The sequence below is a fragment of the Serinus canaria genome, chromosome Z (assembly GCF_022539315.1).
Source record: "Serinus canaria isolate serCan28SL12 chromosome Z, serCan2020, whole genome shotgun sequence".
Classification (NCBI taxonomy): domain Eukaryota; kingdom Metazoa; phylum Chordata; class Aves; order Passeriformes; family Fringillidae; genus Serinus; species Serinus canaria.
This window is the reverse complement of record NC_066343.1, coordinates 29,223,876-29,368,054: the sequence shown is the minus strand read 5'-3', so window position 1 is coordinate 29,368,054 and position 144,179 is coordinate 29,223,876. Positions and strand designations below refer to the sequence as shown.

Sequence of the window (144,179 nt, the reverse complement as noted above, 5' to 3'; positions counted from 1 at the left end):
GCAGGACTTGAAACAGTGCTACAAATTACCCGGGAGTAGACTCAAGTCCAAATATTTTCATTTTAGGAGCAAAATGATGACAGTTGCATTTTACATGCGTTTTGAGGTAGAAGTTCTTTCCTCTATCAGGGTTTTATTTGCAATGTTAAGTGAGATCTTGATTTGATAATGTGTGCAACCAAAACCTTGAGTTTTTGGTTGCACACATGTTAATGCAGTCATAATTTGCCTCAGGGGCAAAATGACTAAGATGTGCACCTGAGAAAAATAGAAACTGATACAAAATAGATACGAAAATTAAAGAAACAGATATATAGGCTGGTGAACCATCTAAAATATATCTGACTTGCCAAACCCAGCACTACTGCTTTTAGAACAGTGTAGGGGAAATTTCTGTAGATTGTTTCCTGTTGTGAACTTGGTGGGCTGTTGAATCATGTCAATTTATTATTTTTCACTTTCAGCTGCTATGCTGACTTCATTTATAAGAACTGTGTTGGGTGAACACCTCTGGAAAGGAAAGAAGAATATTCCTTGCTTCAAAAGCAACTGAATGTGCTCAAGGAAATATGGGCCCAGACATTGAAGGGTGCCCTGATCCCTGTCTAGACCCAGAGGAATGAGGAGAGAACCTTGAAGCAGAGGTCCTGAAGGGAGCAGGATACATCCATAAAGTTCTAAAGGGTAGTCTTATGGTGAGTTAATTGGAAGTAAAATGTCTCAGCAAGTTTAACTCAAAGCTTGAAATACCATCAGAGGGGCAGCTGAGACTAGTAAGACTGCATCCTTTCAGATCTTCCTCCTGTGTTTACAAAAGAAAAATTGTTTCACAGAAGAAAGCCTAGTCATAACCAGTCATTGCTGGACCAGTGTTGCTGGACCAGTGGTGTTAGAGTAGTGCTCTGTCATTGCTGGATCCCAGAGCCACCTAAGCCCCTGATGAAGACTCCACATGGTCAGGTGCCAGATAGGCGACTCACCAAAGCCAGTGACCTGGTGAGGCACCTCTAGGAAATATCTGCAGAGGAGGAACTTTCAGGAGGTAGAAGACTCTAAAAGCTGCCAAACAACTGGAAAAGTGCACCTCTTCACAGTTCACAGCCACAGATTTCTCCTGAAGTTAGACAAAGAAGAGGGTTAGGTGATACCTTTCGGTTCCGCCTCTCTTCCTTCTCTGTCCAAATACTAACCAGAAGTGTGAAAAAACACTGTTCAACTAATTTTCTTACTTTACTTGGTTTTAACTGAATCTTGAAATAGATATTTGTCTTCCTTAAATATCTCCTTTTGAATGTTCTGTGCTTTGTTCAAGATATGGAGAATCTTGTTGCTGTCCTAACCTGTGCTCTTATTCTCAGTCCTGATACTGTGCCCTATATTGCTTCTCCAGGAAAAGGGTGAAAAACTGGAAAACATTGGTTTGCATCTCTATTTTCCTGCTCTCCTTGCTGCTGTGAAATTAACATTTCAGTATTAAATACTGACCAACATTTTTATTTAAGCTGTGTTTTTTTTCCTGATGCAAACACCCACAGTTTGCATGCCTCCTGTAAAGATACAACTTCATCACTTCTCCACTGCCACTGCAAAGGTCTAGTAAGACTGTGTGAGGGAATTCTTGTAATGTTCCTTGTAATATTCCATAAAATATTCTTCCCTAAATGACTTGAATAAAGCTGCAGAGTTTAATGGCAACAGAAGCAAGGACTCATGGGTACTGTAAACATTCAGTGTTGGCTTGTGTTCCCTGATGAGCAGACTCTTCTGAGAATAAATTATGAGGTAGTTTTTCCATTTGTCTTTGTTCTCCGAGAAAACCAGACGAAACATTTCTCATTTGTTTGCTTTCTGGGTATGTCTGCTACTGAATCAGTTTACGTATTTGTTTCAATTTTAAGAGTTAAGAAGCTTCTAGTGATCTTTGCAAAATTAAAACTTTTGCCTGAGAAAAGATAATTTTAAAACACATAAAAGAGGTATGCATATCTCATATATATCTTGGTGTATATTTGCACAGCAAAGTGTGAAAAAGGAAGTTGCAGAGGTGGATAGATTTAAAGGGATTTTCTCTTTAAAACATTGAATGGGAGAACTCATGGCCTGTTTTAGTCATCCATGAAAGTTCTTTATGCTCTTTCTAAGCACAGGACATTACATTGTCCACACTGCTCTTGGTAGACAACTCTAAAAAAAATTATTGCTTCTCAGCTGAACCATTTTATCATCCATCAGGCTGTTATTCCTGGTGATGTGTTTGCCATACAAGGGTTGGTGCGCCCAGCCTGCCTGGCACGAAGTCAGTCCTGGGAGAAATTGTGGGTTTACACCACCTTAATTGAGGAGCTATGCAAACACAGACATTGTTTTGATGTTTGGGCAGAAGAGGAGAGATATGGGTGGGAAGGGAGGACATGAGAAGTAAGAGCTGGAATCTGTGGTGGGAGCATACACAGTGAGGGCAGGAAGGGTATTCTTTCTGTTTTACACATACTACATTTAAACAAGCATGCCAATCACATCCACATCTCTGCCAATTTCAAAAAACTCTCAAAGCTCCCACCTGCTGCCTGTTCCTTGGGACTGTAAAATAAAATGCTGTCCCAACCTCCTGTCTCCAAAAGCCATATTGTCTGAGCTATGGGCTGCTATCCATGTTTTTGGATTTCCCCAGTACACACAATTTTACCCCAGAGTAGTAGAATTGGAGCATTTCTGGTTCTGGTCCCTCCTTTGCACTACTTCTCACTGTTTTATCTTGTTTCTTCTGCCTTTGCTGGGAGGGTACTAGCATGCTTGCCTTCCTCCTAGCAGACCTGAGTTGTAAAATGTCCTTGCTGTAGGGTACTAACTTGGGGCTGGTGGCCATACCACTTTATGTCAGTGTTGACATTGCCCATGTAGATGGGTGTAAAATTACATCAGAGTGCTGAGCTGGTATAAAGACATGAGTTTTAACAGCATAAAAATATATTAGTTATTTAAAATAGAGGTCTTCAAGGAGGAGTACATCACCTAACTTGTCTCTCTCCAAGGAAACATGCTAAGACTAGTGCACATAATTTCCCAGAAGTACCAGTTCTGTCTGGGTTTGAGACACTGGGCCATTTCTGTGACCAGAAAGCCTGAGTGGCAGCACGTGAAGCAGGGAGGTTTGTTGGTGTTAGGTGTTTCCCCCTAGGAAAGAAAAAAATTGATACAGGGCAATACATACTCTGCTCACGTTTTGTTGTAAATGGGTAAAGGCTGCTGCCTTGTTTTCTCCTTTTGGTCAGTACACCTGGCTTTTGTTCTCTAAAAAAGCTTTTCATCTACGACTTCACAAACTCTCAGTTTGGACTAAACTTAGGATTTGCAGATAGTTCCCTGGATAAGGATACCAATGGCATTTGCTTCCTTGACAAGATTGCCTTCCTTTGGCAAAAATCACTATTTCTCCGTGTCTTGGAATAGTCATGAATATTAGGCTTGTTGGAGGAGACAGAAGCAGAGATGGGCACTGTGAATAACAGTAACAATGATTTTCCTCTTACACTGAACATACTGGAAGCTGTTTCTGAAAATGTTTGAGGAACCTGTGTCACAGAGTTGGGTCTGCAAGCAGACTCCATTAGAAACCTCACAAGGGAACTAATCACACACAGTCTGCTCTTTTGATTCCATTCACTGTGCTCCTTCTCTTATACAATAAGCTTCAGAGTTCATTCTGTGCCCATCAGGCAACAATCATCCAGTGTATGAATGATTTACTTTTCAGTATTTCTGACAATATCAGTGAGGAAGTTACTGAAAAGCTGCTCCTCAGAGCAACAGAGAGCAGGAGAGTGAAAGGCAATGGCCATAGACTGCAACAGGAGATGCTCAGTCTGATGAGAAGGAAAAGGCTTTTCCCCATGAAAACAACCCAACAATGCAGGAGGGGCCAAGAGAGGCAGCGCCATCACCATCCTTGGAGTTTTGTCAGCCCGATAGTATAAAAAGCCCTGAGATACCTGGTCTGAACCCACAGATGAGTCTGCTCGGGGCAGAGGCTAGGCTGGAGCCTTCTCAAGTCCCTGGTGGACTGCATGAGTCTGTGGTCCTCAGGTATGTAGGCAGGGTGTCTTCAGACACTCTGCTACGCTTCCATCAGGAACAAGAGTGCTTGTGTGTTCCCTCTTCTCCTGAAAGCCATACTGTGGTTTCAGCAGAAGGCCTCAGAGTTAGGGAGGATGTGGAGAAACAAACACATCTTGTGGGGTTGAGGAGCTGTCTATCCAATATGAACTAGCAGCTGCAAGTTGAAATGAACATGAAATGCTATGCTTGAGTTATTGGGCAATAGCAATAGAATTATTTCTCCAATATCATGAAAGAATGACACCTATTGCATTTTAACTCTGTGTTATCCTTGTTGTTCTTGCTCTCATGGTTGGTTCTTACAAGAAGCTTGGTCATCAAGTGAATTAAGGAAAGCCCTCCAATCTTCTTGAATACCAGGTCAATTCTTTTTTGCAAAACAGGCTTTTGCAAGCATGTGAAACTGAAATTAATTTTTTTAAGATTTGGTAACTGAACTAGTGACAGGAAACCTCAAGCACTGTATTACTAAGCAATTATACCAAGTATTACTTTCAGTAATTCCTGGAACTCATTCACAGTATTACTACATTTCTTGGTAATTTTATGAAGGTATTTCCATCTGCCTCTCTTAAATTCTTTGTACTGGGTACATTTGAAAAACAAAGTACTAGAAGCATATTTGAACACAAATAAAGGAAACAGAATAGAAGAAGTCTGAACATTAAAAAGTAGATCATTTAAACGCAAAATCTGTTTGGTTTTCTCAGAAAGACTTTGGTGTGATCCAACCTAAACAAAACAGTTTTCAACATAATGACAGAATGGGATACTGACAGACTAGTAATGCTCTTTCAGAGCAGGAATATAGAGGTCTGAAATGGAAAGATAGCTGTGAGACTGCACTGTGAAGAGCACCATGAGAAGTGCCTGCAATTTTCAACACAAGACGTGGAGCTCAGTGCCTCAGATGAGCCTTATATTACTTACAGGTTGCAGATATTATTTCTAGGTGTCAGCATGAAAAACTGGAAGATGGTTGCCTGCCTGTGGCCACAGCTAGATGCATGTACATATCCAGGATTATGAGAGCTCCTGGCTCTTTCCCAGGGAGCTCTCATAATCCCTGGTTGGTGACCAGGGACAGCATCTCCTAAAGCTTACTGTAAGATGAAATGTCAAGGAATGTGAAGGAAAATAGTGTGTTAATCTAAGAGACTAAAACATCAACCATGTAAATTTAGTTCTTGGAGAGGTTTTTATGAACCAGTGAGGGTATGGCTTAAAGGCAGAGCTTCCTCTTCTGTTAGAAAGACTGCACGCATGTTGCAGTTGTTGGAGAAATTTCTTCTCCTTCTGAAGTGAATTCCTCTGTCTTCTCTAATTACCTGTCTCTTCTTGGTGTGAGGATTGGCCTTTTTTCTTATATATATATGGTGGTTGGAAATGCAAACCACCAGAAGTTTCTATTCTAAATTCCTAAGTCCAAAGATTAGGTAGGTGAATTGCATGTGTGTGCATGCACACACACCCACACACAAACACACCCACACACAAACACACCCACACACCCACACCCACACCCACACACACATCGGTCTCATCTGCTCAACAAGGAAAAAACAGTTTCAGGCTTTGGAGAAGTCTTGATTTTTATGAGTCAAACTAGATTTTCTGAAAGAGACAGTCTGCCATGGGAAGCACAGTGGCAGCCTAGGGGAATTGTAGGGCTCCTGGTAAGGCAAGAGGTGTAACTTGGAGTATTTTAAATTAACTCCCTCTAGCTTCAAGGAATTGCCCTTTACTGATGGAGAGCTGCTTTCTTCTCCTTATTATAATTTGTACTGAGCTGGTGATTTCAAGGTGTATTGCATTGTAAATTCCTTTACTTAAAATTTAATACTGAAGGATGTGTGTTCAATACTAAAGCCAGTAGAGGAGATTTCAGTGAATCTCTACAGTTTTTGCAAGGAGTATGGGAAAAATGCTTCCATCTAGAGCAAAAATGGACCTGAATACATGTATGAATTATATGAGGAATAGCAAAAAGCTGTTTTTTACCTTTTGCCTTTTCAGTATTGAGACATATGGAAGTAAAGATGTCTCCAGTAGCATAAAGTAGTGCTAGGACACTGCTGGGAATAGTACTTAGATGCAAAGGCTCAGAGTGGTACTGCCAGATTACAGCCTTGCCAGCTGCTATGGTTTATTAAACTATCTGCTTAGTTTAGTATTGGTTTCTTGGTTTAATCTAGTCTTCCTGTGAAAAAAAACTAATGTTCTATTTGGAAGATTTTGGATTTGAGTTTTTAAAAAGTTTTAAGCTTTTTCTTAATGTCATTCCATTGAAATGGAATGTGTTTAGCCCTGTCAGTGCAAGGGGCCTTAAAAACAAGACTTGCAAAAGAATAATGGAATTTTTATTTTTTCTCATTCCCTTTTCCAAACACACACACCCCCAAAAAAAAAAAAAAAAGATTGCTTTGAGATGATCTTAGAAGCAATAATAGAAAGGTATTTCCATGGGGAAACAATGTAATTTTCTCCCTCTCTCATATCTATGTTTCAAGTACTTCTTTCATTTAAAACACTTTGATTTTTGATATTTATGTAGTTTCTCCCTGTGGTTGGGAATATTTTCTTCTTTTTTCCCACAAAAATTCTCCCTACTTCACTCCATGATGGTGTCTGCACTTGGCTTCAGGTGTTAATCTTGGCAAGGAAATTCCCAATTATTTGGTATTTTTAAAACAAATACAGGTTTTGCATTTCTCAGATGAGGAGTGCAAAAGCTGGCTGTATTCTAAGACAACTTGTAATGCCTTTAACTGTAAGAGTTGAGAGCGAGGTGCTCAAATACAAAAGTATTCCAAACCTGGCAGCATGGATAAAATCATTTTTATTGTGATGTGCTCCAGGTTGGCTTTGGAGAGATGTATACATGTACATTATCATGTACATAAAACATATAATCTGTGATCATTTATATGTGGGCTCTAACATAATATATTCTGCCAAGCATCCAAGAGGAGACTTGCCCATTTGTCAGTTATAATCTGGGGCTGTGTAAGTTGCAAAATTTCAAAGCTTTCTTGCTGCAACAAAAGCAGAAACAAAATAGGAGCGTTACTGCACCCAGGAACCCTCACTTTCAGTTTTATTTCGATAGCAAGTGAGCATTCAAAAGACTTCTGAAAAAGAGAGCTTCTTGAAGAAACTTTCTCTTGGCTTTGTCGCTTCTGTGCAGAGGAACAAAGTGAAGTGTACTCAGGAATGGAAACCAATTGAAAAATACACCTGGGAGGAAGGGGCAAAGAGAAGGGAAGAGGAGTAAGGGGTATAAGCTGCTACTGCAACATTCTGTGATGAACAGTATGAGTGTGGGGAAAAAACAGCTTTGGGGGGAAGATGGTGGTGGATCATCTGGAAGAAGTCTAGGGCTGTTACTGCATGGACCTGAAACATGACAAGGTTGATGAGGTGAGGGTTGACCCATGGCCATACTTCTGTAGAGAAGGCAGTTTTCACCCTTCTGCACTTCAGCTCTCAGGCTCTTTTAATCACTAGGTGGGAAGAGACCTTCAAGATCATCAAGTCCAGCCCACGCCCAAACGCCTCAGTGAAGCCATGGTACTGAGTGCCACATCCAATCTTCTTTTAAACACATCCAGGGATGGTGACGCCACCACCTTCCTGGGCAGACCATTCCGGTACTTTATCAATCTTTCCACAAAAAACTTTCTCTAATATCCAACCTGTATTTCCCTTGGTGCAGCTTGAGACTGTGTCCCCTTGTTCTGTCAGTTGCTGCCTGGAGAAGGAGACCAACCCCCACCTGACTACAACTGCCCTTTAAGAAGTTGCAGAGAGTTATAAGGTCACTTCTGAGTCTCCTTTTCTCCAGGCTAAACAAACCCAGCTCCCTCAGTTGTTCCTCGCAGGGTTTGTGTTCCAAGCCCTTCACCAGCCCTGTTGCCTCCTCTGGACACACTCAAGTGTCTTGATGTCCTTCCCAAACTGGGGGGCCAGAACTGGACACAGCACTCAAGGTGTGGCCTCACCAGTGCTGAGTACAGGTGAAGGATGACCTCCCTGGACCTGCTGGCCACGCTATTCCTGACACAGGTCAGGATGGCATTGGCCTTCTTGGCCACCAAGGCACACTGCTGGCTCATGTTCTGAGCTCATGTTCTGCTGTGGACCAGCACCCCCAGGTCCCTTTCTGCCTGGGCACTGTCCAGCCACACCATCCCCAGCCTATTACATTGCAGGGGGTTATTGTGGTAAAAATGCAGGAATTGGCACTTGGACTTTTTAAACAACATCTTATTGGACTCTGCCCATCCACTCAACCATTCCAGATCTCTCTGCAGAGTCCTCCAACCTTCCAACAGATCGACACACACTCCCAGCTTAGTGTCATCTGCAGATTTACCAATGGAAGACTCAATACCCTCATTCATGTTGTCAATAAAAGTATTGAACAGAACTGGCCCCAGCACAGACCCCTGAGGGACACCACTGGTGATCAGCCCCCAGCTGGATGCAGCACTGCTCACCACCCCTCTCTGGGCCTGGCCATCCAGCCAGTTCTGAACCCAGAAAAGAGTGCTCCTGTCCAAGCCCTGGGCCACCGGTTTTTCCAGGAGTGTGCTCTTGGAGACAGTGTCAAAGGCCTTATTGAAGTCCAAATAGACAACATCCACAGCCTTTCCTGCATCCACCCGGCCAGGTCACCTGCTTATAAAAGGAGATCTGGTCAGTCAAACATGACCTACCCCTCCTAAACCCATGCTGGCTGGGTCTGATACCCTGGCCATCCTGTAAGTGTTGCATGATGACACTCAGTAAAAACTGTTCCATTACCTTGCTGGGTACTAGGGTCAGGCTAACTGGCCTATAACTACCAGGATCCTCCTTCCAACCCTTTTTGGAAGAAGGATCCTGGCCAGCTTCCAGCCATCTGGAACCTCACCAGTGAGCCAGGACTGTTGGTAAATGATGGGGAGGAGCTTTGCCAGCTCATCTGCCAGCACCCTCATCCCTTAGTTCATGGGGTATAGTCTTTTAAGGATGAGCTGTTCCAGTTTGGAAGCCAGGCTCCTCTTCCTCTGCCTCTGAAAGTAAGGGTTCTCTCTCTCTCTCTCTGTTCAAGCCTGTCACCAGATCACAGCTTTTCAGCATCCACAGGCTCCAGCATGAGCGCCTTTTTCTCACGGGCTGTGGGTGAATGGTGCATCCCCCACACACTTCATGAATTACAAGGAAACAGTTTCTTGTATTATAGTCCTCACCATGGCTTACAGAAGAATCTCAGGTCTGACATCTGGAGCACCTTCTCCTCCCCCTCCTTCCTTTTCACCAACCTCACTGCAGGATTCTGGAGTCCCTGGTGGTGTGGGGGTCCCGCTCGGGTTCTTGTCCTGGGCAGTCAGATGGATCCAACTCCCCGGGAAAGAGGTTCCCCCGAACTGCTCTGCAGGCGATCCCAGTCCCGGCTAACACAGCACGCCAGTGGTGAAGGAGGGCTCCACAAACACAGCCACTTTTCCAAAAATGAGGTTTATTCGAGGGAAGATGGAGGAGAGAAGGCGGGAAGGGACAGAGAGGAGTGGGAAGACAACCTGTCCGGAAGGTTGACTGGCTGCAGAAGCCCCGAAGGGGACGGGAACAAGGCTTAAGGAGGTTCAGTGAAGAGGAGGGGTTAGGGCACCAAGGTCCAATCGGGTGAGGGACCGAGGGAGGAGTAAATGTGGGGTGACTGGGAGAGAGCGAATAGGGAGAAGGGAGGAGCTGGCACGCAGGCCAATGGGGGAAACAGGATCACAGAACTTTCTGGAGCTCAGGGAGGGAGCCCCGGATGAGGGACAGCTACAGGGGACTACCTTCCCATGGCATCTCCTCCCTGCAGCTCTCAGGGTCTCCTCCCTCACTCAGTCACATGTTGTTCTCCTCAGGTGTCTTCATTTTTTTCTTTTTCTCTGACTTGGGAGAGAATTGGTGTTTGTAGCTTTGTTTGTTTGCAAGATCTACCAATTGAAAAGCTCCTAAAGAGTTGTGCAGTGTTGAAAGATTGATTTTGTCTGGGGTCTGCATCAGGGAATTGCTTGCATGCCTCTTGCTGCTGATCATGTGGTCCCCCCGGGCACCATGTGGTGGGAGGATGCTTTAATGTTTGAATTTTAAGTTGAAAAGTCTTTATGAAGAACAGTTCAGTAAGCACCAAGTCTCCCAAAGAAGGGGTCTGCATAAAACTCAGAAGAGATCTAGCCAGCTACCCCAGCGCCAGCTCCACTTAGCGGCTCTCTTTGTGCAGGGGGCCAAAAAGGAGAAGCTGCTGCCACTGCTTCTGCCCTTCTGTTTGCAGTGTGGCAAGCTAGAAGTGGCCAGGTGTTGGGGAAGATGAAACAGGAAAGCCTTATAAATATGATTGTCTGGCAAAAGATTTTGAGAATATAGAAACTATAAGTGAGATCGAAATGAAAGCAAGCTTTGAAATACCTTAGTTACTGAACAACTGGAAAACAGTGGTGTGGCCGGACTGAAGGGAATCCCCTTTGATCAAACAATACCCTCTGCTTGCAGACAGGTCCAAGGGTCACAGCAGACCCTACTAGCTTAGCAGAAGGGCTCCAAAGAGTAGTTTTTAGCATTTAAAAACTAACACAGAATGGTAATGAAATGACTCTTACAGCCTGTAGGTAAATGCTATAGTATTTGTATATTGTACTAGATTGGTTAGTGAGAATTAGAATATTCAACCCAGAAGAAGATTTATTATGTTGTAATGGAAAGCTCGCTCTCTTACCTTTTTTACTCCCTTACGCTCTTACCCTTTTTAGCCCTAATTCTCTTACCCTCTCATCCTCTCGAGCCCTCTCTTCTCTCGGGCCTGCTCTGAGCTGTGGCTGGCAGCTCCCAGCAGGGCCCCTGCACCCTTGCCCTTTCCAATAAGCCACAAGTTCCACAACTTGACTTCAGAGATCTCTCATCTCCATCTGTCCCAACCGTCCTATCCCCCGACGCTCCTACAGCCAGGCATGTGAAATCCATCGCTGGCCATGCCAGGATGGCAGCAGCCACATTGCCACTTCTGGCCTGCCACACTGCAAACTAAAGGGCACAAGGAGGGCAACAACTTCTCCTTTTTGGCACCTTGCAGGAAGAGAGGTGCTAAATGGAGCCAGTGCCATGGTGGCCAGCCAGCAAGGCCCACGTGGCTGCTCGTGGTGCCAGGATGGCCTCCCTGCAGCATGATCTCGGCAGCCGCAGCAGAAAGGGCCTCAGCCCTGCTGGGAAGGGGCCTGGCTGCCCCGCTGGGAATGGGCCCTGGCCCCACTGGGAATGGGCCCTGGCCCTGTTGGGAAGGGGCCTGGCTGCCTCGCTGGAAAGGGGCCCTGGCCCCACTGGGAATGGGCTCTGGCCCTGCTGGGAATGGGCCCCATCCCTGCTGGGAAGGGGCCTGGCCCCGCTGGGAATGGGCCCTGACCCCGCTGGAAAGGGGCCCTGGCCCTGCTGAAAAGTGGCTAGACAGTCCCCTCCCCACTCCTCAGAGGCAAGGAAAAAAGAGAGTTTTCCATGAGTTTTCCTTTTCTTAAATATATTATCATAGAGGCATTACCAGCTTGACTTAACAGTGTGCCTGTTCTCAGAGCCAGCCAGTGGATTGGTTTTGCCAGGTACAGAGGAAGCTTTTAGCACCTCCTCCCAGGAGCAGTCCTGGGAGGACCTCCCAGTACTTCTGTTGCTGGCTTCTTCCCTCCCTTCCAAAATCACTTCTGTGGCTGACTTCTTCCCTCCTCTCTAAAAATCAAACCACACCAAAACCAACAAAGAAAGAAACCAAAACCTGCAGTGGTTCAAGTACATGCTCCCCAAAACATGGTCTTCACATGCAGGGACAAAACAGCTTGTCTTGGCAGTCCTTGGCGTAGCACCTTCTTTCACTTGCCCCAGTCCCACCTACCTCTGATTTTGGGAAAGAGAGGCCATTCACACCATGTAACAACAGCATAACATGCCATGAAAATTTTAGTGGCTGTGGAGACCTCTGTCTAGCCAAGGAAGAATCCAGACAGAGGGGCACAGATGAAGTAAAATAGTTTTAGCTGAAGGCTTTTGGGGCCAAAGTTTGCTCTTGGGGATTCAGGTTCTTCTTTCATTCTTGCCACATCTGGTTTCATTAGAATGCAAACATTAAAAGTGTCCTGTTTGAATGTTCTAAGTTGAAAAGTCTTTATGAAGAACAGCTCAGTACCGAGTCTCCCAAAGAAGGGGTCTGTAAAACCCAGAAGAGATCTAGGTTCTGTTAGTGCCAGGAAAGAAATTATTTTTACACTTACTGGAGTCCTTGATTTTTAAAAAAGAAATAACCATAAACCCATAGCTATTCTTCTCTAGGTTTCTAAATGGTTATTGCTAATTTTTTGTAATATTAGTTTAGGTGGCTGAGTTAAAGCCAGTTAAGTTCCCTCTACCTGTGTTTATTTGAGACAAACCTGCCCAGGAAAGCATTTGCAGAAGTGAGAGCCTTTTCTCTCTCATAAGCCACTGAACCTATCTGTATTAGGGGCCCAGCTTTTTATTATAAAAAATTACCTTTCCAATAGTCTTCTCCCTACAATTTTTAAGTGAGGGGGAGGAAAACAAAACATGCGGAAGCTCTACAGTCTTACATATTGCATGATTTATGCCTCACTGCAGCAGAAGTGGTATGAGTATTCTGAAATACATATGAAGTATAAACTACTCAGAAATCTCTTTTCCATAAGGAATGCAAGTCCACTGACTGGCATCCACTCTCAGTTGGCTCCATGACTCGGGTGGAGCTTGCATTTGTTTATTTGCTAAAACAAACAAATCATATTTTGGTGGACCACAATCTCTCAAGGCTTGTGGGGTCTGAATCAGTAATTGAAAATTGAAATCTGAATCTGTAATTGAAAATACTCCTTTGCTCAAGAAAAAAAGGCAGTTAAACCTCACAGTTTCTGGAGTAAGCCATACTAAACAACATTACAGCATCTTTTCACTGCTTTCACAGGTATACACATGGTTCTCTTAAGACACTAGTTTTCATAGAACTGCATCATTTCTTACTGGATTGATTCAGAGCTCTGTAACTAAAAAATAAAATTCTGAAAATTACTATTTGTCATGTCCTTTTCATTTTGGCAGTTACCCACTACAATATGAACACTCAAGAAAGTTTTAAATAAATAAAGTTGCTGTGCCTTGTTAAAGCTTTGAAAAAAATCTTGAAGTAAAGATAATTGCACTAGAATTGATATGGAAATGAAAATAAAATTTTGGGCCAGTAAAATGATTTGTCATTGTGGAATTCATGCCACACTATCTTAAAATATATTTCTGAGGACAGAGAGGGAAGAATAATGTTGAAATAGAAAAAACACACTCCCAAACATAGAAGAGTAGAGAAGATATGATAACATCAATTTGTTTGAAATAAAATACCCAAAGATTCTTTTTAATAGGTATTATTTCAGGCTATTTGTGTCATCAATACTGTTGTTTCTTAATGCATGCTTAGACCAAATTTTAATAAAAGCAGGACTTATTTTTATAACAAGGGTGTTTGTCAGACTGTCTTAGTGTGACACTGCCAAAGCTATAGAGATCAAAAATAGCATGTTATAGTATGTGTTCATCTTAAAAAGTAGCTGCTTCTCATCCACAAGCTAAAAAAGCAGACAAAAGTGCATTTTCAGGCTGCTTGTCCTCAGCTGCTACTTGCAGGGATTCTTATATTATTTTGGGTGAAATGCTTACTCCAATGAGGTAACCAATAATTTTGTCATTTTTTAAAATGAGGTCTGCAATCAGTCGTCTACATTTAGGTATTAAAAATTTTGGAAGTTGAAATCCTTGAACTCAGGTGTCATAGTTTCTTGGTTGTTCACAGAAAACTCAATTTAGAGGGCATGAGTGATTATAATTTTGAAAATAAATTTAGCCTTTTTGAATTTTTGATATATTTTTATTAAAAATGTCTCAAACACATGTGTTTATATGGACCAGTGGTTTGTTTTTTTTTTTTTTTTTCACATTTTCACAGAAGAAAAAACTTGTTACTCCTGACAACAAACTTCCTTCCTCCATAATCTTTTTCCAGGACAGTCAGTGGTCCAATCTGCAGGTGCTGTGCTGTCAGAAGGTGACCTGAGCTCAAATGTCCCTCTCTACTATTGACTCTGCCCTGGCTTATTTCATAGCCCTGGCAACCAGTCTAACACCCTTGGATAAGTCATTACCTGGTGTAAATTTTCATGGTGCCATGTGAGCCATTAGCCTGGTGGTGAGGCTCTGGCTCGATGTGCCTTGGTTTACTCTCATGATTAAATGAGCAGAACTAGCTGTGCTTGCCAAGTGCGTTGCACTGGGTAAATAATGAACAGATGTCAAAGGCTCTGGGCTTCTCCAGTGGGGGAAAACCCAATCACCTACAAACAAAAAGAAGGTGCAGGAATGGATAGGAGTGGTGTTATCTTCAGAAATCTTCATGGAGTTGGCAGGTATATTATTAAGAAAATGAGCTGTGGTAAACACCATTTACACTTAACTCCTCTTTAAAATATTTTATTACAGATCCAAATTTGAGCCATTCTTTTAAGGTCACGGTACATTTGACTCATGTAATTTTTAACTTGCGGTATTTTATTTGTTCTAGATTTCAAAAGCATTACAAGCTCAAATGGTGTTGTAGGAGAGAAAAAGTCAATATCTGAGTTCCAGTTGGGCTCCAGGAAGACACAAGGTTCCTGCTTATTTATTAAAAAGTAAACACTTGCAGCTATATTTTGTTAATCACCAGCAGCTGCTAAATACTCTTATGCTACATGGTCTGAATTTTTTTTTCCCTAGTAAGCTGTCAAGTCTCTAAAAGACAGTATTAGTCATACAAACCTAACTTTACATAATGAAAGTTACTTCTGCAAAGGGGCTCCTTGAAGCTTAGATTTTCTTGTTATATAATTTGTTTATTATTATTTATGTGGTTGTGTAGTTTTTGGGGTTTTTTTGCTAAGATCCAAAAGATATTTCTTTCCAAGCCTTAAAAGATCTGCCGTGCAAATGATACCAAAAAATCGGCAAAGTAAGTTCATTCTGATGGTTTTCATGGCTGCTTGCATTCTTTATCAGTCTTATGTCAGGAAACTGGAAAGTGGAGGGGCCAGTGCTATGACATATTTAACATGAGAAGGGTGCAAGTGGCAACAAAGCCACCGGGGAGCACAAGCTGTTCTCAGCTTGCAGAGAAGTGGGTGCTGCTGCAGTGGGAGGGGTAGCAAGAATGGGGCTCCTGGAAGTGTCCTGTGAGAAGGAGGATGGTCTCTAAGGAAACCTGTGGGGTCACCACTGGGCCTGAACACCTGGTGGCAGGGACTGCAGTTTTAAGCCCAGTAGCAAAAACACATCTGCAGGCTTGCAAGTGCTCAATTTCAGTAATTGCTGATAAGACTATAATCTCTTAAAGGAACTGTGGTTGTAAGGTCGTGAGAGTTTCAAAATTCTTCCTATTTCTCAGAAGGCCAGACATATTCAGCGAGGATACCCCTTCCTCAAAGTCATCCAGCAGCCACAGCAGGAAGCAAAGAAATCATCACTGGGGTGAGCTTGTGGAGTAGGGCTGTCTGATGCTCTAAAAATCGGAAGCCTGCAGTGCTGTTACTCCACCACAGAGAGGAATCACATTCCAAAATAAAAGTCTGGGAAAGTAAAGTGCTCCAAATGGGTGGTAGTAACTTGCAGCATCTGTTCTTTGATTTCCGTGTTCTACCTTTTACCTGCCCCCTCCTCTGGCTATGGTCCTGCTGGTGCTGCAGGGTGCCCTCTGATTGCTGTAAGCTCTGCAGGAGCATCTTCCTCCTGCACTAAGAATTAATATGTTGGACTGCAGCTTGTATGAGTAACTCAGGTGCCTTCTTCCTGTTTGCTCCCTCTCAGCCTTGTTGTATCTAAATTTCATTAAATCATCTGTGCCAGCCTTTCTGAGGGTGAGTAGTATTGTAATGCTTGACAGGGACTGCTGGGAGGATGAACTTTGTTACAGCTACTAGAAAATCTATGCAGTTTAGGGCTGTTAAATGATTGTTTGACTACATGACTACTAATACCTTGTCAAGGATCTTGGGAAAAAAAATCTACTCTTTAGGCGAAAATGTGTTTCCATGCAATCTGATATATGTTAGATGTGTACTCTTCTCATAAATTCAAAGAAATAATCTTTGTTATCATTATTATCCTCACCTCCCAAAATTTAAAAAACCTTGGACATAAACTTTGAAAAACAGAGAGAGGAAATTATTCTACTAATTTAATTAAGATCTTTTAGAAAAACTTGAACCAAATGAGATCTCAGTCGAAGAGGAAAAAACTCCAAAAGCTGGAGAGGTGATTTGATGTAGCAACTAAAAAAACATGTATCTGCCCTGATGAACTGTACAAGGCCCATGCATGGTTCACTGGATACAAGTATTTCTATAAGATAAATAGGACTCTAGCCCTTGCTCTTGAAGGATTAATTTCCACCTGTGAACCAGATGGGGAGGGCTCATGGGTAAGGAGGACCCCTTTCCCCTCTTGTGTGATACCAGACATGCTGGAGGAGCCCACCAGTGTTTCTCTCTCTCTACCATCACCTTTCATGTTGCTCCAGAAAAAACCTCCACAGCAGTGGGCATTGAATCTGTGGGGAGGGAAAAGCTGGTGAGCACCAACCACAAAAATAATGGCAGAGATACTAGATGGACATGAGGGTGGTGTAATCTACTTTTTATCTGCTCAGCAGAAACTTGGTTAAGCATTTTCACCTCCACCTGCCCCTCCTTTCCTATCCTTCCTCCAGCCTATTTAGAAAATGAATGACTTAGGCCATGGCTTGTCTTGACAGTATGCATGTGTACAGTGTCTCCTTATGATCCCTTTTGGGATTGTTGCTCCAGCTCCAGTAGCACCCAAAATACATGTTGAAGAGCCAAGTAATTGAACTCCAAATCTGTTAGTGAACGGTGCAAGTCCCCTCTGTACAGCAATCACAATTTCTGTTCTGAGTCAGAGCTTCCACACCAAACACTTAGGGATCTTTGAGAAGTTAAGTCTCAAGTGCAAAGGGTACATGGAGAGCAGTTTATGCTTTGAACATGTCAATAAGAAACTATTTTGCTCCTGTGCATGTATGGCACGCTTCCCTGGTACTGGAAAAATTCTCAAAGTCTCTTGTCAGGGATTTTTTGATAACAGTTTGCATTCCCATAATGTTTGTTCAATTCCTCTCACCTTCCCAGCAGTACTGGACTAGACAGAGGTAATTAAAATAACTACCACTGTGTTTTGTTTTTCTCTAACTATATTGTATCTTACATTTCTGAAAAAATTTTAATGGACACCCTGGGGATATATTTCCTGTGCACTCCCTCAGTGAACTTCCCTTGAGATGGATGTTAAAAATATTTTCTCTGCATTGCTGGTGGAAAGTTGTAGACCGTGGTGTGGTGCCATTCCCACTGAGCTGAGATGGAAATGTACTCTTCAATGCCGGCAGTTAACTTATCTCCAACTTATTAATAAATTACAGTACTAAGCCTGTGCTGAAGTTCTGAGCCATTGGAATTACAGCAGGCCACCCAGAAGTCAGACAGCAACAACAGAAATGCAAATGCTGCAAGGCTTTCCTGTTTTTTGTGCTTTGTGCTGCCGTGTGGCACATGTAACACAGTGCCTCCCAGAAACTCTTCCAACCTTCCCACCAGGACAGAAACAGGATTTTGACTGGAGAAATGAAGGTCTTGTAAGCAGAGTGAAGGGTAGCTGCAGACACAATCATCACTGGAGATACACAGATGTCAGACTTTCTCCTTGCCAGGAGATGCTCCTGAAAGATAAAGTTTTTACCGGTCTTAATAGGGGATAAATGTAATTTTCTCCATCCTTTAGTTTAGAGTAGCAAATGGAGAAGAACTAATGTCCTGCTGGCAATATATCTAACTGCTAAAGTATAAAATCTCTCAAAAAAATATTTTCAATTTGCCATGGAGTAACTATAAAGTCTCTCTGTAAGAGGCAGCAGATCATCCTAGTGCAAATTAACTGCAGATTGTTTTCGAACTACTGTTTGCAAAACTGTGGATTAACCAGGCATCAGGTACATGACCCGACCTGCCATTACCCCAAAATGATGTGATGTTTAGCTTTCTAGTGAAGCATGCAAAAAAAGGGTTTGTTAACATCAGAATACAGTACAAAGAGGGGTGGTCTGACTGGGACAGCAAGAGGAACGCATTTTTGCATTTTTATGGGCTAATGTCACATCTGGAAAGCTGCTGCCCTCTGGTGAGTCAGCACACAAGAGATCATGCGAGCCTGATCCTCCAATCACTTGGACGGACGAAATATGTGCTGTTCCTGCCAGCAGACTCATTATAACTAAGCCTCTCCCTTTATCAGGGAATTTTGGAAACCCCTGAAAAGAGTCCACTAATAAACTTCCACCTGTTTTTCTTGGGTGTAACCTTGGTTACTGCCCCTTACTGTAACCTCAGTTACTGCCACTTTCAGATTTTCTAATCCAAATAAAAGTGTGTTGCTTGATGACCCTTTACCAGCTGTGCTCTCACTGGACTGGGACAGGAATATTTTTTTTTTGACTGATGATCCATGTGGTCATGTTCAGCCTGAAGCACCACAGCCCTCTTTCAGTATGAAGTGTAATGGTGGGAATGATGCATCTGGCATGCTCCTCTTTTGGACAGTCTGGATCTAGTTCACAACTCCTTTGCTGATAGGAAAACCAGAAATTCAGAAAAAATGGGTAAAAAGTAAATTTTTGTATCTCCCCTGTGGTTTGAAGTCTGGAAAGGCTTCTTGCTTATCTTTTAGTGCTATCTGCCATGGCTCTTGAGATGCCAACTAAATTTTTGCTGTTGTTTCTGAGCATCTGTTCTCTTATTCACTAACATTTCACTAGTAGGGAAAAAATTAGATACTGCCATATCATAATGATTGCAAATATCAAACAGAGTCACATCAAACAGGTAAAGCATCTCTTTGTTGTGGTTTGCTTCAAGAACCCAGTTGTTTTCTGCTGCAAACCAATTAGAGAATTACTCATTCATTGTTACTTATCAGTGTCTCACATACTCTGTAATACCTCCCCCGTGATCCTTTCTCTTCCTTTCCATCTTCTGAAATGCAAGAAGAATTCCTGCAGAGAGAGATTAAGATGAAGACAAAGAGACTACTGTGCATCTGGGGAGAAAAACAGGTAAATACCACCATCTCCAAACAGCATGGACTATCAAACTTGCTTAGTAATTTCTGTATTAACCCCACAGTTGTGCTTCAGTATGTCTGTGGAAAAATCAGTTTTATTTATCAGAAAACTTTCACTGGCAGACGACCAATCCTCATCTTAGTCATCCTCATTTAAAAAACTATACGTCATTTCTGTAGGCTTGATTCTATTCAGTTTTAACTTCCAGTGGTTAAATGGCATGTCTCTTTACCTGTTTGATTGAAGGAAGCAGATAGTATTGGAAATGTGCCCTAAATGTAGGTACTGACAGTCTGTGACCAAATCACTCTTTAGGCTTTTGTTGTGGTAGTTGGTGAGATTTCTTGTTTATCTCTTACTGAAAGGAAAATCTTTGTGATTAGGGATTGTCATTGTTGCTTTTTATTTTGCCAGAATGTGCTCTGAAGTATAGATGTGAGGACTGGACAGAGACTTCCAAAGTCAGTCTGCAACTGTTGTAAGAGTTGGAGAAGCAACATAGAGCTTCAACCCTTGCCAACAGATCTGACAAACCTCTTGTGAGATCTAAGCTCTACAGCATAAATATTCATATTCTGAAGTAAAAATATATTTCACATATATTTTTATTAGCAGCAAGAATTTACACCACTATTTTTGTGTGATTATAGCATCTAGTTCTTAGCAAGTCCTCACAAAACTATTTTAAATTGGGAGGGACTTACACGTGGGAATTGACAGTTACTGAGAAGTACATTATCCTACTCTTAACAAAAAATTAGAATCACCCTCAAATGAGTGTTCAAGGCAAATAGGAAGAGTTACTTCCTGAAAGTGACTGTCAGTCAATGCACAGGAGCCCAAAACAGCTGTTGTAGCCTTATTTCCTGGTTTTCAGACAGCTAAAGGTGAAAAACTTCCCAAATAATTTTACTGGTCTCTGTTCTGTGATTTGAATAGGATTATGGCTTTACAGATAATGGTGGTGTTTCTCTGGTGGATTGCTGTCAGGGACTGGTGTTCAGTCATGAGAAATTGAGGCTCTTTCAGGGCCTGGTAAAGCTTGCAGGCTGTGAGCGTGGAGCACCTGGACTTTAGATGGTGAGGCAGCTGCTTTATCCTGAGGTGGCAAAGGGATTTCTCAGAAAAATCCTTCTCCCACTATTCCTCTCCCCTTTTCCTGGAAAAAAACCCCAAAAACAAAACCCACAAAACAAACAAACAAAAAAACCAACCCTGCCCAGCTGAAGGCTGTCCACAGAATTTCAGGGAACAGGCTATTTTTATTACACTTGCATCCTAATAGCATGCTGGGAGGACCACTTCAGCTGAAGAGGAAGGGAAAGAGGTTAGAACCCATTATCCCAAAAACATTGCTGTCCTGTGGCTGCTATCTTGGTGGCTGCTTTAAACAAGCATCTCCTTGCTGGCTGCTTTAAACAAACACCTCCTTTTCCATTCTGCATGCAACCTCCTGGCTCACTCAGCTCTCTCAGACTTTCACACAGCCTTGAACTTTCACAAGGTCTGAGTGATTCTGCCTGGTCATTTTCCAGATAAGTCTGAACAGGCTCTTGGCAGAGGTGCATCCCTGCAGCACTCCAGGACGGTTACTGCTCCAGGGCAAAGACATGCACAGGTGTGTCCCAGGCAGCTAAGTGGGTATCGAAGGGGATTAAGGATGTGGAAATCTCTGGAAATTTGCCTCTTACTTTGCTTTCTTCACAGTACCACATACAGGCAGCTTGAGATGTTTCTGTCCCTAAAGGGGCTTAAGGTGAGTTGTAATGAAAGCTAGGTGGTGTTCATACCCACTGAATTTTATAAAGCTGTTCTGCACTTAAAAAAAAAAACCCACCAGAATTTAGAAGGTGGAGAAAGAGCTGTTTGGAAGCATACAGTAAAGATTTTATTTTTTTGGGGACTTTTCTCTACAAGGCTGTTAAACCTCAACATGAGAGAAGCAGTTATGAGCAAATCATGTGTGAAAAATGCATGTTTGCTTTTCAGATTTAGCATGGTATTAAAAGCTTCTTTTACAAGGACAGTGGCATAGGCAAAAAAAATCTCCACACAAACACAAAACAGGCTGTTTTCAAAAAGTGCTATGAATTTAGTGAAAGCAAACTCTACCCTTACTGCTGTTGGCAGCTTCCTGGTGAACTTTGTGCTCACAGGGAATAGCTGGGAAGGTCACTTCTTGAGTGGACAGGATGTATGGAACACAGACACAGCCCACTCCTTCCTACCACTGCAGCATGAAGCACCTGAAACTCACCTGCAAAGGCAGGAGCACTTCCAGCCTGTGTTGCCTGCAGCATCAGGAAGTTGGGGATGCACACAGTGCCAACTGCATGAGCATTGGAATCCTTCTCCTGCATACAACATATTAATTTCATCACAGACACAAAAATAGAGGTAGCATTGCAGACTAGACTTAGAAGGTATTATCAGATTTTGGGATACTCATGTGGTCCCACTGCACAGAGTAGCAGATATCTTTGTTTACTCTTCAGAAAGTTTGTGCTAATGGCTTGAAGAATGCCTATTATTTCATCCCAGTGCATAAATACTTTATTTGATACCACATCAAAGATATTCCAGAGTAGATTTATTTTCATATTGTTTGAGAAATTGTGGTTATAGACCACCAACATTCGTTGGACATCTATCAGACAGCCTTCTATGAACAGTTGACAGAAATGCTGGGAAAAACATGTAAAGTTTGCTATTACTGCCAAAACCCTACTCCATCCTGTTAAGTGTGGGTAGCACAAAAAGTAGATAGTAATAAATACAATATGTGGGTGTATTAAGTAGGCAAGTGTTTAGAAAAACAAAGACTAAACAAAAACCTATTTGAGAATTTTATAGCTTTATCAGGTCTAAAAAATTTGAGCATGGCAGAGCTGCTATTTCCAGGAGTTGGTGGAAACAAAAACTAGAAACCTACTTAAAAAAAAAAAAGAACCCCAGAAAAGACTCCACCATGGAAAAAGGTTCATATCCTGAGTGTAGTTTCATAAGTAGTGGCCATCCAGTCTAACCATTCTACCTCCAAATAAATCACATGCTTACTTCTGTGGCCTGGAAATGGTGTATGGGGAAGTCCTGATGCTCCTAAACATGAATGTTCTCCTCTGTTTCTGGGACTATATTATCCCCCTTTTTAAATACTGAGTCTCTGTTGAGGATGGGAAGAAATTCCTCCAAGTACAGGAAGCTCAGGGCAACACTGCTGCAACATTAGTCTGAACTGCTAGAACCAGTTTAACTTAAACCTAATTTCTACCACAAAACCAATGGGTTTCAGTGGTCAAGGCAGGAGACTGGAGACAAAAATCTCCTATCAACTGGTACTGTTTAATGTATAGCTTTGGGATATTTCAGGTAATTTCTGCAGGCAGCTGTGTCAGTGTCCTGTTAAAAGGGAGAGAAGGGCTGAATATTCAGGTAAAGCCTTAACTTTACCACAAACCTTTGCCAAAAATGGTTTGTGTGGCCTGAGGAAAGCTGGATCAGTCCCGGAGCACCTTGACTGAAGGCTTCCTGCAGGGACAACTCCTTTGGTCAGTTCTTTTTGAAGACCAGTGCTCAACTGCAGAGGAAGACCCCTGGCTCTGTGCCTTCAAGGAAGCGTAGTTGCTGCTGGGACCCTGAAGGCTGCTTTTGAGAAAGGAGTGAGCTTGCAGTCACACCTTCTCTACTGTGTTTGCAAAACTACAGTTGGTTTCCTGCACAGTAGCTGGTTTTATTGTACTCCTTCCTTGAGTATTCACCCCTCTGCTTCAACATGCAGGGGCTTTTTGCTGTTGCTGACCTTTTGGATTTCACTCTAAGGACCAGATGCTGAATGTTAGGTAACTCAGCATCTGACTTGAGGTTAGGTTTTAATTATCCAGCCTTGAGTCACATGTCTGAAGTTAGTGAGCCAAAATCTCCCATGTTCAGAAGCCTTTTATTGCAGCCATGGAAAAAGATCAAACTCCTTTCCCTCCACAGAATTTTCACTTAGTTTTTCACCAATATTGAATGAAAGATTAAAAGAGACCTACATCTAACTTATCAGCAAGTGCCTGAAAAAATCTGACAGCCGTTGCCTGCACCTTGCCTTTTCCCATGAGGTAGGATATCTAGAGGAAGATTGCAGAACACAATATCAAGCAAATCTGCAGCATAGTTTAGACTCCCAAAAATTAGAGGCATGGTTACAGTTCAGCTTCTTGTGAGAACAAAGGAATTCTTTACAGTAAGGCAGAAATTTGCTTCAGTTATTTTGGGGGTTCTCTTGAAATACTGATTTATTTTTAATGCCATTTTCCTGTTGTCTTCAACTTGTTTTCTTAGTATTTTTCAAACTTTCATAAAAATGAAATTCTGTCTTCTGTTTTATATTCATATAGCACTTGACATTCATTCACTTCACATTCAGAAAGTATTTGACTGAGCATATAAAATATAGCTATTTATTTACCTCGGAACATATTTGCTAGGATAGGTAAGGTGGCCTCAACTCTGTCACTTCCATCCTTTCACACCCTGATACCAGGGGTTGCAAATTGCTAAATTTAATGAAAATGTGGGAAGGTTTTGGCTAAATATTGAAATGTCAGTTTAATTGTCATTGGACAAACTTTTTACTGAGTATAGGGAAAATGAACATAGAAATGGTTGCTCAGAAATGTATGTACAGGTCATACATCTTCTCCTACCCTCCTCTTCAGAGAATTTTTATTTTTCATTGGCCCTGCAAGTTTAGGGAAGTGACAGTATCCCTTTTATGTGAAGGATAAGGGTAAAAATCTTAAAAATATGTTCTTAACCATGTTTCTGGAGATTAACTGAATTTGACCCAAATTCTCCCAGGGTCAGTGCTTGGAGAAATTCAGCACTGTGTTAGGTTGCTGGCTCTTGGCATAGGAGACGAGTCATTGCCTCATTCTGGCAGTGAATAAACTAAATAATGAAACTTGCACTTAAATAAAAAAGGAAGGATTTTCTTGTTGTTTTTGATGACATACTCTTTTGAAACATGAAGTTGCCTGCTACCACTGGCAGCCTGTTTGTAGAAGCAGGTGACTATGGGTGGGGAGTGAAAAAGAAAACCTAACAGGTTGTTCACGTGGCATTTTCAAATCACTTCCTCAAGCCCATTAATTTTAACTCTTGACCTTTATAACATAGCCCACAGAAACACCACAATTTATGACCCTGGCTCTTAATATTACATAAGGGAAAAAAAAAAGAATGCCATACAACCCTTCCAAATAGAGAAGGTGATAATCCCTGACCCACTGACTGTGAAAGTAACAATATCCTGAACTGGCCTTTGAACACCTTCACTCAGTGTCCTGTCAATAGTCAGCATGTGAACAGGTTCTACAGAGCCCAGTACATTGCTCTCTGCATAAATCCATGATCGTTTCAGGTCACCCTGCCCCAGGCTCTCCTTCCAGCCCAGGCCTGCAGAATCCTTGTCTCGTTCATCACAGACCTGATTGTAGCTGCCGTCTCAGTCAGCTGCTCTTTATTCAACGAAGAGAACTTTAGAACTTTACTGGCACAGAGATCCAGAGTGAAAATGGCTGTGCAAAGAAGATCATCTGATGGCTAGAGATGGGTGGGAAATGTTCAGATTAGGTATTTGCCTTGGTTATTTTTTACGGGGCAGAAGAAGAAATGTTAAGTCTTTTGTCATATCTGCTTTCAGGACTATAGGTCTCTGTTTTTCTGTGTACTTTGGCAGGAGATAACACAGATGATCAGCCACTGTTTACAGCCTCCTCTTGAGGCCCAGAGAAGTTTTCTTTGTCTCCAGGTCAGAGATGGATGGGCAGAGACTGTGCCTGGATCTGCAAACTCTCAGTGAACAATGGTTCTGAAAACTGGTACTCTGACAATAGATGAACAAATTTTCCTCTTCTGCTTCACTTTAAATGAAACTGATTATTATTTAAAAGGATTATTCTTTAAAAATATCTTGTTGGAATTTTTGGGGAGATATAGCTGGACCTTCAGGTTTTCAGGTTCTGAAGAGCATGGTCTCCCATATAGCAGTCACTCTTAGGACCTTCCTTCATCTAAATATTTAAAATTTATTGCAGTCAGTCAGTATACTCCTTATAAAGATAAGCACTGGGATTAAAATGACTTTTTGGGTTTTTAGCTGATAAAACATTTCTTGGTTCCATAAACTGAGTTACAGTTCCTTTCTCTGTGTCAGCTGACAGCAGGCTGAGGTGACAATGAGCACAGGAAGGAGATTGAACTGTGAGCTTTCGTTTTATTGCCCTAAATAATCTCTTGTTGATTGTTTGAACCTTTTCCCCTGTCCCTAAACTACAGACTGGGTAGGGATCATTTCTGCAAGCAGGCATGATTTTTAGCAGTAGCCCTTACACTCAACTGCCTGAATGGCTGGGGCTCATCCGCAGAGCCATGGCAGGTAATTCTGCCTGTAAGTCTGCCAGGGTGTGTAGGAGCAGCCCTTTTGCTTGAGTTCCTCAGAGTCAGGCAAACATTCTGATTATGAATAGCCAAACAGTAAGTTACAGCCACCCCTACTGCAAGGAGATGTTTGCATTTCAGAAGGGCTTTAAAAAAGTAATTTGGTTTACGCCTATGATGGGTTATCTCACACATCATTTATTGTTTTTTTGTCCAAGGTGAGAAGCTTAATAGTATTGAAGCATCTCTTGAAAGCAAAAAAAAAGCATCTCAAGCATCTTGTAGAGAGAAAAATACTGTTTTCTCTGTATGAACGTCAAGCCAAAAGGGCTTTAGAAATATTTGTGATATGAACATTAATCTTTATTTGAAATGCCTACTGTGACACATGGCACTTGCTGTGGGTTTGGGAGGAGTTGTCTCTAGAAGGCACTCACAGGATTGTGTGTCACATGGGCTTCTGAGGCCATATGGAGGTATTAGAAATGCTCATACCTGGAAAAGGTAAAACTGCCAAATGGTATTAATATTTTCTTGAGTTATTTCCGCTAACTCAGTCCTGAGTTATTTCCACTAACTCAGGTTCATGTGGTAAAGGTGATAAGGAAGATGTGTATTCTAAATCTCAGTCATGGATTCCATGTTTGAAGATGTCATTTCAAGAGTGTCAGAGTAGATGAGCAGGTGTAGCATTAGGAAGGAGGAACAGTATCTCCATGAGGCTTTTTTAGATATCCTGCAGAGGGCAAAAGCCCAAGTCACAGATTAAAGGGAGAAGTGAGGACATGGGGGAACATAGAGTATCTTAGAGAGTCATGGGATGGGAGCGGCTGAAACCTTGTGCTCTGTGTCAGCAGCAGACAGACTTTATTCACTCCCAGGCCCGCAACAACTAAACAAATATCTGGGATGCAGGCAAGGAGGAAATGTCGCAGCATTGGTAAAGGTGTCTCTTGACAATGCAGATGAAGAGATGAATGGCAGTCTTGGAAATATGGCAATAATACCAGACAGGGTGGGGCAGTCAATGTGCCAGGACTGCTGTGCAGCCATACCTGAATCATAGAACGGTTTGGGTTGGAAGGGACTTGAAGCTCATTTGGTTCCAAGCCCCTGACATGAGCAGGGTCGTTTCCCTCTAGACCAGGTACCTCAGAGCTCCCGCCAGCCAGGTCTTGAACCCTTCCAGACATGGAGCACCCACAGCTTACCTGGGCAATCCAGTCCAGTGCTTCGTCACCCTCACAGTGAAGAATATCTTCCTGGATAAGTCCAGAGGAAGGTCACTGTGAGGGTCAGGTATGGAACACAGGGCATTCAAGGGCAGGTGAGGGTCACTGGACTAGTTCAGCCTGGGAAAGAGAGGGCATGGAGAGAACCTTTTCCAGTCTACAAATGCCTGATGTGAGGGAACAAAGAAAATGGACCCAAACACTCCCCAGTGGTGAACACCAACAGGATGACATGCACTGAACATGACCTGTAACATGGGAAATCCCATTATATTATGTGGAAAAACCGTGTGAGAGATCAGGCATTGAAACAGATCCAAAGGAGTGTGTGAAGTCACTGACCCTGGAGAAACTAAAATTTGATTTGACAAATCTCTGAGCAGCCTGATCTAACTGGACCTGCTTCAAGCAATGACATAAATTAATTCCAAAGGTCCCTTCCAACCCTGACTATTCTATGATTTTATGAAAATAATTTGGAATTTAAAATAGCTACATTTTAAAATAAATCCTTCACTGCCCATTCAGTACAGTATTTTGTTCAGTACACAAAACTGGACGGGTTTTTTAATGTGCTTTTAAAAGTCCAAATGTTACTACCATCCCATTTATGCAAGTTTTCTTAATGACGCATATATATAAAAGAAATTGGTGAGACATTATAATTATTGTACTTTGCACACTAATTATGTGTTATTAAATGCAGTGAAATTTTTCCATTTAGTTATCATGCACTAGTTACATTTTAATTATCATATTTAGGACCATTAGAATGTGACAATGTGACCATGTATTAGAATGGTCACAATGCAAGGTGCTGCACAATTCAGGTCCAAAAAGACAGTCTATTTCACAGGGAGATTCTGAGCTCAGTAGAATGAATGTACTTACTTTCTTTAAGGTTTTAAAGTGTTGTTTTTTTGTTTGATGGTTGTTTGTTTGACTGAAGTTTGGGACAAACAAGCAAGAGGGAGAAGTGATGTGAACTGTTGGAAAGATTTCTTGAGTAAGGGAGATCAGAAAGCAATTATGAGAAGTTTCAGATTATATGGGCTTATTATGTCATAAAAAACAATAGTAGAATGCAAAGTAGAGAAAGAAGCACTGCTACAGTAATTCAAAAATAACAACACCCAGGCATTATCTAGCCTTTGACTTTTTCACTGTCTTCAACAGTTTTTTCTCAATGTGTGTTCTTCCATATTTTCTCTAAAATGAGGGAAGTCATGGGGGCTTTACAGTAAATGCCCCTACCTAAGCCTGACCCCTGCTGCCTGTAGCTCATGTAAAAGCATCTTTCCCCACTGCCTTTAAATTTCCATTCACCTAGGAGACACATAGTAACTCAAAAGGTTTATTTGTGCTCACGTTTTGTGTGCAGCCTGAGATTGCCTTGTCCTTTAGCCTTACCCCACTCACACAGGTGAAGTGATTCAGCTTTCCAAAAAACTGGTTCTCCTTCTTTCTGTAACTAGACTCCCCATGTCACAGAGCAAAAAGGGAGTCAATGTATGATTTATATTTTTTTCTTACAGCTCAGTGGCAAGTCTCTGATAAAAAACAGATGCCGAGAACTTGACAGAACACTTAACAAACCAAGATGATCTTCCCTTGAAATCTTTCCTTCATTCCCCAGCAAGAGGATGCTTGATTGTAAATTGTAGTGTCTTTCATGAGGCACTTTTGCACATCACTTCTTCATAAGGGCAGTTCTGATTAGTTAAGTGATAGATCTTAAAGGCTTAGGAGAGGAAATGTATGAGCAGAAAACAACATATAGCTCTTGTACTCCTAACTGGGTCATTTTGAAGCTAAGTAAGAATATTTCAAGTTTTCTTTCTTCCTCTGTCCTCCCTCCCACCCCCATACTCCCCCCCTACATTTTCTAAAAAGTCAAGGCTTGTATTCTGAAAGATGGTGGTTTGTTTCATTTACAAATCTTGTGACTTTACTATTCAATACTTCAACTCCTGCTGAAGTACTGGCTATCTAAAATGGTTTAAATATCTGAAAGACCTGGTGCTTGCTGTATGTGGACTAGAGAATATTTTCCACTGGTGACTAAACAACATTAATCCTCTTAACCTGATCATGTGTAGGAGTCACAATTACAAAACAGGAAAATAACACCTAAAAGGCAACAGTGTATGTGGTGTTGTGGTTACGTGTGTTGCCACAGAAAATAATTCCCTTAATTTTTACAAAGTTGCACATTCCAAACAGCTTCTAAGGCAACCTTAAGCAACTGTGTTTGCCATGTGGGAGACGTACATAAATAAAAAGTATTCCCACCTTCCTCATCCTTAGTGCCGATGTTTATAAATGACAGAGTAGTAGCTATAAATGAAACAAAGAGCTGCTATCACATTAACTTCGGTATTTGTGAGCAGTTACCACGCGGATGGAGCTCTCATATTTGTTGATGGAGTTACACCTTGCAGATATTTCTTTTGCATTAGCTGCCACATCATATCTTAGATGTCATAAATGCACTTAGAACACAGATGAACTAATGGTTAGAGAGCACCTAAGGCATGTGTGACTGGTGTGCAATGGTGTCTGTGCAACTTTCTTCCTTGAAAACTTGTTCTGCTGTTTATCTCTAGCTTTTTTTTTCCCTTGAATTTCAGACAAATATAAAAAAAAAAAAGAGTGGTTTTAGTTTTTTAAATGTATCTCATTATTATTATAGACAAAGATATTTATTACTATTCGTCTTAGAAGGTGTTCTTAGCAATGAGGCTGCTTGAGACAAAATATATAAGAATTCTGCAAAATGCTGAAAGAGAAAGTACAACTTGGACAAATATTATGTAAAGGATAAATATTTATTTTGTGTTTGCTTATACTCTTGTGTATGTACACGTGATTTCTGGTAAATTCCATTCTAATTGCGCTGGGTACAGTTTTATGACTAGCTTTTCAGTGATAAGCTAGCTGAACTAAAGGCCTGCTTTCAGCACAAAGTGCAAGACCTATAATGGAGCTCAGATCTGGGGTTTTTCCATTATGGAATAGGAAGGGTCAGTGAAAGATCTGACCTGTAGTACACAAAATTCAGTTGTGGATTTTGTGTACCACAGGTCAGGTCTTTCATTTGCCCACAGCAACCCCTTCCAGCTGTCTGTGTTTGTGGGAGTATAAATATAAAGGTTTGTTTGCTTAGCCACTATGAAGGAGATATTTTATGTATTTGAATGGAGTCTGGATTTACAATTCTATCCCTTGGCCTTGGAAGTCAATGTTTGAGAATTGCATTTGGTCCAGATAAGCTATTAGTTAAGTATGCTACTAGATATTTTTCCTTGAATCAGGTACAATACCAATACTGAGAGACATCCGTTAAAACACATGGTTTTTGATTCTCTGCTCACCACCCACTGCTTGATAGCATTGTGTCCCTGTCTGGCCAGACAGTATGAGTCAGCTCACCACCTTTCAGGCTGGAATTGCTGGGAGGGAAAACATTCTGCTGAAGAGAATAGGATGCACTGAGTGGGGCACATTTTGTCTTTTTCCTTAAATTATAAAGCCTATTCCTAAATGAATGACCCTTATATGGTAAACGTGTGTCCTGCTCTTTAGGCCCTGGGGTGTTCAAAAGCATCATTTTTAGGCATGTTTGATATTAATGGAAGACAATATTATTTTATCTTTAATCTCTAATAAATTATGAATCTGAACACAGTGTGTATTTACTTCCTGCTCATTCCTGAAAGGGGCATGGAAAAAAGGGATTAACTAGACAGACAGCTATTCTAGCTGTCTATAGTACTTCCTTTCCTTATACGGTAGCTCAGCACCTGATGGAAAATTCCTATTGCATGCAATCAGAAAGAGACTTTCAGTTGTTTTATGTACCCGTCCCACCAAATTCAATAAACAGTTACAGTCCTCCAAGTTGGTAGTGGTCTTTAACAAAACCCACATCCACTAAGTTCCATGAATTTGAAAATTGTTGGAAGTGTCTAGAATTTAGGTGTCTAGGATTCTGGTCCATGATATGAGGCAGTTTTGAAGAGGTATTATTCTGAGAGGATTCCCATCCTACAAAGAGGAATTAATTAAACGTGGATGACAGGCAGGAACACATGATTTCTGAACCAGAACATTAATCACTTCATGAAGGGGTGAGGTCTTCTCCTGCTCACTGTGATATTTGATGGGCCTGCTCTTAGAATCTTTCTCCCAGTGAAAACAGACTTTGTCAACTCTATGTAAGTGGTAGCACCCACTGGGTTCTTCTGGAAAGAGAATTCATTCTGATCCAAGAGTTATACAAACTGGCTACTGGGAACAGGAAGCAGCAGTAGCAATTTTTACCAGTAGAGATCTCTCAAGGGAGTAGCTTCAGAGAATGCTAAGCTGGGCTTTGTGCATGAAGCTGGAAGTCTGGTTTCTTCCAGAGCTGTGCAGGTGTCTTGCATGCCCATCCTCTGGGCATGAATCAACAGAGAACACATATTAAAGATGTGCCTTCATGGTGCAAAAGAGCACCAGAGTGACTCAGAGGGGTGTCAGACTCCTGTCATTAGTGCTCTCTGAGGGTAAAGCTGTACATGTTAGGACTCCTCTGAACTAAAAACACCAAATGATACAAATTATTCACATAACTTATTCTGATGAAAGGGTGTTTAATACAAGGTGCTGCAAATTAGATTTTTCTTTGTTTTCTTCAGTCACAATGCTATTTGTTGTCTGTTTAGACATGTAATTTTTTTTCAGTCTGTCAGGTAAGGGAAGCCTAGATAACTTCAATACTGGCAAAAGTTAAGTTACAAGGCAGGAAAACTCTAATTAGGCCTCTCGAGGAAAGACTTTTTTATCCTGTGTCAGAATTTTACAATTTAATTTCCATTCCTCCAAATACTCCAGGGCTTTTTGTGGAGAAGCAGGAGCCCAATTTAGACATGAAGGAGTGGCTTATCTTTGCAGAATCACAGAATCACAGAAAGAGTAAAATTGGAAGTGTCCACAGTAGGTCATCTAGTCCAACCTCTGCTCAAGTGGGGTCATTCCAGAGCATTTGGCACTGAATTGCATCCAGATGGTTCTTGAAAACCTCCAACAAGGTAAACTCCACACCCTCTCTGTACAATCTGTTCCAGTAAAGAAATTGTTCCTCATGTTCACGTTGAACTTCTGTGCATCAATTTCTGCCCATTGCCTCTTCTTCTTGCTTGCTGCCTGGCTCCATTCTCTTGACACTGTCCCTTCAGATACTTATAGACATTGAAAAGGTCCTCCCACAGTCATCTCTTCTCAATCTGAACAGAACCAACTTGCCCAGCCTTTCCTCATAAGAAAGATGCTCCAGACCTTTAATCATCTTTGTGGCCCTCCAATGGACCTGCTCCAGTGTGTCCTTGTCTGTCTTGAACTAGGGAGCCCAAAGCAGGACACAGAACTCCAAATGCAGCCTTGTCAGTGCTGAGCAGAGCAGCAGGATCACCTCCCTTGACCTGCTGGTGATGCTCTTCTCAATGCATCCCAGGGCACAGTGCTGTCTCCTGGACAGCTTGTTGTCCACCAGGACCCCCAGGTCCTTCTCTGCAGAGCTGCTTTCCAGGAGGTTTCCAGCCTGTGCTGGTGCCTGGGGTTGTTCCTCCCCAGAGGAGGAACAATACTCACTGTGTGTGCCTTTGCTGTATTTCAGACAGCTTTTCTCTGCCCTACTCTCCAGCCTGTCAAGCTCTTTCTGAAGAGCTACAGAGCCCTCTGGGCTATCAGTCTCCTCCCAGCTTTGGATCATCAGTGAACTCACTGAGGTGGCATCTGCCCTCCACCAAAATCATTGATGGATAGGGCAAACAACACTGGGCCCAGTATGGAACCTTGAGGAACAATACCAGTGACAGACTTCCAACTTGTGACCCTCATTCACCCAGTTCTCAGTGTCCACTCATCCAGTGCACACCTCCTGAGTTTGTCCATGAGGATGCTGTGAGAGACAGTGTCAAAAGCCTTGCTGAAGTCAAGGTAGACAATATCCTCTGCTGTCCCCTCATCCAGCCAGGTAGTTGTCTCATTGTAGAAGAAAATTGGATTGGTAAAGCATGATTTACCTTTATTGAATCCATGCTGGTCACTCCTGATCATCTTCTCATTGTCAGTGTGGATAGAGATGACCTGTAGAATCAGGCACCAGCTCTCTCAGGATTTGAGGCGCATTCCATTTGGGCCCATGGACCCATGGATGTCAAGTTTGCCGACATGTTCTCTTACCCAATCCTCCTTGGCCAAGGAAAAGTCTTTCTCTCAACATTCCTTTACCCTGTGTCCTGGGTCAGAGATTCCTGATGCCTGGCCATAGTGAAGACCGGTGCAGAGAAGGTGTTCAGTAACTCTGCCTTCTCTGCATCCTCTGTTACCAGGGTCCCTGTTCCATACAGTAACAAGCTCACACTGTCCCTAGTTTTCCTTTTGTTACTGATGTATTTGAAGAAGCCCTTGTTCTCCTTGACATCCTTGGCCAGATATAATGCCTTAGCCTTCCTCATCTTATTTCTGCTTACTCTGACAGCCTCTCTGTGTTCATTCCAAGGGGCCTGACCCTGCTTCTTTTCCCTGTGTATTTCCTGTTTACAGTTGAAGAATGACAGCAGTTCTTTATTCATCCACAGTGGTTTCTTGCCTCCTTTGTCTGATTTCCTGCTAATTGGGATGCATTGTTCTTGTCCCTTGCCTGAAGGAAAAAGCGGTATATGATTTTCAGCAGGCAGTTCCTGTGGCCTGGCTTTCTCCAGTTGCCTGAAAACTCCCAATATACTATTAACTAGGTAACAAGTGGTGGAAGGGTTTAAAAGTGGAAGGTGAGACAAGAAGACAAGGATTTACAAGTTTTCATGATTTCACCCCATCCAGAAACCAAGCACCAGACACAGCTACCCACTACCTGCCCTACCAGCTGGATCAGGGAGAGGGCTGTAAGGATAAAAGCTGGAAAACTCATGAGTTAAGGTCAATTATTTTGCATAGGGAGTGCAAAAGCTGCACGCAAGCAAAGAAAAAAAAGAAGTCATTCCCAGCTTCCCATGGGTGGGCAGGTGTTTGACATCTCCAGGACAGCAGACCCCCTCACACTTCACGGTGACTTGGAAAGACAAATGCCATGACTCCAAATGTCTCTTCCTTCCTCCTTCTTGCACCTAGCTTTAAATACTAAGGAGGATGTCAAATGGTCTAGAAAGTCCCTTTGGCCAGTCTGGGTCACCTCTCCTGGCTCTGTGTCCTCCCAGCTTCCCATGCATGCCCAACTTCCTCACCAGCTTGGCATTACAAAAAGCAGAAAAGGCTTTGGCTCTGTGTAGGCCCTGCTCAGGAATAACAACAATGTCTGTATATTATAAACCCTGTGTTCAGCCCAGATACAAAACACAGCCCCATACCTGACACTATGAAGAAAGTTAACTCTACCCCAGCCAAAAGCAGCACACCAGTGCATTTACCTTTACTCCTACTAGAACAAGCAAAAAATACTGCTATATAGGCATTTTGTCTACCTAAAATTTTGTTTGCCTTGGACCCGTCCATAGTTCATTTAAAGCATAATTAAAAGAATTTTATGTGTTATCTCTGACTGTCCAATTACAAATCCTACCCCTATGGTATCAATGACCTCTAGTGGTTTTAGTGGTTGGGTCCCCTCTCCCAGGATGTTACCAGACATACATTTAGAAATTTGATTAAAAGTGGAAGTCACCAGCTGGCCACAAAAAAGATGGCAAGAGGCATGTCTATGCCAGCGAAGTAACTACATACATATATGTATGTGGAAAGCTGAAAGCAAACCTATTTCCAAGCAAAATCTAAGGCAGCATGAATGCTACCTTGGCTTGCAAACACTTGGTGCACATCAATCTGATTTATCCCCTTCAGCCTCTATAGTCAATAGCAGTAACCACTTTTGAAGCAGCACACATACTGCAGAACTAACTGGAGGTTGTTTCATCTTTGAAAGGCAAAATTTTTATCATGCAATGAAACAGCCTTGTGATAAAATCTGTTATATTTAGCCTTGGGACCATACCATTGTTCAGGTCATTAGTACAAGGTCTAAAAAGATTATTATAGTAAGCACACTGGGGTTTATTTGAGTCATGAACTGCTGGCAACATTGACATAGTTTCAGCATCAACCCTTCTCCAGCACTGCCCTTCCTGCACACACACTGTTAATGGCATTTCTGGGGGTCCATTTGATTCACAGTGGTGAATGACAGCACAAAATGACCTGAAATTGAGAAGCCTATGTGGGCAACTTGTTCAGATATACTTTGTGGAAATCAGACTGCTTGAGCAGGCTGCATTCACCTTAACAGACGCCTTCTCCCTGCACAGTGTTACAGTCTCCAATTAAGTTTCTCCAAAGATGCAGAGTTGATTTGAAAGGGATGAAATGCCTATATATCTTTTCCTTAATTTACATAATGCAAACAGAGAGCTGAAGTAATTGTTAACTAGCTAATTGATTCTAGCTTGCTAAATTTTTCTAAAACTTATGTTGATGGATTTAATGAGACAGTAAAGTCAGAAAAAAAATGCATACCAGTATTTCGCACATGCACACAGTCTGAAGGGTAACTTCTCAGGAAAAGAAAAAGAAGCTGTATTCTTCCAACCTCACAAAAAATGTTAAAGGAGAAGAATATCAGGAAAGTAAAGTGGTTTGTCTCTAAATCACACATTTAGCACATTATGGCTCATAATTTTATTTACAGCATATGTAATGGCACCACAAATCTGTATATTTCAAAAATTAAGGAAAAAAAAAGAGATGACTAGGAGATGACATTGCAACCTGTCATATTTTCCTTTTTTACAAGTCTTTCAGTTGCTCCAGTTTTATTCAGGCATCACATGTTCTTGTGTATATCTCATGACCTAATGCGAAATTTCAGTCTCTCACCCACACATGGACAGCACACCTCCTTTCAGAATTTCCTGAAATATTTCTGGGCATGTTCTACCAGAAACAGTGGTGGGGATCCTGTCTTGTTGTGTCTTAACCAGGCAGATGGCTTCCTCACTGTCTGCAGTAAAGCTGTAAGACAGGCTAATTTGTACAACACTAGAACAATAAATTTCAAAATATAAAGACTTGAAGTCTAAACTTATTTAAGAAAAATAGTTTACAGGTACTAGACTACAACAGGCATAGGCCTATTTCCCACATAATTTTGGTAAGGACTACAAGACCCCTATTTCCCCTGCTATTAATTTTCAGAACACATCCAATATCTGCCTACCATTATTATTTTTTTCTGGTCATGGCTGTAAAGGGATCATGAGTGAGGTCTTGAGAGTATGCACAAATTTGGTATGCAGTTTGAGAGGTCCTCACACCTAATTTCGATAAGGATGAGGGAAAAGCTGTAATCCTCTAATCTGAGCAAATGCCATTGGCCGATTCATTTTGGAGGCAGAGGGTTATGGTTGTGCCTTGTTGAAATAGCAAAGATGAGCTTGTCCTCATGTAGGTCATGGTGGCTGTTAACAGAGAATTCTCAAGGGTCTCACCAGTGTCTTGGAGGATAGAAGGACTTTAGAACAGAAATTGATTCATCAATGTCTAAAGGCAGAATTTCAATAGGAAATAACTTGACACAAAGCAGCTGATTTCAAGCAGCAGTAATCATCAGCTAAAGAAAGGCAATGCCTGAAGGCTGAAGTTAAGCTTCTAAAGTTAACCACCTCAGAGCGGTTTTGATTTGTGACTTATGAACAGCTGAGGTTAGTATAAGAGTGTGACATTTGGTTACAAGGTAGGAGGAAGACAATAGCTTAGTAAATTATTTTTAATAGACAATCATAAAGTTGGCCATTAGGCCAGAAACCAGATACCAGCCTGGCTGATCAAAGGAGAGCCCTGGTATAAATAGGTAAGTTCTACTCAGCCTACTGGCAATTTACTGTCGTGAACAGTCTGGTAGATTACAGTAATAAATGGCAGTATATATTTAATTTTCTGCTGTATGTAATGTATCAAATAGCAGAGAATATACCACCAACGTCAGGAAGAGCAGCGCAGCGCAGCTCAGCTCACTTGCAGCAAAGAAATGTCTGTCCCACAGTCTCCCTTCTTCAGAGCCACGGGTTTCATTGGTGTCTCACACTCGCGGCTGGGAGCAGGAAGAGCCAAGGCTGTGACTCTCCGGAAGCCTCTCAGGACAGAACTAGTCCATGTGTTACTTCAGTGTGTCAGGCTGTTTTCCTTCCTAATAAACACAGAGGCTCTGAGACTCAGTGCCCAATGGTTACCTTCTCCAAAGCTGAGCTATTTGACAGCTGACTCAACAAGGAGCAGTAAGAGTGCCGCTCTTACCAGCCTGAGGGCTGCTTAACCTCAACACCTGAAGCTGGCTGCAGCTGGTGAGAGCACAGGCAGCAATGTGCAGCTTGGGACTGCACTTGTTCCTCAGTTACATGCTCTCCTTAATCTCAGACAGGAGATTACTATGTATTTGTCATGAATGAAGCCCAAATTTCTCTTGCTGGTCCTCTGAAGATGGGTGGGTGCACTTCTGCTGTCTAAAATACCTTGCACTTTAACACTCAGTAGTGAAGTCAGAGTGTTTGACAGAGATAATATCACTTAAGTGGCTACGGTTTTTTCACCTTTCTCCAAGTATCAGATGGAATAAAAGATTTAACCAGATTTTCTTCATGTGGACAGGGAGTAGAACAAGCCTTTCCCACAGTCAAGGAAGGATCTGTGGAAGTACATTAAGATGATAAGGATTAGGTAAAATAACAAAAGGGGTAGACGCCTGGAAACTGAACTAGATCTGGTCAAAATGTGTGTCTCTGTGTGCACATGAGGAGAGAGGGCAGTGCTATTCTGCTTGCAAGACAGTAGCCTAGTGATGTATGAAAGAGAAGGCAATGCTTCACTGCATGTTCCATATTGACAACTCAGGGACTGTTGCAGAGGCAAAAGCTTGTTCATCCTCCTTTTTAGACCATGTGATGACTACTTCAGGAAGACAGCATGTACTGGACTTAAATGTGTAAAAGTTGTTCTCATAACACCTGATATTCTAGTTAAAATATCTCATGTGTGGAAGCAGAATAGGAGCACCTGTGTATCAGAAATTTCAATAGCCAAGCCTGTTATGAAAATTCTTGAGAAGGTGACATCTTTTTTAAGCTTTCAGATGAATATAGAAAAATATAATTATCCCATAGCCCAAGAAAGCTGTGAGGTGACTCAGAGTAGACAATTAGAATCTCATGAAAACCTGAGCACTATAGCAAAGATATGAGAGAATTTAATCAAGATTAATTAGCCATTTTGGCAGTAACTTTACATACTTAATTTTAAATAAGTTTATTCTCTTTTATTTCCTGAATGCAGCATTATAAATGCTGCAAAGTCACTAGTTAAAGTTGTAAAAGAATAAATATTTTTCCCCACCATAGCAATAACTCCAAGTCTAGCAAAAAAAAAGTGCTGCAAGTAGCATTGATATTCTTAATCAGTGTCATGGCAGCACTGGTGTGTGCATCCCACTGCCTTAGAATCTAATTGAGATTTAAGTTTTCTGTTGGACTGACAGCCCAAAAGAAAGAATGTAGCATGAAATAACATATATATCTTTCTCTTTGTAATGCAGTATTTAGCAGCTTTGTTTTGAAGGATCTCAGCTCATCTCTTCTGTCCTTCCATCCTCTTCCTATTGCCCCAGTTCTGGTTCATGAAAATGTCTTCTGGTTTAAGACCAGGTTTGAAAATTTGAAACAAAATTTTGTTTTCATTCTATTTTAAGATGTAACCCACAATTTTTTTGTATGCCTCCTTTAAAAAATCATTAATGTCTCAAGTCTTCTGAATTCTTACATATTCTTGCTAAGTCCCATTATTGAAACCACGTAAATGTTTCATTACACTTTGTTAACATAGAAGACAAAATAGGATTAAATAATTCCACATTAAGAGCAGCATGTATAAAAATGAGATAGGCAGTAATTCTTTAACATTTTACTCAGAGCCTGAAGTTCTTTTTCATACATAAACTTGCTGTTTAGAAAGGGATCTACTATGGACCCCAATACTTACTGTTTGGCAATTACTTTACAGACTAAACTTGGCTCATGGAAGCAAAATATTTTTAAGGTTAATTCCTGTGAAACTGAATGAGGAGATGGGTGAGTCAAGAGAGATTCTTTCACCTATACACAGAACCATGTTCAACTCCAGGACTGCAGCTATGAATCAAGCTGTCTAAAAGTTTGTTTTGCAAAAGGTGTGCACCTCTGAAGACAGTAAACAGCTGAGTACAAGAAGGCAGGGTAAATTTATGTCCTGAAAATTTAGGAAATTTTTCCATGGTGCCATTCTATCCTACTCTTATCAGAGGGAGCTCATGACTGATTTCAAGACATAGTGAAGGTGGCTGTTAAACACTCACCCTGTTCTGCAAAACTGGATTTTGTCTGCTCTCAGAGGAGAGAGAGAAGCTGTATGTACATTTGATCTGCAGGATGCCTGAGTGAAAACAACTGTGCTGTCTAGAGATCATAGAATAGATTTTGAAGGGTCCCACAGGGATGATCCAAGTCCTACCACAGGCTTTATACTTAAGTGTAGAGGGCAATAATTCAGATTTAATCTTGACTCAAATGAGCCTTGGATAGGACAATAAAACTGTTCAATAAAGGCCAAGGAGGGAGGTAGGGCAGAGTGAGTCAATAGTTCATGAGTTTTTGGATATTGGCTCTGCACTGAGTTTACCAATTATTTGTCTCTGATTTGTGAGAAAATGGTTACATTCAGATAGGTTCATGAACAAGATGGTGTTTTGAAACGTAGACTCAGTCTTGCTTTGTCACAGACATTCAGTGTTCACATTCATTTTAAAGTTAGCCTCCTTCCTGGAGTGTATCCCCTCTGCCTTGAACTGGGAAAGATCGTTTAAAGCAGTGTTTCAGAAATTACAACAATATGATTTGGTTTTGCACTTTGCTTCAGATACTCTTGTAGGCTTCAGTACCTCTTACTTCCTCCATCAAAGAGATGTGAGATCAGGGTGGAGATCATATTATATCCTTGTTTTGATGGCTAGTCTGAAGAGAAACAAACCAGATGGCATTGGCCTTCAGTGACATGACAACAGAAATGTACCCATATCTCAATAGAACTCAGCTGCATCTTACAGCAAGCTACCTTTATAACCAAAAACAGTCCTCTTTTCCAAATGAAAACTGTATTATAAATTTTTTTAAATGTTGATCCATTGAAATTATTCCGCTTTAGCTTAAAATTACTGGCAGTATTTGATCAGTTAACAAAACTGATTGTAAGTCAATGGCAGTGTTTATTTGTTAGTATTCTACGTTTGGAATTTAGGATATGTTTTAAAGAAGTTTTATAAGATCAATTGGCTGCCTGGTTGACAAACAATGGCTTTATAAGCATTCTTTTCATACTTTACAATTGCCAAATAAAACATTGTGATAAGAAGGGGAGAAGTTTCAGGAATCATGAAGCATTTGCAATGAGGAAAATTATTTTTTCTGGTTTTTTGCCTGGGATAGCAAGACACCAATCCCCTTCACAGCATATCATAAGCTAAAAATAAAACAAAGCATTTAAAAGCTCATCTTGATAACATTATAGAAGGCAGAAAACCACATGACTTTTTAGTGTTCAACTTGAGATGCCTTTAGCTAATGTAAGGGGCAGACAATAAATTCGATGTCACTCATATGCCTTTTAATTGATCTGTTTTACTTTGCATGTAGGCATGTGTGCTTATAGGACTCATTTGCTTCCAGCACCAGTACTTGGGAACAACATGTGCCAATACATTAAGATTTTGACACTGCTATTCTTTCAAATTTCAGGGCTCTAAAATCGAAGACATCCCAACAGAAAAGGATCGCATCCCATTATGGAGAATGCAATTATCATTTCTAGGCTAAGTAAGATGCCTTCTTACAGACTTATTAAAGAAAAGAAAAGAAAAAAGGATTTCACGAGCCAAGCTCATAATTTCTTTCACAGGAATTTGCTAAAAGAAGTGATAAAGCCAATAGTGCATACACAGATCACATTGCTACAAACATATTGACTTCAATAGGCCATACATTAATTAAAATCCTGCAAATCTCAAGTTTGAACAATCTCCAGAAGAAAAAAAAGGTCTCACTTGTACATGGGTGCTTAACCTATTCAGTAATTAAGCTCCATTAGAGGACCTTGTTAATCAGTTACTTGGCCAAACAATAACTATTTCAGAATGAATCATCCATCCTGCATAATCCCCCCATGAGGATTAGGCTCCCTTTTCACCTGAAAATTTTGTTCTCAGGCCAGGCAACCCCTGAGAGCATTAGCCCAGCCAATGTGAGTGAAACATGAAGCAATTGAAATCACACAGGTCCATGTGACCAGCTGGGATGCACCCAAGAATGGAAGGAGCTGGCCACTGTCATTACTGGTGTGTTCTCTACCACTTCCATCTCTACCAACTTCATCTCTGTCTTCTTAGATTACTTACATTTCTTATGATGATGACAGAAAGACAAGTGTTATGTGAATTTTCAAGACAGGCAAGACAGGATGCAGGGATCCACATGCTGGTCAGCCACAGCTCAGTTCCTTGAAAGGTAAATAGAAAAATCCCTCCTGAAAGCCACTTCCAGCCATGGAAAGGACAAGAAGGTGATTGGGAGTAGTCCAATCAGACAGATGTACCAGGGGCAAATAGTGCTCAACCAACCTGATTGCTTTCTACAGTGATGTAAGGGAAGGAAGTTCTATATGTAAATAAGGCCCTTGGCATGGTCTTCCATTGACTCCTTGTAGCCAAACCAGTGAGACACAGGGTATGTACACCATAAAATGCATAAAAAACTGGTTTGATTGCCGGGTTCAAAAGGTGGTCATGGCAGCATGAGGCCCAGTTAGAAACAGTATTTTTCAAAGACTAGCAGTGGGACCAGTGAAGTTCATTGCCTTCAATAATGACCTGGATGAAGGGTTGGTAGGCAGCACTCTTGGTGTGTTTGCAGATGACATCAAATGTGGGTTTGTGCCAAAATGTGCTAAAAGATAGGGCTGCTGTTCAAGCAGAACAGGTTTTTTGAACAAACATCAGTGTAAATGTGGTCCTCTGGAATGGACAAAGCCCTGCATTAACCAGCTGGCAACAGCTCTGCAGAAGATTCCCAAGGATCCTGGCAGGATGCAATTTGTCCAGGAGGCAGAAGTGCACCCATGCAGGAAAACATTGCAGCAGCAAGAGGAAGGGATCCTCCATAGGTTCTTAGCAGCTGTAAGACCACTCCTGGTGGGCTATTCCTCGGCTCACAGCAGAGAACAAATGCTGACATACAGAAGGGAGTCCAGTGGAAGGTCCCCTGTGATGGCTGGAACACAGGGCATATGTAGGAAGTGGAGTTCAGTGAGCTCATTGAGCCTTGTGAAGAGCAGGGAGAGATGAAACCAGGCTGAGGTTACTGCCTGGTGGGAAGGTACAAATCCTGCTCAGGGATGCACAGCAACACATTTAGAAGCAACAGCCATACACTGGAATCTGGGAAAACCCCATTAGATATGAGGAAAAACTTCTGCAACATGGTGATGTAAACAACTTTGGAACAAAGTTCAGGGTAGTCCTTGGAAATATTCAGACCTTAAATTTACAAAGTCCTGGCACAACCTGATCCAACAGGAGCTGTTTCAAAATGGGAGTTGCAGCAGACTGCCTATAAAATCTTCCAATCTAAATTATCCTGTGGTTACTTTTTAACCGTGAATTACTTCAGCTAAAAAACCTCAACCTCTTTGCAAAACAAATTTAGAGGAAAACAAATTCTTTTGTGTACGTTCTATCAGATAAGAACACATTTGTTGAAAGAATACAAATGTTTTGGCAGAACTGTTTAAAATTCATCAAGCCAAATGAATTTGATTAAACTTACAGGTACAGAAATTAGCTTTGCTGTTGGAATAATGCCTTTTGCTAGAAGGGTGGTTTTCTCTTCAGCTAACAGCAGGCTTGCCCTAGGGCCTGTGCCTCACAGACGTCCAGAGAATCAAAGTACCCTTTTAGAATGCAGCCAGGTAGGCAGATGAAGGCACATTTTATCTGCTTATAATGATGTTGGACTTTTGTTTTTAACATAAATTATACATGTTAAGGAAAGCAGATTCACCTGCATAGACAAATGAAAAATGCCAAACCGACTTTGTAAGAGGAAAACAATAATTTGTGCCAAGTTCCATCAACGTATCTCTGATGATTTCTCCAGCTACAGAAGAAGGAACAGTGAACAATTTCCTTATCAGTGTTTTGACATTATCTGAAATTAACCTTCATAAGAAGACTGCACCACTGTCTTTTAGATGTCTTTTAGACATCGAATGTTGCAAAGTAATATAACTGAGTTTGAGGAAGCTTCATTCTGCTTTGCTTAGACTCAAGAGGCAGCAGAGAGGACTGGATAAGGGAATAGGCTTTGGGAAATGCCCACAGCTAAGAAGGACGGGCATTATCCTTTCTTTCCCCTTTTAGCTTTCCTACAAGGGGAAAAAAAAATTTAAAGTGGTTATGATGCTGAGAGTAGCACAAAGGAAAAGTAAGTAAAAAGTTGTCATTGCAACAGTCCACAGAGAGGAGAAGTCTTCTGTGGCTCTGTCAACCCAGGTGTCACTGGCAATGCAGCAGGGATCAGCTGTGCTTTATCATTTCTCATGGCAAAAGGAAAGGATGGTTGACTGTCTCCTGAAGATAAACCTGAAATTACCTCTGCCTGTGTAACAGCTATGACCAGTGGTGTATATTGAAAGTTACACAAGTTTATAATTTTGCCCTTGTTTTTGAGTCATAATGGCTGCAGGTCATATTTTCTGCTATGAATACATGTGATACAGCAAAACTTGAGACTTCTCGGGTGCTTATATCAAAGGGACTCTAGTTTAAGGACTTTATAGTCACTGAGATGCTCAGCAGTGGCTCAGCAGCACTGCTGTGTGCTGAACCAGAACCTGAGATGTGAGAAGCATACTGGTAAACATGCAAGTCTAAGTCTGTCTTTCTAAAAAGCCTTAGGATGTGGATCAGGGCGTATGCTTTTTCTCATTTCCTTTCACATGACACTGCTCCATTATTCTTGTATTTAAAAGTCATTTATTGGCATAATGCTGTGTATTACTGCATAGTGTGAAAGTCACATCACTCTCAGTATTATTTCAGTAGAAATACACAGCAAATATTCTTGTTTGAAGAGAATGTCAGTGAGTCAGACAAAGCATTGGGAACACCAAAGTACAGATTTACTTTCATATCTTAGCATCCCATCTTCTTTATTATGTAAAAGTAAATGTTTCATCTGCTAGGTTCACATGTGAATACCTGAATTTTCATCCCAATGCATATTCTTAGTTTTTCATCCCAATGCATATTCTTAGATTTTATATATCAGTTTCAAGGTGTATTTCTATGGCCTGTGCGGGACTCTCTGGACTGATTTTACTGTGGTACATCTCCTTGTCCTATTAATTTTTTTCTTGCCACAGAAAGCTAACCTAGTGTGAAATAGCTGAAAAAACCCCCCTCCAACCCTACGTTGAAGGAAACTGGTAACCCTATAAGAAACACCTGTTTTTAAAACCATGCTGACAGGACATTGCTGTCACAGATGAAAAAGGCCCTGTTCTGCTAAAGATTGCACTGCGTTGTGCCCATTTGAGATTTTGGAAGGATCTTGAATGAGAGCTGTGGTACTGTTGACCCACAGCCAGTTCCCTCTGTGTGGGGTGTCTCACCCTCGCCTCACAACCTGTCAGGCTTTGCCATCCCAACCATGCTTGGCAGATGCTGGAAGAGGTGAGGGCTCTCTGTGCCTTAGCAGGGTTTTCCCTGGCCCTGGATGCTGCAGGCCTGACAAGACAAACAAGCAACCTCCATCCCAACGGACCGCGCCCATTTAAAGGAAGTTGCTGCATCTGCTGCCTTGTACAACCACTGGCACTGGCGGCTGCGCCACAGCGACCTACGCAAAACCAAGGGTGCCAATCTCAGCCAAGGTCTCATGTCTTTCAGCTCCCAAGGGACTCCCGTGCACTTGAAAACAGGCACAGTTTCCTGCAGCTTTCCTCCCCCAGGTCCTTTTTTCTCACCCTGCTTGGGCAGAGGGGGATCAGGAGTTACAGCATGCTACCTGAGGCATGGCAGCACCTGCAAGTGAAGAGAAGAGCAAGATGAAACTTGTGCAACGAGGTGTGATGACTCCTTTATACAAGTTTGCTCCCTGACGTGCACTTTGCAAACCCAGAGGGGTCAGGTGGAGGATGTGTGTGCAGCCCAACAGGTCTGAGGGCCACCGAGAGCAGACCAGGTTACGCCTGCTTTGAAGGAGTGGTGGACACACCAGCAGGCCACTGAAGCTCAAACAGCCCTCTGGCACAAAACTGCCGGCAGGAGTGATTCCTCCTCAAGCTCCCATTAACACCATCTTTCCAAATAAACCATTTTATCTGCAATTCGTATGTGGAGGATCACACATTGGTCTGTTTCTCCTCCTGCTGGCCATCATTTAAATTACTGCTAACACTGAGAGACCGCAGCACAGGATTAAAATAAACTGAAAGGAGTAGAGATCTGGCTTTTTGAAGTACCACTGAGAAATACTGAAAAACACCTGTAACAACTCATCTGATTAAGGCAGAGGGAAAATAATCTAGAACTAAAAATTTCAATTTTTGAGCACTTTCTGAACAGCTTTCTTAAAAGGACAGAATAGTGATGATGATAACAATGATAAAGCATTTAAGTTTCTGTATACAAAATTCTCTAGTGCTGTCAGAGAAATGAAAAACATTGGTCCTTGTTGTTGCAGAAAGGAAAGGATTTGTTGGTCACAGAAGTCAGGAGACCTGTGTTTTTATTTCCAGCTGGGTTGCACGTTTCCTGTGTGACCTTGCAACTCCCCCGTACCTCCGTTTCCCATTTTTTATGTTGCATAATAACTATCTTGGTGAAGCAAGGCTGATACTCTGCTCACAGAAACTGTTTGCAACTCTTTATTCACATGGTGCCAGAAAAGTCTGGAGTTTCCTTTATTGACTTAATGAGATCAGGAGTAATGGCAGAGGGATCCTTGCCTGTGCTGCACAAGGAGTTTGTCGCTCTCTTTTTCAGTGACATTTGGGAGCCTGCTTTTGGAGAAGTGTGGTCTTCCTGGTTCTTTGGGGTGCTACAGAAATCCAAAGTTGGGAGGAGGTGTCAAAATTGCCTTGCAGCAGTGGGAGGTGAATAAAAGAAATAGTCCCCAGGCCACTGAAACTTACCGTATCCTTCACAAGCCAGGTTTCATTTTTAGGCTCTTACCAACACACCCTTCTGCCTTTTTCTGGAGACAGAGGAACATACTACCTTTATGCCTTATTTAGTTTCAGTCCTCTGAAGTGCATTTTAAGGGACGATGTCTTGCTGTCCATGAGCTCTTGTTGAAATTAATGTGAATTCTACTACATCAGCACAAAACTTTACCTTATCACACAAGTCTTCATTTTGCTCAGGTGAAAACATTTCACTTCCAGGGGAAGGAAATGGAAAGGCATTATCTTGGCTTCTCCATCTCAACCTACATTCCCACGGCTTCTAACCAAACACCACACATGGCTGTACTTATGCAATGCAGAAGACCTGGTGGGATTCCAGGGATTTCCCAGAAAATTTTTTCCCAGCCTGAGCCCAAACAGAATCTCCTGAAGCAAGTCTGGCAACCTGTGGTATACATGCCAAAACCAATTCAAGGCCAGGTTTCAAATGACACTCAAAATAGGAAACCCACAGCCAGCACACAGCTGGAGGCATTTAAACATGGGAAAGGCATTGTCTCTCATGGCCTCTGGGATTTCCTTCTAGGGAATAGCAGGGCGTGTGGAGGCTGGTGAGTACATTATCAATCCCACTGGGATGTGGCTGGGATTTTTCTCCTGCTCAGCAACATGGAGGTCCCTGTGGAGATCCCAAGGCTGAGGGATGGGCACAGCTCTTTGATTTAGTAAATGTCAGGATCTCTCAGCACCTTGGAAATTAGGGGGGTTGACAGAACCCATGCCATCCCAGAAAAACAGAAGGTCATGGCATTGTAAATAAAACCTAAGCCATCATTCAAGTCCACGGACCCTCTATTAGGGTCACAGTTTGTGTTCATGAGTTTTTAGAAATGTCAGGCTGAAAAACAGAGTGAAGATGTCCAGCTCATTTCCCAGTGGCTTTTTGCTGGTTTAAACAACCTTGCAAGGGAAGGATTTTTTTTGCATTAATTTATGAGTACAGGAAGCAGTTTAAGAAAGATGCAACCTGTGAGTTCCTGTGTTTCTTCCTCTTAAGCAAGGATCATGCTTAAAAACAATGAGACTGAAGTTCTGATTCACCTTTTGTAAACTGTGTTCCTGTCAAAGAGTACAGATCACTTTTTGTGCCAGAGAATTTATTCATGAAACCTGGCATTCCCACCCTTTTCCATTAACCTTAGTGTTTCACCATGTCTGCTCTCAGCAGCTCAGACACTGGCATTTGTGAAACCTCCATCTTCCTGGTAAAACATGTAGCAAAGATGAAAGCTGGAGTTTCTGGTGAGACCTCCTGTGTTCCAGGAGACACAACTTCCAACGTGCACACACTGCCTTTGGGGTGTATTGAGGGGAAAATTGCTCAGGGGGAGTGTGTGATGTTTTCAGAAAAGTGCTGGTGGGCAGGACACTTTCCTTGGTTTGACATGCCCAACCTGTCACAAAGTACTAGCTAGGACCACCCTGTAAGTAAAGTGCTATTAAATAGCTATAGTATTAACACATATCACTGCCCATCTCCTGTGTGGGTATTTAAAAGTCAGATGGTGATTTTGCAGGCAGGCAGTGCTGAACAATGCTTGAGTGTTGTTGAAAATTTTGTGCCACAAGCAATGTACAGGATTGAACAAGAAAGTGCGTGCTTTGGGCTCCAGTCTCCCTGGTGTGAGAAATTTGCCAGCCAGGAGAGGTAAAGAGTTGGACTGCCAGTGAGCCTAGGCCAGATTTTTCACTAGATGCATTTTGGTCAGTCCTGTGAGTTAAGTAGAAGCCCTTGGCAGTAGAGTACAGCAGTAGAATAGGGTGTGCAGGAGCACAATGGCAATACTGTTTCCCATAGACTAAAATAGTGAATCATGGCTTCCTCTTGCTACTGTCGTTCATGTGACCTTTACAATAATTTATAATTAGATTAGTTGCCCTTTGGATAGGTGCCTGTGCTTTTTTTTAAAGGGTTGCTAAGGTAACTGATGATTTCCTTATTTCATCCTGTGTTAGAGGAGATTTTACTTCCTAGTGAGTCTGAACTCAAGACTCATTGAAAACAGATACTTGTTTATCAGGAGTTTCAGTGCTTCTGTGGTTATCAAGCAGAGGACTCTTAATGTGTATTATGGAGTGTTGATTGTACTGCTTCACTTAATGATGAAAGAAGAGCTACTGTAACTCAAATGAATTGTTGAATCCCAATGATAAGGGAGTGGAATTTTTGGGATTTGAATCTTTAGAAGTCATTTGGCACTTTCTTATAAACTTTTACTCAGCCTGTTTTGCTCCTTTCTTTCCTCTGGTTTTAAGCACAGTTACTGCTCTGCATGCAAAAAAAAACCCCAAAACCCCAAACAAAACTACCAAAAGAAGTCTGTGTAGGTGGATAGCAGTGTGCCTCTGCTTGACCTGACCAATTCTCTCTTTGAAGACCAGGAATTGAAGTTTTATAAATCTGAGAGTTGTAGGGAAGAATGATTCCAAGATTTCTTCTCTTCTCTCCTACTTATTCGAATTCAAAAGCGCAAGAACTAAAGGGCCACAGAAGCTAAGCTGCTTGTCTCTCAGCTGTAGGAAACTTAATACCCACCCTCAAAATAAACAGCAAAGTTCCCAGTGTCCTTACCCTCTACCACTTTGTGGCACATGACAAAAGCAGAAAAGTTCTCTAGCTTCTGTAAAAATCCCTCACATGTCATCATCCTGTATTAGGCTGCCAGCTGACTCCATACACCCTCTGAGCCCCTGTGTGCTGTGCAGCAGCAGCTGTCTCCACCCTGCCTGCCCACTGTGAGCTGCCTGCTCCCAGCAGCCTGTTTGTGGTGTGAGCAAGCAGCCCACAGGACAGCACTGCCCTGGGACAGGGCCAGCAATGGGTGCCAGATGACCTGACACTGGGAATTTCCGTGCTCTCACTGAAACTCCCTTGTGTGCCCTGCTCTGGCAGATTTATCCCCAAATGCTCTGGCTTGTCCTCAGCAGCGGGGTTGCGAAGGTCAGCCCCAGACAGCTCCCCACTCCCCACAAATGCACAGAGTGTGTATTTGTGCCAGGCACCAGTGCTGCTGGAAGCACAGCGCCAAGGTCCAGTACCCAGTTCTTGGCATCCATGCTGGTGTGTAGAGGTAAAAGAAGTTTCTCCAGGGAGCACAGCTTGTAGGTTTAAAAGTAGTCTCTAACTTAATGAGTTAAAGGAAAAAGGTGAGTACCTTTTATCATTTAATGTGTTGTAAAGTTCAGTACAATTCTAGGCTATTGTAAAAAATAGAAATGTTTACCTAATCTTTCTCCATCTGATTCATTGTGAATTGTGTGATATGTCCTCAGTGACAGAGGAATGTATAACTATAACTAAAAACCAAGCAGATAAGAGCTTTAAAAGGTATATATAAAACCAGGTATATCCCTGATTTTATATAAAACAATGCTAAAGATGTGTCCTGGAATACTGGTCTATATATACATTCCACTGACAGTGTGCTGCTCTGATGTATTTACCCACTACAAAACCCCACAGAAATTCCTCAGACTTTCATCCTGAGAACTTCCACAGCTCGCATTTGTATCTCTCTCCTCACCCCTCCTTCACTAAGGGAATTTTATAATACTCTTGAGTAAGGGACACCGATGTTGAGAACAAAATGGTTGATGCTGTTCTCCTATTTGACCACAGCAGAAGATGCTATTTTGAGTCACTATAAAGAAAAAGTTCCAGTTCTTCATCAAAAGTAAAGATTTGTGTCAGAAGGTGTCTCAAACTATGGGAAGTGTGAAATGTGAAGTGTGAAAGTCTACACTGTGCCTTTCCTAAGTCTAATTTGATTGGTAAATTGATGTTTTGCTGAGAATAATCCTTTGAAAAGAGCTGTATTCTAATCAAAGCTTTCCATATGAAAAAGTTACTTATTTGAAAATTTTTCCTGTCAATACTATTTAATTTTCTTTTTAGTTGACAATTTAAAAAATTGTACCTTTGATTTCCAAAAGTATTTTAATTCAAAGATCATTTAGAATTAAGTATATGGTCAATCATTTGACCATATATATCATAATAATCAATTGATTATTATTGAGAGTAAGTCTATGGTCAAAATTATACCAAAACTCATTACGATATTTGGATTTTCAAAACTTTATGTTTTTAAATGTTTTTCTTACTTTTAGGACCTTTTGTCCTAACTAGGTTTGGGACTTTCTATTCCATATTGAAAGCTTGACTTGGAGGCAGGAACTATTTCCCTCTTGAGATTTCAAGTTTAAAAAGGAGGTGTTTACCTGGTAAGTGCACAAAAAGATACAAATACAGAGCAGGAGTAAACAACTGGAAAAGGGACTGAAAACATCTAGCAGATCCTGAGTTTATTCCAAGACCTCAATCCTTCTCTTCTGGATACTTGCCCTGTTTTACATAACTTAAAAGCTGGTCAGGAGAGCTATGACAATTCTTTCTTGGAAAAGCCAACTCTTTCCAAATTACCAGGGAATTTTAGGCCATTTTTGACTGCCCATGGGAGCAAGGTGCACCTTTGGTGTCACTATGGTTTCTCCAAGAGCAGTGGCGGCACACTGACTGGGAGAAATCCCAGTTGTCACCTCCTGGAGCACAATGGGGCTGCGGAATGCAGTGGCCTCTCCAGAGCTAAGACTTTCTCTGTGCAAGGATAGGACTTGCGGTGTGTGCAGAGTGCATGGGAAAGGGAGACTGCTCCTGGAGGAGGTGTGATATTCCCACACTGGCTCAAGTTGATAATTGTTCTGTTGGAAGGCATGTTGGAGCCTGTTTGCAGCAATTGTTTCCCAGGCAGAGTGGGGAGAGTCACAGGATGAGTAACTGTGGTTAAACCCCTGCCTGCCAGCAGGGAAGCAGAAGATAACACATTGCAAAATGAGCACCTCATTATTTATAGATGTATCTTTTAACTTGGAAAAAAATATCAAGAAACCCTTTTAAAAGTAAAAGTTCTTTTTCTGAAAGTTTGAGTTCATATGTAATACTTAGAGGAATTAATTGTTGAAGTGATTTGAAATAATCAAGAAGGTAAGCTGCAACATGTGTTAATAAGCTGGAATTTCAAGGGTTTTTTACTAGAAACAGATTATTGGATTTCAGAGTGCTAAAGTGAAAACATAATTTTTAAAGGTATGAGGAACAAATTAGAAAGGTTCAAAACAAAAGTGGTGCTCATTGTTGCATAACAGGACACCCCACCTTAGCTTTTTGAAGTATGTTGAGTCTTTACCACCTCAGGTGTTTCAGGTCTGAGAAATGGTACAAAATTGATGACCTGTAAACATCGATGTTCTGTGGACCTGTACAACCACAGTCCTTAAGGTGGCTATTCCCTTTCTTCCTATGAAATCAAAGTGGAATAACAGAAGTTAAGGACACAGCCATTCACACAGAATTCTACTGGTACATTAACACTGAGGAAGGAGATCAAGAAGGAGGACGCTTCAGAAGACTTAACCAAATCATGGCATTAACTTTGCCACATGGCATGCGGAAAAGATTTTATAAATAGAATGCTATGTATCTATTCCATCTCAGTTGTCTTCTCTGATTTCAGCACTAGTACACTACATAGCATGTAATAAGATACACAGAAAATGGACTATGTCAAATTAAGTCTTTATTAATTATTTACATGCAAAGAATAATTAACATTAAAATTACACTATTTAAAATACTTTGAAATGTCCTAGGCATCTACAGACATTCTGCTGGAGTAGATTATACATAAAATATTGATTCAAACCATCTATATTTGAATTCATAATGCATCCGCAGACCTTTATTTTGGCTTTGGTACCTTCACACAGAAAAAGGAAATTCCTCCTCTGAGTGTTTCAAATAGCAACTTAGCAGTGTTAGCAATGGCACACTTGTGAAACTATGCAGTCTGTTTGAATAAACACTTCTTGTGTTCACTTCAGTTTTCGCAAGTGTTTGATCAGCTACTTCTCATCCAACAAGAATATATTAACAGTACTATCATCTCCTTTCGTAGTATACAGACAAAATGTAGTCACACCCAGAGCAATAGTAAGTTAATGCCAACCATGACGGTGTTGTAACACAAATAATATGATCACTCTGCACTCAGGGGTTATGCCTCAACCATGCACAACTTGAATTCCTGCCAGCTCTGTTTCACCTGTACCTTTGTAAGCAAGTGCCTGTTCAAATACACACCCACTTGGTTTCATGACTTCCCATCAACCACACATAAGCTGTTCCTCAGCTTTCTCAGCATTGGGAACACTATCCTCACTCCAGCAAAGTCTGTTTCTCTAGAACAGACAGTCTTTTGAGGATGCTGAAGAGATACCTACTGCTGCCGCTTCTGCCAAAACACCAAGCCCTCCCCCACAGCTGTGACCCTTTCCTGCACCAGCTAAGTATCAAACTGCCTTTGGGTAAGAGGGCAATGATTTTTCACATTACCTGAGCACAGATTTCATCCTCTATGAATCTAGGCAATGCCTGTGGTGTGATCACAGTTATTCCTGGCAAGAAATAGGGGAATTTCCGCAATAGCTGTCTTTGTACACATTCTGAATCACGAAAGGTATGAACATCTCACAAAGCACCCTGTTTGTCCAGACCTTGGTGAACTGGGAAGTGCAGGACATTTGTGTCCTCGTTCTGCTGTGTTTCACCTGGCAGGGGCTCAAGGGGCTGAAGCAGAGCCTGTTTGTTCAAAAGGAGGATCTATCATCTGGTCTGGGGAAGTTTGCATTTTTAAGTATTTTAGGTGAATATTGTACAGCAAGAAACTTTCTGACTCAATATTCTTGATTTGTCTATATGCACAAAGCTTTCAGCTTTAATCTCTGCAACTGAGACCTTTCTTTTGCAGAGATTTGGGAGTTTTCAAGAGAAACTTCAGGTGGGGAGAATGTGCACTCTGCTGATGTGGTGGCACAAGCCTTGGTCAAGACCATGAGACCACTCTTCACTTGAGGTGAAGAGACAAATCAAGACCATGAGACCACTCTTCACTTGAGGTGAAGAGACAAATCAAGACCATGAGACCACTCTTCACTTGAGGTGAAGAGTGACTGGTGGCTCACTGAGGCAGCAAACAGTGCATGGCACTCTCACCTCTGCCTTTTGAGCTCTCAGGCCAGTGCTGGCATCAGCATTTATGCAGCACACTGGTATTACATCAGCATGTGTTACCACAGCCTGCTCATACTTAGCCTTGATCAAAGACTATTGTGTTTGGGAACACGGCCTCTGTGCATTTCCCCCAGCCACTTCTAGCTCCTGATGGTCTTCAATTAATGAAGTAAGCACAAAATTAATCAGCATGTAATTAATGACCATGCTTCATTTATCAAGCTTCATGAATTTATTAGTTTCAAGTGGATGGGCCTCTCTTTCAAAGGCACTAAAAGCTTAGCTTGCAGCTCCCACGTGTGTTGGTGGGATTGAGTACAATTTTAATCATCAATTAATAGGCTGGATTTTCCTTCACTAGATGAACTAATGAAATCTTCCACTGGTAGGTTACACAGCATAAACAAACTTCTGAGCAATGTGAAGCTGAGATGTGTAATGCCAAACAAGACAAACATTTGCTTTCAGAAAATCTGTAGGCACAACTTTTTTTCTCCTGTTAGCACTTCAGCTATTAACATTGCAACTTCTTATTTTTAGTATCAACTGCAGTTTTTCTCCTGCTTGCGTGTTCATGATTTCTCCCTGGCTGATATTAGCACTGCCCTTCTAATCAGGTATTGCAGTCAACTAGAAAATGGGATTGGAAACGGGTCATAACATGTAGGCATTTATGAAAGAAAAGAATGACTCTGATGGACTCACCGCAAGGCTGTGGGTGGCTACATCCGTTTGTATCGTTATTGAGAGACAAGTATCCAGAGGTTTCAGTGGAAAAAAAGAGTCAGGAAGAGAGAGGAAATTCAATACATTCAAAAGATCTGCTAAGCCCTCAAAAATTGTCAAGGAATGATCCTACAAACAGGCAATAAAAAGAGAAATGAGAATAGTTGGGGATTTTTAGTGTATCCTGTGACTTTGCTTATAAAACATTTACTTTAAGACAGTTTTGCTATACATTTTGCTTTATGATATACAAAGAGTTTTTGTCTACCTCTGACTTCAGGAGCCTTTTTATTGCCAGATCAGGATTTTCTAGATTCTGTGTCTGGGTGCATGATCTTTTAGAAAAGACTGAAGATTCTGTTTTGACATCATACTTTTCACTGGGGCCCTGTTGTCTGAAATCTCAAGGAAGCCCCTCTTCCATGTGTTGAATTTAGAGTTCTCTGAATGGGGACAGATAATTTGTGCTCTTCAGTTAAAATGTTTTCCTTTTCCTAGTAACTAAACAATGTTTTCCTGTTGGTCATTCAACATAAGCAAGAAGAATCCATGGCTCATTAATCCCCAGTCTTACATTGTGTTTTTAACACACAAGAATGAAAAAGATACTACAAATCTGGAAATCTAAATATTTAATGACTGAATGACCTAACCAAAAATATTTTACTGCTGAGGTCATATACAAGTTTTATCACACGAGACTTTTCAATATTAATAGGGTGTAATGACACCTGAGCAAAATGCATGCAGGCTTGAATTTAAGAGTTAAGTAATCTGAGCTATTCTAAGAGTATTTACTCTTTATTAACAGTACTCAAATTAAGACTCCTGGCCCCAAAAACTGAGAGGAGATGGATGTCAGTGGACTCAATGAAAAGAGAAAAAAAGGAAGCAATCGCTTCTGTATTCAGAGCAGAATAAACCAGAGCTATAATATATAGTATGGAAGGGGGTGATGATACTAACAACAGTTGAGAAGCACATCAGACATTTCAGAAGATGAAAAAGAAAACAAAATTTCTGTCTGGAACAGACACTAAATCAGAGGTCAGAGGTGCTTATGGGTAGATTCTACAGGTTGACAGAACTGACTTTATGGGCCAAGGAGAAGGCATTGGCACAAGGAGGATAAAACAAATCAAGCTATAAAGAGCAAGTGCCAAAGGTTTTGGTGTGAAAGTTTAGCCTATCATGCAAATTAGGAAGGAGCAACAAGATGTCTGAAAAGAAAGGACTGAGTCATGAAAGAAAAAAAAAAGCAAAATAACTAATGATTGATAATGAAAATAAAAAAATCATTTGGAAAGCTTTCAACTCAAAAGTACATAAACACTATTTAATTATAGTGAGTGACAGGAAGAAAAATCCCATGACCCTCTTTAAATCCAAAATAGGTTGTAAATCCAAAACATAGGAAGAGGAAGAAAGCATGAACAATATTGTTTCCTAAAGCAATAAAAACTACACACATGAGATACTTTGAGTGCAGCAAAACATTTGTCTGAATGAATTAAATTTGAGTAGGGCATGTTGTGCTTTCTTCTGAGAGTGAGAGCTAGCTAGCTCGTGCTTTCTTGATTTTAATTCCTGCTGTACTTTTCTGTTCACACAAGTGTCCTAATCACAGAAATTTTGTGTATTGCTGTCATGTTCTTGACTTGTTCTTGACTGTCTTTGTCTGTCCAGGTCTATCTTTAACTCCGAGTTTCACCGAAAAAAGCCAGTTGGCAGCGGAGAGCTGAACTCAGCTCAACATTTTCTTTTTTCCCCACAAATACGAATGCTTGAGATGACACACCCTTGCGTAGTAGTACCAGTGAACACCCCTTCTGAGAGTCCACAGTGGTGGGAAGAACACTGCATATATTTCAGCAGCTAGAAACAGGCAGGTGTTCGAAAAATATGCTTTTCAGTGGATGTTTAGGGAGGGAAGTGGTTATTGGGGCTGCTAATCATAGTGACAGTCACTTACATTAGGCTCTTAGACAGAAGACTGATTTCTGGGAGTTGATTTCAAGCCGGATACCTTTACAAATTCAACCAAGCTCAGTTTAAAAATCTTGGGTGCACTGTGAATTGGATGCTAAGGGGGACTGTCTGTGACTCTTGGCCACGAGGCAGCACACCCATCACTGTACCAGCAGCAGGCACACAGACATTGGAAACTACGCCCGGATGGATGACTCCCACCACATCTCCATCTCCTGCCCCTCTCCATGCTGGGATGAGACACTATATTTTCAAAGCAGAGATGGAGATTGATGAGGAACTTGGTTAGAAGAAGGTGAGGCAGATTTAAATGCAAGCAAATACTGAGGGAGAAATTATGTCTTATCAGAAGATTAGGGGATGTGGAAAGCCTGGTACAGAGTATGATGAGCCAATTACCAGACTATGGGATTCTTTATGTTTGCTTTTTACAAAAGATACAGTCCTTTCTTAGTGAGCCCATTCATCCTCAGCTACTAGTAAATCCTGACTTTGTAAGGAAAAGGCACAGTGTGAGTCAGAGGCTGCCATGCTGCCTCCTGGAAATGGTCAGGTTTAAGAATATTCCTTGAAGATACTCACCTTGTCTGATCACAAGAGCAAGTGAGACACCATGCAGTCCATAATTTTCCAGAGGGCACACAGTGGTTATAAATAGTTAACAATTGAATAGACCTCTGTAATGAGAATAAGTCCCAGTACAAATTGCCAAGAAACACAGATGTTTGTTTTCATCTCAGGGATAATGCTTTTTAATAAATTTTGCCAACTTTTGGTTTTGTTTGCTGTCAAAACATCCAGCATATTTCTACGTCTATTGCTCTGAGGCGTATTTGTAAATTAAAAAAACCAAAACCACAAGAAGCTAGACCCATCTCTAAGTACAAACTATGTGAATTAACAGAATGTGTTTTGGCATTGTCCTTGGTTTCCTTTGTGCCCAAATTATTATGGTCATTCTCTGAGTCTTACAGTGAGAGACAAGAGTAGATCTCAAATTAATCTGCAATGCTTCTGAAACAACCTGTGTTCCAAAGTGCATGGACTATTTCCTTGGAAGTGACCACTTAATATTGCCCATGGGCCCATCTATTTGTGGAAAAGGAAGCTGCATGACAACACTTATTTTGAGAACACTTGTAATTAATTAGGAAGTTATTCAGACAGATGCACCCAGTCAGGTGATCAGCTAAATTCAAAGTGATGGAAACATATTGTTAATATGGATATTAGCTTAATCTAATTTTAATACCTCTTATTTTTTAATGCCTCTAATTTTAATGCCTCATTATTTTCTTGTTCTACCTGAAGAAGATTTGGAAAGTCAGTTGTACAAGTGTTGTCTGAGTCTTGAGCTAATCTATTGTTCCAAAATTCATCTGAATCAGTAATTTTGTCTTTCTAAAAAAAAACGAAAAAACCCTTTAAGTTTGAGGAAGTTTCATTCATTGCCAACATCAAAATATTTGAATTAATGTAAAGCATTTAGAGGAAAAAAGAAAACAGAATCTCTGAAGATGCTTGTAAGACAATTATGTGAAAGATGGCTCTTTTGTGACTTAGCAAATATTGCTAACTTTTAGTAATTCTTTGCATGTGTAGAGATGTATATGCTCTGACAGTGAGCTTCATTTATTTACTTCAGGATTACTTTTTCCTTTGAGCCAAAAAAGCATGCATCAGAAGACAAATAGTTTGCAATGATACACAGGGGAGGATCCCCAGACCTGTTGTTTGTATCTAGCGTAAGAAGTCATATTACCATTCACAACAATATCACAGATTTTGCTGCCTTGGTGTGTTGTGGACTTAAAACTTTCAGATAAAGCTTTTGGGGGTCTGTTAAGAAGAACTTTCAAGAAGAAATGTTGGCACTGAGCAGTATTGCATGCACCAAGTCCTCTGAGTTAAATATTAAATCAATGGGGCAGCTGTGTCTCATGAGGCTGGTGGGATTGGCCAACTGTGAAAAAAGGAAATTTTGCTATCCCTCAACACCCACACACTTCCTCATCAGCGCTGAACTTGATAACAAGTTCTGTAAAAGACTGCTGTTTTCCCTGCCCCTTGCTGATAATAGCATATACTCCACACCTGGCACTGATCTCTGCAAAACAAATGAAGATGTGCTCTGCTCCAGGAATGGTCTTGCCAGCCCCCCCCCCCCGCCAACCTCACTGCTCCTTGGCAATGATTGTCTTTGTTGCGGAGTCCTGATGTCTGTCCTGAAACACTCAAGGAGAAACAGGAAGGAGCCCAGATCTCCTGTTTTGCTGAAAGGGAGACTGTGGGAAGACTTAGAGACGATTGTGGTGTCTCTGTGGGGTGGAAAAGGGAGCTTGAAATAAGAAAGGTGAAAATCCAAAAATAAGTCCCTTCAGTTATTCTGGAGATAGCAGAAAGTACACACAATGATGGGAGCAGTTTGGATTTTCCCATCTACACCGTGCCCCTTGGCTTTCTCGCTCACCCATGCGAAATGCTGTCTGCAGATGTGAAAGGGAAAGGTTGATGGTCCTGGGGGATTAAAGAAATGTCTGTCAAGTTTACTTTGGTTGATGTGAGCTAGTTAAGGGCTCTACAGGCAGCCTTTGGGCAAGGAAGAGGAAAATAATCCTCTTCCTTGAAGATGGGGTCTTCACAGCACCTGGTGTTGAGAGAGCAGAACCAGTCTGTGCCGTGCTGTCTCCGCAAGGTGCCAGAGAGGCTCTCCAGGGAGGCAGGGTGGGAATGGAGGTGCAGGCTTGACAGGGCTAAGCACTGCACATCCACTGGAGCTTTCCTTCTCCGGACTTCCTGGCAGTGGCTGCCAGGAACTGGCAGAAGAAGAGCCCAGCTGGCCAAGCCCTCTGCCCGGGTGCCTGGCGCTGTTCTGCAGGCAGGCGCGATAAGCGTGTGAGTCACACCGTGCCAAAGGCTTGCCATCCGCGTGAGTCACTGCTTTGCTGCCATGTTTTACAGTTCCTTCCTGTTTTTCAGTGTCTGGGGGTTTGTTGTCTTTCTGACCTGCCCACAGCACTTTGAAAACTGCCTGAGGTTCAAATGTAAGAGTTGGCTGGGAACAGTACTTTTTGTGTCCGAGGAAATCTGACCATTACAGAATGTTTCAAATAAGAATTAAATTTTAAAAAGCTCTTAAATAAGAATAAACATTTTGAAAGGTCCTTTGGTTGACTGTTTCTTTAATAAATCTTTAAGCCTTTTTGATATTAAAATATTTTTCTTCTGCTTTAAGTTGTTTTAAGATTTCTAAAATTATCCTAAATAAACACTGAAAATTGCTTGAACTGAAAAATCAGTTTCCTTTATAAAAATGTCACTAGCAAGTTTTGACACCACCAAAACACAACACTTACAAAATTCTACCAGTATGGGCCCTGTTTTGAAGTGTGATTTTGACCAAAAGAAAAAACCCAAACAAACCCCTATTATTTCTGTCGAAAGGATCAATCAAAATATTTCTGGGCTATGGCTTTGTATATGGCTGCATACATGCAGAGATTGACAAACACAAAAATTTGCCAGAAGCAAAAGATGAAAATTCAGAAATACAAACATCTAAATTGAAAGTTATAATAATTTTATGCATTTTGAAGCAAGTATTGGAATGCATTTCCATTCCATTAAGCTTAAATCTAATACATTTGACACTTTGCCAGTTACTTAAGAAAAACAAAAAAAAGATGGCTAGAATCTAAATTCTTCATAAGACAAATATTGGAGAGTTGCTGATCTGTGAAGAGATTGCATTGTGAATCTCGCAATCAAATCTAAATATTTAGGTAAGGGTAATAGCATCTGTACCTCAGGGAGATTAAATAGGAACCAGTGAGAAGATATTTCTGGGTTGTATGCAAGCAAGTCCCCCCTGTAATGCCAGCATTAAAATAGCCTGAGAAATGTATTGGGAAGTATTAAGTTGAAATGAAGTTTTTCCCCCCCTTATTTAGTACATGCCACCAATGAAACCATTTCTGCAGCACTATTAAAGATGTTGGTAAAGCACTCAGGGCTCATGGCAGAGCCACAGGGATGAGTAATGACTTCAAAAACATGTCCCACACTAAGAAATTCAAAATTGTTTGCTTACCAAAGAGGAAGTTAGGAGATGATCTGGTCCCAGAGGGTCAGCACGAGTAGAGTGAGCAAGACTTTGACTATGTCTCTTAAGCCTGGCAGATGAAAATATCACAGCAATGACAAGTGAAAATTAGAATTAAATCACAGATTTTCAGCAGCAAGTCTTACTAACCATTGAAACAATGTTTAAAAAAATGGGACAGGTTTTTCAGTTACAAGTTTTAATCTGGAATTTAGGTATTTAAAAGAGCAAGAAAAACTCTTTTTTCAGATGAAAAATACTTCAGAGAAATTTATTGATCTATGTTATTTAAGAAGCTATCCAGACATCAGGAGTGATCCCTTCTGGCCTTACACTCTAGGAATTATTGGTCCTTGTTTACCATCATCTTAATGTGGCATTCTTTCCATCAAGAAGGTGCAATGGTGTTGGTGTTGCTTGAGTGTTTACAATGATATATTGCATTCCATTAAAAAGTGAAGAGGTTAGTTTCAACCCTCCAGAAAGAAAAGGAGTATAGGCTGCTCTTTCCTAGGGAGAGATCAGACCTCCAGACACCAGAGGATTGGAGGAGAAGGGCAAATTTCCTAAAGACTACTGGGAAAAATCTACTGCTGCTCAAAAAGTCAATGAGTTGGCCAGAACCAGCCATCGACATGAGGATCTGCCTGCAGAGAGGTAGTGAGGAGAAATTCATACCAACCCTCCAATTTCCAGAGTATCTGAATTAGTTGCTGAGAGTTTTCCCAATTGAGAAAGTGAATTGTTCTAATTTTATTTCCATTATAACTAAGCTCTTCTCACTAAAATTGATTTTTGGACGAGGGTCTAGACACAAGGCCTTAAAGACTGACCAAATTAAGATACCCTTGCACCTTTTCTTTGTTTATTTAACCCCCCTCAATCCTTCCAGAAGTACTAAAAACTTTGATACTGTTTCTGTACTGTGTGGTGCCATATGACATTTTGGAAGGTCTAGAATGTTCAGACTCAAATTGTGGTCATTTTCTTCCCCAAGACAGTTATTAGGGAGGATTATTTGTTGGTCATGTTTACAATGATGTTTTGTTCGAGACACTTTTCAGACTCCTAGGGTGACCTGAGACATCCACACCTGTCTGACCTTCACGTCTCTTAGTGCAGGTTCCCTAAAGCTGTCACTCCCACTTGTCACTTTCCAGCCTCCCCTCCATCCTCTCTCAAGAATATGACTCTGTATGTCCCAGTTTTTCTTTACCAGCTGTATTTTGTAATCTTATGATCATCTTCATTCTTTCTCCTCTCTCATGGATCTCCAGTTGTAATGTATGCAATTGTAAGCATATTTCACCCTTCTTAAGACAGGATTTCTAAAACTGAGCACAAAAATTATTTGAAGATATATCAGCAGAGCACAAGCAATTTTTCCCTGGGCCTCAAGTTGGCCACCTGATCCTGTGTCCCAGTGAGACCTCTTTGGTTTCAAAACCCCTCCCTGCAGATGCCTTTCTGCAGAGCTACAGCTGCCCAGCACTTCCTAACCTGCATTTGCACTATTTGATTACCATATTTCGTACAGAATTTTGCATTTTTGACCACTGAAAACCGTGTTTCCAGACCTTTTCGTTGATGTTCAAAAACTGCTCTAAACTTGCTTTCTAGCACATCTAACCCTGCAGCTCATACAACACTGGGGGTGCAATAAACACATTCACTCTTCCATCAGCCAAGTGGTTAACAAGAACATTGAATACCTGCCTGGGGCAGACCCAAGGAAAACTTACTGGATACATACATCCTGTTTGACATTTTTGCCACCATTGCTTGAAGTGTGCTTTCTAAAATGCTTAGCAACCAGCCAAGGTCACTACAATCCAAACCATATTAATCTTAAACAATGTCATATAGGACTGTGCTTCAAAATTCTTATTTAAATCCAGACTTATAAAAAACCCTAAATGCTTACCAGTGTACACCTAGCATGCTTTTTCTATATTTCCAGGACCTATTGTCCCCATTTCATGCAAATATCAAGTTTTGCTTTGATATAAAGTTTATGCTACCTTCAAACATCTAGAATGATGCAGATTTTTAACTACAGAATGGTACATAGAAAAGAGAAAAGTAACAGCTGTCTCTGCAACCACTGCTTTTCATTATCTTCATGAAAACCAGGTAAAGATTTTAGTTTCTTAGGAGAACTTTCATAAAGGGAATAGTTTGGATGGGAGCTTAACACAAAGAGGATAAAAACCCACAGCTTTCTAGTAATAATACCATGCATTTATAAAATTATTTTCTTCAAGACCTTCTATAGATCTTCTATAGTAATTGTATCTAAATATGCCTAAACAGATAGAGGGGAAAGAGTGATCCATCTTATATTTGAATGGGGCGGAAAGATCCAAAGGTGAAAATTGCAATAGGAAAACTCCTTTAAATCTTTCATGAATGGTATTCCATATGCCCTGAATTGTACATTGATATCTTGGGAGTGTAATAATAACAATCTCTATCTATTGAAGTGTCATTAGCTGCAAATGCAACTGATAGAAGGAGGAGAATGAGCACAGTAGTTCCTGTGCAAGCAGCAAAAGCATAAACTGTGGGATGCACTCATTGCCATAGGGAAACTGTTGTTATCTTCTTTCCGCACATCATGAATAATGGGGCTGTGGATTGGGTGGATAAAGATGGTCATCGTACTCCTAAAGTGTAAGACCCCCTGCTTCTTGTCCTATTTTTACCTTTGCAATGCTTGCATTCTATTCCCATGGAGGTTCCCAAAAAATACATATCCTACTGCACAACTCACCAATCCCCCTTGCTTGGGATCCTAAAAGGTCTATTCCTGTTATGTAGTTCTATCCACATGAGGAGTGCAGTCTGGTTGCTCTGGCATTTACCTCTGTCCTCAGTAATGCAGCTGCAGTCAGTCAGGAGCTGGTACCTGGGATCTGGGAACTATAGCATACATACATTTTTTTAAGTATGTATTTGCATTTTACATTAACTTCAAATTACTGAAAGCTCTGCACTTTCAGTTGCTGAGGCTGAAATTCACATAACAAAACTTGAGAGGTGTTCTATAAGTCCATTGGTCTCGATTTGCACTTCTGAGATCAGCTCAGCCTCTCAAAGTTTTGCATGGCTCAGTCACACTTTTCCTTCAAGGCAGGCATTCACTCTCATCAACTAGTTTATGAATTTGAGAATGCAGGTCTTTCACTGGCCCCTGGTGCTCCTCACAATCTGAAATTTATTGATTTGCAAACCATTCACACTGATTTGCTCTATTTTCTTTTCTATCAGAATCCAAGCCATGGTCTGAGAAACTAGTTAAGTCCAGCTAAGCAGGACATTTAGAGGTATTAGCCTTTGCTTTGAGAAACATGTGGCTGAACAGGCTTCATTATTCCCCTGTAGTGTTAGCTAGGTGTTAAGCAGCAGGTGAATGCCTCAGCATGTCTTTGGAGAAGTTCTGTGGAAAGGCCAAATAGTTTAAATATCATTACTGGCAGCAGTAGCATCAGACTGCACTTATAACCTGTGTATGTTTGGTCTCCCCTTACAGACCCCTTTCCTCTGAAGTTTTCCCTATGGACTCCTATATTCTACAGCAAACTGAGTTCAGTATTTCCCCTTTGGAGGAGAGGTGCTGTCTCAGCTGAAGGATTTATCTTTACATTTCCAAGAAGAGAGAACTTCACTTTAATTTTCAGTATCCTGGTGATGTTAGATCAAGAGCTTGATCAGTCAGGAGTTTATTGAGATAAAAGTAAACTAAAGATAAAATGCATTGCAGGTCCTGTCCAAAGAACTGTCAAGATTTCCGCCCAAACACCTTTTCTGCTGATCATCAGTGAAGAGAGGTATTATATCCTTGCATCAAAAAATCAATATTGCACCTTTCTGTGCAAACAACAGCAAAAATCACGAGTGTTTTTGCTTTAGCTGTGATTGTCAGGAAGGAAGCGTCAAACAGGATGCAATCAGACAGTTCATAAAATGGGCATGATTTTCTCACCGGAACAGTTACAGTGAGGTGAACTTACCATTGTTGCTAAAACTTTGCCAAAGTATATTCATGTATGCAGAGTCTGGGGCTTTGGCCGGAAACTTTAATGCAGAAACAGCGTGCCCTTCCGTCCTCCGTGTGTTTGAAAGCTCTTTTGGTGTGAGTCATCGGAATCCTGTGGTTTGTGTATCCTGAGAGGAGAAGAGTTCTTTGAAAAAAAAATGAAAAAGCAGCAGTTTGGAAATAAAATTATAAGGAAGTTCGTTATTTCATAGGAAATGTCTACTAATGAGTTTTTTTCTCCTAATTTCTCCTACTGGCTTACTGTTGTGTGTGGATGTCTTGTGAGTGTACACAGTCCTCTCTAGTGTGGGTACAGAGACAAGTATCACTTTCCAGAAGTGCTGCTGATTGACAGAAGGGGAGCTCTGCTTATAGGCTGAAAAAATTAAGATTTAGAAAACTACTTTCCTGAATGGTGGTCTAATTCCTGAAATAATGTGCAGAAGTGTGCCCCTGTGTGATACTCTTCAGTAGCTGTCAAGGTGTATCTTACAATATCTGATGGGAAAGGTGTTCATTGTTGTGACCTTTGTTAGTGCCCCAGTGACACACAACAGACTAAACCAAACATGTTTGCCCAAAGAGATGTGGATTTCTTGTTATGCTTTCTCAAGATGGTTCTCAGGAATTTTGTGTGTCTTTAAATCCTCCTAAAATCAGTGCCCTGTCATTGTGTTGTATTGCTGTAACAGAAAACATTACCAAAATGTTCAAATGGGATGAATAATTAAAAATCTGGGTCTTTTTAAATCTTCTGTTATGCCCAGAGTGAAGTTGTCACTATGTGGGACCTCCAACCTTTTACAAAACTATTTCACAAAAGAGCTTTAAGAGAATGCTCTCACTGACACATTTGGGATGTATTTGCCTGATGGGCTCATTGAAGCAACAGGAGTACTCTTGAGAATACTCTTCTCTTCCTGGAAGAATAAAAAAGAGGCATAAAATAACCCCATAAAATAATCACTGGTGACTAGTTCAGCAGGCTTGTGAAGCTGAACAACATTTAGGAAAACTGTGGTTTGTGAGTTTACTTAGAAAAAGAAAGGTCTCATAATCTTTCCAAAGATCTTTAATTCCACAGGAGGCCTTCTAATCATAATAATGATAATTTAGAGAATATCCAGATTTTAGGAAGCATCTGGAACACACTGAAGGCACGTATAATATTTGAAGAATGATTTACAGAGTCTGTAGGCTAAACTTGAACTGATGTCCTCAGTATTCTTTTTCTGTTTTTAAAAGTCAAATAGCAGCCAAGTTGCTGTTTTACTGGAGAACGTGTGCATGCCACCTCTTATCCCCTACCCCATCACACAGGCTTAATAGTATCAGCAAAAACTCTGGGTAGGATCTGATGACCACAGCCATGTTGCAGAGGTGTGGACTGCAGCTATACAGGTATTCAGACAAAAGCAACCAAGCCCATGGCATTTAAATGGCCACTGTAAGGAGCCTCTTACTGTGTGAATATGATCAACAGTCTACCCAGTGTAGTAAAGTGTGTTGTAGCTTGAAGTAGTAACTGCTTTTCTTTGTGTTCTGTGCCTCAGAAGAAGCTTATTCTCCACACAACCTTTATCTTGACAGCCACTTTCTCAATAGCAATAAAAATGCACGTCACTTCTAGAAAATATTATTAGAGATTCAGGGATATAAATGACTGCCAAATCTTCTTATGGCTACAGGGCATCAACGAGGTCAGTCTCAAGTAAAGTAAAATATAATTTATGAGAACATCTGGGTGACATCCAAAGTCTTTGGTCAAACAGAATTACATGAAGAAGAGAGTTGCAGCCAGTAAAATACTGGTAATAACAAAGTTAGGTACAGTTGGTGAAATTCTTCTTAGATGAGGTAAAAACAACAGACTACTTTTTAATTTTCCTTTGGCCGATGTTTAATTCCAGACCCAGCAATTTAGGGAAGCAAAAGATGGGTGATCTGGAAAAAGGCAAAAATTTGCATGAAGCATGACTCAGGAGAATGCAAATGAACTCTGTTTAACCCAGGATCCTGTGCAAGGGATTCCATTACAGAGGACAGAACAGTTATTTACAGGACATTGATTCACTCTTAAATTTGATAGGGACTCTCCACAAAACTCCCAAGACATATACAGAAAATCAGTCATATGCTCTATTAGTCTTCTTCAGTAACATTAGAAAATATAACTCAACATCTGATTTCCCACACAGAGACTGATGTACTCAAAACATACATCAACATTTGCAGTGGTTTGGTTGCTTATTGTTCTTCCAAACATATATAAGACTCACTTTTGCAATCTTATTGACCATTTGGAAATCTTGTGCCAAAGTTAAACACCTGCTTCACATACACTGAGGAGGAATTTGGCATGATGTGGTTTGCAACCTATTGCAGATCTTAGAGTAATTTCAAATTATAAGTTACATAGCAGCTCTAGAAAATAAAGGATATGTGTATAAAGAACCGTGTCTGATCTTGTCATATTTTATTGCTATGCAATTAATTTTAAATCACAAATCACAGAGTTCCTTCCTATTTTGCATATTTTCCTACATTCTCTTTCCAGTACTGAGTGAAGTCAGGAGAGAAGCCCTCACCCCTACATGGAATTTGTTTCATTGTAGGAAATTAATCAGCAGAATGTCTCAGAAGAATTAGAAAACCTGTTTGTGGGCTTATATGAGTGTGCAGATACATTTCATTCAAGTTCACTAAATATTGCAGTAAGTCATGGTGTTTTATCAAACTGGCCTTGGTGCTGACAGTCTCAAAGATTAATGAGAACTACTCAACCTCTGGACCACTCCAAACAGCTGACATGTATTGGTGGGGTCCGTTTTTCCACACCCCCACCAAGCTGACATTTTTATGACTCCTTATTCCACTAAGAAATAAAATTCATGGAGGATATACTTCCCTTCTGTAGGTTTTCTTAAAGTGGAAAACTTTAGAACACAAGTTTCAGACATCACATGGATTGCTGAAAGGAGGCAAATGAGATTTGACAGCAAGCTCTCTCCTTCCTTACAAGCAGCATAACAAACAGGAGAATTATTTGTAGGAATGGCATGATTGCACAGGCCTTGTGTGGTTAACAGAGTGGTGCAACGCATCATTTAGGGTTTTTATTGGTAGCAGTTGAAACTCTGTACAAATTGCCAGCTGATGCAGAGCTCCTGGAGATAACTTGTGTTTAGAAGGAGTTTAGAAGGACAGTACACTACGTTTTATGGTAGTTTTATTATACTCACTTTTACGTACAGCATACTATGTCCCATTCCTTTTGGAAGATTTCCTTCATAATGAGATTATATTCCTACCAATAAAGGTGCTATTCTCAACGTGCCTTGCAGATGATAAGTTTTGCTGAAATCAAAATTTCTTACATTTTTAAAAATTAACTGCAGGTAGGAATATGAAAATCCTACTAATTTTGAAACAAGCCCAACCAGGGTGGATTTCCTACAGGGCATATGTATTTATATATGTGGTTACCTGCTATAAGCAGAGTGTCTGATGCTCCTGTCAATAACCAAAGCAAAACTTCAATGAAAAATTTTTTCAGCATTTGCTGAAATCCTTCTTACAGCCATTCAGCTTCACTCATAAAGAATTCTTTAATCTATCTTAGGTTACGGTCCTATAAGATCCTCTCTCAAGGGTCCTCATCCCAGGCCCTCGCAGTTTTGTTAAATAGAGAAAGTATTTCTACTGCCAGCACCATTGACATCTCTGACTTGGATTTGGATCACTTGTGCTCCTCACAACCTTCAAATCTTCTTTCTTTTCACTAGACATACCAAATTTAAGAGTTCATTAAATCCTTTTGCTGTCTTTTCCTACACTTCTTCCTAGGTGTCTGACCAGTTTCCAGAGCAGAACACATCCCTCCTTTTCTCTAAATGAACTGTTTCTCCAGGCTTTTAATCAGCTTTTCCAAAGCACCAGTCTTCCTCAATAAAAGCCGTCTCCAGCTTGTTCATTTTTGCATTGGACAGAGCAAGGGTAGAGCTTGCAGTTAAGAATGGCATTAGACATGCAATGTCCAGAAGGATGAGCAGAGACAGCCCCAAGTGCACTCTGTAAAAGTAGAGAAAGGAAGCAAGGATGTTCAGCAAAGTGCAATCAAAGTGTGAGGAGCAAAACCAAGTTGACAACCAAGTTTAATGTGAAGGTGAGTAAAGAGTTAAGTTTCCAATTTCACCCTGGATGTCTGAGTGGAAATCAGTTTGCTCAATGATTAAGAATGTTCTTCTCACGTGTCTGTGAGAGGAATGTGAAATTCAGCAATAGAAAGATGAATCAGAGTCTGCTGCGGTTAGTTTGTAAATTCCCAGTGTATAGCACAAGATAACAACACCCCGAGCCCTGAGTTCCTCCACCTTGAGGAAGCTCAACAACAGCACCAAGGCAAGAGGTTTCTGCACATATGGAGGTACATGCCTTGAAACCATGGAGAAAATTCTCTGTAAAGCAGGATTTGAAAGGTTTTGTAAGAGAGCAAATGGGTCACAGAGAAATTATTATACAGCCCCATAACTACAAAATTGCCTTATTGTGGGTTGCTTGGTACCTGACAGTGGATTTTTTTGGAAGATGGTTCTTGTGAATAAGAAGCTGTGAAAGAAAGGTATCTACAAGAAGGATTTGAAGTGTATAAAAAGGATTCTGGTGAGATCAGTCACTTGGTTCAAAAATATTGGGCATATGTTCCCATAATGCATATATGAAATTCTAAGACACAGTAACGCTGTATTTCTATTAATGCTGTGTTAACTGGTGCAACAGATGTCAGAGTACATTTAGTAGGTTCAAAATCCTGTCACTAAGTTAGGTGTTAGTGATCACAATACCTAGAGACTTGTAAAATAAGGATGATTTCCCTCAAGATAACTTCAGACACTCAAGGGAAAATAACATAAAATAAATAGTGCAATAAAGACATTTTAGGAGGGTGGTACAACAAATGAGCTTATTAAATATGGGAAAACTACCTGCATTGTGCTAGATTAATAACCACTGACAGTTTTCTCTTGTGTTAATCTAAAAATTGTAAAATTTCTTCTTTTCTGTTGTGCCCTGAAGCATTAAGTTTTACAGTGTTTACAAGAAAGCCCGAGTTAAAAGTTCAACACTAAACCTTCTATTCTTGAATCTCCTTGGCCTCAAATTTTGCTATGGATTCTGCCTTACAGTGTCCTTATTTCCAGTGAGCAGTCCCCCCAGGCAAAGAAGGAAGACTTTGAGGTTGGAAGTTGGTGATAGGTTGAGAAGAATTATTTTGGTTGCTAAAGTGGGAGCTAGAGGTCACTTACACACTATGTCCTGTCTCTAGAACACAGGCAGCAAGTTTCTTGTTCATGTTAACCTGAAAGTTATTAGCAACCAAAGTTTGCACCTCTGAGCTGCCCAGGACCAACCTCAATGAGAAGTGGGCTCTTTTCCACGCATTTCACACTCCACCTAAGTCCATAAATGGGGCCTATCTGCTTTACGGGGGATCCTCATTCAGAAGCTGCACTCCAACCACACTGGAACATGTGCATGTTGTTATGGGCCAGCCAGGTACTCTTTATTTTCCACTAGAGATGTTTTGAGGCAGCATTTTCATTTAAGTGGTGGAGGCACGAGAAAAATAAGCTATTTAATATTACTCTGTTCATGACTGAAATGTTGTGTCCTGTATCTTTGATCTGAAGCTGGGTAAAACACGCTGCACTCGTTTTTACCCAATGCATTGGTTTTGCTGCTGGCAGTATTCACTCACACAAATCCTCAAGTAGCCAAGTAACAAATGGTCTTTTGTTTGACACCATGCTTTACTTTCTCATCTGTTCTTGCTCTCAATGCCGGCTTTTCTGTAACATATTGATAACTTTTTGCTGACCTAACAAGATACTGTCTGCCTGGCAGCAACATGAAGCAACAAAATTCCTTCCCTTACTCAACAAGATTTAACCTGCTCAGCAAGGGAAAAGAGAATGTTTGTTTGAAATGCAGAAGCACAGGTCTCTGGTGGAGGCTGTGTGACACTTCAGTGGAAATCTGAAGTACATTCAGAGCCTGTAGCACACTCATGGCACTTGAAGTCAGGGACACCCACCAAATTCAGTTATCACCTCTTCAGGACAGGATCCCTGTGTTTGGGTATGGCAAAAAAATTTCAATCATAATCAGAAAGGTTATTCCAGGCTAGGACTGGGTGATTATTTCTCTTTTGTCATGCTGACTGAACAGGAAGAACTGCTGACTGAACAAGGAATAGAAATTAAATAAAGCCTGACTGAAACAGAACTACTTTCTGCAAAGGAAGCCAAGAAGTAACTCATATTTAATTGGGTTCTTTCTAAAACCAAATATTTTGCATATTTCTACTATGCATACTATAGTTCTTTTTTCGCCCCTTCTTCTTAAATTAAGTCCCATTTTCAAATTTAAAAAAAAAAACCAAAACCAACCAAACAAAACCAAACCAAAACCAAACCAAACCAACAACAACAACAAAAACCAAAACCAAAAAAAACCAAAATCACGAAAAAAAACACAAAAAACCCCACAATAAAACCATCAAATAAAAATGAAACAAAAAACCCAAGCATGCCAAAAAGCAAACAATAGTGAAGTTTTAAAAATCTTCCTGTGCTCTGTTCTTAGACAAGTTTTGATGAAATAGTGCATGATTTGTGAATAGCTTTTCACCCTCTGCTACTTCATTTTCCAGTGAAGTAATAAATTATTTAACCATTTTGTCCAGCTCTGTTCCAGCCACTTGCTTGTCACATGCAAAACTGAAAGACACTTCAGTATTATCTGTGGTGCTTTGTTCCCTGGATGTGGTGCACAGCCAGAAAAGAGAAACCATCTTACTTGAAGAGCTATGTGTCAGTTGCTGTTAATTTCCAAAAGTGTAGCTTAAGCTCATCCATGAAACCAGTCTTAGTTGTACTATTCCCAGATGTATTAGCAGTGTTCCTGCTGCACAGTACTTCAGAAGATGCTCAGGCAGTCTGTTGATCTTCAGGGAAACCCCTAGATTTCCTTCCTTATTATTCATGGGGATTTCCCGGTCTGCCGCAAAAAAACAAGGATCAAAGTGTTTTACTTGCTGTCTCATGTCTCCAGATTCTTCATCTCACTTAAATGCCTAAGGAAGTGAGTGGCCATAAATAGAATTCTCGAGACACTAGAAGTGGGAGCAACACAAGCATATTTTACAAGCTGTTTTATTAAATTAAAAATACCTTAAAGTTTTGGGGGTCTTTTTCATACTACAGGGAATACTGGGGAGCAAAAGAAAGTAAATCTGAAGCTTTATAATTATACTTTTTAAATTTTTTATTAGCAAAATACGAGAGAGACAACAAAGCTAGGAAGATATCTTATAGCAAAATGAATTGGAGACAGGCCTATGTGAGGTCTTTGAGATCTGTCTGTGTGATCAGCCTGTTTAATTACAAAGTGCTCCATAACACAGATTCAAACAAACAGGGCATTTGCCTATAGACTGGATTTCTGCCTGTGTTGCTTGTTAAATCCAGCAGGAGAACAGCCCAGGTTTGCTCTGGGTTTTAGGAGTCACAGGTCTCCCACTGACACATGCAGTGTGGTGGCCCTGCCTCCTACAGCTCACCAAGCTGGTTAAATAAGTGCCACCTTTAATGCAACACACACTTACCTTAAATGCAGTAGAAAAGAGTCAGAGAAGGCATTTTCACAGGCAGTGGTTGGTTGATACCTCGTTTTCCAACAATGACTGTGTTGAAAATGCTGACTTTCAGTCACTGCCTACAGACAATACATGTGTTGGGTAAAATAAGACTCAGACACAAACCTTGCCAGAACATCCCCTGCATACCATTAACCAGTCCTTGACCACACTGAATTTCCATTTACCTGTGCAACCTTGTATTTGAGACAGGTATTAGTTATAGTGAGGGTAAACAAACATTTAAATATTTAAATTAATATGTGCAATGGTACTGTTACAGTCCATTGGAGATAGGAACTCCTTTTAGCTGTAAAACTTATTGCTTATGTGCTTAGAACAAATGTGAAATCACGATGAAAGAAGTGAATTTCCCACCAAAGTCTGATGTGAGTAGGACTGACCACATCTCTGTCTAGCAATATAACGTTTTTACTCCCTGCTAATTTCAAACCAAGAGTTTTTCTTGATGGATCTCATCGAATTTTGGTATCAAGTTAAAAGACAAGAAACCTGCGTGCCTACACTACTGATCATATTGTTCAGTTTTTAAGTAGTATAGGGGTGGTTGCAGTCCATCTGCATATGTGCAAAAACCCCCCTTGTTTGTCCTTAACTAACAGACATGTGCCTGTAATCACACTTAGCTTTTTAAAACATGAGGCATTTGAAAATGAAAGAAAGGTAGCAACTTTCGTAGCAGATGAAAATCAGTCATCATAAGGGTTGAAATTTACTGCAGTCTGATGAAATATGGTGAATGAAAATTCAGAAAAGCAATGCTCATTTTAGGAATAAAAATAGCAAATATTAAATAATTATGGTTTTGTATATTTTGAGAGTAATGGGCCAAGTAAACCTTAGTAAGTGAGATTTTAATGGAGTTAATCATAGGCTTGATGACCATTTTCCTCCCAAGTTTGATTCAGCTGAGCTCTAAATGAAAAAACCCCAAAAATTACTTCTCTGTAGTAAACAATTAGTGGAATTACACAGGAGTTAATGGATATCTCTGGGGAATCTGAGGGCTTGGACTGCTTGGGACAGAGATGCCTAAGAAATCTAACTGCACAGCATGTTACCCAGGCTGTGGAGAGATGCTGGAATAAACTGCCTCCACCCCGAAGTGCCGCAGGAGCAGAGGGCTCTCCTTTGTTTCACTCCTCTTCCTAACAGAAGAGAAGACTCCCACCTAGACTCCCAGCACTCTGTGCTGATGGAGTCATGGGGCTGCAGAGCTGCCTCCCTGGTGGGTCCCTCTCAGGCCACTGCATGGACAGCAGTGATATTGCCAGGCTTACGTGCAGCAAGGGGCACTGAAGCTGGGGAAAAGCCTCTCTCTTGCTCTAATGGTCACTGCTCTGTCCAAAAATGAACCGAGGAAATACGCTGCTCATGTCAGATTTAGCTGTGAAATATGCATTCAGATGTCATTTGAACCCTCCAATTTCATAAATTATGAGAACAAACTTCACTTCTTTTGAAAAACAGAAGTGGTGAGAAAACTCTTATCCTTCAGACAAACCCTTCAGCGTGGCCAGATAGCACAGTAATGCAAAACTTAAGAAAGCAAAGCTGCCCAGCTGCCTGATTTGCTGAAAGGTGAGCACTAAAATTGTTACAACATTGTACCTCATTTCTTGGAAAGATGGGCTCTGATATGCTTCACTTGTTGTCATCAAGCTTGTTCACTTTACCCCGATGAAGGACGTAGCTACAATTTCGGCAACCTTTGTCACCCTTTGTCCTGTAAAAGTTTAAGGGGTTGGGACACGATGTGCTTTTTCCAAATGACAACGCTAGATGGTGTCCCTACACTTCCCAAAAAACCCACGCAGCCTAGCCTCAGCTTGGAAATCTCAGACACAGAGAACAGTGGAGCGATATGATGTGATATGATGTCATGTGCTGTGTGTGCATGTGTCTCTGCGTTTTAATCCTCACACACCATTGATGTGCTTAGTTAACGATATGGGAAGCTGTTTTCTCTGTTAGTGTCTGCTAATAACTATTTTAAGCGTGTGCACGCTTCTTCTTTCCTGTTTTCCTCAAACACCCACACAGAACCAGAGAAGAGTTAATTTGGGGATATTGATGATAATTCCAGAAGACAGGACAGATGTTAGTGGTTCTGGTCCCAATCAAGTGGATGCCCTCTGTTTAAGGGGCAGCTGTCCTAATCCACGTTACCTTGAAATCCAGTGTAGTGTTTGTGTGCATGTCTCTGCCAGACTGACACCTGCGCCTCCACAAACGTCTCTCTATTAAAATGTTCTCTACACCCTGTGCTGAATCCAAAGATTAAAAGCACTAAAGATTTGACTCTTTGTTCTCTCCGACAACCATACAGAACTTCATTTGTGAGAGAAAAATCCAGTCTGAAATCTTAGATATGGAGGGCTTTTCACCTTTGTTTTATAGTGCTTTAGGCGTTTTGGGGGTATTTTTGGATTTCAACAAGGAGCGTGGAATTGCAGGAAGACATGAAGATTGCAGTTTGGTCAAATGAGGGATAGAAGTACTGAATGCCTCCTGCAGCACCCTGCAAGCTCTTCCTCCAAGTCTGGATCACCTCAGTCAAGCTGGATCTTGTGTCTATTTGTTTTATTAATCAGGAACTCTCTGCTGCTTGCACATCCCTGAAGGAACAGATGGGGAGAGAGTGACAGAGACTAAAGCACAGATAGGTCCTGGACAGTGTCTTGCTATGAGCAACACAGAGCAGATGACACATCTGCTCAGGCTTCTCTGTAGTTGTGTTGTAAATTGCAGAATCCTCCCCTGACAACACAGTGGTGGGGCTGGGTGACAGCCTTGGAGGCAAAGCCAGAATTGTGCTTCCAGTGCCCAGGAAAAACAGCAGCCAGTGGCTGAGTTGGGTGTGTTTTGGTTCAGTTTCAGTGTGTGGCTGGCACTGTCAGGCATGCTGGGGGCTCCCTCCCTCCTTCCCACACACCTGGGCCATACAAGCCCTTTGCATGCCTGTGCCAGGAGCTTCAGAGCAGGGTTAATTCCCCTCCTGCTTGTGGTCAAACAGTGAGCCCTGCTGAGGCCAGGGCTGGTGCCATCTGATTTCAAGCCTCCTGCTGCTCATACAGCCTTGCACTTGGTGCTCTAAACTTCCTTCATGAGGGTTACTTGAATGAGATGATTGTTCTGGACCTCAAGGAGACATGAAGTAACTGCTGCAAGGAGAGGATGCTAAGGAGCTGTGCAGCTGCTTCCCCTGGCAGCATTCAGGGCTGATATTAGCAAATACTACCTGTTTGTACCTCTCTGGTTAAGGACATGGTGAGTTTTAGGGTTAGGTTTTGGGGAAGATGGAAAGAGTGAATCTGGGTAATACATTTTCGTTTTAGAAGGTGGAGTCAGATTAAGGTTGAGAAAGCAACGTGATTTGTTCAGTATACTTAGCAATAGAAGGTGCTGATGTTTTAGAGGAAGTGACTGTGCTGGTCACCAATATATTGGTAAAGATTGGCAGCTGCCTTAGGGAAGGAGAAGACATGAATGAAGAGCAGGCTTCTGTTTCCGGCTGTCTGTTTCCTTGTTGCCCTTTTTTCCAACTGAATAGGTAACCTCTAAGGCTGGGACTACAGCCTGGGTTACTAAAGTACTTTGAAAAATACAGGTAACCCTAATTCAGGACTATTTTTAGTTAAGAACACTGATCAGTGTCAGACCTGGGCTAAAATAGCTCACAATGAGTGAACTATTTCTCTTTGAAAGGGAATACCATGGGGAGATGCAAGAAAGGACTGGCATATCTGTGAAATTGATCTTCTCTGTTGTGCTGAAAATTTCCCTACATATGTCCCTGAAAATCTTCAGAAATGCAATTCTAAGCCTTGGTAGTTGAAACTAACTTTACTTCTTATCCTTCGAGCTCTTGGCATGTTCTTGGTGCTTCTGTACATGTCCACAAAGACACAACCGTGAGCCATGGGCAAATCAAAGTAATGAGTGAAATGTTCCTAGTTGTACATTTCTGCAGAAAGTCAGAGATTATCTTCTTGTTTTGTTGAGTGAAGCGCATGTAAGTAGGATTCACAGGAATTTTCTCTCTCTTTAGTCCCCATTGCCACAGATTTGTCTTATCCATGTGTGTCTTAACAACAGAGGAAGATGTATATTCTGAAAATTCACCAAAGACCTATCGGGACATGTGTGGCTGTGTGTCTCAGCACAATCATGCAAAAAGCTTGTTTAAAGGCCTGAAAGGCCCTGCCATCTGGATTTCCAAAAGTTAGATGAACAAGGAAAGGAATAAAATAGAAATACCAAGCACTCTGCAATTGTTATATTGAATGCTCAAATGGAAAAAACCAGCTGGGGTAAGGCAATGTTTTGTAGAAAAAAGTGCTGCAGCTTGCCTTTTGCTGCTCTGTGAGAAATAAATAAAAATTTACAGGTATAGCTGGCTAGATAGAGATGCAGATAAAGAACCAGACACTGCCCATCAGTGCCCAGTGAAAAGACAAGAGACAATGCACACAAAGTAAAAGAAAGGAAATTCTACTTAAACACAATCACTATTTTTTGCACTGTGAAGGTAATTCAGCACAAGGCTCTTCATTCTAAGAAATATTAAAAAAAGCTGAGTGGAAACAGGCTTGGACAACCTCGTTGACCCTATTTTGAGCAGAGAACTGAACTACATAATTTCCAGAGGCGCTTCCAACCACAGCCATTCTGTCATTCGGGAAAATAATTTTTCATATAGAATAACTTCTATGATTTTAGATTAACCACAGCAACAAAAAACAGGAATGCACAATACACTAATAGTAAACTGTCACGGGAATTGAGAACCTTAGAAATTTAAAAATCTATGATGGAGATTTTAAGACCTCATCATATGATCCATCTAGGTCTATATTAATTTGCAAATCTGGCTTTTTGGTCCTTGCTTATTTTGAAAACTTGATCACTTGGATTATTTTGAAATACATACTTCAAAACTGCTCTTTTCCTGGAGCTGCATGGAAACTGAGTTTTGTGATGAAATTCCACTCTGAACTATTGAGCACTTTTTTAAAGCAGGCATGCTTTAATGCCTTGGTGTGGTACCAACACGCATAAACTGCTACTTGATTTAGCATTAACTCTGACAGAAAGCATTTATCAAAGTGATGTTTTATCACCTGGTGTGGTGATAAAGCTTAAAATTATTAGCTTATTGTTTTAGGTTTTGTGATTTTTTTCAGAAGAGCATTTAGAGCCACAAACTTAGTCAAAAGGGTCAGACTTACTGTATTTCAATGTTTTCTTCTAGAATTGCTTTCTTAGAAGGATAACAAACTGACTCCTTAATTTCATTTTCCATTAAAACATCAATGATGTCCACTCAGCACATTAATAATTCTTGTAATTATAGTATTGCAGAGTGCAGGAGTACTTTCCTGTATAGAGTTAAGTCATTGTGAGACTGATCAAGAGCTCTGTGCAACGATGAGCTCTGAGGGGTTTTTTGGTTTGGGTTTTTTGGTTTTGTTTCTGTGATTAGAAGCATTACATTTGAAAAAGACCCCTGCTCCACTGCCATGGGATATACACTCAGCAGTGTCCATATCAATGACACCATACCACAAACAAAAAGGGTATTGTGTTGCTTGGTTCCTGTTCCCAGCAGAGGGAGGTCTGGCCCCTGTGGGTAATCGTGTCCTCAGTGAAAGCCTTTGTCAAACACTGCAGGTGAACTCCTGCCCCACACCCCTGGAGAGACAGGGGCCAGCAGTGCCTGCACCATGGGAGCAGGGAACATGGGAGCTGTTGCCTCCTCTTTCCTCACACGTCTTTCAAAACTTCCACACTCACAGTCAACTTCTTGAGTGTTTTTTCTGTGGGGACGACCTTGCCTGGTAGATATGTTAAAACTAGATATGCACAAGCCACTGAGACCAGTATGTAGCGCTGGTTTCCCAGTTTCTGAGCTCATAATCCATGGCATATCACAGACTTCTGTCCATTGTCCAGAACATGATTAGCTATTTCTGAAATACACTAGCAAGCAGAAGCAGGTCAGCAATTACAGATTGATGTCAACAAAATCAAAATGCTTTGTTTTAGCAGTGACACTCCTTTCACTGAGTAGTTAGCCTTCATGCTGTGACACTTCTGTGAGCCACCTTTTAGTGACCAGGCAGTAGGATCATGGGGGAATTCAGGAAATCTGAGAGGTTGCTGGGTGTTGTTAATTCAATGAGAACTAGCCTTCATGCTTGCATGAGAGATTTTATTGGACAACACCAGCGTATGCTCTCAGGGTGGAACAACACAGAGCTGGTCACTGCTGAGGGATTTTGAGATTGCTCCTCTACTTCCTACTTCATTACAGGTCAGGGATACACCCACTGAGGTCAGTGACCTTCATTAGGGTAAACAGCCTGAGAGGATAAACAGGGGTTAAAGGACTTGAGAGAGCCCTGTGAGTCATCCTGTGCTTAGGCCAGTGGCTAAGGAATTAAAAGACTCAGGAGGAGAGGCTGAGGTCACTTGGTTTGTTCACCTGGAGAGGAGAAGCCTGAGGGGTGACACCATCTCAGTCTACACTTTCCTCAAGGGGGACAGCCGAGGGGGAACTGCTGATCTCTGCCTGGTGACCAGCAATAGGACCTAAGGAAAGGGAGTGAATCTGTATCAAGGAGTTCAAACTGGGACATCTTTCTGGAGCCTTTTGTGCTTGAGTAAACATCTAGTATGCATGCTCAATTTAAGCATTTTGCATTCATTCATTCATTCATTCACTCATTTATTCACTCACTGATTCATTAATTCATTCATTCAATCATTCACCCAAAGATGAAGCCAGAGGGTCAATCAGGCACAGTTATGTTGGTGCACACAAAATTACTGATGTGAACAGTCTTATTTTGTGAGTGCTGCTGTGCTTGAGAAGGGTGGTAGAGCTGCTACTGACTCCCACAGCAGCAGCTTTTACCCCTGAATCCAGCTGGATTATCATGTGAGCAAAGTTTGATGCCAACAAAGCCATGCTGTACATGACTCCAGTGGCTGTGGCACTGCAGTGCACCTGAAGTCTGTGCTCATCAGCTGAGCACCTGCTTTACCTGTGGTGTGGAGGAACCAAGTATTTGCAGGGGTGCAGATGGGCTTCAACATCATGGAAACACTGGATGTGCAAGAAACTTAGCTTCAGGGCACCTATGTGGTCAGCAAGACTGTGCCAAAGGGACACCAGACTGAGAGGTAAAAATATGACACCCCATGTATGACACTAGGATTTACTTAACAAATGGAGCACCCATCAAGACATAGGGTTCATACTGTTCCTCTTCACATCTGTCTGTCAGTCTGCACTGCAAAAGGAGATATAAATCTTTCTTAATGGGCTCATGTCCTTAGACTGAAAATGTTTCACAGATTTTACACTAATTCAAATTCTCATTATAAAAGATAATTTCATAACATGGGAATGTTATGGATGGTTTCTGTCAACATGCTTATTCTAGGTGGAACCTGACAGAAATGGCATTTATTTTTCTTCAGCAGACCTTATCCTCAAAGACACCTACTAGGATGAATGTCCCACTGTGTGCATACACATGACTTTGAGAAATTAGTGAACAGAACATTCTCTATCTAAAGTTTACTTCAGAAAACAATGAGGTTAGCAGCAAACCCCACCCAGTGTGTCCTACAAAGTTTGTTTCATTGTTCCTTTGCGCATCAGGCATTATACACTTATTTTTACATTTTTGCTAAGGCCACAGGTAAGTTCCATGGTGTTTGACTTGGCTGATAATTGTTACCATTTCCTATTCATTACTTCATATGGGAGGGAGTCCTTCTGGCCTGTGGAGACTTCAATGCACATTAATCAGTGGAACATATTCCTTTTTGCTACCTATAGGACATGAGTGTGCTGAATACTACGGGGAATGCACAAGATAATTTCAGAGATTTGTTTCCAGTATGAGTCTTCTAACAAAAAATTAGACATTAAAATAATTGAGATAATGATGATTTGAGCATCTTCAGCTGCTGTCAGTCATAAATGCCTTTTATGGTTCTATTGCACTGGTTTCCAGGATTTAAAAAATTCCTTTGGGCCAACAACTCTTGCAATATTTTGGAGAAGAGGACCGTGCAGTACCAAATGCCTGTTGAAAACCAGGACTGAAATATCATACATGTTGGTGGACAAAGACACTTTAGAAATCTTATGAAAAATAAATTTAACTCCCAGTTGGGCAAGGTTCATCAGTAAGCAGCACTGAACAGCCCTGTTGTTCTTAAGACACAAAACATTAACAACTATTGTCAGCTGCCTCTGCTCTGCTCTGTTTCTTTGTACGTTCAGCTCTTGAGTTCAGGTGCAGTTTCTGTCTCCCTGCAAAGTAACACTCGACCTGAAGCACTTGAGACAAAACACACTAGTATAAAAACTGATGCTCATTTCACAAGGAAAGGCTGAAAGCATTTCAGGGGATTCAAGCCTTCTTCAAATGTAGTAGTATCTTGAAGATTTGAAGTATCTTGAAGATTTCCCTTAAGCCAAAGATAAGAGTGTCACAAAGACAATTTCTCTGTTACAAAGCTACTTATGCGCTGTGCTGAGTTCCTGACACAGAACAGGCCAAGGAATTTAAATAAGTTTTTCTTCTATTTCTTGTCTTTTGGCTTGCAAACTGTAAAAGTAAACTCTAGCATAATTTTAGTGTCTTCTAAGATCTCTGCAAGGTGTCTTCCCATGTCTTAGTGAATGGGATATAAAAGTCCTCAGAAAAGAGAAAGAACATTTCAAGATGAAGAAAAGCATTTTAAACAGAGATCCTGTTTTTCCTCAAGAGACATAAAATGCCATGCTAAACATCACTTTGAAAAGACTCTTGCTCTCTTCCCCAAGTGAAGGTTCAGATGGAGGATCAGAGGGAGGAGTCACCAAGGAATGAGAACAGCAGTGTTTGTTCAAAAGGTGTATCAAAGCCTTGCTTTAGAGCCAGAGACATGTGAGGATTTTGCAAGAGAGGGGTAGAGGATTTTGCAAGATACTGCAGTGAATAGTGGGGTAGAAGCAGCCAGTCCAGCACTTTATGTTGTTTTGGGGCATAATAATGCATTCTGCAGTGATGAAAGGGTTAGGAATTGCAGCCCTCCTTGTCTGCTGTTTTCTATCAAAAACTTTATGCATTTCTCTGCCACAAGAGGACCCACCATCTGGTCTCACACAACACTAATTATAATTAAATAACTGCCTTTATTTGTTTTCTCATTTTTTATTCTCTGCATGGTGGATGATTATGATGATTATTGAGGAACTTACAGAAATGGGCAGTTTTAAAGATCACCTCTGTAGAAATAAAACTACGCTCAGAAAGCTGCCATTCTCTTTTAGTCAAGTGCAATTCATGTCTTGATCAACAGAGGGAGATGCAGTATAACTTATCAACGCATTTCTCAGGCCAGTATACAGCCAAGCCTTCCACACAAAACTCAATGTATTTAGCAAATCTAACTAATTTTGTATCAGTGATCATAGTAACTGTGTCTTAGCCAGTCACTGTACATATAATATTACACTCTCAGGTCAACAGAGAGCTACTTTGGGTCTCAAAGCCAAAGCAACCCTTGCTCATTTGTGTTTTACTTTATTCAGCACTAGGCATGGAAAGCTGAAGCAGGAGTCTGTGCACGTTGCAGTCAAGGACATTGTGAGAAATGGAGGATCCCTGGCAAGCGAGGTAGGATGCATGCAAAGAACAATCCTGGGAAACAAGCACTCTGGTTTCCACAGGGACCTTACCTGCTGCCAGGCCCCCTTGCCCTCAGCAGTCCCACTCCTGAGATTGGAGGCAATCTACTCCTTAAACAGAGGCATCACTCCACAAGCAGCTTTCTTGCAAAATGATGGAAATAAGGTCTCTGAAGTGCCTGCTTTTTAAAATTGGGATATATTAATATCCTCCTGACTTACAGAATGAAAATGCAATTACCCATGGAAATCCTACTGCCCCTTGCCTACTCTACTGCAGCAACTCACATGCTGCTTGGGCTCATGCTGTCTGGCATCAGGTTTACACAACAAACCACACCAAAGGCTTTTGCAAAGCTCCCTTATGACCTTTACAGACTTTTGAGAAGAACAGTACTTTCCTTAGTTACTGTGCAACCACAGAATCACAGAACAAATGAGGTTGTGACCGACCACCTTATCAACCACACCATGGCACACCCAGTGTGCCACACCCAGTTTTCTTAAACACCCTCAGGGGTGGGTCACTAGAGTTGGTGACCCACCCAGGGCAGCCTATTCCATGCCCAACCCCTCTTCCAACAGACAGAAGACACAAGAGAAAGAAGGAAGTAGATACTTGAGAGTTAAAGTGGGCTAGGAAAGAGTAGAAAAGTAACAAGTGGAGAGTAGGCTAAGTAACGAAAATCACACCAATGTGGCTACACGTCATTCTACTTTATTCAGAAACTTTGGTATATTAATCCTTCTCTATAGATTGTCTCACGCCACTAATGCTTGATGTTCATTGGTTAAGCAACTATAGTTACACATAGATGTTAATTATTAATTGGTTGTCACGCTATAAGCATCTTTAGCTAAGGTGTGCCAAATTAGCAATTCCCACAACGTGCTTGGCATCTGGTCTCCTCTTGGCACAATGCTCATTCTTCCTTGTTGTATCCATTCGAGGATGGTACATGGTCTATCTTGTTCCGAGGACAGTACACGGTCTTCAAAGTAACTCTGTAATCTGCAGGCCAGGGTTGCCCAACTCATGTAGAAGTGTATCATGGCCTTGGTCTGCTAAACGTCCTTCTGCAGAAAATGAAACGTTCCTTCCTCAGTGCCCCTCCTTCCGCTTCTCCTACCCCATCTGTCCTGTACAAGCCTGTGACTCAGTGGTCTTGTGTTGGCAGGCTTTAGGAAGCAGGAATCTTGTGCTGGGCCAGTAGCTGTCAGTTTTCTGAGTCTGACACATCTACTCAGCACATGGTGAGAGGGAGGCTTGCATGTGGAGCTGTCATGTTTAGCAGCACTTCCGACTGTGGGTACTTTCTGCCCTGCAACAGGATTGTCCCCTTGGTAAGCCTTCTCCTTTGATGTTCACCTGCCTCATCCATTTTCTACACGCTTTTAGAAGTGCTTCTATCTTTAAAAAACAACAACAACAACAAAAACCCCAAACAAACAAACAATTTAAAAAACACCAAAAACCAGGATGCAGCCCATAAAAGCTCGTTCAGCTTTTTCTGGGGACAAGCGGGAAGAGAAGGTAGGCCGATGCATTTACTCCTGTCTTTCACTTTGTTTTGTCTCACCCTAGCAGCCGCAAAAACGGGCTGGTTACAGCCTTTCCAACCGCATGCATGCGCAAAGGATTAGTTGGGCTGGGGGCGGCACTCCCCTCTTTCTTTTGCTAAAGACAGACGCAAGAGGAAAGCAGCCCTCCCCTTCCAGACTGCTTTCAGTTTCCATTCTTCAGCTGGACTGAAGTTTCTTTTTCCGGTCGCTCCCTGCTTGGGGGCGGTTCACTCCCTATCCACCCCCTACCAGGTCTCTCCGTACTGCGGCTGGGGCGGGCTCCGCGCACGCAGCCAGGGCCGCGGCACCGGGATCGGCACCGGAATCGGCACCGAGATCGGCACCGGGATCGGCACCGGGATCGGCACCGGGATCGGGACCGCCGGCGGCGGTGCTTTGGCGGCCTGGCCATGACGGCGGAGGAGAAGCGGAACCTGCGGTGCTACAGGCGCTACATCGAGAGGAGCCTGAACCCCGTGTACATCCTCAGCAACATGACGGAATGGCTGTCCGACGGTGAGAGCCCGCAGCGGCGCTGCCCCCCGCCCGCCGCCCCCGCCCCGTCCCTTCGCACTCCCCTCACTGCCTGTGCTGTGCTGGCTTCTCGCTAGAGGTGAAGGAGAGAGTCCGAAAGGAGGAGGAGAAGGGCGTGACGGCGGCCGCCGCGCTGTTCCTGGATGCCGTGCTGCTGCTGGAGGCGGAGGGCTGGCTCCGGGGCTTTCTGGATGCCCTGGTTGCAGCAGGTGGGTGCCCCCCAGGCGGACTTTGTCCGCCGCTCCCCGAGCTGGCAGGCATGGCCGCCCTGCCGCCCGCCTCCTGCGGGAGCTGGGCAGAGCCGCCCCGCGCTCCCGGCCCCGGCAGGGCCGCTCCGTGGGCCGTGGGCTCGGCTGTCCGTCCTGCCAGACCAGGTCAGATGCTGTGGGAAAAGGCAAGCTGACAGAGTCTGGAAATAAACCTGTTAGGAAGCGAAGCATCTGGAAAAGTTCTGAGGATGGAGGAAGCCTCATTGGCAGGAGACTTGCCTGTCTCAGAGCCCTTAGAGAAGAAACAAGACAGCCATTGTTCTTACCAAATACAATGAAAGGAGGCTACATCCTCTGAAGCAGGAAGGCAAAGCGGCCAGGAGGTGCGTGGGGATTCACTGGTAGCGTGGAATAACTTCACTCAACGTCAAAGTCTTAAATGACTTTAAAAAAAGACTTTTAAAAATACTCAGTGGCATTGAAAGCCTTTTGTTTCAAGAAGTAACCAACCATTAGTAGTTTATAAGGGTGATTGTTCCACAGTATTTAGAACTACTTGATGTGTAAGTTCCTAATCTAGTTTCCTTTATTAAATGGAGCAGAAGAGATTTTGAAGGTATAAAATTAGCAGCATCTGACAGCTTTCCTCTTTACATGTATATTGTGTCATAGATCCCTGTTGGTGATTTATTAGATGTGTTGAACCCCACAATCTTATTCCACAAGCTTCTTTTGTTTTTATTGCCTCGCCATTAATTATGAATAATTATCTCAGTGAACAAATATTACAAAGTTTCTTATCACTTGGATGTTAGCCCACTCATCCCTTAAAGCAAGTACTAGGTCCAGAGCAACATTATACCATAGTAATAATCCTGATGATCCATGTGATAATGCTGATTTCTGAATTGCAGAACTGAGCCTGGTAGTAGTTTTCTGTTTGGTGTATCTTCAGCAAAAAATTGGGACAGCTAGCCCTCTCATTCAAAGTGCTATCCCAAGCAGTTGTTAATGGGGCTGGAGACTGGAATTTAGTATTACTCTTCTTTTTGGCAGATGCAGGGATAAGTAATTCTTAGACTAAAGACTTTATGGTGGTAAGTATCCACGCCACTCTCCTGCTCATCTAAAAGGAAATAAGAAGTTAGGTGAATTCCTTCTGTTTGCCCATAAGTTCCTCTGGGACCCTGATGTGCATTTTTCAACTTCAGAAGCCTACACAGCAAAACACACAGGCCCTTAAAATATGCTTCCCTGCCGCTGTCTGTTCCAGCGTACTTTCAGTATTTTCAGCTGTTTGATGACTGTATAGGTTGTGGGTGTCTGTACTGCCTTCAGCCAGGGACTGGCTTGAATCCAGTACAATAGGGATTTTTGAAGGAGGGTGGAGCCAAGAACAAGACTAAAAGATAAAATGCAAATACATAAAAGCCCACCAGAGCACCTTGTGATTCTGTGTCATGTCCTCTGCTCTGGGAATCCTGTGGAAGAGTATCATGGAATTCAAGAATTCAAAGGATTGTATGATTGAAAGATAGAAGTGGATGTAGTTGCTTGGTGATGTGGTGATATGACCTGTGACATAGTGTGGCTCTTTTTTGTTTTTGCAGGTACTACTGCTCTTTTAGGATAGGGTTTTTCATGTTAGACATACAAGTGCTAAAAAGGAAAATAGTCACTTATTAGATAAAAATTGTATATGGCTCACCTAGATTTTTATCATTTACAGGAAAAAGTAATTTTAATTTCCCCAGTGTGGCTGAGAAAATGTTTTTTTCAGCATGTTCCTACTTATTCTAGCTAGAGATTGAATCCACAGTAATGATTTGTCTCTGTTTTCTGAAAGGTTACACTGGACTGGCAGAAGCAATTGAAAACTGGGACTTCAGCAAACTGGAAAAACTGGAGCTGCACAGGCAGCTGTTGAAGCGGATAGAAGCAACAATGTTAGAAATCGATCCTGTAGCAATCATGCCATACATAAACACATGCCTGATAGAGAGGGAGTGTGATGAGATCCTGCAGGTATGGTAAAATCCTGGTATTTGCCTAGTTTTGCTTCAGAGAAGTGCTGGCTGCCTCACTTGTGGGATGAATCAGTGCCTGTGTGACAGGTGGCTGGGTGAGGAGGATGGCTGGCCACAGGTCTGCCATAATTTTATCACTTTTTCTTTTCCTATTCTGAAATGGAAAGCCCCAGAGTTTTATGGCAGATAGAGTTTATTAGAGAGACTTTGCCAGACAGAAATTGACAGAATAGCTCTGTGATGTTTCACACCATTTACAAATATTCAAACAAATAGCCTACCTATTGTTACAGTCCAGCTAATTTTAGTGTGTAATTACACTGCCAGAATTGAAGCTGTAGTGGGTAAATGGCTGAATTTTATTCTAAGGCTGTGATTCATTGGGAAGGAAGGGCAGTTTTCAACTGAACATCAAACATAACAAATGCACCTGCTCAGCACAGAGCAGTGGGTTTGATTGCTCAGAACCCATGGCAGTTTCTGTTTGTGGTGTTTACAGATCAGTGAATACAGAAGCAAGGCAGCCGGGATAACTAAACTCATTGAGTGCCTCTGTCGCTCGGATAAGGAAAACTGGCCCAAAAGTCTTCAGCTGGCATTGGATAATGCAGGATATTACAATGCAAGTGAACTGTGGAATATAAGAGAAGGTAAAATGTGATTTGTTTTTATGATGCTCTTTTCCCATTCTTGTGGAATATAAGAGAAGGTAAAATGTGAATTGTTTTTATGATGCTCTTTTCCCATTCTTGTACCAGATAGTAATTTTTTTTTTTAGGAGAATCAGACTTATTTAGAAGGATACCATCAGACTACTTTGTGATCTAAAAAGAAAAACCTTTTAAAATTTGTTTTAAATCTATTTTATATAAAATTAAATACAAATGCAATCATACAAACAGGCAGAAATTAGTTTTTTACTATTTTTCCTCCCAAATAGGCATGTTACCTTTTTTTTTGGTAAAGAGAATCAGGCAGCACAGGCTCTGAAAGCATAAGTATAGCCAAATAGTTTTTTTTTTTTTTCTTCTCAATTCAACTTTTGCTATCTTTTTGGTTGCTTGAGTTTTGATAGATGCAATATTTTCTGATAAAATATGATTAGTGATGTGATAGTCTAGAGAGTGATACACTTCTATGATCCCCAGAGCAGATCACTTACCTTTTTCTATGAGAAGTCGATAAGCAGCCCTTCCCAAGTTATATTCATATTTTGTAAAAGTGCAAAATTGTCTGTCTTAGATTTTGCTTTTGTCATTGAAATTATTTTGTCATTATCCAATTTTGTCATTGAGTTTACCTTTCCCTCCTTGAAAAAAACTTGTATAAGTAACCTGCAGCATAGAAGAATTTAGAGCAGAATACATTATTTTGCTACTAAAAAAGTGACTTTAGATAAGTTGGACTGTATATTTTCATTTCTACATTTGCTGTCTCCCTAGTGCTTGTTTGAATTGTTTTTTTAGTTAGCAAAACGGATAAGCTATATTTATGTGGCTTCTTCAATTATATTTCTTATTTTGAAATTTTTTATTGCTGCAGTCAAAGGATGTAGTTTCTTATCTGGAGAACTAATTACTATATATGCATAAAGTTGTATACATAATTGATATATTTATTAAAATATATCAATTAAATAATACAAAAATAAATAATACAAAAGGGTAATACCCATATGTATGTAGATATTGTTTTGTGTAGCTGGTGGCAATACACATTATATGTTCACAATTGTATTTTTTAAGTTAAAGTTATTACTAAAGTTATTACTATCTTTTGGGGCAGCTTCCTTTAACATCCAACTCAGTGAAGCCAGTGTCAGCCTACTGAAGAAACATTGTCCATATTGCAAACATTTTACTGCTGTCAATTACGAAGAGTTGGTACCAGAAATTAATTGCAGATATTGTGTGCTTTCTGGAGCTGGATTGATGTGCAAATGTGCTCTTTCTCCTACTCCAAAAGCAGTGCTTTGTGATCATATGTCCTGTTTGCAAAGAGGTTCTTCCTGCAGGGCCCAGGGATGGTTCTTCGTGAAAGTGTTAATTATAACATCAAAGAAAATTTCTCTTTTGATCATTGTGTAATATAAAGAATATATTCTTACAATTTCTAGGTCCTTTCAGAAGGTGGGGGAGTAAGGGAGACTAGAATCTTGAATTTACAAAGCTTCTTTGAATTCCTAAGAGTTTTTCATTCTTGTGGTAATGTCCATGTTACACAGTGATTTCTTGTCACTAAACACCAAGGATAAACTTTCCTCCCAGTCTGTTGTCTCCTTTGTTTTTTGGAAATTGTTACACACGCATTGAGCACTTTGCTCTTCTAAACCCAAGATTCTCAGTGCTGTTCGTCTTCCTTGAAAAGGAGCCTTTGTGCAGCATCATTTTATGTAGTCTTTTCTGCCAGCAACCAACTCCTTCACCTTGTTGTCACAGCAAATACATTTTAAAATCATAAGGGTCAATAACATACCTTTTTTTCCATTTATACAGATAATGGCAAAGACATTGATGGTGAAATGACAGATGCCTCTGAGAATTACTTTGAAACCATGATGACATTTTCTGAAGAAGCAGAATGTGATAATTTGAGCAAAAATCTCTCTTCAGCTTCAGGTAAGTCTTAAGAACTTAAAAGTTTGTGGTTGGTATTTTCCATTTCTTTAGATTCCTGAAGGACACAGATGTAGTGTACCACCATGGAAGGTACTGAGGAATTTGTGCAAATCTCTGACTTGATTTAGCTGTCTTCTGTTTTAATGTTTAAAGGATCTCTTGCTGGGCATTGCAAGTATTAGGGCTTGCCCCTCATTTATCACGTCTAGTGAAAAGTTGCTCTGTTAGCACATTATCAAAAAAGGTCCCCAAACACCAGCCTGTTGTTTATGCACCTCTTCTCTGATATGATTAATTCACACATGACCTGATATTAACAAGTTTAGAGAACTGAATGTGGCTGCAAAGGATCTGTGCAGTGACTGTCATGGCAAATATTGCTCCACTAGTTATTTCTAGTTCCTGTTCCATAAGTCCAAACACTCTGACAAGACCACAGTTTAAGAGAGTAATAATTTCAAAAGTCTGTAGAGCAGAAGGCTAAAATAAATCCTGTGCATGTATTTGGGGAAAAAATAATTCCTTGTGTTTTCATTCTGAGTTGAAAAAAGACCAGCTGAAGTGAGCATTTTCAGCCAAGACATTAAATGATTTCATTTTTTGAATCACAGTTGAAGGGTAACAAAACCGTGCCATTAAATTCACACAAAATTTTTGTTTGGTGCATCTGACCTGTTAAAAGGCTTGTCAGTCAGGTAATGTTCTGTGTAGACTGCAAGGATTCTTCTAACTTTATCATTTTAGGTTGCAGCTATATGGTGCACAACATATTTTTTGCATTTTTATTGCAATGCTCTTCACAGAAACATTGTTTTATCCTAGAAAGCATCTATGAGTTTTCATCTGTTTATGAACCAAAGAAGCCTCGGAGCTATCAGATTGAGCTTGCACAGCCTGCTATTGGTGGGAAAAACACATTGATTTGTGCCCCCACTGGTAAGGAGACAGACATTTCTTTGAAACATTCTCTTGGTGCATATGGCTGTGAAGGAGAGGGAATGGTAAAGGTTGAAACAGACTTCTTCAGCCATTTATTTCAAAGTGTCTTCCTTGTAGTAGATCCAGGTCTACTCTGCAGTTAATGACCATGGGCAGGACAGAAGCTGGCAAGACAGACATGTCTATTGGCATGTCAGTGCTTGTATTCAGCACATTCAGCATTCATTTCCATGTTCTGACTTCTGCTTTCTCACTCCTCAGAGTAGATTTTTCAGTTTAAGCCAGTCACTAATCTTGATATTTAAGAAATTTGTCTTGCAAGTTGAAGGAAAAATAGGATGTCTTAGCTTGAGGCTCCTCTCTCTTCTCTACTGCAATGCCTACAACATCCAGACAGCCTAATTTTCCCTGAGCCCTGGAGGCAAGTGGGATAACAGAGGCAGGACAGAGAAGAGCCCAGGCACAGGGAGCCTGAGGGCCAAAGGAAAATAAGTGGGAGAGCAGCAAGACTGCCTGGGGAAGGATGTAAGCTGAAAGGGCCTGATGTACATACATAGTCTGATTTGATGTGAGAGCACATGCTAAGAGTAAAAAACAGACTCAGTGATTTCAAAGAACTAAAATACAGCTGCAGATGGATTTTAATCCCCAGTGACTGCTTAATGGCCTTTACAGACTGAGACTCTGAGAGAGAAAGGGTTGATTCCTCACCTGAGTAAGCAACATGCTTGTGTTCACATCTGTTCCAAATGTGTTCAAGTCTGTAAGAGTAACAGCCCCATTGTCAGCTCCCCTTTGTTACAAGGCATTCAGATGAGACGAGCTGCTGCTTACAAATGCCCTTATCATACTAGTCCTTTACCATTCATGTTTTTTGTTTGAAGGATCTGGAAAAACTTTTGTGGCACTTATGATTTGTGAACATCATTTGCAAAACGTTCCCTCAGGACGAAAGGCAAAAATTGTCTTCCTTGCAACCAAAGTGCCAGTGTATGAGCAACAGAAAAATGTATTCAGGCAGCATTTTGAAAGAAGTGGGTAAGTGTCATTCTCCCTGGTAGTTTCCTCCACAGAAAATAAACTGCCCTGTAGGTCAGCTGTGGCTAGGGCAAGATGTAATGTGTTTACTGGTGAGCAAGAGTGTTTGACAGTAACATCTGGAGGATGAGTAGCTGCAAGAATGGCATTGCCATGGCAAACTTTGTTTGGAGAGTCTGAAATCTGGTTCTGGAGACTTTAAGCACTCGATGCGCACCTGTGGAAATGGTGAAAGTATTTCTGTACCAAAAGAGTGAGGTGTGTTTTCTCTTGAGACTCTTTTCACTCCTGCTTTCAAAGCTGAGGCAGTTCCAGGCAGTAGCAGTGGGATTTCTCTTGCCATTCTCAGAGTCTCTCTTTTCTAAATGGAAGGACCCAAACTTCTTTGTTTTTTCAACCTCTAGTCAGATAATGTTAGTCCTCCTCTCAGATGGGACTGCAAAATGCTTAGAGGGGCATTAACAACCTATATCTTCAGATTTTGAGGGAACTGGTTACTCAACATCCACATATGTATCCTTGTAGCTATGGAAAAGAGAGGCTGCTGGGCAGAAGCAGTCCCATGATGCCAGACATGTACACAAAAGGGATGTTATGTGTGAACTGATAAATGCAGCTTAAATGTACAAGTTAATCACTCCTCAAATATGATATATTTTTGTTAGTTGAAAATCCAGTTACCCTCAGCTCTATTTTTTGGTCTCAGCTTCTTTGGTCAAACACCCAGCTCCAACTCTTTGACATTTGAAACCTACCTTTCAAGCTTGCTGAAAAGCCCAATTTTCTAGCTTTTCATGACCTGCAAGATATCCTTCTTCTTACCTTGTTTCTTGCATCTTCTTTCCAGATACTCTGTTCAAGGAATTTGTGGTGAAACAGTTGCAAATATCTCTGTAGAAAATGTTATACAGGACAGTGACATCATTGTGCTAACGCCCCAGATTCTTGTGAATAGCATGGAGAAAGGGATCCTTAGCTCCCTCTCCATCTTCACGCTGATGATATTTGATGAGTGCCACAACACGACAGGCAACCACCCTTACAACGTGTTGATGACCAGATACCTGGATCAGAAATTTGACTCCTCTGCAAACCAGCTGCCTCAGGTAAGGCCCAGCCCATCAGTGGTGGAAGCACTAGAGGAAAGTGTTTTGCAATGCAGTCAGCAAAGTCTTGCCTTTTGTGCTGATCCAGTTCAAACTCCCATTTAACAACAGCTGCAAATGGAAATGGTAGCATCTGGAGCATTTTTTCATTCTTGGATGCTTACAGGCTTTTTTCCCATGTTACATCATCCCTGCAGCTGCCAAGGAAGACTGATCAAGCATAACAAAGACTTGAGTACTTGAAAGCAAATGGAAGACCTGAACTGGGAAGAAAGCGTGTAATTTAGTAGTCTCCTTGTTGCCTCTCTGTTGCTGTTTTCTGCCCAATAAAATGGGGCCACTGCCTCTGCTGGCATGAGGTTTTCATCCAGCTGAGAAGACATCTCTGAATGAATCAAAGGATGGGTCTGGGTGTGGGTTTGCTTTCCTCTCTATGATAAGCACTTAATCCATAAGCTCGTTATGGATTCAAGTGGCTGGATAGTTTATTTTAGGTTTAAATCCTCCAAGTTTGAGTGCCTTGGAGTGTGCATGAGTACATACAGGATTTGGTTTTTGTGCCTGCTTCTTGTATACTTCTCTTGCCTGTTTTGTTTCCATGTTTTTGAAAATGGTGGCAATTTGGTGACTGGTAACAATGTCTTCTGGTTTTATTCCATTTGTGACAAAGGAGCAACCACTGCTATTCATGTGTGTGCTTAGATTGTAGGTTTAACTGCTTCTGTTGGAGTTGGTAATGCCAAAAGCACTAATGAAACTGTAGAGCACATCTGTACCCTCTGCTCCTACCTTGACATACAGGCCATTTCCACTGTCAGAGAGAACAAAGAAGATCTGCAGAGGTTTGGAAACAAGCCAGAAACACGTAAGCAGACTTCCTTTTTATTTTCCAGTGAGTTGCAAAGCACCATGATGGTGGCAGCTACTAAATTCCCCTTTATTTAGATTAAGATAAAAGCTTAAAACTAAGCTGGAGCTTTGCTTCCTGCTAGCCTGGAAGAAGTTTAGGCTTGCAGTCTCTTGTCCTGCAGTAAGGCAGTGCCCACTTGGGCATATTTTCTCTTTGCTTTTGATGCACCATCTCTAGTTTTTATTCAGGTTTGCCAGTGAGGACTGGGGGCTGCTTATTTCTGTGCACCTGCAGTGCTCATTAACAGTAAACTTGATTGTGATTGCATGGAGCACCATGTGTAGCATTCGTCTAGACAAGAATTTGTTCTGTGCTTCCCAAGGAAATGTTTTACTTATTCAGCACACTGACTTATATTTCTCTTTTCTAGATATCAGATGGGTTAAAATGCGAGCTCAGAATCACTTTGCAGACATTATCTCAGGTCTGATGTCTGAGACAGAGGTGTTGATGAAGAAGATTTACTCAGTGGGTAAGATGCTGTAATATGCCTGTATTGCAGTTCAGTATTTGATTAAATCAGTGTGAATCCTTATAGCTGCTAGAACAGACACTGTTTTTTCACTTCCTTTTCCCTTAATTTTTAGTTGCATTTAACCAATATTTCCTAAATAACAGATTACGGATAAAAGAATCAGTATTTTCTTGTTATACCTGATTAGGCTGACAATCATAAACGTTTTTACTTGAATTTCAGTGTGTCACATGCAACTAAAAACAGTGTGTTTTTGATAGTGTCAGGTCCTTCTGAGTTCAAAGAATCTGAAACAAAAGGGCTTACATTCAAAATGCAGTGGGCTGGAATTCATTGATGAGTGATACCTCTGTGTTCTTATTTAAACATTTCTCCAAATCTTTTACAGCCAATCTGTCTCTGTTAGGAAAATAAGAAACGTCACAGTGGTATTACTCTGAATGTTGTAATTTTTCCCTTAGAGCAAAAGTTAATTTTCACACTTGCTGCTCTGACACTTCTTGTGTTTTCTCTGGTCTCCAGGTTGCACTCAGTGTTATTTCTAGGGTTGCCCTGGCCACCTTTTCTGGTCAACATTCTGTCCTCTTCATGCTGCTGGGTACTCCTATTTCCGCTTTTTACCAGGTCTCCATTGTTTTCCTTTGAAAAGCCTTTGGGGTAATGTTTCAGAGTAGGATCTGTGCAACATAAACATCACTGGAAAGAGGATATCACTGCTCAAGAAAGGAAACTATTGTTAGCAGGGTTCCAGCTTCAGGAGCTACTCTGGTGGGAAGGTTTGCAGAGAGGAGATGCATTATTGTGAAAAGAAAATGGGTCTCATGATCATGAGATTAATTCAATAACCCTTCAGAAATAAATTGATCTTTTCTGCTTTTGCAGAGTTCCTAAGTGATGCCCAGTAAGTGGTCTTAATAAAAAAATTGGACAGCAGAAAGGAGTACAAAGCAGAGACCCATGAATGGATATGCTCAGGATCAGCCTTGGTCTCTCCAGCTCTGGATTAAAGGATTAAGTCTGTGTTTAGACTGGTTTTCGCACACTGACTGCAGTGTCTTAAACTTGTTTGCCTCAGTTCTAGGTTTACCCCCTGCCCTCCACTTCCCAGGTATTTGAGAGTGAAGTGTATTCTGGGGCAGAAAGGAGAATTAAAACCCCCATACAACCAAAAAAAAAAAAAAAAACCCAACAAAACAACCCAAAACCCAAGAAGCCTGATCAAAGAACAAAGAGATTTTCAAAATGCGTGTTACATTAAGCTAACACTTCTGAAGCTCATTTTGCATCACAGTTCTTCTTTCACGAATGGCAGTGGCTTCCCCTCTGTGGACCCCGTGGTTACTGTAGCCCGAGAGGCACTCGGGCAGAGTGTGTATGCAGCAGAGGTACTGCCTAGTTCTGCCTCTACCCTTGGACAATATGCTTCTGGACTGTTTCATGAATGAATATAAACTATTCAGTAGCTGGTAATTCAAGGAGCAATGTATATGCAGTTTTTTGAATACTGTAGGCTTCTTACAAGATAAGCGAGCTCTAATTTTCTTACAAAGTCCCTGCAGATATGTGTGTGTACACAGATCCTCAGTGTAATTGTACTGGGTTAATTTTAGGCTAATGTCTGGGTATACATTGAAACAGGGAGTGAAGTAAACAAGAGTCAGACTCTACACAGGTGGTTCCCAGAGGTGGGGCACAAACAGTAATGGGTACAATAACTGGGCACAAACAGAAATATTTAAATAACAGGAAGAACTTTTTTGCTTTAAGGTGGTCGAACACTGGAACAGGTTGCCCAAAGAAGTTGTAGACACTCTGTCCTTGGAAGTACTCAAAGCCCATTTGAACTCAGTGACCTGCTCTAGGTGATCTGCTTTGAGCAGAGGGTTGAAATGAAGACCTCTACAGGTGCCTTCCAGGCTCACAAGTTCTGTGATTGTATCATAAAACTGTTCTTTTGCATAGGCTTTTTAGAGCCAATATTAGTGGAAAATGTGTTATCCTCTAGCTAATGCTTTTTATTTGTTAATCAAGAGGAACAATTTTTTTTCTCTCCTTTAGTAGATACCATCTCCCAAATCAACAAGAATTACTTTGGAACACAGAGATATGAACAGTGGATAGTTTCTACTCAGAAGAAATGCAGACTATTGCAACTGGAAGATAAGGAGAAGGAGAGCAGTATTTGTAGAGACCTTTTCATTTGTACTGAACACTTGCGGGTAAGTTTGTATCCTCCTTCCTACCATACAGAGGTAGGATCATTCTGTTCCTTCTGATAATGTTCACCTAGAAGCACATTTTGAGCTAGTTGTCCTATTTAGATTCATGGAATGGAGTTGGAAGAGACCCCCAAGGATCACTGAGTCCAGCTCCTGTCCCTGCAGAGGATATCCTCACCACGACCCCAAGAGCATTGTCCAAGCACTTCTTGAACTCTGTCAGGCTAGGGCTGTGGCCATTTCCCTGAGGAGCCTGTTCCAGTGCCCAACCACCCTCTGAGTGGTTGGGCAGTAGAAATCCTGACATCCAACCTAAACCTCCCCTGAACTCAGCTTCAAGCTATTTCCACAAGTCCTGTTACTGGTCATGACAGTGAAGGGATCTGTCCTTGCCTCTCCACTAAGAGTGGGGATGTTGAAGACTGCAGCAAGCTGACACAGGCTAAAGCATAAGGCATGTAAGAGCTGTCTCTGTGATACTCACCAGGGACAGATTAGTGCAGAGGAAACTTTGCAGTGCTTGTGTTGTCATGGAAATGGAAGAGCACAGCAAGTTTGCAACACTTACTCTAGCTAAATAAAATTTGTGTTCTTCTCACTCCATGGAAAATGAGGCCTAAATGCTTGTGTCTCTTTCCAAGCAGAAATTCAATGATGCTCTCATTATCAGTGAAGATGCCCGCATTGAAGATGCTTTAGCCTACCTAAATGAATTTTTCATAAATGTAAAAAATGGACCATTTACAGAGTTAGAGAAGCAGCTGACGGAGAAATTCCAAGGTATTTCCCACAGTACCTGTGACAGTTGTAGGGGAGACAAGCGCTTATGGTAGGATGGTCCAGATGTTTTCTTTCAGAGTAGGTGCAGTTGTTTTTCCAGAAACTGCACTTTCCAGAAGATGTGGTTACTGCATGGGTGCAAGTTCAGTGATAGGGCAGGTCGGGGGGGGGGGACTAAATTTCTGGGACTGTAAGCTTCTAGTGCAGAAGCTGATAAAACAGTAGTAATTGTAGCTGGATGCTGTAGCAAGTTCTTACATGCCTGTCTTGGAGATAAGGCGACAGTGCCCTTATGGCTGTGCCCCACAAGTAGGGGGATGGTCTACAGTCATGGGTGCTGGTAGCATTAGATAAGCCAACATACGGTGCACTGCCTAGCCTCCTGGCCAGTCCCAGTCTTCTGGGGAGAAGAGGTGGGCCTTGTACCTTTCTCCGTGAAAGTTAGAGGTTGTCACTGTTCTCTGACATAATTTAGTTAGCAGTGGGCTATATTCTAGCCTGTGGGCTGGTGTGTTGCAGTGTTGACTGCAATTTTAAATCCCTGGTCTGTCTTCCCTTAAGTTTCAGTTGTTTTCTTAGAGGAAATAGTACAAGAGCTGAGTTTGTGTTGTTGCTGTCTTTTGACACACAGTGTATCACAGAAGTTCTCATGTCAGTTTGCTACAAAATGTGAGATATTTATAATTTGTTTTTTTCTGGGGTTTTTGTTGCTTTTAACAAACAGATTTCCCTGCTTGCATCTGAAAGAACAGAATAGAAAATAAAAAAAGAAGCTAGAGAGAATGTGTTTGCTGTTTGAAAGTAGGTTTGTGTGGGAATTCTGCTTTCTGCATTAAAAAAGGTAAATTTTTCAAGAAAACTTTGTTTTTCCCTTTCAGAAAAAGAACTAGAGCTGACTGCCCTTTCAAAAGATGAATCAAATGAGAATCCAAAGTTGGAAGAGCTTGCTTGCATCCTGGATGAAGCATACCACTATAACCCACAGACTCGTACTATTCTCTTTGCCAAGACAAGAGCCTTAGTAGCAGTATGACACTTGTTTTTAAAACTCCTAAAATGGGAAGTGGGAAAATAAAATGAGTTATCATATTACCCTTCCCATTTTGATCTGAAATAGGAAAATGTACATCCTTCTAATTTATTTTACTACCTAATTGTCTGCCTAAGACCTGATGCCCTGAGGCAGGATGAGTGAGGTTTTTTTTTCCTTTTTCTGAAAACTACAGTACAGCTCTGGTGTCCTTCATGATGTCTAACTACATGTTGTAGTTGATCATTAAGCCATCAGATTTTGATTTTAAGCCTTAAGTGGGTTACAACAAGATGTGTTTTAAGGGTTTTGGTTTTAAGGTAGTGGTGTTATGAATCAGCAGCTCTACTCCATTACTGACTGCCCATCAGGAGGTATTTATACATTCTCAAAGGGTTCCTATAGACCTAAAGAAGGTCTGTGCCCTAGCACCTGTTTTTGACAGAGAAAAAGGAAAAACTTTGTGCAGCAGTTGTTCTCTGGACTCTTCTTATCAGTGGTCTATTTCATACTTGCCTATGATCAAAAATCTAGGCTGGATGATGCTTTTTGCCCTTACAATACCTTGCTCCCAGAAAAGGTTTGTGCTTGACGTAAATGTGCTGCTAATCATTAGCATGACTAGATTAAAACATTTACTGCAAATATCAGCTCTGTCTACTGTAAACAGATTTATCAGCTGAATGACCCAGCCCCCCTTTCTATCCTTTTCATTCAGACATGCTGGATGAATTGTAGACCAGAAAAAAATTAAAAGCAGGCTAAAGTCCGAACTAACAACACCAAGCACCTGCTGGCAGCTTTCCATTTTAGATTTAAAAGCCTACAGTAGTTTGGGTGAATTTTGTTCTTCTGTAAGAGCAGTGTGAATATGCTACTGTCACTGTGTAGTGGAATCCTAGTTTGTAAATAGCAACTACTTTCCTCTGATGCTAGAGGTGTAGCATTCAGTGACCTGTTCGTTTACAAGAGAAAAATGCAAAATTTTTAGCAGCAAAAGGCTGCTTGCTCTCTAGCCAGACTTTAAGTTGCTACCTATCACAAACTAGTATTTCATCTGCATAGGGAATCTAACTCCCTGATTTGCTTTCCAGGCTTTGAAGAAGTGGATAGAAGGAAACCCTCTTCTTAGCCACATAAAGCTGGATGTGTTGATGGGTAAGGGAAGAAGAGATCAGAAAACAGGTATGCAGATTTGCACTAAGATACACTAAACCAGTGGTGGCTATGCTGCTAAAACTGTTCTGCTTTTCCTGCGTTCATCTTCAGTGCTCTTAAACAGAGGAAGGTCATGCAAGTTTGCACTTGGATTCTTCCATATCGGGAAGACCTTGAATAGATCCTAAGGAGATTCTTGCATTTTCTGTCCAGAACCTTTGGTTAAAGCAGCAGTAACACTGTCAACAATACTTTACTGCACAATTCTTCTTCTGGTTCAAAAGCAATTTAGAAACTTCGCTATTATAGTTTCTTGTGATTAATTCTTGTATTATCTCTGTTACTTTTATAGATCTCCCCTCTTACTTTTGTGTTTGATGGCAGAAAGACATGTTAAGATAGAATGGAAGCTATAGATGAAATGAATTACCTACTGTTAAAGTTCAGAGTTTGATTGAAACTAACTAAGCTGCCTGGGTGTCTCCAGTAAAGATCATCTGGGTGTTGTGTCCAAAATGGTTTTTCCCAGGTTGATAATTCCTGTGACACATCAATAGGAATCCCTGGTCAGTGGGTATAATATACACCCAGCTGCATATTAAACTGGAAGTAGTTTTCCAGGCCAAAAGGATGTGCTAATTTCTAATCACTTAAGTAAAAGCAAATGCGGGTATCTTGCTCGAGGAGCTCCTCAGTGTTTTTTTTGCTGACACAGTTTCTTGGTACTGTAGGTATGACCCTGCCAATGCAGAAGGGTGTACTGGATGCATTCAGAAATGACAAAGACATCAGACTGCTAATTGCTACATCTGTTGCTGATGAAGGCATTGATATTACTGAGTGCAACTTTGTGGTGCTCTATGAATACTTTGGTAATGTCACCAAAATGATCCAAGTCAGAGGTATGGAATTTCAGAGCTATTACTGTAGAAACCTGATTTGGCCTAGAAATGGACATTAAATGCTATTAAATGGCACATTGGAAATACTGTAGTAATATGTGCATGCCTTGCTGTTGTTTCTCTGTGCTTTAGAGCAAAGTCAAGTGAATTATGGGACACGATAAATTTGTTCACAGAGGCAAGTTCTTGATGTTGTCTGACTGACAACAGGCAAATTAGCCATGCTGCACAAGGTTATTGAACTGTTGAGGACTCATACATCAAGCTGACAATTACATATAAACAGAACTATGGCTAGAAGAGCTGTTGGCAGAAATATTACAAATCATTCCATGACAATTTACAAAGGACTGCTGCATTGGAATTTCTTGTATTGCCTTGGCTTCTGAAGGCCTTCCGCAGCCTGGTGGTTTATTACCAACCCAGGTACTCCCAGGTACACGAGGCCTTCGCCTGTGCAGGTCTCTAATATTTAGGACCAAAAGAAAGACACCCTCTGTCTGTCTTCTCTGCTTGTCCAGAGAAGTCTTTTGTGACTTTGGCCTTAAATTGGTGATTTTACAGTATGGCCAGTAGAGGGGAATGAAGAGCCACGCTAAATACTGATTTCTGCTCCACATTCCTAAACGGCATGAAACTGCCTGCTCTTTTAAGGATGCATCTGCAATATTTTTTCCTATTTCCCAAGCAGTAAACATCATAATTTAATGTGAGGTGATTTCCATTGTACTTACTCTGTACACTGCTTTCAGGGTTAGTGTGTTGACCTTCTTATCTGTGTCTTGAAATGAAATAATTGGCCCTGAATTGACTTTTATGGATGAAAAGATAGTGTTTATTATTAAAAAGCCATTAAAGGTGCAAAGAACAGAGATTATGTCAGTTTCAAACCACATACAATCATGAGTTTTGTGGAGTAAAAGCTCAAAAGAAAGCGTGAGTAGTTTTTATAACCGAAATACTGCTAAACTGGTATGAGATCCCTGAAGTTCTGGGTTTGCCTGTGTCACAGTTTTAATAAACAGGTAGGCAGTAGGCATTGTCAGGTAGAAGAGAAAGTGCTTGCTGTTGTTGTCCATGTACTTGTCAGCACGGTATTTCCAGCTTCTTAGGTTTTTGTGATGTGTGGGGGTTTTGGGTCTTTTTGGACACCAATTAGCAGGGCTGAAAACTAATAAGACAGACTGAGATGAACTTTTCTCCTTAATATTTTTTTTTAACATGACAAGAAGGCAGCAAGATGCTACACAAAAATGGTATTTTAAAGTATGCCTGAACTCAGCACAGGGAGGCCACAGAAGCAGGCAATATAGTACTGGCTTGGGGATATCCATGAGAATACCTGGGAAGCATCTTGTTCTGGTTTGTTATTGAAGAATGCTCTTCAGAATTTTCTAAATCTTAACACTGCAAACAAAAGCAGCCATACAGAAGGCCCTTAATAGTCTAATGGCAGACCTGTCACTTTTGCACATGTTGTTAAGAGTAACTAAGTGTTGCTATGTAGGTCGTGGAAGGGCAAGAGACAGCAAGTGCATCCTTGTGACAAGTAAAACAGAAGTGGTTGAGAATGAAAAACTAAACAGTTACAAGGAAGAAATGATGAATGCAGCTATTGAAAAGCTACAGAACTGGGATGAAACAACATTTGCAAGAAAGGTTTGTGATTTGTGCAGTTTTCATACTCAAATTTTAAAGGCATAATCTATGTCAACCTTTACCTACTAGGGCTCTATGTAGGGCCAAGTGATAATCCGAGGGAAATGTTCATTGTACTTGATTTCTGACAAAGGGTAGGTCAGCAGAGAAGGGATACTGCCAGTTTGTGAATATCAACTATACAGTAACTGAAAAAAATTTAAGAGTGAGAGGTGGAATTTTTGACTTGTTGCTTATGAAAATTGAAGGACTTTTAGGTGATATAAGGTTTGAGGCCATCGTGGGCACAGTATACAAAGATATTGTGATGTTTTGCAGCTGAAAATCAGAAGGGCCAAACTCTGAGATTCCCAGAGCAGCAGCATTAATTGTGCTTTAGGGTCTCATGTGCCTTAAGGGTTCACGTTGACATACCAGCCTAAAGACCAGAGGGGATGTTGGCGGCTATAGGGGAGGAAGGAGCAAACAGAATAAATGCTGTTCATCACATAGTCTCATTCTAGCCCTGCATTCTAAATTGATAAATGTACCCTTCTGTTCTTTCTTGGTATGATTTAACAGAACAAAGTGTGTTTTGTTTTGTGTGCTTTAAGAAATAGGTTCCTAGATGTTACATGCCCAAAGTCACATTTAGGCTGACATTGGGACTTCATTTCATAACGATCTTTATTTTTATTTATTTATTGCAGATACGTGGCCTGCAAATGAAGGAAAAGATGCTACGAGATTCCAGGAAGAACAAAACAAAACCTGAAATAGTGGAAGGGAAAAAAAATCTTTTGTGTGGAAAATGCAAAGCATATGTCTGCAGTACAGATGACATCAGAATTATAAAGGTATGTTTCTGTACAGGAACCTATATCCATGATCATCAGGAAAGTCAGCATTATTAAACTAACTGCTTTGTTTATCAGTGTGGAAGTGGGCTATTTGGTGCAAACTGGAGGAGAATAGAAATTCTGAGTAAATCAGTAAACCACAGGAACAGCTGAGACTGCTTCTAGTAGTATGATATGATATGATGTAATATGACATTGTCCAAGGTGTGCAAATACAGGATGTGGTAGGAATCACTTCCGTTTTCCTGAAGCCCTTCTGATGAATTTTGTTGAAAACCCCCAGTCTTCAACTACCTAACCTTCTAGAGTTACTGCTGGATATTTACTTTCCTGATTAGCATCAGATGGAAGTCTCTCTGCTGTTGAGATATTTCTCCCACAATTTCTGTTGACTGAAAATTATCTACACAAAGTACTGGGATCAGCTTACAAACTCGTCTTATGGGTCAGTTTGAGTTTTGAAAAGCAAGGTAAATCATGGTTTCACAAGAAGAGCCCTACAGTTCTTCAGTATTATTTTGTTTTCCATTCTGTAGGTGTAGTTCTCATTGCCTCTATGCATATCCTAGAGACATTATGATAGTCTTCTTTCTGAACATGAACAGTTTCTTTGTAGACAAAAGAAGGCAACAATCTTTACACACAGAAAGTGGTGATCGTGGAAGAGAGGTTTTCTAAACACTTTGAGCCTTTATAGTTCTGCTTTTTTGTTCTTTTGATGCTGCTTCTACTTGTGCTCTCTGAAAAAGTGCAGTTGCAATGTGATGAGGGGCCTCTGGCCACAGCCGAGCATTACTGTGTCTGCCTTCAGGCCCTTGCCAAATTTTTCTTTGTTTTTACCAGCTGGTTTTGGGATGTAGATGGTGCTCACTATAGCTGAGCTATTCCCAACTCTGCAAGGAGTTAAAAATAACTCAGCTTTGTGAAAACTTGGTTACATTTCTTTGACAAAAAACAAGGGCTATCTAAAGCACCTTTGACTTTTACTCTATTTTGTGTTCCTGGCTTATCACCTATACCTGTGCAAATAGAGCCAAGAGATCAGAAAACTCTTCAGTAAGTGGTTTTGCTTAGTACTCTGCAAATAACACCTCAGTTTTTTAAATAATTCCTACAAACTGCATTTCTGGAGGATCTATCATTTCCAGACCTAGGCTTAGATAGTAAATATGCTTTCAAATAAGGCTGTTAATTTCTTTAATATTTTATTATATATGTTATAAACAATTACTGTAGCTCCTTCATCTTGTTAGGGTTATTTTTTATACCACTCTGAAGTAATTGCATGACCCTTCATGGGAAACAGGAGTCTCTCAAATTTGTCCATTGTCTGAATTACTCTCTTAGTTTCATAAACAGGGCTCAAATACTGCTCACACAGTTTTTAAAAAGCTTACTAAGTTCAAATATGTGTAAGCTGGTGACTGGGGATACACGGTAAATTTTTTTTTGGTTTTGACAAGCCCAGGCCTGGGTACTTCTAGTACCTGCTATTTCATGAATGGGGGAGAAAAAAGAGCAATGAGCCAAAGAGGCTGGAAGGTGAGCCTCCTGGATGACAGCAAGTGCCTTAACAGGGAGAGTATGTATTTGAGAAGGGAAGGAAAATGACAAGAATAAATGAGGAATGTTGTTTCTAATATTAAGTGTTTCTGGCATGTGTTTCAGGATTCTCATCACACTGTCTTAGGTGACGCGTTCAAGGAGCGTTATACAACAAAGCCCCACAGGAAACCTTTTCAGTTTGATGGTTTTGAGAAAAAAAGCAAGATGCATTGCCGAAATACTGAGTGCCAGCATGACTGGGGGATCATAGTGAAGTACAAGATATTTGACAATCTACCAGTGATCAAAATCAGAAGCTTTGTACTAGAGGATGTTGAAACTGGGACACAAATGGATTTTCAGAAATGGAAAAGTATTAATTTGTCTTTGAAGAAGTTTGATGAAGAAACATCCAGCTGAACTCAACCTTTTAATGGATATATTGTTCTAGGGCACTATGCTGAAATAGCAGCAATGATCAATTTTCTATAAAAACTTTCGTTCTTTATGCTAGGCCCCTCATCCGCATCTGGCTAGATTATAAAAGGCTAGTAAAGCTACTAAACCAAATATTTGCTATATAATAAATATTTCACCAGAAGTTTTACTAGGACAAATATGTGCCTAGGTGTCTAGATACAAATAATTATGGCTATGAGCAACCTGGTCTGAAAAAAAATAAGATCAAGTTGAATGACTAACTAAACATCCAACTTTTAAGTAACAGGCTACACCTTCAAGAACTGAGGTGTGAATCAGCATCTTCTTTGATACTACTAACGTGTTGTTGGATTGCATATCCTTGTGAACATGGCTTACTAGCACTTCAGGCAGTACTTTAGCTACTTTTGAAACTTTTAAAAAAGTTTCTTTTAATGTTTTAGATGTTGATATATAAAATGGAAAGAAAAATGTCCAGTAACTTTTCTATAAGGAAGATTCTACATCTCCTAAATCTATCTTTAATAGGAAATGCTTCTGCAACAGTAAGAAATGCAGTAGGGCAGAGCCCTCTTGGGGATTCATCCTTGTGATTAAAATGGTAGCATTTTTTTATATGACTGCACCTTGATCAAGCTGCTGTTGCTCAAACTGGGCACCCTCTTGTGCTGCTGAACTGAACAAGTCCTAACAGGGACAAATTGCCCTGGATGATGGGAGGAGGTTCAGTTTTGATGGGGATAAGCACTTACCTAGATGCCCTGTTTCATGGATTGTCACCTAAAATCTCAAAAGACACTGGAAATACTGTAAGCTTCCTGTCAGATCTAGCTGATCTAGCATTCTTACAAAGTCTAGGCATTAGTGTGATCAAATCTGTCCTCTTTACCCAGATCTCAGATTTCTCTGGGAAAAACAGAAATTCCTACAGTTATGAAATGTTGTACTTGAACACTTAAAAGCACCTGCTGATTCCACACATCTTCAAAGAGCTTAGTATTCAGTATTTCTAGAACCAAAACCAAATGTATTTTAAGTTCACTTTGTGTATTTGACAATGTGGTAAGGTATGTATATGCAAGAATTATGTTACAAAACACTGGAACTGATCAAAAAAAACCCCCAAAACCAAAAAAATTCCCCTCACCCCAAACCTAATTTAAGAGTTTAAAAAATGAACCTAAATTTATGAGTTTAAAAATTAATTTAAACTGCCTATATCCTACTCAGTGAGGCTTGTGGTGTTCTTGTACAGTGTTGTGTGGCATTAAAAGCAAAAGGACTTTGTAAGCACTGCTTCATGTTCCACCTCAATCCATGGCTTTTACTGTGAAAGCTGTATGCACTGTACAGGAAGGCTGAATCTCAGTCCTACAGTAACTTCCTCTGTACTTAGTTTTTACCTAAAAGGAAACACAGAACAATGAATTAAGATGATTTATGTTTAGATAATGCCTCCCCTCCAAAAATACTAGGAACAAAATACTTTTGAAAAAGGCTGATTTAGCACTGTCAGATTAAAAGTACATGGAAAAAATCACAGTTCTTAAGTATCAAATTGCTCTGTGAAAGGACCATCTGCTTTGGGACTCTTGGCATAAAAAAAAAAATCAGTCCAAAATTCCAGTAATTATAGTAGTAACCACTGGGCAGTTGAACTTGAAACGTTTTAATATTTTCCTATTTTTTAAACACAAGAATTTCAGACCAAAACTTTGCAATTCAGCCTAAATGAGTACTAAAGGTTGATGGGATAACATATTAATAAGAATTTAGTTTCATACAGGAAGTCTTTCCTTCAGTACACTACTTCAGTGAAGATGGAAGGGTGGGGAAGATCACCAGCACTCTTCTTTGGCCTTTGAGAATATCTGATTTAAAAAAAAAAACCCTGAAGCTGAAATTGCAAGCTTCTTACTGAGATTACTACCATATTAACTATGTTCACAGAATCATAGAACAGCTATGGTTGTGAGGGAACTCTAAAGGTCATCTTGTGACCTGAGGGATTGCCCAGGACAATGTCCAATGTCCAGACAGCATCTGAACACCTCCAGGGATGGAGACACCACAACGTCTCTCGGCAATCTCCTCCCAGTGGCGCTTGGTCCCTCAGAGTGAAGAAGTGTTTCCTGTTGTTCACAGGGAACATACTATGTTTCACACTGTTTGAGCCCCTGCTTCTTGCTCTGTCATTAAGCATCACTGAAAAGAGCCCGGCTGCATATTCTTTTGTGCCCTCCTACAGAGATTTGTACACAAACAGCAGAGATATCCCTGAGCCTTTCCATCACTGGACCAAACAGTCCTGGCTCTGAGCTTCTCCTCATGAGAGACACTTCAGACCCTGCAGCATTGTGGTGGGCCTCTGATGGATTTACTAGAGGAGTCACAATCAAACAATAGTCTGTTTCAGGTACAGAGTGCAGACTTTGTGCCCTCCTGAAATCTCATCTTTCATAACTGTTTTAAAAGTTGTTTTTTATCCAGAAACAGCCAGACCTGACTGCACTAAAAACACATTAGGAAATTACTTTGAAGTAATTTCTACACTATGTTAATTGTTGTGGGAATTGCTGTAAATACAGTTAAGAGTGAGAGTTGTTTATCTCTGAGTAAGAGTAGTTTGTTATCTCCATAAATATATTCACATAGCACTGTTGATTGGGCAGTCACTGACTGCATTGAGTGCATTAATGTAATTACTGGTTGCTAACTGACATAGAAATTGCTGATGAGGATCTTGAAAGTGTGGAGATTGTCTTCTTGACGGCACAAAACAGATGGAATTGTATCATGCCAAAATTATGTTTGGTTACAGAAGACTGCCAGTATCTGACAGTATTTGTATTCATTCTAGCTCATGCAAACTTGTTAAAGAAACTAGATGGAAATAAATGGAAAGTCAAGATTCCTATGATTCTGTTCCTACAGGAACAGTAAAAAGAGTACAAAGTTGAAGTTTTGCTCTGCATCACAACACTAAGGATAAAATGACAGAACCACCAAACTTTTTAAAAATAAATTTAATTTTATCTATTAGAAATATCCCCAATAAGTCCACCTTTCCACAAAGGCTTAGATTTTAAACAGAGTTCACATTTTTTAAAATTAATAAACAGCTAAATAATTTTAATATTAGATTCAGATTCTGTTTAACTGTATAAGAAAGCAAGTCAGTGTCAGGTAATCAAGAAGGAATAAAAATGTTTTTATACTGTCAGTTAATTTCTAGATCACATATGAGTATAGAACTTAACTTCAGAGTCAAACAAAGTGGATCAAATACATGAAATCAGCACGTGATCTTCAATGGTTCTACAGATGCCAGCAGTATTTTAATGACTTTTGCACTGTATTCTAAGGTAAGTCGAGCCAACTGCCATACAAAACAGTTAATAGATGCTGTTTACTTTATATGGGTGTGTCCAGTTTCCTGATACACAGAAAAATTCAGCACTGTAAACAAGCCTTCTAATACAATCCACAGAAAAAAATTGTTCACTTTATGGTTCACACTTTGAAATGCATGATTACTATAGTTTCATTGTGCTCAGGAGAAGCAGGTTTGTACCTGGACCTTTTTGATTAATTGTTTTTGATTAGGATGCCATTTTCCGGATCATGTAGTTCAGAATGCCGCCATTGTGGAAGTAAGTGAGCTCCACATCAGTGTCAAATCTCATGATGACATTAAAGGTTTTCCCAGTGTCCAGCTGTTAGGGTCAAAGAAAATCATTCAAGCAGCAGAACCTTGCACATGTCACTTGACATCATAGTAAAAGAAAGACTACTAGCATAGTTTTGCTATATTAAAAAATTGTGATAGAAAGCTAAAGTTAACAGGCACCAATACTTCTATCCACACTGGACTAGGAAGTTGCTTGAGAGGAAAGTGGTTTAAAACAAACCATAACAAACACAGTATGGAGTCTCTTTGCATTTGCTATTTCATTTATAACTGAGAAATTTATAGTGGACTTTGAGTGACTTGTCAAAATACAGGATGGCTTTGTGCTAATTAAAACAGTTTGAGCATCCTGCTTTTATAACCTGTCATAGTAAATCACAGAATAGTTTGGGCTGGAAGGGACATTAAGGATCACCTAGTTCAAACCCCCACTGCCATGGGCAGAGAACATTCCATTAGAGAAGGTTGCTCAAAGCCTTATCTAACCTGACCTTGAACCCTTCCAGGGAGAAGGAATCCACGACTTCTCTGGGCAGTAGTTCCAGTGCCTCATCTTAAATTATTCCTTGTAACCTAATTCTACCCTCCTTTGGTTTAACCCCTATTAGAATAACTGTTTTAATCTCCTTCACCATCTCAATTCTTCTCCCTTTTTTAAGCAAATCTGACTGCCATATGACACAGCATATGTTTTGAAGGGACAATTAATTTTGAGTAAAATTACAGTAATTCAGAAAATTCAGTTCTTAGATGTCTCATACCTTAATCTGGACATTCATCTGTGGTTTAAGCTTTTCAGGAATGATAATCGTGTAACGCTCCCGTCCAGTGAGTCCTAAAGTTCCTGCATCCTCTCCAGGTAAATACTGCAGAGGAATCACTCCCATTCCTACTAGGTTGCTTCGATGAATTCTCTCATAGCTTTCAGCAAGCACAGCCTTGACACCCTGGGAAATACACAACAGGTTAAGTTATTTCATCATTCAAAACAGTCTTCCTGTACTCACAAGAAGAAAACTGGTTTGTTTGTGGTCCCCTCCATTTCATTTACCAGCACTGGTGGAGTCAGCAGGTCTGTCTGACAGCAAACTGTCCAGGATGACTTGACTGCATATTAACTTTCACACCTCTCTAAAAGAAGTGTGACTCAAAAAAGTAACACATTTTCTTAGGAATTCTGCATCTACTCTAACATGTCTTATGCAGTGTACCACTAGTCATTTCCATTACTCTCCCTAATTCAGTGTTGCCCTCCTGTAACTGCACCAGTGTGCAGTTTAATTAATTTTGAAAATTTTACATGTTAATACATTTAACACAAAAACTCAATATCAGAAAAAAACCACCAAAAACCTAGATGAACTGAAATACCAACTCTCTTGTGTATTTCTCTAATAATGCAAGAAAACTTGAGTCAGAGTTCTTGATGTAAACAGTGTAAGACTGGACAGACAAAGAAAGAAACAGGTATTTCACTGTACATGATCTGTGTTTAGCTCCCATGGTGAAGCCATGCTAACTTTAATTTTCACTGATGCTCTTCTCTAACACTTTCTAGTTTCCTTGCTAAGTGAGCTTAAGTATGCTGCTGAAAGCAGACCTATGGCTTACGGGGCTACTGAAAGTGGAAGTAAACAAACTGGCCTTTTTAGTGTGGCCTTGTGGACTTCTAGATGAAGATCAGTCAAGCCTTCCAGTTGGAACAAGTTCTATTAATATTAAATAGCTTTTGCAACTCTACTGTGTCTCTTGGAGGCAGCTGAGATTTCAAAATATCTCTTGCTACCAGAAGTGAGCTACCTAGGATTTAGTCATAAGCTAGTCTTACTGACAAATAAATGTTAATATTGTCCTCCTCGTTTACTGTAGCCACTCACCAAGAGGAACGGCCCTTTAGCAGCCCAGTCTCTGGAACTTCCTGCACCATATTCCTTCCCAGCCAACACAATCAGAGGATGACCAGCCTGCTTGTATCTTTCTGCAGCATCAAACACATCCAGCTGGAATAAAAATGCCAAACGCTTTGTAAACTTTTTGCAAGTGGAATCACAATCCAGGGAAAGGAGGAAAATAAAGTGTCCCCACATAAACAACTGAAGCCCACAACTTCCACAAAGCAGCACTTTAAGGATATTGTGGCTTCTAGTCTCATCTCCCTCCCAATGCAAACCTGCATTTTCCATTGGTGCTTTTACAGTGGTTACATTCTCCACTGATATGCCAGAAAGAGCCACATTGCATAGGTACATGTGACTGCTTCCCTGAGTCAGCTCCTGCCCTTTCAATTAGCTTTACTTAAAAGGTAGTGAAGCAAATTACCTAAGCTTGTAAGAAGGAAAGCCAGCACTAATCCACTCTGTTGTCAGTGAGCAGCAGTTTGGAGCAGCATGTATACTTACAATTTCCCCAGAAGGGAAGTGGATCGTCTGAGGTCCTTGTTTATCAATAAACTTGTTGACCAAGCGAATGTTTGCAAATGTCCCTCTGGCCATGACTGCATCATTCCCTCTGCGGGAGCCATAAGAATTGAACTCTCGAGGAGTCAAGCTATTAAGGGAAAAGAAGAAAGGAAACTGTGTTAGTTTTAGATTAAAAGCACTCTGCTCTAAAAAAAGAAACTAATGAACTGGTGTTTCTGAGGCAGGTATATATGCAGTTCCTACCCTGGCAGTAGCACCCAGTTAGCTAATACTTCTCCTTTGAGATGTTTTGAAGGAAAATAAAATTAATTTACACATAGCTACAGTCTGGTGAGAAAAAGCAGCTTCCATAATATTCTGAACTCTTGCCCTAGAACTAGTATCTAACAGTGATGCAAGGATATAATTCACATTAAGTCAGCAGATGCAATACCATTTTTTTCTTAATAGCTGGTGCCCAAAGGTCCTCATTGTTTATACTACTACAACATCTAGAACAACGGCAGAACACTGTGCTAAATATCTAAAAGGCAGCAAGAATCTCTGCTGCAAGTTAGAACTACAGCAGAAAATTTAACTTGCAAACAGAAATATGAGAATGAGGGGACACTGCAGCCTAACAAGCAAATAAAAAATGCACTAGAATGTGACAGAAAATTCGACTGTTTGCACTGGGCTACATCCAAACCGCATCTATGACATACAACATCTATTTTGTAACTATTTGTGACTATTCAGATTTCCAAGTAATTGATAGCGGGGGGGTCAGAGAGTCCAGAGCAGTTGGTTTTCAGTATGTCATGCTGTTTCCAAAATTATTAGGTCTAGTGAGTTAGGACTTTTTATGTCAGTGCTGTTGCTCAAAATACCACTGGTACCACTGAAGTTGTAAGAAGTGCTAAAATCAGAGAACAAAAGCATTATATTATCTCTGAAGTCTGAATAAGTCAACTTGGTAAGTCCTAGTCTTGCCTTAAGTTGAAGCCAGGTACTAAACTGACAGACTGGTCATGGAAAAAGATGAACATTTTACAAGACTGCAATCACAATAGATTTGCCAGTTATTGCAGCTGCACTGAAACCTAAACTTCTGGATGTTCTGTATTGCCTAAGAGCATAGATATATTAAATAGTTGCACACGCTAGAAGAAATTAATATAAAACCCACTTTTGGCACTAACAAAAACAGTCATTTTGCTTTGATAGGGAGACAAATCTTGATTCTCTTATTTATGAATAAATGTACAGGCTAGTTTTCTTCCGCCATTTCATAAAAAGGTCTTTAACTCTACAGGGATAGCAGATGTATATACTCTATTCTACTTCTTACACTCAGTGAGAGCTGCTGAAGTAGCAGAAAGAGAAATTCTTTTCTTTCTTAATTTATAAGTTGTCCAGGCAGCTGTCAAGGTATACAAGTGTATATGAACAGACAGAAGGTTTGTCTGCCTGTAACATGGCATAACAGTAGTGGTTTTTCTCTTCCCAATCTATGGCAAGAACACTAAGCAGTTCTTACCCTCTGCTGGTCAAATAACGGGCTGCAGGACTATTTCTTGCTATGTTCCCAGCTGGAGATATATGGTCAGTTGTCACAGAATCCCCAAAACTCAACAGGGCATAAGCACCTTCTATTGTTTTCGGGGTCTGAAGAGCCAAAGTCTAAGCCATCATAAATACAAACAAAACAATTAACATATGAAAAATAATTCTTTTATCTTTCTCAAAAAAGTGCAAATTGCAAAATAAAGTCTTCCTTTTTATACAGGTTAGGAGAAAGAAGAAACCCAATACTATTAAAAATCTTTACGTTCTTGACCAAATATGATGCCCCGGTTGTCTGCCAGCAAGTTCATGCACAAAGAAAATATAGCAGACAAAAAAAGCAGCCAAGGCTTCCCATGATACATGAATCAAAATTGAGAATTCCTAGACATGTGCATGCATTAAAGTCTCCATTTACTTTTAAATGGCACTGAATTACCAGTACAAACACTGAACTATTTGGTGCAACATGCACGCAGGCAAAACAGCGCATTTAATTTCCTGTTGTTTTTCTTCACTTGCTTTATGACCATTTAGAATTATTTCAACTTAAAAGGAAAAGGAGACTTTGCAAGAGCCCTGAAGTGAAAGAGAATCCTTACAATTTTGAGATTCCCTCATGACTTGTATTAAAATAAATACAATAGCAAAATTTTAACATTTAAGAACCAAGGCCTCAATAGGCTTTTATGAATCCTCTCAGGCCCCTTGAAGTGGCTTTCCTTCTCCTTCAATATAAGTCAAGATCACTGCACTCTTTGGCTTGATTCAAAGGGAAAGAACGTACATACCAGACCATCAAAGAAAGGGGGAGACTTGATATAAGTAGACTTGGGATTCCAAGTATACAGTTTATCTGAAGGAGCATCTAAGGCATTCCAAGCTTTGTTTACAGTCTGAAAAACATACAAAATCCTTTCATTGATTTCTAAGTTTTCAGAAGCAACATAATTATGTCAGAATCCAGATAAAATTACAAATTAGACTTTAGCAAAAGCCTTATGTATTTCTTAGAGCACTTTGGAAAACACACATAACTCTCTACATTACTTTTGGGGGTGTTTTTAAATGATTCTATCTGTTAAAAGATTTAGGAAAATCCTAATTTCATTACAAAAGACGACACATTCAACCTGTTTTTTGAGAATAACCTGTATTATGTACACAGGTAACACTTTATAAATGTCTATTGTATTTTTAAGTAATCTGAAGAAGTTTCCCTAACATAAAAATATGAATATTTTATTTCAAAAATTGAGAAAGATATGCAGGAAGACATTAACAAGTGCAAGTCTTTTTTCTGATATTAATCCTACTAGTTAATGCAAATGAATGTTATGTCAGCTGAAAAAAAATCAAACATCTGTGAAGCTGGAATATTCCACCTTCTGTTATCAGCTGAGGGTGGCTGTTGAAAACATATCATCTACATGTTACATTAAAAATATCATAAGGAGCAATTTTCAAAACATGTCTGTCTGAAAGAACAAATTAATTATCCAGAAGATTTTTTTTTTAAAAAAAAAAAAACCTCATCTGAATATCTGTCAGAACATGATCAAAACCTAGACATGAAAAAGGTTAATTTCATTATCATCTTATTAATATCTTTAGAATAGCATAGTACATCAATCAAACAACTGCCAAGAGGATTAATTCACCTCTATTTTTTCGTAGACCTCCTTGAACATCCCAGGAATAACAAATTGACGCTCAACAGCCTGAATCTCATTTCTTGTTGGCCAGATATCTTTCAGGAAAATCTTCTTCCCTGAAGCATTTATTCCTGTATAAGATAGTATTGTCAATTTTGTTGCACATATGTTTCATTAAGAAGAAAGAAAAGTTTACCACTGTGTTCTGTAGCTATGTGTTCCTTGCAACACTCACAAGACACACTTTATTTCACTTGCAAGGATCTCACAGAAAATTGAATCACAAACTTGATAATACCTGTACATAACCCTTCTTTTGTAACTTCCAATGGCCTTCCAGAATAATTTATAGAATCATTTATGCTGGAAAGGTGCTTTGAAGGTCCTTGAAGATCTTTGAAAATCTACTACCTCTCTTGGCTCTTGAAAGACTATCACCCAGATATAACCACAATTATGACCCAGTGCAATCATGGGGAAGCCAAGCCAGAGCATTTTTCTTTCTCCATCATCCCTGACTCTTAACACTTGTATAATTTGTCTCCCAGAGGCACTTAGTACTTCAAAGCACTTCCCTAGGACAAATGTTTCTGCAGTGCTTAATTCCCAACAGCTTAGTTCATAAGCTGTGAAAAGAAGCGTCCCAACAGTGTCTTACCTAAAGGCTCTTTCTCAAAGTCGATCCGGATAGTCCCTGCAATTGCATAGGCTATCACCAGCGGCGGGGAGGCCAGGTAGTTAGCACGGGTGTTGGGATGGACACGCCCTTCAAAATTCCTATTGCCAGACAACACACCCACTGCCACAAGGTCTCCCTGTAAGATGGAGTTTGAGACAAAGATAGGTCAGGTGCTTGCAGAATCCACCCACACAGCAAGTCTGCAGAGCCTCACTGCCCTTGAACAACAATGACCAGTAACAGAACTGTCTCTTGAACAATCCCAAAACACTTCCAACAGAAAAGAATATAGACTGAGTGCACTTGGTACAGAGCTGAAAAGAGTCAACACACAGAATAATACAGCTAAGAACAGCACACAGTAGAGAACAGCTAACATAAATGAGCTGCACAGGAAAAACTGCATACCTGCGTAATGGCCTCAACAACAGACTCTGGTAGGGGTCCACTATTGCCAATACATGTCATACAGCCATAACCCACCACATCAAACCTATACAAAGTATAAAGATAATGGTGAACAAAAAGCTACATTGGAGCAAGACATTAAACCACTCAGCAGATGGCAATTGTTACTTTCACGAGAAACACTGTTTTAACAAATGAAATGCTACAGAGCACAGCATTTTTTAAAGGCTCTATTTTTACCACTGCAATGACTGTCCATGGAAAATGTGTTACCTAGCAAGAGGAACAACAATATAGTGTCATTTACACTGTTTCAAAACAATTAGTCTTGAAAATAACTCATTCTCCTGCTTAAGAACATAGGTCTTCAAGAAGTTACAGCAGGCCTTCATCATTGGTACAAAGCCAGCCAACAAAACAGCAATGTGTTTCCTCATGCAGGATCACACCATAAGGTACCTGCAATATCTTTTAAGCTGTACAGAGAAATAGTTATTCTATTGCATCACTTGTTTGTGGATGTTAGCTTGGTCAGGGAGGGAGAAAGGGCAATTGTTTCTCACAGTAGTTTGTGACAATTTTAGGGAGTTTAGGAATGTGATAACTTGTTAGTATAAACAATCTGCACATGGTGTTTTTTCACTTTGTTTCTTGTTCTTCTCAAAGACTGTGTGTGAAAAAGATGTTTTTTATTAACTAGTTAATCAAGTAAAATGTATCAGTTTATATAAATGGGAGAACTCTTTGTAATAAAGCTTCTTTTCTCTTCTTACAATTGAGTCTCTTGTCTGTTCTCACGTCATTCTTAGCTCAAGAGTAACACTTGTTGACAATGCTTTTAGTTAAGCAGCCACAGGACAACAGTAAGAAAAGCACTCCTACCCTAGCTGAGACAGGTAACGCATAACTCCACTCTCCCTCAGATAATAAGTGACGACCCCGCTTCCTGGGGACAGGCTAGTTTTAATGTATGGCTTCACTGTCAAACCAGCTTCAACAGCTTTCTTAGCAAGCAATCCTGAAAAATACAGAGAATAGTTGCAGATTTTTCTGCAAGTGAGACAGTTTGGTGGATAAACATGTTAGGAGAGATACCATTAAATAACAGGGAACAGAAAAGGCACCAGCAATGAAATGTACAGCAAGCCAACAGCACTAATTCCATGACAGCCAGGTAGAGGACAAGTGATCTGTTGAACTGTACATCCAGCCTGCAATTTCTGTTCCACTAGAAAATTGATGGAAGTTGCTTTCAATAAGATGCTCTCCCTGTGGCAGCAAGAAGACATTCAAAATTCAGAGCACAATTTGTAAGACAAATGTCTCACAAAAATTGCAATGAAGACCTGTTAAGTTCCCACTTACCATGGCATAGCAGCCCCAGAGAAGAAACTGCCAGCATAGGACTTGCTGCCCTCAGAAGAAGGCTATGAGAGCACCAATACTGGCCCTTGCCACAAACAAGCCATCTCACAAACCACAGCTTGTTGCACAAGTGCTGCTTTACCACTCCTGGATTTGTAATATGCATAGAGATATTTCAGTGGAAGGTCTTACTAGACACACATTTATTCTTAATTCTTTCCTTTGAAATAAATTGTCCATACCGAGATGCATGTTCAGAGAACAAGTTCTCTCCAGTTCTTTTCCAGGATGAACATAAAAGAAACAGCAGATAGGCAAACTATGCAAAACTTCACATTCCCATGTTGCATTTTCCCCCTCACACATGACATTCATTTAGATAAGAAAATAGACATAAGCTGTGCTTTGATTCAACATGATCTCCAACAGGAAGATGTCATCAAATGGTTTGTCTTATCCAGCTGTCTGGCACTTCTGTTAGACATGACCTGGACCATGACACTTTAAAGTGATGTGTGAGATGGCTTACACATTTAAAGAATTTAAAGAAGCAGTCCTATTTCTGAAGTTGCTGAGCTTCCTTAGCTACTAGAGGAATCTGCAGAAACTGGAGCTCTTGGATACTTCTGCAAATGAGACCATGAACAAATGGTCATTCTAGGAACTGAGAGTTTGACAGTCTGTTTGAAAGTGCTGGCCTCTATCTTGCTGCTTATACCAGTTCTGAAAAGATAGCATAGTCAAACTCTCAAAGTAGGCAAGGAAATGCCAGAACTTCAGTTCCTCTGAGCAACCTTAATGCAACACCTTTTTAAGGTCAGATTAGGCTATCAAAGTTCCTACAGCACATACGCACTATCCCCACAGAAACATAGCCCCTGCATAGGGCACAGGATATATAGCAGTAGTTTGAAACAACTGCTCATATCCTGGATTTTTTTAGCTTGCTTACATAATTGGGAGCACTGTATGTTTATTTACTTTCATTTGAAACCTCATCCTGAAAGCCAAACGATTGTGTTTCTTGTGGGTATCTCACGTAGGTATTCTCAACACTGCTGTTTACTAACAGTTATCAGAGACTGACAGAATTACTTTTTCCTTCCTGGTCAAAGTCAAAACATAAATGCTGCTGTACAGAAAGGCAGCAAAGGTGAGAGTAGTCACTAAATCTGAGCACATACACCAAAATCCTTAGGACTACATTCTTGAGGGTGCTGTGCATTACATAGTAGTGAATGCACTCAAAGTGCACTCAGCATCCCTAGTGCTTCAGAGAAGGTTAAAAATGCATGTCATTAGCCTGGGAGCCAAACACTAGAGGAAACTATTCTCAAGAGGCACAACTGGGGGATAGATCCACCTAGAACTAAGGAAATAGACAAGGCAAACAGAGGCTGCCTGGAGAAAACCTACTTCTTGATCCTTGGAAGAAATACAGATATATTTCTGTGATAATGCAGAATGGACCTGAGGAAAGAGGTATGCTGCTTTGGCTGTCCTGTTAAAAGCAAGTGGATTGGGACAGCTTGCTCAATTCTGAACTCAATTCAATTCCTCTCAAAGTGCTAAGAAACAAGTAGGTCTCTCCTCTGCTTCTCCTTTGCCTCACATCTTAGTTTATGATGGACTTCAAACCTGTTACTGGAGTTTAAAAGACCTTTGGCCTGGGAGGGAGTGAACTGCTGGTATGTAAAATATGCAAAGATACATGCTAGTTTAAAAACAAGTGATAAATATCACCTCAAAAAGCCAAACACAAAGTGACTGTTGACAGAGACTGCTGACAGTCCAAAAGCTTCCCAGCACCACACAGGAACAAATAGAAATTATATTACTTTAATCAGGAAGTAATCCTCTCCGGTGAAGGGCCTTTGTAGTACTCAGTGCACATCCCTTCTGACCTTTGTAGGAATGAAGTCTGCACCGCATGAACAGTCTGACAGACTAGTAAGCCTCTATGCAGTGATTATCATACAGAGACAGATACCATCTATGTATATGTTTCCAGAGCAGAGAAAGAAATATGTAAACATGTAAAACGGGGACACTGGGCCAAACTTGTCAAGTATGCACTGAACCCTTCAAGCTGACATTCTTCATTCCTATTTTGTCGCCAGAAGCACACATTAGGAATGACAAATGTTCTGACTGGACTAGTCATGTTAAAAATCAGCAATCTTCTGAGCTGAAATTTTATACAACCAAGTCAGACTAACTGTTCTGTAGTGGTGCATACCAAGCTTGTCTCTGGCTTCCTCCTGGATGCTAAGTTAACGTGCTAAGTTAAGATGTAAATGAAAAGGCTCTGAAAGCTGGTAATCCCTGAGAACACAATTTGCTTCCTCTACTCACAGCTACCATGCCCCCAGACTCTTGTAACAGCTTTAGAGGACAACCTCTAGCTAAATGTATGTTTTTCACTCTACTGACAGATCAGAGCACCTTTGGACTTGCCATGAAAGACCATGCTTCACTGTCCCTCTTCTGGCAACAGCCTCTTCTTATCTCTATACATCAGCTTCTGTGCATTTGGAAAAGTGTCAAAAGTGTTGATTAATTAAGTTCCAGCTTGTCTTGTAGAAAAGACAGTGCAGGAAGAATACATTTTTGTCAATTTACATTTCCAGCTACAACTTCCACAAGTCCTTCACTACCCTTAGAAACTAAGCTCAGTTTAACACTCCAAATGACAAAACCAGCACTGTACACCTTGAATTACATCAGTGTTGCTGTCATTGTCTTTAGGACACACATTCAGAGCCACAGAGGAACTACTGCACATTAGGCAAATCAGCTTACCTGCACCCAACATAACTGAGGGATTACTGGTGTTTGTACAGCTTGTAATGGCAGCAATCACCACTGAACCGTGAGCAAGCTCGAAGTCATGCCCCTCAAAATTAAATTTTACTATGCTGTTGTGCTGCTCTGGTGCAATTTGGAATCCCTTGAATCCTTGCTGTAGGAGGAGAAAGTAAGAATCAAAATGAGTGGTTAACATAAACATTTTAACTGAACATTAGTATGGGCTGTTTTTTCACCAATGAAATCATCTGTTAGTCACATCCATGCTTGTGCTTTCAGATCTGATGGTGAATGCTTGCATCTCTGGTCAACCAAAACAGCAGACAAAAATCATTCTTTCTGGAGTTTCTCCTCTTCTCTGTTTACTAGAAAAACAGGCAGCCTTTGCAGCAAAATATATTTGTATTTTCTTCCTGCATGAATATATCCTTCTTTGGATTTCTCAGATGCTTCTTATTAGTGGTTGTTAGACATTCCTGACCACACGTAGTCTTAGCACACGATCTAATCCTGAGATTTTAGCATAACACGTAAGATTTTTAAGCCAGGATTATCAAACAGCTTGAATGTATACCAGGAGCTGGTTTGAGAGGCAAAGGTCTGATAGTTGGAAAAAAAGCAAAGAGGCAATGTTCATGCCACGAAAAATTACATTTAGAGATCTGAAAGCATAAGATTACCTAGTGGAGTTTGGAAAATGTAGCAAACCAAGAATTATTAGGAACTGCTGCAATTTAGATTTCTTTTAAATCACTGGAGTTCTGTAGTGCCTTTAACAAGGGTGGTTACTGTATCAGGTAAGAATTAAAACTGATTTAGAAAACTTATGTATCAATGAATACTCATTCAAATATAAATCTAGCTCCTCTTTCAATGATCTTTGACTGGATGATGCAGAATGCAGTTGTTTTCTGTCTTTACTACCAACACCCAAGAGTCATAGAGACACATACAGTTCTGCCCTGCTGAACAGATTCAATACTTAGTGCAAATTACATTGTGGATTCAGGGCATAACCTGCTTGGAATGCTTGGAGAGCTGAAGAGTAGGGTAGTTATCTTAGAACACAATGCAGTGGGTATTTTTTCTTCTGTTAACAATCCCCCATTGTGACAGAGTTCAGAAATCTCTAGCCTATGTCAAAACCGTGTTAGGCCTAAGATCAGAAAGAAATACTACTCCAATAGGACATTAACACTTCATGCAAAAGAAGCAACATCACTATTTTAAACTACCTGTTGCTTCTGTCACCTTTGAAATTGCAGTCAAATATCCTCATTTATTTTTCAGCAGGCAAACAAACAACACACAACCCCAGAATGTAGTTCCTGAACACCAGACAGCTTTTATAAGCATGAATTAGTTTGTTTAACTAAATGCTCCTAGTCCCTACCTTGGCTCCCAGACAAGTCTCAAAGTCCTTCTTCATATCTGACACAGCAACTTTGTCCTGAGGTCTTTTTGGTCCACTGCAGCAAGGCACAACAGTATGGAGATCCAACTCAACAACCTGTTCAAGTAAGAAAACAGAGTGGGTGGGCACTGCCTGATAAGCGGAAGCCAGGTAAGACACAGGTGTGCTTACCTCTGCTGTTGAATCAATGTTAAGTCTGCACATCATTACTTGCAGAAATTATTGAAGACACATGAGAATGGGAAGAGCAGCAGAAAAGGAACACTTCTAATTTTAGATGCTGCCAGCTCACAGGTATGGCTAAAAGTACTAAAGTTACTGAAAAACCCAATGTAACTAAAGCATCTAAGAATTACAAATTATTTTTTAATTTGTCTTTTTACATGCAGGTTAAAAAATGATGTGAAGAAATACTGGAACAGATATAAAACAAAGCAGACTATTAATCTATTCCTCACCCACTTCCCAACTTTGTTTTCATAACGTGCTACATCCTTCCAAATCTACGAAGACCTTTGATTAATCATGCAGACACAAACACAAGGTACAACAAATAAAACTTTAGAGTAGAGAAAACCAGGAATATTCTTGACTTTCCAGGACACAGAGTAAGATCTTAATTTTCTTGTACAGAAAATTGACTGGGTGCTCTGTGGTTACCACAGAGAGCCTCTAAGGGTCCTGATTCACACAGTGAAAAAACTGACTGAACAGAAAAAAACTGCAAACCGGGCTTACACACACAACATCCGCATTATCTCCATAGGTACAGCTCAGAGCATCCTTCAGTCAAAGCTCCATCGAACAAAACTGAAGGAATCTGCACCAGCTGGAGGTCAGCTGAGAGCCAATCTATACCTACATCCAAGTTTTCACACCTGAAGAGCTAGCTGTCTCATTCCATTGGGCCTCAAAATAAGACAGCTGTGCAGACCAAAGCAAAGAACCAGGAATCCCTTAAACTATTTCTTAGTTTCTGTGAAAAACAGATAATTGTCACAATAAAATAGGACAGGGCATAAAGCAAGGGGCCAGAAAACAGAGTAGTTTCTAACCTGTGTGAAGTCCGGATCCTGAGAAGAGTTCTTGAAATCTCTAAGCATTCCCACAGCCTCAAGGTACCTTTTTGTGCACATAATCTTCTCTTGGTCACGGCCTAAAATGAAAGGCAGATACAGCAAAACCAAAATGCAAGTGAAACGGAGGAACCACAGTCTGACAGAACAGAGCAAAAAAAAGTGCATAATATGCATGCTGTCAATAGCACTACAAGACCCTTTCAAGACAAATATTAGAGATCTGCTAAAAACAAACCAATGGAACAGACTTAGTGGCTTTTGCAGAACAAAATCTTAGCTTCCTATTTCATCTGGACAATCTAGGTTCAGATTTTTGGCAGGCTGCCATAAGACCAACACTCAGCTCTTCCTAAACATGCATCCTAAATGCAAAAACTAGTCTCAATAAGTAAATACCAAGAAAAAAAATTAACTGAAACTCAGAAGGCTTCACCTGATTCAATCCCACTGCTAATGTCACATAGACCTGGAATCCCTTCAATTACCCCTTAACTTGTGGTCTCTTCTTATACTCACCAGTTTGTACCAGGTACCCAATGCTAATATCATCCACTGGAAAATAGGCAGCTGTTGCTCCATACTCTGGACACATATTGGCAATGGTGGCTCGGTCAGCAATTGACAGCTGGGCAACACCAGGACCAAAAAACTCCACAAATTTACCCACGACTCCAACTTGGCGAAGATGCTGTTATAAAAATACAGTGCCTGTGTCATTGTTATGTGCAAATGACATGAGCATGTCTGTTATGAAATCCAGCTTTTGACTCAGAGAAATCTCTTATGAGGATTTCTACAGCCATTTGAAACCAAGAAGTTTTTGCTAAACTAAATCATGAAGATGAGGACACAGAGATGTAAAGTTTCAATAGTAAGGTACAACAAAAGACCATATTTCATCTAAACTTGCTCTTTCATTTAAACTAGACTGCCTTACCATTATATTTTTCTCAACATGATGTTTGAAGAAGAAGTGTGTGGTTTGCTGTGCCTCACCCAGAAAACCCAGGAAGATAGAAAAAAAGGGAGAAACAACTGCACAAGTACATGAGTCAAACTGAACACACTCAACATTTGAATAAAATGATGAAAAAAAAGTTGGCTTTCCCATTTTGAAGGTCTCTCTGTAGACAGCATTCCATTATGAACTTCTGTACCAGATTTCTGACTTCCAACAGCACTAATGCTAACCCAGTAATACTCTTGATTCAGTGACAATGCACAGAGTGAGTAAACATATTATAAATATATGACAAGAGTCAAACACCTGCACATGGAAGAAATAAGACTGCAATGCTTACTGTCTGGTTTCCAGATTTCATATTGCCTTATTTTAAGTGGTGACCTCAAAAAATAAGTCATCAGGGATCTTTTGAGGCAGAGGAAAAAGCACTGTTGCACCAAAACATTACTGAATTCCAAAATGTCCCAAAATATATTTTGTGTGGCTTCTGGGAAACAGATTTGCCTAAAAAATTGTCCTTAATGAACTGAATCCAATCCACAGATAGTGATAAAGGTTTTAAAAAATTCAAAATGGCTACCTGGAAGCACACATAGGGTTCTTACACATTCTGTACAGTGGCTCTGTCCTACAGAATGCATTTATCTCTCAGCAGTAACATCAAAATATCAAATCTTGGTAATTTACCTTGGTAATGGTGAGCACAATGTCAGTGGATGTTACCAGTGGCTGAGGGTCTCCTACCAGCTTATAGCCAACCACCTCAGGAAGAACCATGCTGATCGGCTGTCCCAACATCACGGCTTCTGCTTCAATGCCACCCACACCTGCACACAACAGGAGGACACAATGTAACACAATGTGATTATTCAGAAAGATATTATAAGATGTCAGAGATAAACTCATGAAGTCAATTGCCTGATGAGTACCCTATTTAAGGTGTGAAAGGGGAGAGAAAGCATACAGTCTGAGTCTTCTGCTAAGAGGCATTCCTCATCTAGCTGTTCCTAAAAGGTTGGGCTTATAAATTTCATTTAGTTTCATAGTTTCATCCCTGTTCCTAAGCCATTTGATGGGATATTAGGTGAATCTAAGTAACTGACTCTAAGGATGCTTGGCTTTTACAATAACAGATGTAAATTTTTTTTTAATATCTTAAGCTTGTAATGCAACAAACCAAGAACCACTGACATGGCACTGAGTATGTGCTGTAAGTGAAACATATGCAGACCATGATTGCTGGTCACCAAACAAAAAATCAGAAATTATTTTGAAAGAAAGAAATGTTACTAAAGAATGCTAGCAAAAAGGTACTTGTTAAGATAGAAATATCTTCCCTTATGTCCACTCTTTTTCAACAGGGTTTACGAATGCGTAAGTGGAAACCATTGCATAAGCACACTTTCACTATCAGATTTCCAGCTACTACTTAATACTGCTAACTTATTAAGGTAACATATCAAGATGTCATAGTCATACGCAATCTAAAAAAGCCATGATGTTTCTTATCTAGCAACTTAGCATTAAGCAGCCAAGATATCAAGCAATTTTATAATTTTCTGCCTGTAGAAAGTCCCTCATATATTAATCTTCTTCTCTGAAATCTCCTTCTACCTTTTGTTTAGCTTAATGAATACTAAGCTACAAAAAACTGCCTGTAATAGCTGCTTATGAATGCCAAATCACTACTCCAATCCTTTTTCCCACTTATTCTAAGTATGGTTCTGAAAAATAATTTCTAATTTCTTTTATTCAAAATTATATACCTCTGTTATTTTAAAAGATAATGCTGTGACAGATCCAATCATGTGGCTCCTTTCACTGGGTGTTGAATAATTTTTAAACATTCAAGTAAATCGAAATAACTGACTGACTACCACTGACAGTCACAAACCAAGTTCAACATCATCAGCCTCTGGAAAAAATGCTGGATCCAAGAATATGCAAGAATTTCAGCCCATAGGCTACAGACTGTGTCCAGCCATACTTTTCATATTCTGGAGAAAAACTGAGGCTAAGAGTCACATTTTTCCAAGAAGCCTTTAGTGCTACAACTTCACCTAAATGATGGCTCCATATATATGCTGCAAGCAAATATAGAATAAGAGATGTCATGCTTTAGATACATTGAACTCGGTTACCTTTGTATTCTAAGCCAGGAACTCTTTCACCCTTGATACAGAAAGTCTCACTCAACCAATACTGCTGCAGTACAATAGGTGGGTTATTAAAATCACAAAGTCCTATATGTGGTGCTCAGAACTTTACAAGCACATTCATGAACAGCTAACATATACTCTTTAAAAACTCAGTGTGTTCCATATTTGTATAACAGCTGTTTCAATAGCACTCTTGTCACCATATCACAGGAAAATAAAGGCTCAGCTGAAGTCTTTTCTACTGTATGGGATGACTACAAATACTTCCACTCCATAGTTACCTATTTATTCAATAATTCAAGCACTTCAGTTTCCACTACAAGGAAAAATAAATTATTTATATCTATTCCTGTAACAAATATTGTACAGAGAACTGTTATTGGAACATCACAGTTCTGTTTTGCATAATGTCCTTTCCAACCATATTTAAGTCATTCAGATTTAATTTTCAGCACCTTCCACCTAATAGATTTTTATTTGCAGTACTTTTTGGATAATTCAACACTTTTAAAGTAGCTAAGTGACACAAGAAAAATTGGATGGTCTGTGATAGTTCAATTCTCTTTTTAAATTTAATATTTTCTTTATCTACTTCCTTGTCATTTGAATGCAGAATGGAAAAGAATATATAAAAACACCCAAACAAAGCCAACAACACATGTAGCAGAAATCATCTGAGGCAATTATCAGAAAGGGGAGCTTAGTTACAAAGTCTTATATAACTGTAAGAGACCTTATCAAGTTACTTGCATTTGGGGTTAGGCTATGTAAGTGTGCCTAGCTGGCACAGAGATCGCTGTTTTTCACAGCAGCCCATACAGTGCCATGTTTTAGATTTGTGACCAAACCAGTGTTGATAGCACATCAGAGATTTAGCTATTGCTAAGCAGTCCTTACATAGCATCAATGTTTTTCGTTTCTCACTCCTCGGCAAGTAAGCTGGGGTGGGAAAAACACTGTAAGAGGTACAGCCAGGACACCTGAAGAGAGCTGAACAATGAGACATTCCATGCCATAAAACATCAGGTGCATCACCAACTGGGGAGGTGGCCTTTCCAAAGTAGCCACTGCCCAAGAACTGGCTGGGCTTTGGTGTGCTGATTGGAGCTGGCGACTGACTGTCTTTGCATCACTTCTTTCATTTTCTTTCCCTGAACTCACCCCTCTTCACTTAAACTGTCTTGGTCTCTACCCATTACTTTAATCTTGGATTTAGAATAACAGTTCTCTTCCCACCCTGTGCTAGCACTAGGATGGAGGAAGTGATTGGGTGGGGGTGATCTGCCAACCAGGATCAACTCACCAGAGCCCAAAACACAGCTCCCTGAGCCAAGAGACTGCTCACAATACACTGCTGTACATACCCCAGCCAAGCACCCCCAAGCCATCTATCATGGTGGTGTGCGAGTCAGTGCCAACCACACTGTCTGGATAGTAGTAGCCATCCTGATCCATCACCACTCTTGCCAAGTACTCCAGGTTCACTTGGTGGATGATCCCAGAGCCCGGCGGAATAATCCTCAAGTTTTTAAAAGCTTGAGAGCCCCACTGAAACAAAAGGAATTAAAGTAAAATATTTTCAACATAAGCACTGGAAGAACTTTCATTCACTGAACTTTTCTCCATGTAAAGAAGATTATTTTTGTTGGTACCTTTAAGAATTCAAATCTTTCTTTGTTCCTTTCAAATTCCAGCTCCTGATTTTTTTGCAAGCTGTCTGGCCTGCAAATGAAAATAATCAGCTGTCAGAACCAAAATTACTACGTGAATTTTATATCTAGTTGAAAGAAAAGAAGATTTATTAGCTAATGCTGATCCATTGCATCATTTTAATATCACTACAGCCAACCAATGAAAAGGATTTAAGAAATCTTAAGAGATAATACATGAACTCTGCTTCAAATGTTAATACTAATCTGCATTTGGCAGGTCTAAATGTTGAAGCCTGAGAAAAGCAACACTGCATGTTAGCAAAATGTGACTTTTCCAACATTTAGATCAGAAGTAATCAGCAAGGCAGTAAAGGAAACTGGAACACAACTGTCCTGCGACTTCATTTGTTGTCACTATGATAAAAGACTGTGTTTCAAAACAGTGTTAACAAATTATTCACTTCAATCAGCTGCTTAACTTAAGTCTGCAGAGTTCTTCAGAAAGAACTGAAGCATAAATCTGGACAATGTTCTCTATAGGAGAGAAAAATCTCTATTTTCTTGCATATGTTAATGAGCCTAACAGAAATAAAATAAGGCTCTGACAAAAAATAATGATTAGTAACTGCATACCTTCAAGATGGAAGGAAACCACCATAAAACATGTGACTGCAGGATCCATTTGGAAGATTAGCTCAATAGGCCCATATTATGTACCTTGGAGGGCAGAAGGATCTGTATACAGAGGTCTTTTATTTCACTGTAGATCTAGTGAATCCTAGTGAGTCTTTGTATCTTTACCCTCAGCATGCTGAGCACTTAATAGCCTTATGTTTCTTTCCAGAACTCATAGGGGCCATAGTAAGCAGTGTCTCATGCTTTTCTGCTTGGAGGCACTGAAGCAGAAGGCAGTTCCTCAGAACTGAACCTAGTGCAGATCACCTCTATTCTTGGAGAAGTGAGGAAGAAAGGAAGTATTCTCATTCATCCTTTCTAAAAACCCTTATGGGGTCAAAAAAGTGCACATGGGAAAAAATGCCATTTCTGAGAGATCAATAATAATGCAGCATTAATAAAGTGAAGGACAATAAACACAGGCTTGGAATGAGTCTCTTTCTATCAACAATTCAGTACAGGCTTTTGCTGCTGATAGATACACCACAGATAGAGAAAATTCTCCCCCCAACTCACCACAGCTGATACAACAGTCTAACTTTAAAATTTCTTAATGTCTGGAATGTTGTAGTACAAATGCTAACAGTATTACCAATAGAACTACCTTGATGACCAGTAACTGGATTCAGTTGACGTACTACCATTAAGAAGTAAAGAGTGATTTTTTTATTCTTACTGCCTGTTAAAATCAACCTGGATGGAGTGATCTATCACCAGATCAGCAGGACAGATAGGATTTATTTTTTCAGGGTCCCCACCAAGTTTCTTCACAGCATCACGCATTGCAGCGAAGTCAACCACAGCAGGCACCCCACTACAACAGAAACAAAATGAGCATGGTGAAACAATTTGGAAAAGAGAAAAAAAAAAATCAAAAAAACCCAATCCTGAGATACAGAACAGACAGCTACTGTCACATACAAAGCAAACTGCACTCCATTTTCAATGCAAACAAATAACAAGTAGCAACCAGAACTTCAGAAATTTCAACACTTGACTTGTCTAAGAGATCATACACTTTTCAGTATTTCTTTTAATATAGCTTCTAATGCTTCTCTGCACACACATTCTCAGTTTTCTACTGAGGTATATTCTACCATAATACCTTCAAGCAACTTGGAAAACCCTATTACATACTCACCTATCTGATTTTGCTGGGTGCTAAAACAGAAAGAGTTCTCTGATGTGCTTATAAGGATCGGGCATCAATGAGCAACCCACTGAAAAAAACTACATTTCTGTAAGAGCATCCCAAAGCAGGGATAAGGGTTCATATCTTTAACTCTGACCATAAGGAAGTTTTTACCATTTTTTAAAATATCAGAAACTATGCAACAACAGCAGTAAAAGGCTTTTTTGTTTCTACTGAATTTTACCTTGAAAATCCTGAATAATTACCAAAAAATACACAGAAAAAAAGGATCCACATTATCTAAACTGGACACAATTAATTTATATTGTTCAGCAGTTTGGCATTCCAGGATAAGCTTTTTGTAAGAAAAATATGAAATTCTGTGTTATTCTACCTGTGGGAATTTGGGCGGAGGGGGGGGTAGGAGGGAAGAAGAATTTTTTTGCCAACTTATGAATGTTATACAATTAATATGGAACAGACATAATATCTTTCTACCATCTTAGAACAACTCAAGATAAATACAGAATAATCCTAAATATGAAGTTAGATAATTCTAAACCAGGACAACCTGGATATAATTGTTGCATGGCTTGTGGAAAATTGCCAAAGCTGCCTTTTTCAAAAAGGTCCTCAGAGGCCTGTCCAAGAGCTCATTTTCCATGAATGAAGTTGCTCTTCAGACTTATAGGCACATTTTTAAAGCTCAGCAGGAGTAGGGGGCAAGAAAGAAGAGCCGTAAGAGAAGGAACACTGTTTTCTTGAAAGTTCAGCTTCCTCTCTGCTCCAGTTTTTCAAAACATTAACAACAGCTAGCGGATGAAAAACAGCTAAGAAATCAGCACCTCTTTCATTTAAAGTTTTGCCAATTTTTTCTAATGTCTACGTTGAGCTGTACTGGGTCTCTAGCACTTTGAAAACTTCTGTGAAAATGCATTAACAGAGGTTATGACAGCTAAGACACACTGCCATTGAGGAAGAAAATCAACTGGCAGCATAGCTGCACTGGGCTTACTGTGGATGCACAAAAATATTTTATAAAGACAGAGGACAAAGATACAAAGAACAGTGAGTACACTTGCAAATCAAATGCTGTATTAGAACAATTAGATGCTATTCTTTCACCTGAAAATTGACTTTCCACACTGAACAGGGACTATTGTATGATTATTACTTACACCTGAGGACTCACTGCAATAACAAGGCCCATTTTTTGGAGTCCATTAGGTAAGAATCTCAATTTGCATTTCTGGGAAAAATAATACGCTTATTTTTTCATCAGCAGAGAAGTCTTTAAAACTATATGTTTTAAACACAGATTTAGAAGAGGAAGAAGTTATGTGGGTTATAAATGAGAACTGAAATAGGTAGAAAATTGAAAGCAAGAACCCCTAGGGAACAAAAACAAACAAAAAAACCCTAAAAAGATGAGAGAGAGAGAAAATAGACAATACCACCCCTTCAAAGATTAACTTCTAAACACCAAACTTCCTCAATTGGATGTAATTTATCAATCCCATTTTCTTCCCCTGTTTTGAAGTTTTGTGAAGGTATTTAATGCTCCATCTCAGAAAAGTTTTTTTCAATGCTCTTTTTCTGAGTGTTTGCCTCTCCAAGTGTTGTTTGTAGCATGACATCAAGGAAAGCTGAAAAAGAGTTTTCAAAATATCTCACTGCTATTCTTCCCCTCAGCTCATCCCTCCATCCCAAGCTGAGCATTGCTGCACTCTCAAAAGACCCTCTTCCTTGCTTTGGAGACCATCAGACTCACGTGAAGTCTTGCAGAATAACTCTTGCAGGCTTAAATGGCACTTCAACATTCTTGTGTTGCATCACTTTCCAGTTGAGAATATTCTCAACATCTCCTTTCTTCACTAGGAACTCATCACAGTTGCGGATTGCTGCTTCCAGGAGGATTCGAATGGAAAATGGCAAGCGAGCTGCATGGGTAAGAGGGATGAAACAAACTCAGTTTCCACCTTAGGGCATATGTCAGCAAGTGCAAAGTTCCGTGCCAGGGGCAGACAGGTCCCCCATTTTCTCACAAGGCTTTATTCCAATTATCCAAATCCCTCTTCCTGCCTCCAGCTTTGCCAGGAGGTCAGTACTAACTCCTGCTCCAATTGATGCTTTCAGCAGGTCTATTATCTCAGCTCCTGTGACACAGTAGACATCTTTGCTGAGGGACTTTTCCATCCTCCATGGCACAGCAACACTGAAAATATGCTGTGCTCACCTTGTTCTTCTGCAGTTTGCTCTCACTCTTATCACTGAATACAGACATATAAATGCACCAGGAAAAGCATAGTTTTCTACCTGCCATGTTGGAAAGCACAGCTTTAGTGGCTTATGTAGTCTCTTCATCTCAAGAGATGGAAACTGAAAGAAAGTCAGACTGTGCACCTATCAATCTTCTTTACCTTCAAATCAGAAATATTTAAAGATGATGACACAAAATACTATTGGAGCAGTCCTGACAGCTCTACTACATGGAATGGACGCGAAGAAAAAACCCAAACATGTGTCAGTCCTTCCTCCTCTGGTCCACTTCAATAACAGTTGCTTGATTGCCTCTCAAAATATTCACATTTTAAAATCTTTTGAGAAGTACACAGGGCTGGCCTCGAGACATAAAAGTCACTTAAACTCAGTAAGACCTCATTAGTGCTATTGTTAAAAAAAAGAAAATATCTATTATTCAGGACACAGTAATTCAGAACAATTTGGGTTTGCTGTTGTTGGGGGTTTTGTTTTGGGGGATTTTGTTTATTTGGGAGTTTTGGGTGTTATTGTTACTGTTGTTGTTTGGGGTTTTTTTAGAATCTTCTCCTGCCCTTCCCTTCTAAGCTATTCCCTTTTTATGCTGAATAGTGAGAATTGCATCCTTTGTCCTTTAAAGAATCTGGAGTTTATCACTCTTGGAATCCTGGAATGGATCAACTGGTAACACTGAATGTGTATTTGTCTATTCTTTAGGACTCTTCCCTGTTTTTCACCCACCAAGACTAAAATTAATTGATGGGTCACATATTGGAGCTTGTAATGGATACGTGTTGCTGACATTCAGAGAAAATGTTCCTCCTCTTGTTCTCTGAATTTTCCTTAATCACCTGTTTCCTTTTGAAACACCAAACACCCACCACAGATAACTCTAAGGTATAGATACTCAAGTCTCTAAGTCACAGTCAATAGTACAGACACTAAAATTTTTAGCAGTACCACTGAAAGATTTGGGAAATGTCAGAGGAACTAGGGAAAAAGCCTCCTCAGAAAGGATTCTCTACCCACTACTGTTTTCAAAGCTGAAAAATCTTTCTCATTCGTTCAGTCACACATATCAGTGTTAGATCCTTTCCAGTCTTCAGCAGTATAAGAAAACTTGTGCTCTTAGTTTTGCCTTGCTCTCCTCATCCACTCATCAAAAACAAGACTGCTATGTGCACAGCATGCTGAGAAAATACTACTGTGATTTGCCAATATTTCTGTCATTCTAAATTTCAAGAATTAAATTTTGCTAAAATTTTGTTTCCAAGATTTTCCTTTTGAATTCATAGTTCTTGCCAGAGACCAAGTATCATCCAAAGTGGCCAAGTCTGTTCAGGTTCTATTCATCAGTATTAACGAAATGCTTCTCTTATGTAGTCAACGTACCATATCTCACATCTTCCAATTTGCTTAGATTAAAGAATTTCTTCAGAGGCTGTTTTGGGTCCAGTGGCTCCACAATCTGTATGAAAGGGTTGTTCATGGTTGTTGAAGACCCTAGTTAGTGTCTCTAAAACAAAAGAAAAATCAAGGGCATTTTCATGACATTTGTCCTTCATATTAAGTACATTTCCCACAGTCTACAATGGATCGATGCAACACACAAGGCCTGTACCAGAGAAAAAGGTACTGTAAGTCATTCCCCTTCCACCACAATTCCTCTTGTAACACATCATCAGAGATAAAAGGTCTGAAGAATGTAGCAGTATTGTGAAAAACATGGACAACACTAATAGTTTAGAATCATAGAATCTTAAAAGCTGGAAACAACCTCTAAGACCATTGAGTCTAATTGTTAACTGAGCACCACCATATCCACCACTAAACCATGTCCTCAAGTGCCACACCTACACACTTTTTGATGATGAGTCCATCACTTCCCTGGGCAGCCTATTACAATGTCAGGAATAAATTTTTACTAAAATCAAATATAAACCTTCCCTGGTGCAGTTTGAGAATACGTTTCATCCTGTCACTGGCTGCCTGGGGGAACAGACTGACTCCACCTGGCTACACCCTCTTTTTAGAGCATTGTAGAGAGTGGTAAGGTCTCCCTTGAGCCTCATTTTCTCCAGGCTAAACAACCTCATCTCCCCCAGCCACTCCTCACAGAACCTGTGCTCTGGCCCCTTCACCATCTTTGTTGCCCTCCTGTGGACATAATTTCACAAAGGAAATTCAATGTCTTCATTGTTCTCTTCTTTATGCTGTTTCTAGACAGCCATTTGTGTCTCTGTGATTTACAAACCACCATGACAACACAGTCCCATTTCTTAAGTGTGCTGTGGTTTAACCCCGGGCAGCAACTAAGCACCCACAGCCACTCCCTTGCTCTGTTCTAGGGGGGAAAGGAAGAGAATTAGAGCAGCAAAATGAAAAAAATCATGGGTTGAGATAGAGATGATATTTGATAGATATAGCAAAATCTTAGACCTGCAAGCAAAGCAAAACAAGGCATACATCCACCTCTTCCACAGCAGTTCAGCCATCTCCAGGACAGCAGGGCACCATCACATGTCAGGATGATTTGGGAAGACCCTGAATATTTCCTCTGCCTTCTCCACACAGCTCTACATGCTGAGCATGATGCCACATGCTGTGTGATACACCTTGGTTCAGCTGGGGTCACCTGTCCCAGCTGCATCCCCTCCCAGCTCCCTGCACACCCTCAGCCTCCTCACTGGAGGGGTGGGTAAGGAGCAGCAAAGGCCTTGGCTCTGTGTTATCCCTGCTCAGCAGGAACTAAAACGTCCCTGTGTTATCAAATGTGTTCCCAGCATAAATCAAAAACACAGCCCCATACTAACTATTAGGGACAAAATTAACTGTATCCCAGCCAAAACCAACAGAAGTGGCACTGATCTAAAGCTAAACTGACAGATATTTACATTCAAAATTACAAACAATTTTACAAAAATAGAAAACACTATTATTTTGAGACAGAAAGTATTACAGACTAAGATTACAAATGCTATCAGAGATGAAAAGAACTCTCCTAATTTCAGAAACATTTGTTAGGGTCACTACAAAGAGAAAATTTAGACAGGCTCTATTGTAGACAACATTTTAGTTTGAGATATTTTCTTTTTTTGTTGCTTACTGATTTAATGGTTTTGTGGCTTTTGCTGGATAAAGCATTCCTCTGGGACCTAGGACTTTTAGGTTCACATACAGAAATTAAAAGACCCTAAGATATTCCCCACTGCAAGGCCAACTAGCAGCAAGGGGCCTAATTTCACTACAGAAATATCTCTTAATGTCCAGAAAAGGTTAACTGCATGCAAACTACTTAATGGATCACTTCCTAGGACACACTGAAGACCTGAACTCTGCCCAAGTCTCTTCTGGAAGCGTTGGCTTAGGCCAACACATGCCAAAGATCAAGCTAACAATTTAAAAGTGAGAACAAGCAATGCCTGGCAACATTCCCAGTCACGATTAAAATTTTTTTAGTAGAGAGATAGTCACAACCCTGATTTTCAGATCCCTTGTTTTCCCAGAGTACAGTTCCTGTCTTCACTCAAGTACCATTATCTTCTCTTGCCCCAGTTTTTCAAACAAGAAAACTCATAACAAGGCAGGAGATACACATGACAGGCCTTGTAGACTGGTGCAAAAGGATGCACAAAGTCCAGTATTTGTTAAAGAGAGACACAGCAAGGCCAAAGAATTAATTTATTTATCTCACCTGCTAGTTTCATGCAATGTTAAGGAAATACTACTATGTGGAACACATTTATGGGGGATTTTTAAAGTATTCCAGTATTTTCAAAATTCAAAATCCATGTATTAGAAGACAACCAAAGAGAAATAGTAGAAATGGTAAAAAAAGAAGGTCCAGGGTGTAAAGCAGCAAGATAATGTAGAGAAAGACATATTTCCAGAATTCTTTAAAGGAAAATAATGGATGTGTCTAGATAAAAAGCTGAATGCCTAGGGAAGCTGGAAGGTCGGCAAATGAACAGACTGCAAAAACACACACAACCTCAAATGTATCACCTCTCATATTTCCATTGACAAGACATTTCTGAAACTCCTTTTCCCAGCTTTGCAGATACTCACCCTGTACACAAGCCCCTGAAGTTTTAGGTGTCATGACCATTAATCAGCATGAACTACTAAGTATTCCTCTAAGCAAACTCTGTGCTTCTACAACTGAGCATGATCAAAATGAATTTCTTCCTTCCTCTTCTTGCCAGCCACCCTCCTGTTAAGATTTATTTTTTTGCATTCCACTTTGAGAACTTTATTTTATTCATATAAATTTCTCATGGGAAAGTCTAAGAGTAGCTGTAGATAGAAAATATTCGGATATCCTCTGACAGATAAAGCAGATCATTAATTTGATATGACCATGAGTCCACTGTACTCATATTCTGTTCACATATCCTCATCCAAGTATAAATTGCAGCTTGAACATTTTCCATCCAAGCCCGTGTCTTGGAAAATCACAGCAGAAATTCAATATGTTATGACACATTGTCTACATGTTAACATTACTTTATCAGACATCACCCTGTTCCCTGAACAGAGTGTTTTTCATTCACAGTATGAGATACTTCAGTAGAAATCTCCACTCGTCAGTGAGTTACACAAATAAGCCAAACTGTGGGATGACCAAGCCCTAATCACAAATTCTTTTCATCTGCCTGGTCACACTGATATGAACAACACTGTAACAAACCTGGAAGCCATTCAGAAATACCTAAAAGTAGTAAAATCTCTAGGAAAAATACCAACTAGCTGCATTACTGTAGTAAATTTCACAGAGACAGGGAAGCTCAGTCATACCAACTACTATTTCCACAGAGTAAATTATAAACTGAGTGGCCACAGCACACAACTCAGAATTAGTGATTTGCCAAAAAGAAATCTGGGGGCAATACTCTGCACACAGAGTATACAAAAACTTTTGAAGTGATCCTTGCGATAGATACAGGTTAACTTTTTTATTAACTTGATACAGGTTAACTTGTGATTACAGCAAGGAATATTTATTTGTGTTTTGCAGGCACTGAAATGAAAATATGCAAACATGGGTGAGCAGACATCTGTCTGCCTGGGACTGGTGCAGCACGCAGGGTCACACATGTTGACCATGGCCAACACGTGAACACATCAATACCTGCTCAGAAATACCAAGACATGCACTTGATCTTCTGCCCAACAACCTTAAAACTGTGTGGAGATTCCGTAAAATAAAAAAAACCCCATGGATTATTCAAACATGAAAATGCAGAATAGGATTAAAAAAGGAGCATCTCATTACTGACACAGACTCACAGAACATTATGAGTTGGAAGGCACACAAAGACCACCAAGTCCAAGTGAATGGCCCATATGATGTTCTAATCCATAACCCTGGCATTATTAGCACCATGCTCTGACTAATGGAGGTAATCTCAAAATACTGGAACCTTCTTAAAGGGTTGCATAACTTGTATGAAGTATACCAGACAAACAACAGCCTAATTTTAGCCCTTCCTTAGTGCCTACTATTAAAAATCTGAGAACACCCACAATCTGCTCCGCACTAATGCTGATCATCTATGAATCTGAACTCCCTATCAATATTGCTTTCCACTCACCTTGTTACATCAACGCAGTAGCTTATTACTGTGCCATCACACTCAATCTCTTGTTAGAATGCACCTCAATTCACTCAGACTGCACATCAGCTCACCACAGTAAGTCTGATTTCTGTTTTTTCCCTCTCCCTCAGAGAAGCAGAAGTACAGAAAAATTGTAACCATGAATACCAGGAGGGGCAAATTTATTTGGATAAGGCCAAAACTTTCCAAATATAAAAAAAGGAAGCTGTGTTTTGCAAATGCAACATCTTGCCCTTTATGGTAGAGAATGAACCCTTGGCCACAACAGCTGTCTCTTGCTGTTTGGATCCCTATATATGACACAGTTCAAATTTCTCTTGAAACAAAAGTTTTACACTGTGATACTCTAAAAAGGCTTTTGAACAAACAAAATCTTAGTACAACACTCTTCACTTCATCTGTATTGAGTGTGCCACCCAAACTCAGCTTTTACCACAAGACCTTAGATGTTCACTAGCACCAGAAGATCATTGCAAAGATGTCTGCTGGCTGTACTGTCTGTGGTTTTCTCTGTGGGGTCCTGAAGGACACACCTTTGATGATCATGACATAAGAAACATGCACAAGTCCAAGGGGACAGAAGGAAAAAGGTGTCTGTCCATCCTCTTCCTTTGTCTTCTCTTATTCGTTAATCAACTACATCAGACACATTCAAAGTATATTAAAGTCTCGTGGGGATTTCCATAAAAAGGATTTAAGTAAGTAACTTAAAATCTTTTCCTTAAAAAAAAAAAAAAAAAAATCACAGGAGATTTCAAGATGTGCTCTATGTGTGCTTTAAAATCTTCAGCTGTTGCACCTTTCTGAGCATCTAACGTAAACACAATACTGGTCACATCTCAACGACATTGATTGGAAAAGGACTTGGTTCACTTCTCAACAACATTGATTGGAAAAGGACTTGGTTCACTTTAAACCACATTCTTGATCAACAGTGACTCCTTGACTCTACTTCAGATCCCTTTTAAAAGTAGTTTTGTAACTTGGAACAATGAAAACAAATAAATTTTACTGAAATTAATGGAATTGAAAAAATATCATAATACATCCTGTAATTTTGCACTTGAATAAATTATCTCATGAAGATCATAGAGAATGAAAAAATGATTTAGTCTCTTGCTATACTTGAGAAAGTCTGAAAACTGTTCTAGGCATCACTATTATAACACTTTTCTACTCTCTTTAGAGTTGAAGGTGAAACTGAGCACAGTTAGTCAGATTAAAAGCAGCAATCTCACATCACAAAAAAAAAAAGAGATTCTTTATAAAAAGCACAGCTGCATGTATACTCATTGAGTGTAAACAGATCCATACTACAACCATATGTATTATTTTGGGGTTTTTTTAGGGATATCAGAGCATCCCACTCATCCCTCACCATGCAGAAAAAGAGAAAACTGTAGCACACGGAGTGGTTTCCTACATACATGCTGGCAGTAAACCATGCTCTTACTGAAGTACACAACACAAATGTTAACAGAAGACTTGTGATTAGTAATAACCACATTTATTACAGAAGTACCTGATGATAAACCAAAGACACAGATTGTTTGACCTGCAGAAGGGGAAAAAGGCTCTGGAGGAGAAAATTTCTGTCTAAGCTTCAGGCCATAAAGTAGGAACAGAACAGCCATGGTTATTCAGCATTTTAGTACAGACATATATTTCATCTCACTTGGAGAAACATGTTTCTACAACTGCTTTTTCTATTCCATCTTTGGTTTCTTAGTTGCTGTCTTTCCACCTATGAAAGGGTGCTTATGTTATCAATGATAAGAGGTTAATTTTAGACATTCCTTCAAAAAAACTAAACACTGGGTATCTTAACTAAAACAGATTTCAAGTATTAAATGCTTTTTTTCCTAAAATGTGGGTAAACTCCTGGCCACCACTGGGAAGCACACACTCAGACAAGAAGGAGCTTAATTTCAACATTTTACCAGACTCTAGCAATGCTAAAATAGATTACACTCAGGCAAAGCAAAGACGCAATTTTATCAATCATCAAAAAAAAGGGGAAGGCTCAGACTTGCTGGTACTTGAAGGAAATTTCTGAAGAAACGTGACAAAATATGAGGTTTCTATGATGAAACTTCCAAGCGAAAACTGGGGAAAAAAAGAGGTGAGCTGGCAGGATGACCATGGTAAAAGTCCTTGCCTGGTAATAAGGCAGGACATAGGCAATATCCATGGACTTGCTTGAAAAATGCAACATTTTTCATCCATGCTGAATCTGATCTTACCACCTTCTGTTGCAATTATCACTCTTATGCCCACAAGTTATTCCCCTTGGTTTTGTCCACTCAAATGAGTGCCACTGTATGTATCTGTACTTAGCTGCAAAGTTTGCAACAAGCACCTCAAATAGCAAAAGCAAGCAACTTTAAAAATGTAAATGAAGCTGCAGCAGAGCAGCAGGCTACTGAGTTATAAATTCTGTATCACAACATTGAGCATGCACTTTGTGACACTACTAGCAGTTACATATAGCTACACAGCACTTATTTAATTAAGGGCTATTACTCAGTGCCCCTGAGCCTCTAATACTTCTCATAGCTCTTCTCATGGCTTCACATCCTATTCAACAGGGAGCCTCCATTAAAAAAGTTGATGACTAATTCCAGTTTACCTAAGTTATAGATGGCATGGCCATGACCAAAGATCTCTAAGGAGGTCCAGCATGTAGGAACTTCCATCATATTGGAATTGCACCATGTCCTGTGCATGCCTACTTACCCAAAAACCAAGGAGGGAGAATACCCATGTTAAGTATGTTGACAAAAGTCTACATTTTTGATATGGAAAGGCAACCTCTCTTCAGTATCAGTCAGGTGTTTAAAGTAGTAAAACTTCACTAAGTAAATCCATCCATAATTCAAGTCAGTTTAGAAAAAAAAAACTAATAAATACATCCATATGGCATGATTTTTTTTTTTTGTTTAAATATTCAAATTGACTAAGAAAAATGTTTTTGCTACACTGGGTAAATCGAGCGTACAGACAGAGATGACCAGACACATGACAGCACAACAAAAAACCCCACCTACCCACCAAAAAAATGGCAAAAACCCAACCAAACAAACCATAAGCAAAAAATACCTCAAGCCCACACATGCCCCCAGCATTTGGATAGACTTCAACACCAGAAGTAAAACAAGCAGAGTCTTGTTTTATAAAAATATAAAATACTATAATTACTCGGATGTACAAAGAACAGATGAGTGCAATTACTGTTGCAATAAACATAGGTTTCTTATTTTGATATAGAGAAGCTCTTACAACTTAACACGCTACTTGTGGCAGATAAGGCCACTATGTGACAAATAAACACTGTTCCATTGCTGCTAACAGACATCGAGGAGATTTCAGTGGTTAAAGAGACTCCAGAAAGAATCTTTGTGTTTCTTCATTACACAGAAAGGTCCATCATTACACATAGATACTTAAAGAGAAGTCCACTAACAATTTGATGACCAAGTAATTATTCTGCCAGTATAAACTACGTCAGTATTCCACACTGGAAAAAAAATGCAGTAATAGAAAAATGAGGGTTTCTTAATCTCTAGGCAAAGTTTCATTGAACCCCTTTCAACTTTAATGCTCAAGAGAAACGCTGTACTAGAACAAACAGAGCTTTGGACTGCAGATGCTCTTGCTTTCTCCTGCTGCCTGAAACTTTTGACTGCAATGCTAAAATACTTACTTATGCAGTTCCATAAGGTGCTAAACTTCCAACACACTAAACAGGTTTCTAATTGCATATTTCCATAATCTGTGCATTTCATAGGTTGTCATGAGTATTCTGACCATTGCACTTTGTTACCAATGCTGTATCACACATATTGGAACTGAAAGTTTAGGTCAGAGATCAAGTTTGTGAAATCAAACATTGAGGTCTTGAAGTAACTCCAACTCCAAGTGAGTTGGAAGTTTAGTTTAGGTCCCCAGTTCCAAAATGTAGATATTAAACTCCTTCACATATCCCTTCAGAAAGCTAATTGCTATCTCTTCTCTCACCTCAACACAGCTTAGAAGGACAGTCAAAACACTTCTCTCATATAGATCTCACCAGCTTTTGGTAATCCAGGCAAGCACAAATATGTAGTGAACTCTCACATGCTCTCAGACAGCCTCTGAAATGCAATCTAGTCTTAACAAAATCCAGATCATAATTAAGCAGGTATAAATGTTAAGGGAATGCTTTCTCAGCATACTCACCACTGAGTGTCCCAGATAAAAGTAGAGACTAATTTTCCTTTTTTGCCACAGGAAAATGAGCAGCATTACACCCGAGAATAAAAGGAAGCTTATTTGGAGACTACCAAATACTAAAAAATAAAGTGTTGAAATTTTTTTCCCAGCTACTGAGAGAGGAGCTCTGAACTTTAACCTACTTCCTACTTCTATACAAACTTGCTGCTTTTTTACCCTATGCTAGAACTCTTAGACTGTTCATTAACAAATATGCAGCTTGGACCAGTTTTAACAAAGAACTAGCTTTCAGTGTTAGCTAGAAAAAACATAAAACCAACATGGAAGTGCTGCAAGAAGTGTGAAATACAGAGCATGTGTACAAAGATTTGGTCTGAAATTTTGTTCAATGTCAAAAGGCGGGGTTAAAAGACATCTCAGTATTGGTCTGTAAGTTTCAAAAGACTCCTGTGAAGGGTGAAGAAATGAAGGAGAGCTGCATGGGAAAGGCAAACAAAATGAGAGTATTGTGAATCAGCTCTGTATTCATGCCATTACCATTATACCAGCTCTATAAACTGCTCTCTCTGCACCTTGAAAACTCATTTTCTGCAACTTGAAATCTGAACTGTTTCAGAGCTACTGAAGATATGTGGGTGGAAGGATCCTTTCAGAATGAAGAACTGATGAGAGGATTACTTCTGTTGTGAAATAATCTGACACTATGGGGTCCTAACTTTTCACACCATTTCAAGACAAATCCTGAATTTGTTGTCTGGAAATAAAGATAATTTTCTCACACCAAAAACTTCTACCAGCAATCTCAGCAGCTATTCAACTATTTGTGTAGATAAATCCAGCTTTCAAACACCCACAGCTTCAGTCTGTAAGGAGAACAAGTATGTGTCTGATATAATTTTATGAACTCAAACTAGCAGTTAGCAGAATTTACTGGCCAAGCTTCCTGAGGAGGCAAATTAAGTTCCACTAAAAATTTTTAAATCACCTTTTTCATAACAGTTTTCACATAGAAAGGGTAGGAAAAAAAAACCCCAAACAACCAAAACTAACGTCGTCTTTCACAAGCATCTGAAGTCCTGACCCTACAGCTGTGGGATGTCCCAATTCTATCAAGGAAGTGCCAAATACCTAAAGGAAATCATCTGAATTAATTAATCCCTAAAGCAGCAATGAAGGCAAAAACCCTGAAAAAAATTTGTCTCATTTTCACACAATTAAGACTCCTCTCTACCTTCTCTGTATTTCAAAACACAAAGGGATCACTCTTCAATTAACATCTTTCCATTTATCTTAAGTGGATTGTTACTCCTAGGAGGGAGCAAATTTCCAGCTCTTACTTTCTTACAATGCTGCAGTGAGAGTCCATGCTGGAAAGCACTAGCAAAAGGGTCTTTTTTCCATTTCTTACTATTCAAATGTTATTTCTTCTCAAATTTTCTGCATTTATTGTTTTGGCTCTTCCACTATTACTATAAAGTATCAAAGTTGGAGTGTATCATCCTCTGGCCAAAGACAACCAGAGAGAAAGAAAGGTGCTAAATTACAAATGTGATATGACAAAAACCTGCAGTTTGAAAGCCCTGTGGTATTTTCAATTCAGCAATAGTCTGCATTATGTTCTCTGTAAAGCACTGCTAAGTGATCAGACTTCTTTTTACATGGAAAGCTTCTCCAGGAGTCTCCTCCATCTTATAAAGTCTGAGAAGAGTAAAGTATTGATAATTTTCCTAAAAAATCCTCACACACACCACAGATCCTGGAAGGCACAAGACTCAGCTGCACTTCCTACTCTATGCCCATTACACTCCTCTTACTTTCTTTGAAGCAGTAAGTAACAATCGCCAGAAGTTTATTAGGACATTCTGATGAAGCACAATCACTTTTAAGCAAAGCATTACTAAATAAACATTCCAGTGTTAATATTTCACTAGGGTGGTCTTCCTTTACTTCGGTTTTGCAGATTGATAAAGCCAGTCTGAACAATAGTAACAGCATTGAGTGCTCAGAGATATTAATTCAATTCCAATTGTTTGGAGAGAGAATCCTCTGTTTTAGACCAAGTTTCCTGCTGATACTAAAAAATACTAAAGTCCAGATCTCTCTGTCCGCCCCTTTATCTCCCTCCCCCCACCTTTACCAGCTTTAGAGGTGGAAACTAAATACCAAAGTACAACCTCCAGTTAAAAAATAAATGGGAACTGTGGTGATATTATGAAACGTGGAAACATACTGAACATAAACAGGGACTGATCCAAACATATACCTGATCCAGTTACTGAAACTGGGCATCTCCACCACCACAGTCCTAAGTCAAGTTAAATTAGAAGGCAAATACTTGCATCTGTGCTATGACCTCCAGGACTGTTACAGAATACCTGCACCTGCTGTTCTGTGCTATAAACATGAAAAAGATTATTTTGTGGCCCAAAATTATTAAAACCCAACACTTTATAGCCATCACCTTCCAGTTATTTTCTTTCATCCTTTCCCTGTCCCACTTATGCTACAGATCTACTGAGGTTTTTTTCAACACAGAGGAGCCGCTGTGTGCTTGATATGTATAGTCCGCACTATCCTCCACTATTTAGATACTACTGAAATACCAACAGACAAGGCTCGAGCCGTTCCAGGAGGAAAATCAATGTTAAAGCTTCACCTACATGAGGACAAGGCAGCACAACTTCTCTTCCACGCCCTCTCTTCTCGAGCTAAATCTATCCCTCTTTCACCGCTCTGCAAAAGCCGCCCCCTGTACTCCCTGAGAGCCGGCCCCAAGCCGGGTGTTGGAGATTTCGCCAGCCGGGGCCCAGAGCCGCGGCGGGGGCCGGACCGCCCGCCGCTGCTACCAGATGGTGCCTCGCAAAGGCTGCTCCGCCAGAGCCGCCTTTCCTCCGCAGCATACAACGGCTCTTTCCAGCCCCCACCGCGGGAGCCGGGGCCGAGAGACGGCAGGATTCCCCGTCCTGCCAACGGGCCCTGCTACCCGCCGGTCCCCGCCCTCCGCCTGGGCCCGCACCCGTCCCGGCTCTGCCCCGAGGGGCGCGCCTCTACCCCACAACCTTTCCCCGCGGCCGCCGGGAACGGGTACACGGCGGCCAGGAAAGCGGCTCCCAGGCACCCAAGCCGCCGGCGCCGGGCGGTAGAGAAGCAGGACGGCGGGGCCCGCACTCACCGAGGAGCGAGGAGCACAAACCGCCGCGGCCGCTGCTGCTCGCCGTCAGGGGCCGCCGGGCGCAGGAACAGGGAAGGGGGGGTGGCGGCGGGCTCCGCCCCGCGCCCCAAGGCCGGAGCGGCGGCGGGATGGCCGCCAGCCGCCCGAGCGGGAGGGAGGGAGGGAGGACGAGAGGACGAGAGGACCAGCAGGAGGACGAGCGAGCGGATGGCCAGCCCGGCGGAGAGGTCGCGAGGCTGGCGAGCCCTCTTCTCCCACCTCCAGCCCTGGCCCCGGAGAAAGCCAGTGCTTTCCGCGGCCAGCCCATTTCCATGGATGTAGGAGGCGGAGAGGGAGCGCTGTGAGTGTGGAAGGGTGGGTAGGAGGGTGGTACCGAGGTCAAGGCCAGATCTGCTGCGGTAAGAGTTATCGGAAAGACGGACACTGTGACATGGGCAGCAGGGTGTGGGCAGTAATGTGCCTTGTGCCGGCCGTAAGTACACCATGTGCTCAACAGCCCGAGCGCTTGCTCAAGCTTCGGAGGAGTCCAGAGATGCTGTCAGTGAAACCTGGGCCTGGAAGCAAACAGGTGTCGCTCGGGACACCACCTGACTCACAAGACTGCATCCTCATCCTCGTGGTAGAGCAATAGGAGTGGGATGTCCTGTTGTTTCTCTTGGCAAGAGGACAGCTGATTGGCCTGGCTGTTGGCAGAAACAGGCTGTTACTTACAAGCTGGTCAAGATCAATATCATGACGTCAATATTAAAGAACAATATCAGAGTAGAGAACATCCGAGAGGACGTAATTTACATCACCCCCATAGCTGAGTGCCATGGAGACTTTATCAGTGTCCAGCATGTTCCCAGCAGAACAGTATACGGTTTGGGCCTGAATAATGTTGAGGAATACATTCAGTGCAACTAGTCAGGGTACAGCTGCTGTGGGACCTGCATGTTGAGCTCTGGATAGCAAAAGCCAGAAGTAAAAGGTTAGGGACTGGCATTGACCCAACAAAGAGTGCAGGACACTGTGGCCCAGCTAGGTGAGCAGACACTAAGACACAGCAGGAGCCAATGGTCCAGCTGGAAGACCCCAGGCTTTCACAGACAGTGAGGGTATAAAAGCCCAGGGTTTGCTTTGTTCAGGGTCCCTCCTCAGAGACACCAGCTTGAGCTGTTATTTTGTTGCTGCACTATGATATAAAACCATTGTAAGAATCCAGGAGTCTGAGACTCTGTCTTGGGAAACCTGAGGTCCAGCCAGTAAGGAAACCTGGGTGGGTGAGAGTGGGGTGTGTCGGGAGTCAAACAGGGCACCTCTCAGCTCACTGGAGCCACCCATTGTGAAGTGACCTCCATTCCAGCTCATGTGGTCTGAGTGTGCCTGCCAGAGTGATTCTTGGATGGTCAGACAGGAAACTTAGCTTAACAGTTAAGGAAATGAAAAAGTATCTAATTCCATGAAAATAATTGTATACAAAGTAAAGAAGAGTTGCATGCAAGGAATGTAAATATTCTGCAAGTCTTGGTATGTCTTGGAGGTCACTGGCTAGGAGACATGCTAACCTCTGACAGTTTGAGTAGAACAAGTTCCATGATGTTTTGTTTTT

General features: G+C 40.6%; 2 protein-coding genes and 1 long non-coding RNA gene across 9 annotated transcripts; 1 reads left to right on the top strand and 2 right to left on the bottom strand.

Annotated features, from left to right (window-relative positions):
* Nucleotides 1-8,469: 8,469 nt before the first annotated feature.
* On the bottom strand, nt 8,470-9,706 carry LOC127061100 (uncharacterized). Its single transcript, XR_007780549.1, has 2 exons — nt 9,351-9,706; nt 8,470-8,793 (listed from the first exon to the last, which is right to left on the bottom strand). It is a non-coding gene; the product is annotated as an uncharacterized LOC127061100 (long non-coding RNA).
* Nucleotides 9,707-82,426: 72,720 nt separating this feature from the next.
* Nucleotides 82,427-104,975, top strand: RIGI (RNA sensor RIG-I). Of its 5 annotated transcripts, none has more exons than XM_050987393.1 (18): nt 83,511-83,768; nt 83,864-83,995; nt 85,842-86,020; nt 86,522-86,672; nt 88,518-88,640; nt 89,463-89,576; nt 90,464-90,617; nt 91,465-91,723; nt 92,426-92,588; nt 93,004-93,105; nt 95,170-95,327; nt 95,972-96,107; nt 96,986-97,134; nt 98,232-98,322; nt 99,027-99,197; nt 100,705-100,856; nt 101,546-101,692; nt 103,364-104,975. In XM_050987393.1, the coding sequence occupies exons 1-18, from the start codon at nt 83,663-83,665 to the stop codon at nt 103,658-103,660; spliced, it is 2,784 nt and encodes a 927-aa protein (XP_050843350.1). In that variant the 5' UTR covers nt 83,511-83,662; the 3' UTR covers nt 103,661-104,975. The 5 variants fall into 5 exon arrangements, 4 of the variants coding, with proteins under 4 accessions (XP_050843350.1, XP_050843351.1, XP_050843349.1 ...); XM_050987392.1 differs by having other exon boundaries at nt 83,512-83,768; nt 95,167-95,327; XR_007780548.1 differs by lacking the exon at nt 100,705-100,856 and having other exon boundaries at nt 82,427-83,768; nt 95,167-95,327; nt 103,364-103,523.
* A 1,716-nt stretch (nt 104,976-106,691) lies between these two features.
* On the bottom strand, nt 106,692-143,120 carry ACO1 (aconitase 1). Of its 3 annotated transcripts, none has more exons than XM_030236968.2 (21): nt 142,589-142,692; nt 130,979-131,102; nt 129,099-129,267; nt 126,872-127,009; nt 125,521-125,590; nt 125,233-125,416; nt 122,397-122,536; nt 121,262-121,433; nt 120,722-120,822; nt 119,646-119,762; nt 118,247-118,406; nt 114,962-115,097; nt 114,080-114,164; nt 113,651-113,807; nt 112,999-113,123; nt 112,129-112,233; nt 111,312-111,454; nt 109,772-109,919; nt 109,250-109,372; nt 108,134-108,319; nt 106,692-107,397 (listed from the first exon to the last, which is right to left on the bottom strand). In XM_030236968.2, the coding sequence occupies exons 2-21, from the start codon at nt 131,073-131,075 to the stop codon at nt 107,284-107,286; spliced, it is 2,670 nt and encodes an 889-aa protein (XP_030092828.1). In that variant the 5' UTR covers nt 131,076-131,102; nt 142,589-142,692; the 3' UTR covers nt 106,692-107,283. The 3 variants fall into 3 exon arrangements, with proteins under 3 accessions (XP_030092828.1, XP_009094283.1, XP_030092827.1); XM_009096035.4 differs by lacking the exon at nt 142,589-142,692 and adding an exon at nt 142,077-142,358; XM_030236967.2 differs by lacking the exon at nt 130,979-131,102 and having other exon boundaries at nt 142,589-143,120.
* Between the last annotated feature and the right edge of the window lie 1,059 nt (nt 143,121-144,179).

What these genes read in the sequence shown, in the direction of transcription:
- RIGI (XM_050987392.1), top strand. Translation starts at nt 83,663, where the DNA reads ATGACGGCGGAGGAGAAGCGGAACCTGCGGTGCTACAGGCGCTACATC. An exon ending in CAGCATTTTGAAAGAAGTGG is followed by an intron (nt 90,618 to 91,464) that starts GTAAGTGTCATT and finishes TCTTCTTTCCAG; the next exon opens with ATACTCTGTTCAAGGAATTT. An exon ending in AGACAAGAGCCTTAGTAGCA is followed by an intron (nt 97,135 to 98,231) that starts GTATGACACTTG and finishes TTTGCTTTCCAG; the next exon opens with GCTTTGAAGAAGTGGATAGA.
- ACO1 (XM_030236967.2), bottom strand. Translation starts at nt 142,901, where the DNA reads ATGGAAATGGGCTGGCCGCGGAAAGCACTGGCTTTCTCCGGGGCCAGG. An exon ending in AGGATCCGGACTTCACACAG is followed by an intron (nt 119,763 to 120,721) that starts GTTAGAAACTAC and finishes TTACTTGAACAG; the next exon opens with GTTGTTGAGTTGGATCTCCA. An exon ending in CTAAAGGGCCGTTCCTCTTG is followed by an intron (nt 108,320 to 109,249) that starts GTGAGTGGCTAC and finishes TGTATTTCCCAG; the next exon opens with GGTGTCAAGGCTGTGCTTGC.